The 144,179-nt window shown below is 37.6% G+C and overlaps 9 protein-coding genes and 1 pseudogene across 9 annotated transcripts; 8 read left to right on the top strand and 2 right to left on the bottom strand.

Moving 5' to 3' along the window:
* The first annotated feature begins 2,959 nt into the window (after positions 1–2,959).
* Positions 2,960–3,388, top strand: LOC138873347 (uncharacterized). The gene has a single exon (XM_070151807.1). The coding sequence runs from the start codon at positions 2,960–2,962 to the stop codon at positions 3,386–3,388; it is 429 nt and encodes a 142-aa protein (XP_070007908.1).
* A 2,407-nt stretch (positions 3,389–5,795) lies between these two features.
* LOC138873346 (uncharacterized) lies at positions 5,796–6,950 on the top strand. The gene is made up of 3 exons (XM_070151806.1): positions 5,796–5,902; positions 6,009–6,396; positions 6,549–6,950. Exons 1-3 carry the CDS (start codon positions 5,796–5,798, stop codon positions 6,948–6,950), a joined length of 897 nt encoding a protein of 298 aa, XP_070007907.1.
* Positions 6,951–63,279: 56,329 nt separating this feature from the next.
* Positions 63,280–70,074, top strand: LOC104242358 (DEAD-box ATP-dependent RNA helicase 32). Its single transcript, XM_009797395.2, has 8 exons — positions 63,280–63,781; positions 65,997–66,272; positions 67,082–67,405; positions 67,698–67,889; positions 68,020–68,175; positions 68,302–68,720; positions 69,028–69,191; positions 69,524–70,074. The coding sequence occupies exons 1-8, from the start codon at positions 63,407–63,409 to the stop codon at positions 69,856–69,858; spliced, it is 2,241 nt and encodes a 746-aa protein (XP_009795697.1). The 5' UTR covers positions 63,280–63,406; the 3' UTR covers positions 69,859–70,074.
* A 1,885-nt stretch (positions 70,075–71,959) lies between these two features.
* On the top strand, positions 71,960–78,226 carry LOC104242357 (polyadenylate-binding protein RBP45). The gene is made up of 7 exons (XM_009797394.2): positions 71,960–72,407; positions 73,210–73,675; positions 76,238–76,293; positions 76,368–76,498; positions 76,584–76,680; positions 76,752–76,901; positions 77,937–78,226. The coding sequence occupies exons 1-7, from the start codon at positions 72,081–72,083 to the stop codon at positions 77,937–77,939; spliced, it is 1,230 nt and encodes a 409-aa protein (XP_009795696.1). The 5' UTR covers positions 71,960–72,080; the 3' UTR covers positions 77,940–78,226.
* Positions 78,227–79,263: 1,037 nt separating this feature from the next.
* LOC104242356 (purple acid phosphatase 18-like) lies at positions 79,264–83,554 on the top strand. The gene is made up of 5 exons (XM_009797393.2): positions 79,264–79,599; positions 80,964–81,632; positions 82,455–82,643; positions 82,721–82,809; positions 83,085–83,554. Exons 1-5 carry the CDS (start codon positions 79,435–79,437, stop codon positions 83,305–83,307), a joined length of 1,335 nt encoding a protein of 444 aa, XP_009795695.1. The 5' UTR covers positions 79,264–79,434; the 3' UTR covers positions 83,308–83,554.
* A 729-nt stretch (positions 83,555–84,283) lies between these two features.
* On the bottom strand, positions 84,284–87,664 carry LOC104242355 (CRS2-associated factor 2, mitochondrial). Its single transcript, XM_009797392.2, has 5 exons — positions 87,050–87,664; positions 85,715–85,842; positions 85,381–85,606; positions 85,138–85,265; positions 84,284–84,817 (listed from the first exon to the last, which is right to left on the bottom strand). Exons 1-5 carry the CDS (start codon positions 87,567–87,569, stop codon positions 84,725–84,727), a joined length of 1,095 nt encoding a protein of 364 aa, XP_009795694.1. The 5' UTR covers positions 87,570–87,664; the 3' UTR covers positions 84,284–84,724.
* Positions 87,665–89,624: 1,960 nt separating this feature from the next.
* LOC104242354 (uncharacterized) lies at positions 89,625–91,032 on the bottom strand. The gene has a single exon (XM_009797391.2). It carries the CDS (start codon positions 90,866–90,868, stop codon positions 89,855–89,857), a length of 1,014 nt encoding a protein of 337 aa, XP_009795693.1. The 5' UTR covers positions 90,869–91,032; the 3' UTR covers positions 89,625–89,854.
* Positions 91,033–92,042: 1,010 nt separating this feature from the next.
* On the top strand, positions 92,043–95,696 carry LOC104242353 (protein FATTY ACID EXPORT 5-like). The gene is made up of 3 exons (XM_009797390.2): positions 92,043–92,397; positions 94,357–94,444; positions 95,400–95,696. The coding sequence occupies exons 1-3, from the start codon at positions 92,199–92,201 to the stop codon at positions 95,470–95,472; spliced, it is 360 nt and encodes a 119-aa protein (XP_009795692.1). The 5' UTR covers positions 92,043–92,198; the 3' UTR covers positions 95,473–95,696.
* Positions 95,697–121,770: 26,074 nt separating this feature from the next.
* Positions 121,771–123,030, top strand: LOC104241188 (taxane 13-alpha-hydroxylase-like; annotated as a pseudogene).
* Positions 123,031–123,359: 329 nt separating this feature from the next.
* On the top strand, positions 123,360–124,342 carry LOC138872624 (beta-amyrin 28-monooxygenase-like). Its single transcript, XM_070150973.1, has 2 exons — positions 123,360–123,604; positions 123,725–124,342. The coding sequence occupies exons 1-2, from the start codon at positions 123,362–123,364 to the stop codon at positions 124,028–124,030; spliced, it is 549 nt and encodes a 182-aa protein (XP_070007074.1). The 5' UTR covers positions 123,360–123,361; the 3' UTR covers positions 124,031–124,342.
* The last annotated feature ends 19,837 nt before the right edge of the window (positions 124,343–144,179 follow it).

Genomic DNA, 144,179 nt, shown 5'->3' with positions numbered 1-144,179 from the left:
AAATTGGGAGATTGGGGCTTGAAATTTGAGAGTTCAAATTAGGGATTTGAGGGGTCACTTGAGGTCCGATTTTGATGATTTTGTTATGTATAGACTCGGGAGTGAAAAGAGTTTCTAGTTTTGCGATTTTTGTTGGATTCCGAGACGTGGGCCCGGGGGCCGGGTTTGAGCAAATTCGGGATTTTGAATTTAATTTGATACTTTTCGCGTGAGTTTTGTCCCTTTAGCATGTATTGATAATATGATTCTGATTTTGGATAGATTCGGGAAAATTTGAGGCCGAGTCGAGAAGCAAGGGCATTGCGGAGTAGATTTTCATCCTGTTCGAGATAAGTAACAATTGTAAACCTAGGTGACGGGCATTTGTGCGTGCACCCGCAGGGATTGTGACTTGGTCCGTCCTGCGGCAACCGTGGAGTCGCATATTTTGATAAATTCTATACGATATCTATGTGTTTTAGAAATGAATCTGTCAACTTGGGTTGAATGTCATGCTTGGGGCCTTGTGCCGTACTGTTTGGACCTTCATGGGGTATTTTACTACTATCCTCACACTGTTTTGATTCGAAAGCATATCCTCAGTCATGATTTTTACCTGTTTATTGTTTGATCCAGTTTCATTACTCTACTTTTAAATATATGAAAGTTGTTTGGGCTGAGTTCCCTGATTTTTTTACTGAAATGCTCGAGCGGTTGTGAGGTTGATGACTGAGAGAGGCCGAGGGCCTGACGGTGAGGATTATATATCTATGGATCGGGCTGCACGCTTCAGCGGTATATATATATATATATATATATATATATATATATATATATATATATATATATATATATTCATATGGATCGGGCTGCACGGGGCAGCGATATGTTGGATCGGGTTGCACGCCGCAGCCATATGTTGGATCGGGCTGCACACCGCAGCGATATAGCGCTTGGGCTGTAGAAGCCCCTCCGGAGTCTGCACCCCCCTAGTGAGCGCAGTCGACTATATATATTTACGGATCGGGCTGCATGCCACAACGGTTATTATTATGAGATATTTATGGAGTGAGAGTGCTGAGTGTGAGCGCTGATTGATGAGAGTTGAGTCACGAGTGACTGAGAGGCTTGCCCAAGGGGCTAGATATATGAGTGATACTTTGCCCGAGGGGCTTGTTTTATGAAATTACTGTTTTCACTCTTCTTATATACTAAGCCTCTGTTGAAAAATGTTAAACAAATATTTTATATAACTTTCATGGAAATTGGAGTTTTTACGAGATGTTCGGAAATTGAATTACTAATTTGACTTTGTTATTTCCATTGAGATTCTATGTTATGAAATGTATATGATTTTAAATGCTCGTCACTGCACTCAGCCTTTATTTACAATTGTTACTTACTGAGTGGCGTACTCACGTTACTCCCTGCACCTTGTGTGCAGATCCAGGTGCCAGAGCATCCGAGTGAGAGTTGTTCCTTATCATCAGAGCATTCCGGAGTTAGCAAGATAGCTACACAGCATACGCAACCTTGTCTTTCTCCTTCCTATCTATTAGTATATGTTATTATCAGACTCATCTTGTATTGAGCAGACAATATCAGATTGTATTTCTAGTGGTTCATGACTAGTGACATCGGGTTCGGACAGTGGTTGATGTTTTACATATTTGTTTCTGCTTATTTTGAAATACTTAAACGAAAGATTTGTGATAATATCTAATTAGAAAGGAATTAAGAAAATGAACTGTTTATATTATAATTGTCGATTTGGATTGTCTAGTACTGCGATAGGCACCATCACGACCGGAGTGATTTAGGGTCGTCACAGTAATAGACCATATCATTATAATATATTATTGTATAGATTAATATAACTAATTTGCTATAGAATATAAGTGGTACAACATTATGGTTTTTTTAAATTTTACTATATAATTGATTATTCCATCATTAATTAGCTATAATTTCATTATTTTTATTTATAATTGGAACTTATAAGTAACACTTATTTAATAAAAAATATAATATAATTAGTTTTCCAATGAGCATAGATATTAAACATATTACATTAGTAATTCTAAATGTATCTAGATATATGAAAATTATATAAAAAAATTATATGAATAATAATGATAGTGATAGATAATTAGATATTCTGCTCTATCTATGTAATTGTTAAGCTAACTATTTTATGTGTGGGTAATTTGAAGAAAAAATATTCATTTAGCTACACAACTCTGTTTTAAGTAATTTTATGTGGCTAAAAGATTACTATTGCTATAGCAAGTTTTAACTTGTGACAAAAAATAATAATTAGCTGCGAAATTTTATCTCAAAAACAAATTCGTGGCGATATGATCTAGTCATGCAAATAACGGTAGCTATTAAACCAATTGTTGCCATGGTAATTCAGCACTTAAAACAAAAAATATTTGTTTAGCTATAATATTTTATTTTAAATAACTTTTTTGTGGCTAAAAGGTTACTATTGCTACTGTAAGTTTTAACTCGTAGTTAAAACTAATATTAGTTATGAAATTTGTTTACAGCAATAACTCCGTGGGTATATCATTTAACTATTGCTGCAAATTTTTGATAACTTGAAGCAAAAATACGTATTTAGCTACTACTTTTTGCTTTAAATAATTTATTATGACCGAAAGATTACTATTGTTGGAGTTAAACACGTGGCAAAACAATATGATTGGCTACAAAATTTGATTGTAGAAATAAATTTGTAGCTATTTAGGTAATTATTGCTATGTTTGTTAGCAATTATAGCAAAAATGAGAAATTAGCTTTGCCAATTTAATTTTTGTGGCTAAGAAAATTTAAAAATTTGTAAATAGCCACGGAATTTGAATTTTTGTATCTATTGTTAGGCATTAGCCACAACTTTTAATCTATAGCTAAGATTTTGCAGCTATATATGCATAGTGTTGTAGTGTTCGCAGATGATATTGTATTGACTAACGAGATGCGAGATGGTGTGAACGTGCAATTAGAGGTATGGAGGCAGACCCTGGAGTCTAAAAATTTCAAGTTGAGCAGGACCAAGACAAAATACTTGGAGTGTAAGGTCAGTGGCGAGTCTCAAGGAGTAGAAGGGGAGATGAGGCTGGACTCGCAGGTCATCCCTAGGAGAGAAAATTTTAAGTACTTTGGGTCTATTGTTCAGAGGGATGGGGAGATTGATGAAGATGTCACGCATCATATTGGGGCTAGATGGATGAAATGGAGACTCGCTCCTGGTGTTTTATGTGATAAGAAGGCGCCACCAAAACGTAAAGGTAAGTTCTACAGAGTGGTGGTCAGACCAACGATATTGTATGGGGCTGAATGTTGGCCAGTCAAGATCGCTCATGTCCAGAAGATGAAGGTAGCAGAGATGAGGATGTTAAGATAGATGTGCTGGCACACCAGCTTAAATAGGATAAAAAATGAGGTTATTCGTGACAAGGTCGAAGTAGCCCCTATTGAGGACAAGATGCAGGAATCGCAACTTAGAGTTTGGTCATGTGAGGAGGAGGAGGAGCATAGATGCCCCGGTGGGAAGGTGTGAGAAGTTTACATTGGAGGACCTACAGAGAGATAGAGGTAAGCCAAATAAGAGGTGAGGATAGGTGATTAGGCAAGATAGGGCGTAGCTTCAGCTGACCGAGGACATGGCCCTTGATAGGAAGGTATGGATATCGAGGATTAGAGTATCATAGCAATAGTATTGACACGCAGTCTCGCTTTCTGTTGGTAGTAGGTTTTATGACTAACCATTATTTTCTTTCTTTGTTGATAACCTTACTATCTTGTTATTTTTATTCTGCTTTTATATGGCTTTTTGGTACTGTCTCTTCTTGTCTATATTTTCATTAATATGGTGCTTATGCTTTCCTGAGCCGAGGGTCTATTGGAAACAATCTCTCTATCCTCATAAGGTAGGGATAAGGTATGCGTACACACTACCCTCCCCACACTTCCATGATGATGTGGAATAATACTAGGTATGTTGTTATTGCTCAGTTAAAATAAGTTAGTAACTATTAATATTACTATTATATCAAAAAATTAGTGTGATGACTGAACATTCAAGTTAAATAGATATGTGACCGATTACTCCTTCTAAAGCTTCTATAAATACAAATAATGTCAAATTTCTTCCATTCAAACCACCCTTCTATTTCGAGTTTTGAGGTGATAATACAGAAATGAAGAAATCTAATTATATTGGGGAAAATAAATATTATACGTGGAATTAATTATGTGGCTGACATGGCAAGACATGTGAATCATTAGAAAAGTGACAGCTGGAGAAGAGTACTTAAAAAGACGTGAGTCTTAATAGGTATGAGCAAAACATCTAAGAGACGAGAAGAAACGATTGCTCGAGTCTCTTAGTGATTTGAAGAGGCACCAGTGGAATGAACCAAGACAGTAAAAAGGACAGATTGGTCTTCAATTAATGAGCATGGCTGAATACAAACGTTACAGAATCTTCACGAAACAGTTATAGTTACCAATTATAACGTTTCATTAATGTCATTAATGCTCATAATGACTTGATCATAAAGGGGAAAAGACGTTGTACTTAGAGATGGCTATATAAGGAACATAATTATCATTTGTATGGACATGTTCTGATTATTATTGGAATACAATTATTTACCTTTGCTTTCTACTGATTACTTTGCTATTTTATATTCTGATTTCCTTTATTATTGCAAGAATATTAATTTTCTTGATTATCAGTAACCCAAGTACTTCTAAAAATAAGCTTTGACCGAATTTTTTATTTTTTGGTTAAACAAATTAGTTCCATTACCGGAAATCTGATAATCTTTTCACTTTCCAAATCCATTCTTCCATCAAAAAAATCATGTCGAACGCCAACGACAACAACCAACAAAACCTACAAAACTAACAAAATCAGCAACATCAGTTGAATCAGCAAAATCAGCAAGGGGATGGAACTCCAGTCCCTTCACCACGAAACTCTCCTCGACAATCTCGAGAAGGGACACCTGACAGATCTGAATCACATGTGAATGACCAACATGGGGATGATCAAGCTATCGATAAAGAATTAAAGCAATTAATCGCAGAACATGTCAACAATGCTCTTCGAGCATTTGTTAGTGGGTTGCCAACTGTACCGCCAACTCCGCCTCCAAAAAACACTGCAACCATAGAGAATCCACGCTCAGGACTCACTAATTCGGGTAGCGGAGGAACTCCCAGCGAACCTCGCGATGGAGGGTCAGGTATCCCAGTTAATTCTTATTTACAAAGTTTAGTGCTAACCTTGCAGAAATAGCTCAAGGAGCAGAACGATCGCATAGAACAGATACATGGTGTTCCACCTATAATCAAATGAGTGGATATGGACAAATATTCTTAATAACCTTGTAATCCAAGTGCCACTCCTTTGCCTATTCCAAAAAAGTTTAAGATGCTCGATATCCTAAAGTACGATGGGACAACCGATCCACGAGATCATGTAACTGCATTTACAACTAGCGTGAAGGGCAACGACCTGACCAAGCAAGAGATTGAATCAGTGCTAGTCAAAACATTCGGTGAAACACTCACGAAGGTAGCACTAACATAGTACTCTCTTTTACCTAAAAATTCCATTGATTCTTTTGTTGAGCTTGCAGGTTCATTTATAAAAGCACACTCAGGAGCTCAAAAACTTGAAAAAGGGATGGAAGACATCTTCAAAATAAACACAATGAGATACGAAACTACTCAGAGAATTCGTAGATAGATTCCAGCGGGAAACAATAATATTGCCACGTGTACCCGACAATTGGGCGGTTATGGCATTTGCCAATAATTTAAATGAAAAAAGCTCAGAAGCCACGAGGAGACTCAAAGAAAGCTTACGAGAATTCCCTGCAATAACTTGGAATGATGTTTACAACAGGTACAACACGAAGCTGCGGATAGAAGAAAACTGTCACTCAGTCCTGGAGAGATGAAAGAGCAAGTTTAAGGTAGCCTGAAACTGAAAAAAGGTCTGGTAAGAACAGGTATGAACCTTACATGGAACTAGAAAGAAGGGATTCACGTTCAAAACAAGAAAACCCGAGGTATGATTCCAGATCAAGGGACAGATATTCGGGTTCGTCGTCCAGGTTCAGAAAGGAGCGAGACATGCGAGATACGCGAGACAACGATAGAAGTTCAAAAGCAAAAATCGATGGTTACAGTTTCAATGTTAGTACATCTGAGTTGGTAGCTGTTTTAAGAAGCATGGGAGATAAAGTGCGGTGGCTAAAGGAAATAAGGTTGAACCCAAATAGAAGAAACCCCGATTTCTGGTGCGAGTTTCACAATGATCACGGTCACAAAATAGCATATTGCAGACTGCTACAAGATGAAGTAGAGCACTTATTGAAACAAGATTACTTAACCAGGGTAAGCAGGTATATATGAAGAATAGGCAGGAGCCACCAAAACCTCCATCACCAAAAAGAACAATTAATGTCATAAGCGGAGGGGAGGAGGTCAATGGCGTAACATATACGACTGCAAAGAAGGTGTAAAAAATCACAGTCACCCACGGGAAGAGAGTTCGCCAAGTTTTAGAAGAAGACAGCATAACATTTGATGATGCAGACACAGATAGCGTGTTGATCCCACACAATGATGCACTAGTAATATCTTTACTTGTATATGACACTAATGTAAAACGAGTTTTGATTGATCCAGGTAGCTCTGTAAATATCATTCTTTTAAAAGTAGTAAACGAGATGCAAGCTGATGACAAACTAGTACCCAAAGCACGTACCTTGTCTGGATTTGACAACTCGAACATCGTTACAAAAGAAGATATATTGCTCACCACATTCGCAGAAGGAGTAGTCAAAGCTACCAAATTTCAAGTGATAGATATGGACATGGCGTACAATATGATCCTTGGCAGACCTTGGATTCACGAGATGGATGATGTTCCATCTACCTTACATTAGGTTATCTAGTTCCCTTCGCAATGGGAAATAAGACAAATCTGTGGTGATCAACAGGCTTCCCGAAGCATAAACTCAATGGCAGATTCAAGCATAATAACGACATTGCAGATGAAAAATAGTAATTACATAATTCAGTTGAGAATTTGGCAACACAAACCTCAACTATAGATGGACAAACGGATGTAGACTCAAGGCCTGATACTATTCAAGAGCCAGAAGAGAATGAAAACATCAAAACAACAATTGAGGAACTGGAGGCAGTGGTGTTGTTTGTACATTTGCTAGACAGAAAAGTTTACATCGGAACCAACCTCAGCCCAGAGATGAAAAGTAAGTTAATTGAATTTTAAAAGCTAACACAGACTGCTTTGCTTGGTCGCATTCAGATATGGCAGGTATACTACCAGAGGTGATGACCCATAAGTTGAATTAAGATCCAACGTATCCACCTGTCAAACAGAAGAAAAGGAAGCAAGGATCCTTCAAAAACCAGGTGATTCAAGATGAGGTACAAAAGCTTTTAAAAATTAGGTCTATCCGTAAGGTAAAATATCCTAATTGGCTAGCTAACACCGTAGAGATACCCAAAAAGAATGGTAAATAGTGAGTTTGTGTAGACTATACTGGTTTGAATAAAGCTTGCCCTAAAGATTCTTTTCCATTATCATACATAGATCAACTAATTGATGCTACTGCAGGACATGAACTATTAAGTTTGTTAGACACCTATTCAGGCTATGATCAAATAAAAATGGATCTTTCAGATGAGGAAAAAACTTCCTTTATTACAGACAGGGAGACTTACTGTTATAAAGTTATGCTTTTCGGCTTAAAGAATGCTGGTGCCACGTACCAGAGGTTAGTAACTAAGATGTTTCAAGAACATCTGGGAAAAACCATGGAAGTTTATATCGATGATACACTAGTCAAATCACAACAAGCGGGGGATCATATTCAACATCTGTCAGATACGTTTCATATTCTCCGCAAATTCAATATTAAGTTAAATCCTGAGAAATGCGCATTTGGCGTGTCATCAGGTAAGTTCTTAGGTTTCCTTATTCTAACCATGGAATTAAAGTAAATCCAGCACAAATTAAAGCTATTGAAGAAATACCAGATATGCTTACGAGCAAAAAAAAGTGCAGAGGTTGACAGGTAGGGTAGCAGTATTGGGAAGATTTATTTCTAAATCTTCGGAGAAAAGCTTTAAGTTCTTTTCAGTGTTGAAAATGCAAAGTCAATTTGAATGGACTGAAGAATGTCAACAAGCGCTCAAAAATTTAAAAGAATACTTGTCAAACCCACCGTTGCTGGCTAAACCAAAGGACGGAGAAAGGCTACTCATCTACCTCGTTGTTTCAAAAGTGACAGTAAGTGTCGTGTTAGTTCAGGAGGACAAAGGTAAACAATCTCTGATTTATTATGTAAGCAAGTCCTTATTGGATGCTGAAACTCGATATCCTCATTTAGAAAAACTTGCTTTAGCACTAATTACGGCATCTGCAAAATTAAGGCCTCATTTTCAATGTCACCCTATTTCTGTAGTAATTGCATGCCCCTTACGAAATATATTGCATAAGCAAGAGATATCAGGTAGGCTAGCCAAATGGGCCATAGAATTAAGTGAATATGACATCACATATCAACCTAGAACTGCGATAAAATCACAGGTTTTAGCAAATTTTGTGGCAGACTTTAACCCAGGGATGGTAACAGAAGCAGAAAAAGAACTGTAGGTATTTAACGGGTCTAATCCAGGAACTTGGACCCTGTTCACCGATGTCTCCTCAGATGTTAAAGGAGCGGGTTTAGGCATTCTTCTAATCCCACCTATGGGAGAGATTATAAGGCAAGCCATAAAATGTCATCCTATTACTAATAATGAAGCAAAATATGAACCTGTGATTGCAGGTTTAGAATTGGCACGAGAGCTCGAAATAGAGCAGGTCATAATCAAAAGCGACTTGCAGCTCGTAGTTAATCAAATGCAGGGCACTTATATAGCTAGAGAGGCGAGGATGCAGCAGTATTTGGAAAAGGCACGAGATTTGACTAGACAATTCCAAACTTGGAAAATCATGCAGATACCGAGAGAAGAGAATGTCAGAGCAGACGTGTTGGCTAATCTTGCATCCACTGCAAAAGTGACAAATGAAGAAAATACTTATGTAATACATTTATTTCATTCGGCACTCGACCAAGATAAAAATGAGGTAAATTTCAATAATTTAACTTGGGATTGGAGAAACGAGATCGTTAATTTTTTGCAGTACGGAATACTACATGAAGATAAGAAAAAGGCTCAGGCACTTCGTCGAAAAGCTGCCCGTTATTGTTTGGATCTAGGCAATTTATATCGAAAAATGTTTGGTGGTCCTTTAGCAAGGTGTCTCGGACCCTCTCAAACGGAGTATGTGATGAGAGAAGTACATGAAGGACATTGTGACAATCACGCAGGAGAAAGATCCCTAGTAAAAACTCTATTTATAGCAGGGTATTACTGGCCGAAAATGGAAGAAGACGCAGAACATTTTGTGGCCAAATGTGACAAGTGCCAAAGATATGGTAACAACATGCATCGACCAACAGAGTTATTACATCTAGTTGTTGCACCGTGGCCTTTTATGAAGTGGGGGATGGATATCGTGGGTCCACTACCAAAAGCCAAAGAAAATGCACAATTTTTTATTAGTACTCACTGATTATTTTACTAAATGGGTAGAAGCAGGTGCCTTCAAGCAGGTGCGAGAAAAAGAAGTCAGGGACTTCATTGACTTCTTTTGGCGGAACATCATATGTCGGTTTGGGGTTCCAAAAGAAATCGTGTGTGATAATGGCATGCAGTTCATAAGTGCGGAAATCACATAATTCTTTTAGAGTTGGCAAATTAAAAGCATTACTTCAGCAACTTATCATCATGTGGCCAATGGACAAGCTGAATCAACAAATAAAGTTATTATTAATAACTTGAAAAAAAAATTAGAGGAGTCAAAAAGTAAGTGGCCAGAAGTGCTACCTAGAGTCTTGTGGGCTTACCGAACAACAACAAAAACAAGTACGAGAGAGACACCATTTTCGCTTGTGAACGGTGCTGAAGCCTTAATTCTAGTTGAAATAGGAGAGCCAAGTACGAGATACACCTAAGCAACCGAAGAGTCAAATGAGGAGGAGATGCGAGTAAATCTCGATCTGCTTGAAGAAGTAGGGAAACAACTTTGATAAGGATGGCTACGCAGAAACAAATTATTGAGCGATATTACAATCGGAAAGTTCATCTTAGGTACTTCAAGATTGGGGACTACGTACTCAAGAAAGTTTTTCAATCAACAAGAGCAGCAAATGCAGGAAAGTTGAGTCCAAATTGGGAAGGACCTTACAAGGTTCGAGGTATTGCTGGAAAAGGTACATACAAATTGGAAACCATGGATGGCAAGGTTCTACTCTCGAGTTGGAATGTTGTTCATCTGAAGAAGTACTATTTCTAAAGAAAGGAAATACCCACGGACAGATATCCCTTAATTACGATTTTTATCTTTGTATAGTTAAAATTATAATAACAATTTTAGATGATAGGCAAAAAGCTAGCCCACACCAAATGATGATATTAGACCTGAAAGACATGTGGAAGTAACATAATTCCCGGTCTAGGGTTACAACCTTTCTGATGAAAATATAAAGGGTTAAGCAGTCATCATCTAAATTATATATGCCTCCGAGTCCCGTATATTTTTCCTTTTTCAGGAAAAGGACCACATGGAAGGAATAATCAACTGCTCGAGATTTCATATTTCAAAGCTCAAACACTTGGGGGACTATATACATATAAGGAAGGCAAAGAAGACTGGAACAATGGGAATTCAAGTCAAGCCTAAAATCTACCCAACAAATCAAAAGTTCAGAGCAAAGTCACGAGCCAAAAACACAAGCCTGATTCAAAAACCTATGAAGAATACATTCGTGGATGCAAATTCCAAAATCTTACGAATGTTTAGGTTAAGGGCATATTTAGTCATGGGTTGCCAAAATATACCCTTTGAATTTTTTACAAATCTGTTGTAAGGAAAACAGTTACGAAAGAGTTATAGAAGATACTTAAATACATGTAAAGTATTATTTAGTTTGAAAGTTCAAATGATACAAAACTTTCCTCAAAGTTATTTAGAGAAACATGTGTGTTCCTATTTCTTCTTTCGTATGTTTACACCATTATGAAGCTGAAATGTCTTCTTCATTAAGTATCATATAGAAAAGGGCCCTCTTTTATAATTCGTGCTTGTTCAAAAAGTCACAAATTAACAAAGCATTTTTAAATGCAAAAGTTAAAATAACAAAGGGTAAAACAAAAACCCAAACATTAAAATTAAGTGAAAAATAAAGCCCAAACTTATTTTTTTTTTAAAGGCAAGGGAAAACCACTAAGAGAGTAAAACAGAAACTCGAAATAAAGATATCATAAAAGTTGGACAAAAAACTTTATAATATCATAATAACTTGGTTAAAACTATGTATGAACTTAGTTCCAACCTGATTGTTTTATACAAAAAAACAAAAAACGGACTAGGGGCAAGATTTTCCAAAACATCGCCCCCAAATGGGACCAGGGGTAAACCTCCAAATGTTCTACTAATAAAAAAACACTTCAAACTTTCACTGAGGGGCAGAATCTGGACCAGTAATGGCATCATCATAAGCAGCATGGGCAACTTGAACGGGAGGAGATTGAACAACAGCCTCACCAGGAGTAACTTTATCACCCTCGGGAATGTCAGCCATGGGTAAAGAAAAGCTTTGACGTTGTTGCTTTTTCTCAATGGTTTATTTGATCTTTGCTATCTCAGCAGCTAAGTCAAAACCTTCCCGTCTTGCCTCCATTAAAGTGTCATGACGTATGTTAAAAAAAAGCCCAACTAACTTCAATGACAGCCTTATCTTCAAGAGCTTTATAATCTCTTTCCCAATGCTCAATCTCACTCTTTAGCTCTTCTTTTTCAGTCAAGGCTGCATCATAAGAAGTTTGTAAGAGGGAAATTGAACTCTCTAAAAATCGAACTCTGTCAGAAGATACTCGGAGATCTTCTTGAGCCTGGGTGAGCGTTTGAACAAGGTCACTGGCATAGACTTCTTTCTAGTTCAATAGGTCCTTCAGACCCCTAATCTCTTCAGTGCTTTAGAAAGAAGTTCAGAGAATGAAGACTCAAGAAGGTTTTTATCCTTGCCCGCCTGATTAGAAGTGGCTTTCTCAACCGCTAGTTCCGCTGCCATAACCTTAACTTGCTACTCTAAGGTACACTTATCTTCCTCTAAAACCTCCATTTCAAGTTGAAGACTCTCGTACTTCCCTTTCCAGTTGTCTGCTTCAGTATGATAGTCATTCATCAGCTGCTCCGTATGGACTCCTTTTCATCATCTCCGTACCGATGAGATTGATCTGCACAATGAAAAGAGGAATGTGATACCAATGAAAGAAAAGTCACATAAAATAAAAAGATGAAGTCTATACTTTTAAGGATGAGTGCACAATATCATTCATCCACGTTAGAGAACCGTGACTTTCCAATTTAGCCTTCTCAACTGGGCTAATCAGTGGTTTCAGCCATACGTCAGCTTGTCCTGATTTATTTAAAAGACTACTATCTGCAGGAATCTCAATGGTAACTTGTTTAATCACTTTACTGCTACTAGAAGAGCCAATTTCAGCACGGGAAGCTGTAGCAGTAGGAACAGTTGAGGGAGTCAAAATAGCCACGGGCAGAGCAATGGCAGCAACAGCAGATACATGCAACTGAGATTCAATTGGAGCAGATACATGGGCAAGAGGCATTTCCTCAGAAATAAAACCAAAATTTTCTTCATCAAATCCACGAGAAAAGAGTTTTTCAGTAGTGTCACGAGGTGCTCCAAGAGTCTCTTCACCAGAACTCACTAGGGTGGCACTCTCGGGCTCAAGAATGGGAACAGAACTAGGAAGGGGAGTAACTTCATCATCTGAGATGACCCGTCTTCTAGCTCGTGGCTTACGAACCAACGAGCCTTTGTCCCGTTCCTCTTCATCTTCAGAGTTCTGTGGCCTATCAGCTTTTCTTTTTGAAGAGGAACTCAAGATTATCTCTTGAGCCTTGAAGTCAGTGATTGATTCAGCACTCACACCCCGAATGGGAATCCCTAATAAAGAAAAGGGTTAACAAGTTCTAAGATAAGAACGAAAATAAAGAAGAAAGTGAAAGAGAAAGTTACCGTGAGTCTTAACTTTTCATCCAAATCTGTTTGAATATTTCCAGGACCTTTTCCATAGGAGTAATTGTTAACAATTTTTCTACCCAACCACGAAAATTAGGAATCTCCTCAATGGTTCTCATGGTTGCTGAAAAAGAAAAGTAAAACAGTTACGAGAAGTACAAGCCCTTCACAAAAAAAGAAGAGAAATAAAGATTGAAAGAAAAACTTATGTGCAAAGTTCGACTTCTCAGGAAAGGGCATGTTTTCTTCACCTACTAACCCACTTGTGGGAGCGGCAAAAAATCGGGCGTACCAACCACGATCTTTTTCATCCTCAGGGCTAACCAAAACTCTCTTACTTCTTGCCAAGAGAGTAAAAATCCCGTGACGGAATAATTTAGGAGAGTAGAGATGAATCAGATGGTAAAAGGTGAAGGGTAACTGAGCCAGATTTTCCAAATACCTAAGGCATGTCACAACCCTCCATACGATAGGGCCAGTCTGTCCTAAACACACATCAAAGAAACGGCAAAATTCAATGATAACTGGGTCAATAGGAGGCCTAAAACCTAATGTGAAGGGATATGTATACACAAAAGAAAAACCAGGTTTAAAGGAACTGATCCTTTGATTCTCATTAGGGACCAGAATAGGGAAATCAAATTTCCAATGACAGACTCTACGCACAACAAAAATCAAACCCTCAGTAATCTGGGAAAGGTAAACATCAGCACGATCATGAGAAGTCATGGAAGTGACTTGATTCCTAATCGATTCTTTATCAATAAAGAAGGAAAGTTTAGCAGGGATGATCTCATCAACAGAAGGTTCACGAATAGGTTCGCTAGAATCTCTATTTTTAGCAGAAGATCTATGTGAAAAATAGGCCCTAGTTCTAGAAGACGATGGAGAAGTAGAATTGGGTTGAGAAGAAGAACCTCGTACAGAAACTGACCCTAAACTACGCAATCTGCCACATCTCCTACTTTTGGTAGGAGCAAGGGGAAGTTCGTCAACAATGAGAACTTTTCGAGAATTAGGATTTAAAGAAGACATATAGTTGTCTGAAGAAGTAGAATGTATTGAAGAACAAGATGTGGATAAAGAACACTGAAGAAATTTTTTCCGTGAAAGTAAAGACAAAGGATGTATTTATATGCAGAAGCAACTGTCATGCAAAAAAGGTAATGATGCAAACGTCATTATGAAAACTGTCACTTCATGATTGATGCAGCCGCAAAAATGCCCTAGAACCCGCTGAAGAGTTGCAGAGCCAAACGATGACCACCACGTATCACATGCATTAAATGGAAGTGACATGCGACACATCAGTTCAGAAGAAGGTATAATGATATGTGAGAAACAGCGGAAAAAATTCCCGCTTTAAATGAGATCAACTTCCCAAATATTCAATTAATGAATAATTGGTAAGTGGGGGAACTATCTGTATTGGGAAAAATAAATATTATACGTGGAATTAATTATGTGGTTGACATGGCAAGACATGTGGATTACTAGAAAAGTGACAGCTGGAGAAGAGTACTAAAAAGACGTGAGTCTTAATAGATACGAGCAAAACAACTAAGAGACGAGAAGAAACGGTTACTCGAATCTCTTAGTAATTTGAAAAGGCACCAGTGGAATGAACCAAGACAGTAAAAAGGACATTCATTGGTCTTCAATTAATGAGCATGGATGATTACAAACGTTATAGAATCTTCACGAAACAGTTACAGTTATCATTGATAACGTTTCATTAATGTCATTAATGCTCATAATGACTTGATCATAAAGGGGGAAAGACATTGTACTTAGAGATGGCTATATAAGGAACAAAAATATCATTTGTATGGACATGTTCTGATTATTATTGGAATACAATTATTTACCTTTGCTTTCTACTTATTACTTTGCTATTTTATATTTTGATTTCCTTTTTTATTGCAAGAATATTAATTTTCTTTATTATCAGTAACTCGAATACTTCTAAAAATAAATTTGACCGAAATTCCTATTTTTTGGTTAAACACTAACAACACTATAATCTGATAAAATTATTCGAAGTCTCTATATACTGGATAACATATCCTAACAAAAAGCATCTTTCAATTGAATCTCGCGTTCTCTTTGGTGCAAATACCATTTTTCTTCCCGACAATGTTAATCTTTTCCCATCTTCTAGTAGTTGCAAGCATATTTGAAGGAAGAATATAATCTGAAATCCTTTAATTAAAGTTGGAACGAACTTTGATCTCCGAACTTTGAACATGGTTAGTTTGATCTTTTTTCTTTTGCGCCTTAACAAACATCAAAAGAGCCTTTCTATTCGGATAACTCAATCTTGGATCAACAAGAGATGCTGAAAATTATTGAGAGAATAAATTCTTAACTTGATGGTTTTGTTTTTCTCCTAGCTCATCATTAGTTTTAGCAAAAAGGAGAATAGTTGGTTTAAATTCTATATATAAATATATACACTGCTACCTTGTTGCAACGTGCAAACTTGCTGAAAAAAAGGTTCAAGTTGTATATTTTACATTTCTGGAGTTGCATCACTAGTATGCTACAAAAGTTCTACTATCCAATTATCAGAAGAAAAAAAAATTGTGATCCTTGTTGGTTAATTATTAAAAAGTTTGATCCAAAAAATAACGTTTTAGCTTTAATTATATAATTTAATAGTACATAAATTATAAATAAATAACTATAAACTAAAAAACTCAAAATAAATATTTTATTAGTAACATAAACTGGTTATAAAATTAGTATCATTCAAGTCATTCTATCAATTCGCGCCGAATGTTTTAAGAGTTGTGTAGTTGAACAAAGTTTATCATCAAATATTTTAAGAGAGGTAGTAGCATTTTGTATACTATTCTTAACCAAGCATAAACAATAATTTTCAAGCTTAGACTTTATTTGTTGAATATGGCACAATATTCTCGAATATTCTCAAAGGGATAATATTGCACAATTAATTGTGTTGTAGACAATAAAATTGCGTCGAGAAAATAAAATTATGACCGAAAAATATTGCAACAATCATAGTATTTTATTTCAAATATTTGAGTGTTACAATCTCTATGAATTCTCTGATTCTACTATTCAACAGTAAATAAAAGAGCTTTTGAGCTTAATCTTGAATTTTATTTTATTTTAATCCAAGTGCTTGAGACCCGATCTTGATCTTGACGTATATTTTTAATCCAAGGGCTTGCAGGTGGTTCTTGAATCTTCGTCTTGATATTTTAATCCTTAAAACACTTGAATGCTTGTAGCTTTTAGAGAAATCTGCATCGTTTGATCCACGAGCTCTCTCTTGCTTCTTGTTATAACTTCTGGTGTGTTCTCTGGGTTATGAAGACCCTTATTTATAGTTGTGGGAGGGAAGAGTTATGATAAGAACAAACTCTTTTCGACCAATCAAATTGAAGTATGACAATGCCGCATTTGATTGGCCAAAACATGTCACTTGCACGCGTGGCGCGGTTTTATTGGCCTTTTAATGTGACTTGGCATGCCTTGTCATTTTGAAACGTTGCATGATCCTATTGGCTTTTCCGTTTGACTTGGCATGCCACATCATTTCACGTATGACACCAAACTGGACTTCTAGGTAGATGATATCTTGGGCCTAATGAAGTGGGCTCATCATTTGTAGCCCAATTATATTGGACTTATATAATTAATCTAATTATATTAGCTTTGCTCCTATAGTTCAATCATTTGTTGAAGCACATTTCATTATTGTATTTATGTTCATTTTCCCCATATATTTTCAATTTTTTTTGGCATCAGATGAAATATTACAAGGATATAATAAATATTTCAAGTATGATGTCACGGTCCAAAATTCACTAAGGGTCATGTTGGCGCCGGACACCGCTGTCAGGCAAGCCAATCAAAATACTTAATTAAATTCTTATCTTAATAATTTTGAAAACATAAAAAAAAAATCCTTCAATTTAGCTAGTAAAGATAATCTTTGCAAAAGAAAGGTAAATAAAAGAATGTTTAAAGGCAAATACAGAATACCCCATAGTCATCCCAGAACCCGGTGTCCCAAGTGCATGAGCTATTTCTAGGAAGCAATACAATACAACAACCGTCCGGAATACAAATTGGACAGAAGATAAATACAATAATCTGGAAGAGACTCTACTGGTTGCGGGTCGTCTCGAGAAGTGCAACTCACCTAAGTCTCCACATCAACCATGCTGCTACGCCCACCAGGCCACTAGTGACGCATGTGCAACAAAAATGCATAGCAAGTGTAGTATGAGTACGAAAACAACGTGTACCCAATGAGTATCTCATCTAACCTCGAAGAAGTAGAGACGAGAGGTCGACTTCGACACTTACTAGTAGTCCAATAATGATATGTCCGTAATATAATGAATCGAGGATTTATATAAACAGGATTGTAATTCAATAGAGTGAAACATGTAAACAATTCTTTCTTTTATATGAAATTCCCAAAATTTCCTTTTTCATCATTTATACATATATTCTCAAGCCGAGAAGAGGCAATAAAAATTTCAATAAGTTTCAAGGCAAGCAATACAAGCATGCGCAAATCATGCCGAGGACGTACGGCCCGATCCAACAATATTTAAATTGTGCACTGCCAGAGGGTCGAATGGCGCGAACCATAGATGCATCTATTTAATCTACCGAGGCGTTCGACTCGTTTCACAATAGATAAACACATTCAAACAATTAAATCAATAATTCATCAAGGAGCAAATATTCAGGAAAAGGCAAATTTCTCTTTTAAAAGTCAAGAAATGATATCTAGCCTTTTGTAGAAATTCATTTACACGTTCGATATGTTTTAAGCATTTTAAGTTTGTCAACAAGGTTGCAAGTATTACAAGAAAGCATGCTTTTGGGCCCTAAACTACCTGGACTAAAGCATAATAGTAGCTACGCACGGACTCACGTCACCTCGTGCGTACGTAGTCCCGCCGAATAGGAGCACATAACCAATTAACTCACCTATGGGGACAATTCCCTTTTACAAGGTTAGAAAGGAGACTCACCTCGCTCCAAAGTGTACTTTCAATACCAAGAACGAGCCCAAACCCTCAATTCGGAGCCGAACGATCCAAAACTAGTTAAATGAGGTAGGAACTAGTCAATATAAGCTCACAAGATCGTATTCTAGCTATTTAAGCAATTTCCCAACCCTTAACACAAGTTTCCTAAAATCTGACCCTGGGCCCACGTGCCCCGATTCCGAAATTTTTCGAAGAAAGTTGTTCTTTATAACTCAAGGATCAATAATATTTCGAAATTTTTCGAAGAAAGTCCTATTTGAAGATTTTGAAGTTTGATATAAGAACAAATTCCTAATGCACTAATGTGGCCTGTCTGGTCTAAAGACTTGATTTTTTTCCTGAAAAATCAAGCATTATTTCTTCTAATTTCCGCTATATCCTTGTACGGGTAATGGATTGAATTGCAACACTTTGTTGAGTTTTCATTTTGCCCCCGCTTTTGCTTTTTCTAATAGTAAATGTACTTGTACATTTTTGTAAATCCAGGAATAGTACAACCTTGTTTCAACGTCCAAAAAGGCATTAATGTTGAAGATGTCACATGAAAGTGACACATGCTCTCATAAATTCACATGTCTCTAACTTATAAGTACTAATCGTTTAGTACATGTGCTTTAAAATATTTTCTTAATCTAGAAGAATTTCATAATAAATTATTGTTGACTTAATAATTATGATAATTAATTGTAATATGTCATCCAACAGAAGAAGAAAGAGATTACCTTAAATTATTACTCATGAATGTGAGAGCACCAAAATCATAGATCTTCTAAGAGTAAACGAGATATGTTGCGATTCATTTAGAGAATCTGCGGCAAGAAGAGGGTTGTTGCACTATGATAACAGCTTAGTTGAATGTATGTCAGAGGCTGCATGTTATCGAATGCCTTATAGTTTAAGACGTTTATTTGCTACAATATTAGTACATTACAGCCCTGACAATCTTAAGATGTTAGGATTGTAACAAATATTTTTATGGTATGGACAAATGAACTCTAGGTAAATAATTATATTATTAAATTACATAGAGGGTAAGCCTTCTAATGTAACCTCTTTTTTTTCTAAAACATTGAGTTTGATGAGGAAAATACCCCAGCATAGCGAGTCAGGATAATATGATCGCTTAAAGAGGTATTCATTTTTAATGAAAAATGAGACTTTCTGGTATATATGCTATATAAAACTTTCCCAAACTTTTGGACAAATAAATTTCTCTATTCAAAATTCCTAAAGAGTCTATCAAAGATCTGAAAAGTGTCAAACATGACAATTACTCATTTGCATTGACTGAACCTCTCTTTTTAATTAATTCGAATTAACTGAGATAAATGGAGTACACGAAAAGAAATTTCAACTTGATTTAATTAAATAAATCACAAATTAGTACCCATGTACTTTACTATATATTATTTTAATGTTAAGTGTGTTAATGCATGAAACTATTCAAGATCTTATTTCCTTTTTCTTTCAGAGGTTTTTTTTTTTGGAAAAATATTCATTAAAAATATCGAAACAATTAAAAGAAACGCAAATATATTAAAAACTTATTGCTAGGAACATATTTTTATGTCCTATGCAAAATATTTTGTCAAAGATTTTAAAAACTTATGTATTGAAATGTCCTATATCTGGAAAAAAATTTAGCGCTTTTGATCCTATTTTAAAATATGTGTATTGGAATTTATACATAATCTTTACATTTTTAAATTTTATGTTTAAGATAATTAATATGTGTATTTCCTTATTGAATATTTGGATTTAACAAGTCCTCAAACAACCTTAACATTAGAGAAAAGCAAAAAGTTGCCAGTTTAGTAATTGAAATGGCAAGTACCGTGGTGCCCACAGGGAAGTAATAAAAATATCGTCTCCTTCGGTTGGCCTCACTTTTATCTCCTTATTACTTACGTTTCTTCCTTAGTTTTCCGTAAATCCTACGTACCCTGAGCCCTCTTTGGTAAATTGCTCCGCATCATTTGTGAAATTGTCATTATCATGGTGGGACCCATTTGAAATTTCACATACAACAAACACTCGATCTTTCCAATAAAATTTCACATGGCCTTTTCAAAAATAAAATTAGTTTAAAGCCATTAACTTCTCCTATCTGACTACCTTTATATATCTTATTAAAAATCTTTACATAATATAAAGCAAAGGAAATGAAAACTCATAAAGAACAAAATAAAAAAATGAAAATAAAGGTATATGAAGGAAAATTACTCGAACTTTCACAATGATATATTCATGGGTCCTCGTTAAACTCACACATGAGCCTTGCACGTTGATTTCTAAATCTGAAATCATACTTTAACCTTTGGCTTTTCGATTTAAATTACATGCAATAATAGTGTAATAATTTTTTTAAATCATGAGTGTAATTTTATCTATTTTAACTGTTTACCTGGAGTATTATTTATTAAATAGAGTTATATATAATTTTCTTTTAAGTTATGTGACTACATAAATATTTTATTACATTATCGACACAGAGAACTTAAACTCTTAAATTTTCAATGTTGCCCTAAAATTTATATGTGAACCCCTTATTAATTAATTATATAGACAACCAATTTAGCAAATAATTTTTCGCTAAAGAGAAGAAGTCGAAAAGCATAAAAAATTTTTTTTATGTAAGTCCTACTTTGAAGATATTGAAGTTTGATAGAAGAATAATGTAACGACCCGGACGATCATTTCATGAGTTACCGCTCCGTTTTCCCCATTTCTGCTTCTTATTGCTTTGTTTATCGGTTCTATGTGTGATCGGGTTGATTGGCTCGGGTTTGGAGAGGTTTTGGTAAAGTTTGAGACACTTAGTCTCTTTTGAGGAAGCTTAAGTTGGAAAATTCAACTGGATGTTAACTTATGTGTTAAAGGGCTCGGATATGAGTTCTGATGGTTCGGAGATCTTCGTGAGGTGATTTGGGACTTAGGAGCGTGATCGGAATGTATTTTGGAGGTCCGGAGTAGATTTAGGCTTGAATTGGCGAAATTGAAATTTTGGCATTTTCCGGTTGATATGTGAGATTTTGATATAGGGGTCGGAATGGAATTCCAGGAGTTGCAGTAGTTTTGTGGTATCATTTGGGATGTTTGTGCAAAATTTCAAGTCATTCGGACGTGGTTTGGTAGACTTTTTGATCAAAAGCGTAATTCAGAAGATTTTGGAGTTTTTAGGCTTGAATCCGATGCGAATTTGGTGTTTTGATGTTGTTTTGAGCGTTCCGAAAATTGGAACAAGTTTGAATGATGTTATGAGATATGTTGGCATATTTGGTTGAGGTCCTCGAGGGCTCGGGTTAGTTTCGGGTGGTCAATCGGACCATTTCATGTTGTGAAAAACTGCAGAAAACTGTTGTTGAGTGTTGCAGGCAATTATCCTTCGCGTTCGTGGGTGGACCCTCGTGTTCGCAAAGGGTTAGCAGGTGAGACTGAAGGTTTGGCCTTCACGTTCGTGAGGGAGGTCCTTCGTTCGCGAAGGGCTGGGCCATTGAGCATTGCGTTCAAGAGAAGGGGAGCCGCGTCCGCGAAGGATTGGAGTCTGGAAGCATCGCGTTAGCGAGAGGTCATACGCGTTCGCGAAGGAGGAAATTTTGGTCAACGTTTATTTGTGCTTCGTGAACGCGAGGCTGTGACCGCGTTCGCGAAGAAGGATTGAATGTCTGGGCAAAATATTTAAATAACCATTTGTCCGCGATTTTGGGGCTAACTTCCACCATTTTTGAGCGATTTTGGAGCTTTTTTGAAGAGGGATTCAAGGGGGAACACTTGGAGGTAAGATTCATGGATTTAATACTCGATTCTAATGTGAATTCCACCTAATTAATCATGGAATTTAAGCATAATATTGAAGAACTAGGACTTGTAATTGGAGACCTAGAATTTGGGATTTGAGGGGTCGTTTGTGGTTGGATTTTGGTTAATTTGATATGAATGAACTCGGGGAGTAATAAGGAGTCTATTGATGTAATTTTTATCGTAATCCGAGACATGGGCCCAGAGATCGGGTTTGGCCAATTTCGGGATTTACGTTGTAATTTGATTTCTTTCGAGTGAGCTTTGTTCTTAGCATATTTTGATGGTTTTGCACTGATTTTGGTTAGATTTGGAGCATCCGGAGGTCGATTCGAGAGACAAAGGCATCGCGAGCTAGAGATTTGGACCGGATAGAGGTGAGTAATGATTGTAAATGTTGTCTTGAGGGTATGAAACCCCAAATTTCACATCGTTGTGCTATATTGAGGTTACGCACATGCTAGATGGCGAGCGTGGGTTCGTGCACCATTGGGGAATTGTGACTTAGTCCATTCCGAATGACTATTTTACCGCATATTTGATTGAAAACTGTTTACTATTATCATGTTTTGGGTTGAATGCCATATTTGGGCCTCGTGCCAGCTATTTGGAGCTTAGGGGATTTTTACTGATATTCTCTCATTGTTTTGACTCTATACTTGCACTCAGTCATGCTATATTCTACTGTTTTCATAACTCAGCCATGTTTACTCTGTTTTAACACATTAAATGATTTTCTAAACGATAATTTGGGTTGAGCATCATGTTACTGTTGCCCGAGTGGCTTGTGAGATTCTGACTGAGTAAGGCCGAGGGCCTATGTTATGAGGATACACTAATTTGTGATTATGAGGCCGAGGGCCTGAGATTGTACACCACGATGTGGCTTGTTGATATGAGGCCGAGAGCCTACTAATTCTACCACGAGATGGCTTGATATTGTGCTTGAGCCGTAAGAGGACCCTCCCGGAGTTTGTACACCCCCAGTGAGCGCGGGTACCCATTGTGATATGAGATATAGGCCGAGGGGTTGGTGTTGTTCCATGATATTGCCCGAAGGGCAGATTCTATTGACATTGTACCTGAGGGGCAGATTTTTATGTGTTTATCTGTTCCCGCTGCTTTTTATTTAATTGTTTAACTGTCAAAAATGTGTTTTAAAGAAGCGTCTTCTGAACTAAGTGTTTTTACATGTTTTCATTGTTTCATTGCTTTTACTGGTTTTATATTGCTTCTTTATAGCCCGTTGATGTGTTTTTACGTGATTTCTTATCGCTCAGTCTTCATTTATTATTATTACTCACTGAGTTGGAGTACTCACTTTACTCCCTACACCCTATGTGCAGATTCAGGTGCTTCGAGTCCCGCTAGCGAGTGATGACTTCTTCCAACTCAGGCGGATTCGGAGATTCACTAGGTAGCTGCTCGACGTCCGCAGCCCAGTGCTTCTCCCCTATCCTATTTGCTCTGTTTTAGTTCTGTAATAGACTATGTAGACTTTTCCTATCTTTATTCGGATAGTAGATGCTCATGACTGGTGACACCCCGATGTCGGGCTATGTCTATTCCGCAACTGTACTGTTACACCTTATTTTGGGATTATTATGTTAAAGACTTAGTTTGTACTGCTTTAATTGTTTAAAATGAATTGGGAGTGTGTCGGCTGGCCTTGTCTTCACAAGAGGCGCCATCACGATCAGGTCTGGGTTTAGGGTTGTGACAAGTTGGTATCAAAGCCTAGGTTACATAGGTCTCACGAGTCATGAGCAGGTTTAGTAGAGTCTCGCGGATCAGTATGGAGACATCTGTATTTATCCTCGAGAGGCTGCAGAACCTTTAGGAAAAACTTCATATTCTTGAAATTCTTGTCGTGCGAATTTGTTGATCCGAGTACTAAACTTCTGTTATTCTATTCTCTCACAGATGGTGAGGACACGCGCTACCGGTCAGGATGGACGACCACCAGTACCACCAGCTGTGGCCACTAGAGGCCGAGGATACGGTCGTGGTCGCGGTAGCGGCAGGAGTGTGGCCCGCACAGCGGTTAGGGAAGCACATGTAGATCCACCAGCCGCCCTAGTTCAGGATAGGTCCCAGTTGTGGAAGCTCCAGCAACACCAGCTCAGGCACCACTTGTGCCCATTGTGATTTCGGGTCTTCAAGAGGCCTTGGCTCAAATTCTATCAGTATACACTGGCCTAGCTCAGGCGGTTTCAGTTACTACAGCCGCAGCTACTTCTCATGCTGGGGGAGGCACTCAGACTCCTGCCGCTCGCACACCTGAGTAGGTCGTACAGGGACTTCAGACACTAGGGGCACATCCAGCCCAGCCGGTTGTAGTTGCTCAGGACTATGTAGCTCCTGCCATGCTAGAGGACGAGTAGTGTAGGTTGGAGAGGTTTGGTAGACTTCAGCCTCCGACTTTCAGTGGTGCAGAGGGCGAGGATGCCATGGGTTTCTTGGACAAGTGTCAGCGGATTCTTCGCACAGTGGGTATTCTGGAGACCAACGGGTTCGCTTTCACTACTTTTCAGTTTTTCGGAGCTACCTTCACTTGGTGGGAGGCTTATGAGAGGTGTAGGAATGTTGGTGCAGCACCCCTTACCTGTCAGTAGTTCTCCGTTCTTTTTCTGGAGAAGTATGTGTCGCAGTCTCGCATAGAGGAGCTGTGCAGGTAGTTTGAGTGGTTGCGTCAGGGAGAGATGATTGTGATGCAGTATGAGATGAGGTTCTCCGAGTTAGATCATCATGCTATTTGGTTGGTTCCGACATATAGAGAGAGGATTAGGAGGTTTGTGGATGGCCTCACTTATCAACTTCGTATTCTTATGACTAGGGAGAGGGTGTCTAGTGCTACTTTTGAGGAGGTCGTGGAAATTGCTCGTGAGATTGAGTCAGTTCATCGCTAGGAGTGAGATGAGAGGGAGGACAAGAGGCCTCGAGGATCTTGTAGTTATGGTGGTGCTCCTTCGAGAGGTCAGTTTTAGCATGGCAGAGGTCGTCCATTCAGGCATGCTCAGCCAGTTCGCCCAGGTTATCGTGGGGCATCATCGAGTTATGGTTCTCGCGGTTCTCATCAGGGCCAGTCATCACTTAGTGCTCTTCCAGCTCAGAGTTCATTCCGTGCTCCATCAGTTCAGGGCTCTTCTATGTCGGGTGCATCTGCTAGTCATTTCGGTACTAGGAGTTCCCTTCAGTCCCCGTCTCCAGCGCCCGGGAGTTGCTATGAGTGTGGAGAGATGGGTCATATGTGGAGGTAGTGTCCTCGTCATCTTGCGGGTTCATCTCAGCAGAGGAGTCAGCCATCGGCTTCAGCACCAGTTACTTCACCACCACCCACCCACCCAGCTAGGGGTGGAGGTCAGTCAGCTAGGGGTCGCCCTAGAGGGGGAGGTCGATCAGGTGGCGGTCAGGCCCGTTTCTATGCATTTCCAGCTAGACCTGATGTTATTGCTTCCGATGCTGTTATTACAGGTATTGTCTCAATCTGCCACTGAGATGCTTTTATATTATTTTATCCCGGTTCCACCTTTTCTTATGTGTCATCATACTTTGCTCGCTATTTGGATACGCCCCGTGAGTCTCTTATTTCACCTGTTCATTTATCTACTCCGATGGGCGATATTGTTGTTGTAGACCATGTGTATCTATCTTGTGTGGTGACTATTGGGGGTCTGGAGACCCGAGTGGATCTTTTGTTATTATGTTTGGTGGATTTTGATGTTATATTGTGCATGGATTAGCTATCTCCGTGTCATGCTATTTTAGACTGTCATGTTAAGACAGTCACATTGGCTATATCGGGTGTGCCACGGATTGAGTGGCGAGGTTTGACTGATTATGTTCCCAGTAGGGTAATCTTATTCTTGAAGGCCTAGCGTATGGTTGGGAAGGGTTGTCTTTCGTATCTAGCCTTTGTGAGGGATGTCGGTGCAGAGACTCCCAATATTGATTTTTTCCAGCCGTGAGAGATTTTCCCAGTGTATTCCCTGCAAACCTACCGGGCATGCCACCGGACAAGGATATTGATTTTGGTATTGACCTGGTACCGGGCACTCATCCCATTTCAATTCCACCATATCGTATGGCACCAGCAGAGTTGAATGAGTTAAAGGGCTCGCGAGCTAGAGATTTGGACCGGATAGAGGTGAGTAATGATTGTAAATGTTGTCCTGAGGGTATGAAATCCCGGATTTTACATCGTTATGCTATATTGAGGTTACGCACACGCTAAATGACGAGCGTGGGATCGTGCACCGTTAGGGGATTGTGACTTCGTCCATCCCGAATGACTATTTTACCGCGTATTTGATTGAAAACTATTTGCTATCATCTTGTTTTGGGTTGAATGTCATATTTGGGCCTCATGCCAACTATTTAGACCCTTAGGGGATTTTTACTGATATTCCCTCACTGTTTTGACTCTATACTTGCACTCCGTCATGTTATATTCTACTGTTTTCATAACTGAGCCATGTTTACTCTGTTTTTAACACATTAAATGATTTTCTAAACGATAATTTGGGCTGAGCATCATGTTAATGTTGCCCGAGTGGCTTGTGAGATTTTGACTGAGTAAGGACGAGGGCCTATGTTGTGAGGATATAATGATTTATGATTATGAGGCCGAGGGCCTGAGATTGTACTCCACGAGGTGGCTTGTTGATATAAGGCCAAAAGCCTGCTGATTTTGCCATGAGATGACTTGATATTGCGCTTGGGTCGTAAGGGGACCCTCCCGGAGTCTGTACACCCCCAGTGAGCGCGGGTACCTATTGTGATATGAGATATAGCCCGAGGGGCTGGTGTTGTTCCATGCTATTGCCCAAGGGGCGTATTTTGTTGACATTGTGCTCGAGGGGTGGATTTTTATGTTTTTATCTGTTCCAGCTACTTTTTATTTAATTGTTTAACTGTCAAAAAGGTATTTTAAAGAAGCTTCTTCTGAACTAAGTGTTTTTACATGTTTTCATTGTTTTATTATTTTTACTGGTTTTATACTGCTTCTTTATAGCCCGTTGATGTGTTTTTACGTGATTTCTTATCGCTTAGTCTTCATTTATTATTATTACTCACTGAGTTGGAGTACTCACTTTACTCCCTGCACCCTGTGTGCAGATTCAGGAGCTTCGGGTCCCGCTAGCGAGTGTTGACTTCTTCTAGCTCAGGCGGATTCGGAGATTCACTAAGTAGTTGCTCGACGTCCGCAACCTAGTGCTTCTCCCCCTATCTTATTTGCTCTGTTTTAGTTCTGTAATAGACTATGTAGACTTTTCCTGTCTTTATTCGGATAGTAGATGCTCATGACTGGTGACACCCCGATGTCGGTCTATGTCTATTCCGCATCTGTATTGTTACACCTTAATTTGGGATTATTATTATGTTAAAGACTTATCTTGTACTGCTTTAATTGTTTAAAATGAATTGGGAGTGTATCAGCTGGCTTTATCTTCACGAGAGGTGTCATCACGATCGGGTTTGGCTTTAGGATCGTGACAAACAAACTCTTAATGCACTAATATGAATTTCGTATTAGTCTACAGATTTTTCAATTTTCCAGTACTTATGGATTAGCATAATTACATTATGTTTTATTTATTATAACTATAACATTATCCAGTAAGGTGACTATTTTCGATGTCATGGTTCCCACTTATAAGAGGTGTTTGGCTAAGCTTATAAGCTAGTCAAACTAGCTTATATTCACATTTTGGCTTATCTACGCGTTTGATAAAGTTAAAAGTGCTTATAATCCAAGTGCTTATAAGTAAAAAATAAGCTAAAAGCTATAAGCTGGTCACCCTCAGCTTATAAGCACTTTAAGTTTGACCGAAATTTTTACTATTTTATCCTTAAAATATTTTGTTTTAGAATAAAACTCCTACATCAATACTCACTGCCTCAAGTATTTTTTCAACCTAAACCAACCATCCCGCATCCCCACCTCTTCAAGTTTGCAATTCTCATTGACTATTTAAGATAAGCAAATTCTCTATTCCTTTGCATATTTATATCTATGTGATTGTGTATTAATCTTTGAACTGTATGTAATAAATGAGGACATATAAAAAAATTTGTGTATTGCTTTCTAAGTGTTGTAGTAATGAAGACAGTGTTTGTTTCTCTTCAAACATTTTGTCCTATTTAGGTTTATTTTTTACTGAGAAGCTTTTATCAATTTATTAATTATTATAACCTATGATTATATGCTTATCATAAAATAAATTATATTTATCATCAAAATTATCTTATCTAATCACAATTGTATATAAAATAAAATGACAAATAGAATATATTGTATTTGAGACGATCTGGAATCTAAAATTTTAAAGAGATTACGCCCTGTAACGACCCGACCGGTCGTTTTGAGCTTTTGCACTTTGCTCACTAGTTCTCGGGCATGACTTGCCCCGTGTGATGGATTATGACTTATGTAAATCGTTGGTTTTGGTTTTCAGGGTAATCAGAATGAATTTGGAAGAACAGTTCTCAGTTTGAAGCTTGAAATTTGAAAAGTTTGACCAAGATTTAACTTGTTGGTATATGATCTCGGATCGGAATTTTTATGATCTGGTTATCTACGTTAGGTGATTTGGGACTTCGGAGCATGGTCAGAATGCATTTTGGAGGTTCGTGGAAGGTTTAGGCTTGAATTGGCGAAATTGAGATTTTGACATTTTCTGGTTGATAGGTGAGATTTTGATATAGGAGTAGGACTGGAAATCTGGAAGTTGCAGAAGCTCCGTTGTGTGATTTGTGATGTGTGTGCAAAATTTCACGTCATTCGGACGAGGTTTGGTAGACTTTTTGATCGAAAGCGAATTTGAAATTCTTAGGCTTGAATCCGATGTGATTTTGGTGTTTTGATGTTGTTTTGAGCATTCCGAATGTTGGAACAAGTTTGAATGAGGTTATGGGATATGTTGGCATGTTTGGTTGAGGTCCTGAGGGCCTCAGGTGAGTTTCGGATGGTTAAACGGATTAATTTTGGACTTTGGACTTGGCAGTTTTTGCTGGTTTTGTGTTGTAGACGATTTATTCTTCGCGTTCGCGGTCAGGGACCCGCGTTCACAAAAAGTGTTTTCTGAGGCGGCGAATTTTGCCTTCGCGTTCGCGTTTTGGGTGTCGCGTTCGCGATGTTGTGATGTTTTGATTCTCTGCGTTTGCGAGGCCTGTGTCGCATTCGTGTAGAATAAGTGGGACAGGTTGAGTCCTAGCCTTTTGTGCTTCGTGTTCGCGCAAGGCGTTCGCGTTCGTGATGGTTTGGAAAGCGGACGCTTCGCGTTCGCGAGCTGGAGGTCACGTTCGGATAAGGGAAATTTATGGTCAGTGGATTTTTGTGCTTCAAGAACCCGAGGCTTTGACCACGTTCACGAAGAAAGTTTTTGATGCCTAGGCAGAATGTTTAAATAGTCATTGTCCGCGATTTTGGGGCTAACTTTCACCATTTTTGAGCGATTTTGGAGCTTTTTGAGAGGATTTGAAGAGGGATTCAAGAGATAACACTTGGAGGTAAGATTTTTGAACTCAATACTATCCTATGTTGATTCTTACTTGTTTAATAATGAAATATGTGACAAATTAAAGCCTAAAATTGGGGAATTAGGGCTTGAATTTGGAGAGTGTAACTTTGGAATTTGAAGGGGCAATTGAGGTCCGATTTTGATGTTCTTGGTATGTATAAACTCGTGAGAGGATGATGATTCTATTAATGTAACTTTTATTGGATTTCGAGATGTGGGCTCGAGGGCCGGGTTTGAGCAATTTCGGGTTTTTTAATGTAAATTGGATATTTTTGAGTGGGCTTTGTTACCTTGGCATATTTTAATAGTTATGTACTGATTATGGCTTGATTTGGAGCATCTGGAGGTCGATTTGTGAAGGCAAAGGTATCGCGGGCTAGAGTTTGGACCAGATCGAGGTGAGTAATGATTGTAAATGATGTCCCGAGGGTATGAAACCCCGGATTGCACATTGTTATGCTATATTGAGGTGACGCACACGCTAGATGACGAGTGTGGGGTCGTGCACTGTTGGGGATTGTGACCTAGTCCTCCCCGAATGAGTTGCTTTACCGCGTATTTGATTGAAAACTGTTTGATATCATCTTGTTTTGGGCGTAATACCATATTTAGGCTTAGTACCAACTATTTGGACCCTTACGGGGTTTTTACTGATATTTTCTCACTATTTTGACTTTAAACTTGTACTCAGTCATACTATATCCTACTGTTTTCATAACTCAACCATGTTTACTCTATTTTAATATATTAAATGATATTTCAAATATTATTTTGGGCTGAGCATCATGTTTTACTGTTGTCCGAGTGGCTTATGTGATTTTGACTGAGTAAGGCCGAGGGCCTGTGTTGTGAGGATACTTTTGGGTCGGGCTGCATGCCGCAGCGGTGATACACTGGTTATGATTATGAGGCCGAGGGCTTGAGTTTTGTATGCCACGATGTGGCTTGTTGATATGAGGCCGAGAGCCTAGTGATGATGCCACAAGATGACTTGATATTGCGCTTGGGCCGTAAGGGGCCCCTCCAGGAGTGTGCACACCCCCAGTGAGCGGGGTACCTATTGTGATGTGAGATATAGCCCGAGGGGCTAGTGTTGTTCTATGTTGTTGCCCGAGGGGCTGTTTCTGTTAGTATTTGCGCCCGAGGGGTTGATTTTCTATGCTTATATGTTCTAGTTGCTTGCATTTAATTGCTTAACTGTTAAAAGGGTATTTTTAAAGAAGTTTAAACTGAGATAAGATGTTTTAAGAGATTTCACAGCTTCATTGCTTTTCCTACTGGTTTGGTACTGCTTCTATACAGCATGTTGATGTACTTTTCGTGATTTCTTATCGCTCAGTCTTTATTTATGATTATCACTCACTGAGTTGGAGTACTCACTTTGCTCCCTGCACCTTGTGTGCAGATTCAGGTATTTCTGCACCCGGTAGCGGGCACTGGTTGGGCAGAGGCAGAGTCATTGGAGTTTAGCGAGGTAGCTGCCCGACATCCGCAGCACTGCTTTTCTCCCTCTTGATGTCATTAGACTGTATTTAGTATATTTCCAGAATTTTTGTTGTATTTTAGACCTTAGTAGATGCTTGTGACTTGTGACACTCTGATGTCGAGCTGTATCTATTTCCGCACAATTCGTTTAAACTTACATTATGCAATATCTGATTAATTAAAAAGGTCTAAATTGACTTATTAAAATTATTGAAATGAACTTGGGAATTGTGTCGGCTAGCTTTGTCTTCACCAGAGGCGTCATCACGACTGGGTCCGGTTTGGGGTCGTGACACGCCCTTATAAGTATAAACAGTTCTAAGGTTATTTAAGTCATTTTAACAGAAAAAGAGCTTATCAGTATTTTTTATCAAATACTGCAGCAACTTATTATCAATTTCAGCACTTGTACCCAAATATGTAACTGCTTATTTATTAATTTAGTTTAAGCACTTAAAAGTGTTTTTCAGCACCTAATGCTTATCAGCTACTTCAAATCAGCTAATCCAAACGGGCTCTAAAACATACTCATGATGTAAACAATTTATTATACTATCATTGCATGTAATTTAAATCGAAAAGCCAAAAATTTAAAATATGATTTGAGATTTAGAAATCAACGTGCAAGGCTCGTGCATTTCAATTTAGTTTTGCAGCTTACATTATATTAATTTAATGAGGACCCATGAATATCATTGTAGAAGTTGACCTTTGAGTAATTTTCCTTCGTATTTCTTTATTATTTTCTTATTTTTTTCTTTGTGGTTTTCATTTCCTTTGCTCTATATCATATAATGACTTTTAATAAGCTAGAGAAAGGTGGTTAGACAGGAGAAGTCTATGGCTTTAAACTAATTTTGTTATTGAGAAGATCGTGTGGAATTTTATTAGAAAGATAAAACCGAGCGCTACTGTTCAAATGTATGTGCAACTTCAAATGGGTCCCACCACGATAATGATCATTTCAAAACTGATGCAAATCAATTTACCAAAGAGGGCTTAAATTACAAAGGATTTACGGAAAACTAAGAAACAAAGATAAGTAATAAGGAGATAAAGTAAGGGCAAAGCAAATCTCTGTAAAAGCTAATTTTGCAAAGTAGGCGGAACCTGGCATTTTCGTCCATTAACACAGTCTGCGCTAGGATATACGCCTCCAATGCAAGAAGGACAAATGATCAAAGCAGGACTACAAGCTAATGACTAAATTAACCTCGTGATGGCCAGGCAGACATGTTGACTTGTACGGGTAATAGATTGATAGTCATTTTGGCTAAGTTTCTTTTTTGCCAAAAGTGTTTTTTTTGCCAAAAGCACTTTTGACCAAATATTGAGCTGTTTGGCCAAATTTTTGGAAGGAAAAAAGTGCTTATGAGGAGAAGCAAAAGCAGTTTTGGAGAAGTAGAAAAAAGTACTCCCTCTGTTTCATATTATATGAGTTAGTTTGACTCGGCACGGAGTTTAAGAAAAAAGAAAAAGATTTTTGAAACTTGTGGTTGTGTGTGGCTATAAAAGTTTTTCATTAAGGGTAAATGAGTAAAATTAAAGAGTTTAAAGTTGAATTATTTCCAAAATTTGGAAATGTGTCATTTATTTTGGAACAGACTAAAAAGGAAAGTACCTCATTTAATATGAAACGGGGGGAGTAGCTTCTCTCCAACAAAACTTTTTTGAGAAGCACTTTTGAGAAAAATACACTTAGAAGCAATTTTTTAAAGCTTGGCCAAACACTAATTGCTGCTCAGAAGTGCTTTTCAAACTAATTAGCCAAACACAAACTGTTTCTCACCAAATGTACTTTAGAGAAAAGCACTTTTTTTAAAAAAAAAATACTTCTCAAAATAAGCTGATTTTTGCAGTTTGGCCAAACGGGCTATGAATTGCAGCACTTTGTTGAGTTTCATTTTGCCCCTGCTTTTGCTTTTTCTAACAGTAAATGTACTTGTACATTTTTGTAAATCCAAAAATAATACAGGCTTATTTCAACGTCCAAAAAGGCATTAATGTTAAAAATGTCACATGAAAGTGACATATGCTCTCACAAATTCACGTGTCTCTAACTTATAAGTACTAATCGTTTAGTACATGTGCTTTAAAATATTTTCTTAATCTAGAAGAATTTCATAATAAATTATTGTTGACTTAATAGTTATGATAATTAATTATAACATGTTATCCAATTGAAGGAGAAAGATATTACCTTACATTATTACTGATGAATGTAAGAGCACCAAAATCATAGATCTTCTAAGAGTAAACGGGATATGTTGTGACTCATTTAGAGAATCTGCGGCAAGAAAATGGTTGTTGCACTGTGACAACAACTTAGTTGAATGTATGTCAGACATTTATTTGCTACAATATTAGTACATTGCAGCCCTGACAATCTTAAGATGTTAGGATTGTAACAAGTATTTTTATGGTATGGACAAATAAACTCTAGGTAAATAATTATATTATTAAATTACATAGAGGGTAAGCCTTCAAATGTAACCTTTTTTTTTAAAACATTAAGTTTTATCAATTTTAATTTACAATGATGAAAATAAAAAATTAAAATTTAATTTATAGAACGAGCTTATCTTGTTTACCCAAAAAAGACCTATTATTAATTATTATATACTCCAATTTTACAAATGAGTATGCTAAAGCTGGATGAAATTTAATTTACAATACAGGATACAAAAATGAGGTTCTTTTATATACTTTTTAAAGTTTACGTTGGAGAACAAAACATTTTAAAGCACATGTACTAAACGATTAGTACTTATAAGTTAGAGACACTTGTGAATTTACGAGAGCATGTGTCACTTTCATGTGACATCTTCAACGTTAATGCCTTTTTGGACGTTGAAACAAGGATGTACTATTCTTGGATTTACAAAATGTATAAGTACATTTACTGTTAGAAAAATCAAAAGCAGGGGCAAAATGAAACTCAACAAAGTGTTGCCTTCTTCGTCGCTATAAGAAGAATTTTGGCTTGGATTTTTGTAGTTCATTAGTTGCTAAATTGACATAATCACATGGTTGACAGTCACCGTTGATCTTCGCTCAGAATTCCTTTGGCTTCTGATTCTTCGTTGTAACAGAAAATTGGGGTTTTGTTTGGGGTTTTGTAGTTCAGTAGTTGCTCAATTAACATAATCATATGGTTGAAAGGTTAGTTTATTGTTCTATCTTTTTTCATTATATGTGACTGTGATTGTTTTATTTTTGGGTTCTTGCTTATTTGTTGCTCCAAATTAAATTGTAATTTTATGTTAATTTTGTGAAATTCAAAAATACCTAGAAAAGATATTGGGATTTCCTTCGGCTATCTAACGTTTAAGCTCTTTATTGCTTTGGTAGCGACTTTGCTGCTATTTCTGAGATCATCCATTAATAGAAGTTCTCTGCACCTTCCTATTCAATATGAATTTTTCCAATAAGGAAAACTAACAATTACAGAGAGTGACAATTGATTGTCCATTGAGTTGAGATTATGGGTTCAAAATTTAATATCAGTTGAAATTTTAGTGGTATTTTGGGCCACGCATAGGGATTTAAATCAGTAATGTTCAATGTAATGATATGTAAACTTTTTTTATGAATAATCTAAAAATTAAGTCTTTCTTATGTATGAGAGGAAAGGGTAAAAGAGTAGTGAGAAAGCTAAGATTTTAACAATTTGGAGGTCAATACGAGCTCATTATATTTTTTATTAAGGGCTTGCAGCTTGTTCTTGAATCTTCGTCTTGATATTTTAATCCTTAGAACACTTGAATGCTTGTAGCTTTTAGAGAAATCTGCATCGTTTGATCCACGAGCTCTCTCTTGCTTCTTGTTATAGCTTCTGGTGTGTTTTCTGGGTTATGAAGACCCTTATTTATTCTGATGACCTAAAATGCCATCACTTGTTTTAAAATAAAACTCCGTGTTCCGAGGCCTTGAAAACCTTATTTAGAGTCACCTTGATTTGCGTGCGTAGTCCGAGCGCGTAGCCGGAAAGCTTAAATATGATAATCTATGAAAAACGATGAGTTTTGATTATAGAATGAGCTAATTTGACTTCGGTCAACATTTTGAAAAAACGGATCCGGACCCATGATTTGACGGTCCCGAAGGATCCGTAGGAAAATATGGGACTTGGGCGTATGCCCGGAATCGAATTCCGAGGTCCCGAGCCCGAGAAATGAATTTTCAAAGAAAATTATTTTCTGAAATTGTTTAAAGAAATTTGAAATGAAATTTGATTAGAACATGATGGTATAGGGCCCGTATTTTGGTTCTGACGCCTGGTACAGGTGTTATATATGATTTAAGACATTTCTGTGGAATTTGGTGAAAAACGAATGTCATATGACGTGATTCGGACTTAAATTGCAAAATTTATGTTTAAAGAAGTTTTGAGAAAATTTCATTGATCTCGAGATTTAATTTGATGTTCATGATGTTATTTTGATGATTTGATTACACGAATAAGTCTGTGGGATGTTTTTGAGTTAGTATGCACACTTGGTTTGGAGTTCCGAGGGCTCGGGTGAGTTTCGGGTAGGTTCGGAATGTTTTAGACTTAAAACCAGAAGTTGCAGGTCTCTGAAGCCAGGCTTCGCGGTCCGCGGTGGAAGTTTTGCGGCCGCGGTGGGGGCTCCGTGATCGCGGTGGGATTTGTGCGGTTTGCGGTGAGTAGGGCCAAGCCTTCGCGGCCGCGCTCGATTTCTTGCGGTCCGCGGTGGGCTCTAGTGCGGCCGCAGTCCATTTTGTGCGGTCCGTACAGGGGGTCTGAGAGGGGTATAAATAGATGGGATTTTCTGCCATTTTTCATTTTTCAAAACCCCAAAAAACATAAGAGGCGATTTTTCAAACAACTTTTCTTCTCCAAATCAATTGTAAGTCGTTTTTAACTAGTTTTCTTCAACCATTAACATCTTTTAATATGATTTCAACTTCAAATCAATGATTTTCATGGGGGAAATTGGGTGATTTGGGTAGAACCTAGGTTTTTCAAAAATTGGGAATTTGGACCTCGATTTGAGGTCCGATTTCAAAGCAAATTATATATTTGAGCTCGTGGGGAATGGTTAATCGGATTTTGGTTCGAACCTCGGGTTTTGACCACGTGGCCCTGGGGGCGATTTTGACTTTTTGGGTAAAGTTTTGGAAAAACTCATTTTTCATGCATTCAAATTGATTCATTTAGCGTGTATTGATGTAATTAAGTAACTTGTGGCTAGATACGAGCAAATTGGTGGAGGAATCGAGGGGCAAAGCTATAATTGAAGCTTGAGTTGTGTTCGAGGCATCGAGATAAGTGTTTGGTCTAACTTTAGCTTGAGGGATTAAGAGTTGTGTCCTATTTGCTATTTATTTCATATCGAGTACGACGTATAGGCATGGTGACGAGTATCTATACGTTGGTGTCAAACATGACCGTGAATCTTATCTTGTGATTTTCATGATCCTATTGTATTATTCATGCCTTAGTGAAGATTTCTATTTAATGTGTAAAGTTGTGGAAAGAATTGTGACCTATGAACATTGAGGAGCGTTGGCTCCAGTTATATAACGAATTGTAAAAGTATAAGTGAGAATCGAAACCTTAGAGCATTGGCTCGAGTTGTGCAGTGAATTGTGAAGTAAAAGTGAGAAAGAGAAAATATCATTATGTTGCCCCTTTGCCGGGCTATTGTTGAGTTGAGGTTCCCTTGCACTGTGTTCTTAATTGATATTACGGACTCTTAGGTTGATGATTCTTCGTGTTAGGTGTTGTAACAAGTTTGGCTATAGCTGAGTAGTTAGGTGTTGTAACAAGTTTAGTTATAGCTGAGGTAGTTAGATGTTAAAACTAGTTAAGTTATAGTTGAGATAGTTAGATGTTGGAACAAGTTTGGTTATGGCTGTTTCTCCCTTGTCGGGACGTATATACTTGTACTGTTGAGTTTTCTTGCCGGGATAGTGTAGTCTATTGCTGATTCCTTGTCGAGACGGTTAATTATGATTATTGTTGACCCTATATTTGGAACGGGTTGCACGTCGCAACAGATATTACATTGGATCGGGTTGCACGCCGCAACAGATATTATATTGAATCGGGTTGCACGCCGCAACAGATATTATATTGGATCGGGTTGCACGCCGCAACAGATATCATATTGGATCGGGTTGCACGCCGCAACAGATATTATATTGGATCGGGTTGCACGCCGCAACAGATATTATATTGGATCGGGTTGCATGCCGCAACAGTATTGTCGTTGTATTGATTGTAGACATCGAGTGTTCTTTCATACTTTATTAAGTTTCTAATAGAATTGATATGTTTCCCCGAAGCATGTTTTCCCCTCCCTTTTAAAACTGTTATTATCTGTTTATATTTCTGCTGTATATTATATAACTGCAGAGATTTATCTAGAGTCTGGTCCTAGCCTCGTCACTACCTCGCCAGGGTTAGGCCATGCACTTACCAGCACATAGGGTCGGTTGTGCGGATACTACACTCTGCACTCTATGCAGATACTAGAGTAGCCTTTGGTCAGCAGCAGTAGCTCGGGAGCCAGCCTTCAGTCCACCGAGACACCGAGGTAGCCTTGCAGGCATCCGCAGGCCCGGCGTCTCCTTTATCTTATTTTATATTCTGTTATCTCATGTATTTGAGACAAACAGTGTTATATTTCTTTCAAACGGTTATATTTAGTACTCTTAGTAGTCCGTGGATATTGTGACACCAGGTTATGGTTAGAGGCACGTGATGGTCTTTGAGACATTTTCGTTTTCTATTTATTTAAGACTTCCGCTAAATTTCATACTCCGTTGTTATTTAACTGTTTATTCCCTTGTTAATACAATTGGTAAGAAGTTCTAAAATAAAGGAGTTAATGATTTCTAAGTTCATAGCTTACCTAGCTTCTACGAGTAGGCGCCATCACGACTCCCGAGGATGAGAAATCCAGGTCGTGACATTTATAGTTGTGGGAGGGAAGAGTTATGATAAGAACAAACTCTTTCCGACCAATCAAATTGAAGTATGACAATGTCGCGCTTGATTGACCAAAATATGTCACTTGCACACGTAGCGCAGTTTCATTGGCCTTTTAATGTGACTTGGAATGCCTTGTCATTTTGACACGTGGCATGATCATATTGGCTTTTCCATTTGACTTGGCATGCCACGTCATTTCACGTGTGACACCAAACTGGGCTTCTAGGAAGATGATATCTTGGGCCTAATGAAGTGGGCTCATCATTTGTAGCCCAATTATATTGGACTTATATAATTAATCTAATTATATTAGCTCATAATATTTATTTGAATTAGTATATTAAAAATATAATCCAAATTGGTTATTGAATTTAAATTCAATAAATTTTACATGCCTATAAATGCCCCATACTTCAAAACCAAAAGCGGGTAATAAAGTACTGGCGATCTATCAAATTTGGCTTAGGCCAGTTTAGAGCACAAAGATTGTCCATGCAATTTTGTTACCCCGGTCAATTATTTGAACAATATAATGACCATTTAATTTAAATAGGGATAAGACAAAACAATTGAAAGTTGTGATTTCAATATGAAACCATAATTGCCGCCTGACATGGGAAAGGAAGTCTTTCCTCGTTTTCATGATTAGACACAATTTCATATTAGCTTTGCATGCAATTCTTACAACAACTAGTGAAAGTTGGCCCGTGTTGCACTCGGGCCCAACCGTTGGATGTGTGTTAATTTATGGAATTTTTACATTCCTATGACATATAGAAAATTATATTATCCTCAGTGTTTAAGGTTTGATATAATTATATTTAGTATATCTAATTATCAATTATATACCATTAGTAGTTTTTAAAGGTATTAATTACACTCCTAATTTAATGGTACCGTATATTCCTTCTAATACTACCCCCCCCCCACGTTTCTCTCTCTTCAATTCCCACACCTTTACCCACGTTTCCCTCCCACACCCACGATTTCTGTATCAAAATCCCATTATTTTTTCCATAGCCAAGGCTTTGAATTCGAATTTGGGTTTTAAAAAGACATTGTTTGTTTGGATTGGATGTTGTTGCAAAAAATTGAGAATTCTCTCTACGTCTTTCTCTATCTCGCAATCCCAAATTTCAGTAATATAAGAGGAAAGTAAAAGAGAGCAGCAATTCCACCATTGACAGCCATTAAAAAGTTTTGAAGCTTTGAATTCTAATTTGGGTTTTCAAAAATCATTATTTGTTTGGATTGGGTGTTGTTGTAAATAATTGAGAATATGGTTTGGAGTTTATATCTCAATTTTGAGGGGTTTTGGTGAAGATTAGACTTGATTTTGGCTGAATTTCAGATTGAAACTCGAAGAAGAAGAAGAAGAAGAAGAAGACGACATGACATACATTATATTGCAGAAATTGTAGAAAAATTGTAGACTATTGTTTATTTATTTTTGAGCTTTGTGTTTTTGTGTTAAAAGTTTTGATGGGAGCTTGTTATTCCACTTCGTCTGTTTTGGAGCTAACTTGTGCAGAGGAGAAGATGTTTTTTAAGTTATATATATTGTTATACCTTTAAATTCAAGAAAGTATGGTTGTATTGTATTTAAAGAGTCGTGAATTTGTAGAATATGTTGAATGTGAGGAATGAGTCAAATAAGATTACAATGGCGTGTTTTCTACATTTAATCTACAACAAAACTACATATCATTTGAAAAATTAATATGAAAATACAAAATTTCAATGTTTCTACAAATTATCTACAAAATTTCTTAGGAAGATCTATCCCTTCAGCATGTTTTTTTGGATTCCATATTTAGTATAGCAGTTTCGTAAGGAGTAACAAGAGCATATACGAGAATCACAAAATTGTAGCATAATCGGGATTTTCGACATAATTGCATTTTTTGCAGAAGATTTGTAAAAGTTTTAGTCGTTTTTGATTTGTGAAAACAGAAAACAAACATCTACTATCAGAATACAAATAATTTACAATTTATCGATAAAATATCTACAAACTGGGTACATTGAATTTTAATATCCCAATTCCCATTCAATTGTAGTATAATTGAGATTTTCGATATAATTGCATTTTTTTGTAGAAGTTTTAGTCGTTTTTGATTTGTGAAAATTGAAAACAAAGCATCTACAATCAGAATACAAATAATCTATAATTTGTCTACAAAATATCTACAAACTGGGTACATTAAATTTTAATATCCCAATTCTCATTCAATTGTAGCATAAATTGGGATTTTTGACATAATTGCATTTTTCGGAAAATTTGTAGAAGTTTTAGTCGTTTTTTATTTGTGAAAATAGAAAAATAAAGCATCTACAATCAGAATACAAATAATCTACAATTTATCTACAAAATATCTACAAACTGGGTACATATTTGGACTCGACATGATTTTCCTGAAATATATGTTTCACATTTTTGATACATATTTTTGTCCAAAACAATACTAAATCATCCACTTAAATATAATTTTTATACAATATTGTTCAAGTTTCATACAGTAGGTAAATGAATAAAAGAAAAATAAATAAACAACAGTCTACAATTTTTCTTCAATTTAGCTACAATTTTTCTACAATTTTTGCAATATACGTCTTCTTCTTCGAGTTTCAATCTGAAATTCAGTCAAAACCAAGTCTAATCTTCATCAAAACCCCTCAAAATTGAGATATAAACTCCAAACCATATTTCCAATTATTTTCAACAACACCCAATCCAAACAAATAATGATTTTTGAAAACCCAAATTTGAATTCAAAACTTTCAAGTTTTTTAATGGCTGTCAACGGTGGAATTGCTGCTCTCTTTTCCTTTGCTTTGTATTACTGAAATTTGGGATTTATAGATAGAGAGAGATGTAGAGAGAATTCTGGAAATAGAGTGTATCGCAAAAATAGAGTATGGAAAATCTTGATCTGCATTGTGAAAGATCAGAGTGAAGCCGGCGATAATTATGAATGTGCGTGATCTGCGTTGGGGAAGATCTTGAAGAATATTTAATTCCGCAATTTTAGCGCGCCTAAATATGGAATCCTACAGCTACAATGATTTCTTATTTAATGCATTGTCTATATTTTGTAGGAATACTATTAGCATGAAGGGTAATATGCAAACTATGAACATATTAGGTAATATAGTTTCCTATATGATATAGGAACGAAAATTTCCCTTAATTTATTATGAAATTCTTCTAGCTTGTGTTTTTTTTCTGTCTTTATTTTAATTTGATATTTTAATTTAGATATTGCAAATAGCTATTGTAATTTTGTAATGACCCGATCGGTCGTTTTGAACTTTTGCACTTTGATCGTCAATCTTCAGGCATGACTTGCCCCGTGTATACATTATGCCTTATGTAAATCGTTGATTTTGGTTTTTCGGGTAATCAGAATGAATTTGGAAGAACAGTTCTCAGTTTGAAGCCTTAAATTTGAAAGGTTTGACCAAAATTTGACTTATGTGTATTTGATATCGGATGGGAATATTTATGATTTGGTTAGCTCCGTTAGGTGATTTGGGACTTAGGAGCGTGATCGGAATGCATTTTGAAAGTCCATGGAAGGTTTAGGCTTGGATTGGCGAAATTGAGATTTCGACGATTTCCGGTTGATAGGTGAGATTTTGATATAAAGGTCGGAATAAAATTCCAAGAATTGCAGTAGCTTCGTTATGTCATTTACTTGTGTGCAAAATTTGGGTTCAATCGGACTTGATTTGATGTGTTTCGGCATTGTTTGTGGAATTTGAAATTTCTAAGATCTTAAGCTTGAATCCGAAGTTGATTTGGTGTTTTGATGTCGTTTTGAGTGATTCGAAAGCTCGACTAGGTGTTAATGATGTTATGCGAGGTGTTGGTATGTTTGGGTTGAGGTCTGATGGCTGCGGGTGTGTTTCGGGTGAGTTTTGAGCGAGTACGGACATTTCGGAACTTAGAAAATGGATGGGGGCAGAATTGTTAGCGCTGGCCGCGGTAGAATTAGCGCTGGGCGCGCTGGCTTAGTGTTGGGCGCGTAAAAGTGACCGAGGCAGCGGTCATGAAGATCTGCAGATCGTCGGTCCAACTTCAGAAGCTCATATCTTTTGATCCACAAGGAATTTTGAGATGATTCAAAAAAAAAAGGTTGTAGCCCTTCGTGTCTAGTTTCCTGAAAGGCAAAGATATCGCAATTTGGACATATGTAGCAAAAGTTATGGCCAAAATACTAAAGCCTGTCACTGTAAAGGAAGGCCTGTGCGGCCGCGGTTATGTTTGCACGGACCGCGGTCGTTTTAGTGCGGCCCGCGGAGGCTGGAACCTGAGGGGTACCCTATAAATACGAGGTTTTGGGTTTTATTTAATATTTTGACCTAGAGAGCTCGGATTTTGGCGATTTTTTGAAGGTTTTGCAAGAAATTCATCGGAATAAGTGATTTTAACTCAGATTTGGCTAGAATACATGAATCTATCACTAAATTCATCATTTAATTCGTGATTTGGGATGAAATTTGGGAAGAAAATTGTGAACCTTTTCAAAAATGTAAAATGATGATTTGAAGGACCAAATGGTATCAGAATTGGATAATTTTGGTATGGTTAGACTCGTGAGGGTATGAGGATTCTAAAAATGTAAATTTTACCCAATTCCGAGACGTGGGCCCTAGGCTCGGGTTTTGCTAATTTTGGGATTTTTGATATTTTCGAATGTTTTCGCTTAGGCTTTGTTCCCTTAGCATATTGTGACGTATTCGTTCTGATTTCGGATAGACTCGACGAGCGTGGAGGCCAATTTGAGAGGCAAGGGCATAGCGAGCTAGAGTTTTGGCCAGTTTGAGGTGAGTAATGAGTTTAAATGATGTCCTGAGGGTTTGAAACCCCGAAATTGCACAACGTAGTGCTATACTAAGTTGAGATACACGCTGTGTGACGAGCGTGAGGTTCAATGCTATGGGGATTGTGACTTGGTCCATCCCGAATGATATTTTACTACATTTTTGATTGAGACATATACTTTATTATTGTGAATTGGGCTTGTTGCCATGCTTGGGACCTTGTGCCGACCTGTAGAACCCTTAGGGGATTTTTGACTAGTTTTCCTCACTTATTTTGTTAAAGAATTTATATCCTCAGTCATGTTTCCAATAGTTTAAGAATGACATGAACCAGATTTTTGAAATGTTAATCATAAATAGAAAGAGATATGAGGGCTGAGATCCCGACCGTACATTATGCCCGAGAGGCTGTGATTTTTAAATGACTGAGAGGGGTCGAGGACCCAATAGTAAGGATATTTTATATGATATGGATCGGGCTGCGCGCCACAGTAGATATATATATATTTTATATGATATGGATCGGGCTGCGCGCCGCAGCAGATATATATATATATATTATACATATTATGGATCGGGCTGCACGCCGCAGCAATTACTTATATGGATCGGGCTGCACGCCGCAACAATTATATAGCGCTTGGGCTGAAGGAGCCCCTCTGGAGTCTGCACACCCCCAGTGAGCGCAGTCGACTATTATTATTATGGATCGGGCTGTACGCCACAGCGATATACGAATCGGGCTGCACGCCGCAGCGGTATATATATTTATTGATTCGGTTATCGTGAGAAGTATATGAATTGAGAACTGAGGATAAGAACGAATAAATGAACTGAAATGCTTGAGGAGCTGATTTATACTGATTATATCCGTTTTACCTGGTTTAAAGAATTTCACATGATTTCCTCATTCACTGCTGCTTAAATGATTTTACTGTTTTGATATAGAACTGCTTAGTGCCTTTACGTGATTTCTTACTGTCAACCATTATTTATAGTTATTACTCACTGGGTCGGAGTACTCACATTACTTCCTGCACCATATGTGCAGGTACACGTATTCCTAAGGCATAGAGCGAGCTTTCCTGTCGTTCTGTTTTCATCGGAGTTATCAAGGTAGCTGCATGACGTTCATAGACCCGATTTCTCCTTCTATATCCACTTATTATTCCACATTTTAGACATATTCGATATTAGATTGTTGAAACCTTGTATTAGAGGCTCAGACTTGTAACACCGGATCAGTTGGCTGTTTTACAGAAATTTTTTGTGATTATGGTTTCCGCACATTTCATCTGTTAAATTTATACTTCTATTTATATTAAATTGGTATTAAATCCCAAAAATTGGTATTGAATTATAAAGAAAGAGATTGTGAGATGTTAATTGGTCGGGCTTGCCTAGCATTGTTTTGGGTGCCATCACGGCCGGGGTTGGGGTCGTGGCAAGTTGGTATCAGAGCCTAGGTTACTTGGTCTCGCGTGTCATGAGCCGGTTTAGTGGAGTCTCACGGATCGGTACGGAGACGTCTGTATTTATCCTCGAGAGGCTGCAGAACCTTTAGGAAAACTTTGCATTCTTGAATTCTTATCGTGCGTCCTTGATTCAGCTTGAAAAGTAACTCTTGAAATTCCTTCCACGCGTTCGTATGTGCGTATGAGCGCTCAGTATCAGTTATGCCTTGATGGCTTGTGATTCCCTGATCGAGGGGCGAGATATGATCTTTGTGAGTTTGATGTTGGTCCAGTCTAGAGGACTTGAGGCCGGATATTTGCCTATGGCTTGAGCACCGAGGTGCTGATTGTGTGAGCAAGTGTTTTGAACTTATATGTGTGGTATTATCCCTATTAGTAGAAGTGATGGCTGACAACTATGCGATGAGTATGGTTGTACTGTGAGAGGTATCTATATGACTTGAAAGTGACGAGGAAGGTCTGATGGATGATAGATGAACTATTAAGTGTTTGATTTCCATTGTGGTTGGATGCGTAGCCCCGAGTTATGGGCGCGTGAAGAATCTTTTCATGTCTCCTAGTTGGAGTGAAGTAAATTTCATATTGCGGTATGAGTTCAGACTCAGGAAGATTAAGTGACTGTGTAATGTGTATGACGGTGGAAGGTATACGAAAATGTTATATTGAGGCGAAGCATGCGGGTTGTCTCATGCGGTGTTCTGAGATTGTGTGATCATTATGCTGTCTGTTAGAAGATCTCATTCACAAGTGAAACATATGTGTTGAAATTTAAATTTGGGTCACTTAATAGAGTGGGCTTAACTATTACGAGAGTGAATGCGAGATTTGAATAGAGTTAAAGTACCCAATGGTCGGTGTTTTAAGAGCTTATGAAGTACTGAGTCTAATCTCACTATGGTATTATGGAAACAATAAAGTATACTCGTTATAAGTTATGGTGCGTGTTTTGATCTATGGTTTTGAGCCAAGTGGGGGAGTCCGCTATTGAATAGTTGATTGCACGGTTATGTGCTCTAATGGTTGCAGTTTGAGGCGTATTTGTGAATCAGTTATGGCTCGAGTAAAGGAAATTTAAATAAAGGTTATGTTATGCCTTATGGGTGTACGAGAATCGGGGAAAGACTTGAGTTGTGGTTGGTAAGGAATGCTCGGTGCATAGGGCAGGAAGTTGCTTGGTTATATCGAAATGAGGTCACATTCTGCAATGTTGGAGCGCAAATGAAGCACATGTTGTTCAGTTCGTTTAATCAATCTAACTACGGTTTAAGTAGAGTGGATGCCTCTAGAGAATGGTCCTATTGTGTTCAAAATTTTGCATGTAACAATTGGATATTTTCAAGTTGTATGTGTGGTTAGGAACTGAGTTTTCCTTGGAAGACGTCAAGACTTGTGGTGTTTTCTATATTAATTGTGGGATTCTATGTATTAATATTAGGAGGTAACGGATTTAGATCCGTAGGAAGTTCTTCAGAGCGAAGTATTTTGAATGTAACGCTTTTTGGAATATTTGAGAGAGTAGTCAGCGGCTTATGGTTCTTAGACAGTGTGGTTTTATGCTTGGATCTTGTGTGGCAAGCCTGGGTTGAAGAATTATGGTGCTATAGCAAGAGGGAATTGCAAGTTGAAGACGAATCAGAAGAAAGTTTAGATAGATGGAGCAGTTTGATAGTAGACCGGATCAGTATGGTAAGAATATGATTAACTCCTTGTGTGTGTTCGAGGTAATGAGTTCTTACATGTATTTTGCAGCAATGCTCTTGGGTTTTGATGGCTTGCTTAGCTTGGTCTAGTAGAAGGATCAATTGAATTTGTGCAAATGGAATTTGAGGAGTCCTTGAGGATTTCTACTACGGTTTGGAGATGTATATTTTCTATAGGTATGCGGAGCATGTGATGTATAGTGATTTTTCTTTGTGATGGGATCAATGGAAAAGTCTTGACTAGTTGGGTACGTAGATGTCTGTGTCTCGGAAGGGAGATGAAGTTCTCATGTTATACTAGGATGGTATGGTATGTGCGATATATAGTAGAGGATCGAGATTAGTGTGTGTAAGGTTCAGTTCAGTTCTGGAAGGGAGTTCATAAAACTTTTAGGCAGCGGGTAGTTTCAGATAATTAGAGAAATGAACGTCAGATGGTTTGAGAAGGGATCTTCAGATAATTAAGGAAATGATTTGACGAGATTATATGTTTCAGAAAAATAAAAGCAACGTGATTAAGTTGGTGAAACTTTGGTAGTATTGCAGCATTTTCTAGTTAGAACGACTGCTGATACTCGTGTTTGCTTGGTGGCATAGAAGAATTCTAGATTATCTCTCGTGGAATGATTGAGTATTCGAGGTGTGGTATGTATTCAGATGGCGGAATTGGAACCAGATATGTGAATTCATGGGCTATATGGAGTTGGAGACGGGAAGTTCTTATATTCAGGCTATGTGGAGGTTGTGAGTCGTGTGTATCAGCACTGTTTAGTGACTATCGGGGTTTGGAGACCCGAACGGATCTTTTGTTACTTGGTAGATTAGATCTTAGACGTGATATGAGGTTCAGACTGGTTGTCTCTGTGTTGTGTTATTCTGGGCTATTGCGCTAAGGCGGCACTGTTGGCTATGCCGAAAAATACCACGAATTGAGTGGCAATGTTCGATGGATCATGTCCTATTAGAGAGATTTTTACATTTCGAAGGCCCAGTGGACGGCTAGGAAGGATTTGTCTTTCTTAATTGGGCTCTTGTAATGGGAGCCAGTGCTGAGGCTCCTCATATTGATTCAGTTCCGGTGGTGAGAGACTTTTTGGATGTGTTTCTTGTGGTCGGGCATATCGCCAAGAAAGGTTGTTGATTTTGGTATTGATTCAATGTCGAGTACCGTATCGTATGACACCGACAGAGTTAAGGGAGTTGTAAGGCAACTCCAGGATTTTCGTGATAAGGAGTTCGTTGGCAGGCCAACACGGATGCGTGTTCAAATTTGAGTCAGCTTGGTTGGCTCCGAATTGTATTGCTGAGAGATGTGTTGATTCGATTGTTATTGAGATTATTAGTAATTTGGGGAGATCTATGAGTTACCTTTCTGTGTTGCAATGTGTCGTGATTCGTTGGCTATAGGCACTTATGGTACGGTTCGATTAGGGTTTCATAGTGAAAGTCGAGCGGGAAGAGAAATTTGGTGTTGCTCGGTAGATGGTGTATAGGTTATGTCCTGTCGGGTTTGTATGATGTAGGTTATTTTCTCTACCGTGGGTATGATGATTTTCTTTGGTTCTAGACATCAAACTGTACGTGGTTATCGATTTCGAGCATAGTGACTTGAGGTGGTCCATATAGAGCAGTGTTGGATAGGATCACACATCGCATAAAAGTTATATAGAGGTATGATCTTGAGGGTTAGATTCGTGTGTTACGTTCCTACGATGCGAGTCGGGTTCTCAGCCTTGTGTTGTGGCGGTACTAGTGAGCTTGAAGTACAACTCTTTCATTTGAGTCATTTTCATGATTGGAGGTATGTTCGGATTGTTGCTTATTGGTGCGCGTATTATGCAAGTTGTGGCTTAGTCCTATATTAAGGTGCCATGTCACCAGAGTGGTGTGTTAGATTAGAGGAGATCGTTGGGATCATTAATGAATACAAACGGGTTCGATTTCAGCATATTGGAAGGATAATATCGAGCTTCACCTCAGAAATTTGTTGTGGTATTTGCCAAAGGAAGAGTGTCCTCTTGAATGGTTAATTTGGGAAATGGTTATGACTTACCGCGTGTTTTATTGATCATTGCCAGTATATGAAGGTGTTGGGGTGAGAATCTAGTTGATAAGAGTTTTTCTATCGGTGTTCCAATGTTGTGTGCAGCTGCTATAATTAGAAGCTATCACTACGAGTGTTTGAGTTATGTGTCATATCAAGTGATTGCACATGAGATTGCAAATATGGGTGATTACAGCTTGTTTAGGCTAATTATGAAAATAGATGTGAGATTCTGATCGTGTCGATAACTTTAGAAGTGGAAATGTGGTTCTATGGTTTATGTGGTAAAGTTATTCAGCTATTGGTTGGCTTCTAGAACAACTCTGGGCACGTTCGAGGACGAACATGCGTTTAAGTAGGGGAGGATGTAACGACCCGACCGGTCGTTTTGAACTTTTGCACTTTGATCGCCAGTCTTCGGGCATGACTTGCCCCGTGTATACATTATGCCTTATGTAAATCGTTGATTTTGGTTTTCCGGGTAATCGGAATGAATTTGGAAGAACAGTTCTCAGTTTGAAGCCTTAAATTTGAACGGTTTAACCAAAATTTGACTTATGTGTATTTGATCTCGGATGAGAATTTTTATGATTTGGTTAGCTCTGTTAGGTGATTTGGGACTTAGGAGCATGATCGGAATGCATTTTGGAATTTAGGCTTAGATTGGCGAAATTGAGATTTCGACGATTTCTGGTTGATAGGTGAGATTTTGATATAAAGGTCGGAACTTCATTATGTCATTTATGACTTGTGTGCAAAATTTGGGGTCAATCAGACCTGATTTGATGTGTTTCGACGTTGTTTGTGGAATTTGAAATTTCTAAGATCTTAAGCTTGAATCCGAAGTTGATTTGGTATTTTGATGTTGTTTTGAGTGATTCGAAAGCTCGACTAGGTGTTAATGATGTTATGCGAGGTGTTGGTATGTTTGGGTTGAGGTCTGATGGCTCCGGGTGTGTTTCGGGTGAGTTTTGAGCGAGTACGGACATTTCGAAACATAGAAAATGGATGGGGGAAGAATTGTTAGCGCTGGGCGCGCTGGCTTAGTGTTGGGCGCGTAAAAGTGACCGCGGCCGCGGTCATGAAGATCTGCAGATCGTCGGTCCAACTTCAGAAGCTCATATCTTTTGATCCACAAGGAATTTTGGGATGATTCAAAAACGAATGTTGTAGCCCTTCGTGTCTAGTTTCCATAAAGGTAAGGATATCGCAATTTGGACATCTGTAGAAAAAGTTATGGCAAAGATACTAAAGTATGTCACTGTAGAGGAAGGCCTGTGCGACCGCGGTTGTATTTGCGCGGACCGCACTGGCTTGCGCGGACGGCGGTCATTTTGGTGCGGCCCGCAGAGGCTGGAACCTGAGGGGTACCCTATAAATACGAGATTTTGGGTTTTATTTAATATTTTAACTTAGAGAGCTCGGATTTTGGCGATATTTTGAAGGTTTTTCAAGAAATTCATCGGGGTAAGTGATTTTAACTCAGATTTGGCTAGAATACACGAATCTATCACTGAATTCATCATTTAATTCGTGATTTGGAATGAAATTTGGAAAGAAAGTTGTGAAATCATTTCAAAAATGTAAAATGATGATTTGAAGGACCAAATGGTATCGAAATTGGATAATTTTGGTATGGTTAGACTTGTGAGGGTATGAGGATTCTAAAAATGTAAATTTTATCCGATTTTGAGATGTGGGTCCGGGGCTCGGGTTTTGCTAATTTCGGGATTTTTGATATTTTTCGAATGTTTTCGCTTGGGCTTTGTTCCCTTAGTATATTGTGATGTATTCATTCTGATTTTGGATAGATTCGACGCACGTGGAGGCCAGTTTGAGAGGCAAGAGCATAGCGAGCTAGAGTTTTGGCCAGTTTGAGGTGAGTAATAATTTTAAATGATGTCCTGAGGGTTTGAAACCCCGATATTGCACAACGTAGTGCAATACTAAGTTGAGATACACGTTGTGTGACGAGCGTGAGGTTCAATGCTATGGGGATTGTGACTTGGTCCATCCCGAATGATATTTTACTACATTTTTGATTGAGACATATACTTTATTATTGTTAATTGGGCTTGTTGCCATGCTAGGGGCATTGTGCCGACCTGTAGAACCCTTAGGGGATTTTTGACTGATTTTTCTCACTTATTTTGTTAAAGAATTTATATCCTCAGTCATGTTTCCAATAGTTTAAGAATGACATGAACCAGATTTTTGAAATGTTAATCATAAATAGAAAGAGAAATGAGGACTGAGATCCCGACCGTACATTATGCCCGAGAGGCTGTGATTTTTAAATGACTGAGAGGGGTCGATGACCCAATAGTGAGGATATTTTATATGATATGGATCGGGCTGCGCGCCACAGCAGATATATATATTTTATACGATATGGATCGGGCTGCGCGCCGCAACAGATATATATATATTTTATATGATATGGATCGGACTGTGCACGCCGCAGATATATATATATATATATATATATATATATATATATATATATATATATATATATATTATACATATTATGGATCGGGTTGCACGCCGCAACAATTACTTATATGGATCAGGCTGCACGCCGCAACAATTATATAGCGCTTGGGCTGAAGGAGCCCCTCCGGAGTCTGCACACCCCCAGTGAGCGCAGTCGACTATTATTATTATGGATCGGGTTGTACGCCACATCGATATACGGAACGGGCTGCACGCCGCAACAATATATATATTTATTGATTCGGTTATCGTGAGAAGTATATGAATTGAGAATTGAGGATAAGAACGAATAAATGAACTGAAATGCTTGAGGAGCTGATTTATACTGATTATATCCGTTTTACCTGGTCTAAAGAATTTCACATGATTTCCTCATTCACTGCTGCTTAAATGATTTTACTATTTTGATATAGAACTGCTTAGTGCCTTTACGTGATTTCTTACTGTCAACCATTATTTATTGTTATTACTCACTGGGTCGGAGTACTCACATTACTCCCTGCACCATGTGTGCAGGTACACGTATTCCTGAGGCATAGAGCGAGCTTTCTTGCCGTTCTGTTTTCATCGGAGTTATCGAGGTAGCTGCATGGCGTTCGCAGACCCGATTTCTCCTTCTATCTCCACTTATTATTCCGTATTTTAGACATATTCGGTATAAGATTGTTGAAACCTTGTATTAGAGGCTTAGACTTGTGACACCGGATCAGTGGGCTGTTTTACAGAATTTTTTTGTGATTATGGTTTCCGCACATTTCATCTGTTAAATTTATACTTCTATTTATATTAAATTGGTATTAAATCCCGAAAATTGGTATTGAATTATAAAGAAAGAGATTGTGAGATGTTAATTGGTCGGGTTTGCCTAACATTGTATTGGGCATCATCACGGCCGGGGTTGGGATCGTGACAAATTTCAATTTGTTATTGGTTTGATATAAAAATTTTGCAAGGCTTGAAAATATGAGTTAGATTCTTATACATACTCATATCTAGGGTACTTTTGACAACTTATTTTTCCTTGAATGGCTTCATCTTTCTCATTTGTTACCAGCAATGAAGATGGTATTAGATTTGGTAATCGGAAGATCTTCCTTTAGAGAGTCTTTTGTAACAATTTTTTCCAACTATGTTACAACTGCAGTATATCTATACTCTTTAATACTTACAATTGTTAATATACTCAAAATTTTAATATAGTAGCTTATTCAATTTTTCCTCTAGATTTCCTCAAATATTTGTTTATAAAGTCCTGGGAAAGTACCCAACCAAAAAATAGCAGTCCAAAGAGTTTGATTTTCTTAAGAATAAATTTAAAGGTGATGTTGAAAAAAGTAAAGAGTTGTTGTGATTATATTTTTACAAATAAAAAATATATACTCGATCTTTTTCTTTTTAAATGGTTGATTCTATTATTAAATTTAAATTTTTTTAATGTGGTGATATTTTCTTTTTTTCTTTGCTAACGTACGTTATTAGATTTATCATTTATCTGTACAATAAATTATTAAATGTTCTCATATCTCCTTTTATTTCCATGATGCTCTACTAATTTGCTTTTAATGTATATACAAAAAAAAAGTTGTACTTGCTGATGATGCCATCTTTTACAAGCTGAAATTAGATGAAACGTTCTGTGGGTTGAAGCAAAAGCTACTGACATTGTAGTGATGTAAAAGAACAAAAGCTGACATAACCCAGTAAAAAAGCAGAGGGTATAATAGTCAAAGCAGGGAAATATTTATGAAGGGGCTATAGTAAAATTCTTTTTTCAGCCAATCAAATTCCTCAATTGACTCAAATTTCTTACACGAAATCTTCTGTTAAAGCACAAAATAGGCTGAAATGACAAAAGTATCTTCAGGTTAAACTTTAAATCCAAAGAAGCACACATATTGACGGAGAGGTGTCGTTAAATCCAAAGAAGCACACATATTGACGGAGAGGTGCCTGTATTCCCTCTTATTAAGTAGTAGTAAAGTAATAGTAATTCGAGTCCATCTTGGATTCATTTTGCCGCCGGAACCAGACGAGTCCCATACGGAAAAGAATTATAGCAGCCGCCTCATACACTCGATCACACATCGGCACTTCACTTTCAACCATCGCCTTTTTTACTCTGCTATCTCTTTTTTTTAGAAGTAACTTCATCAAACCATGAAGTACTTTAAAAATCCGAGACGAAGACCTTTAAAAGTTCACGACGAATACCTTTAAAATTTGCAAGGAAGATCCATAAAAGTTCATGCGAAGATCCTTTGGTCGAGATCTTTAAAAGTTCACAGTGAAGACCTTTAAAAGTTCGCGATGAATATCCTTAAAAGCTCATGGTCAAGATCTATAAACGTTCACAGTGAAGACCTTTAAAAGTTCGCGATGAAGACCTTTAAAAGCACGCGATGAGGACCTTTAAAAATTCGTGGCGAAGACCCTTTCGTGATAGAAATCTTTAAAAGTCGGCAGTGAGGACCCTTTAAAAGTTTGCCACGAGCACCTTTAAAAGTTCAAGACGAGCACCTTTAAAATTCGAAACATACGCCTTTTAAAAGTTCGGAACGAAAATCTTAAAAATCTGAATGCCTTTAAAGGTTCGAGACGAACACCATTAAAAGTTCGAGATGAACATCTTTAAAAGTTCGCAACGAAAACCTTTAGAAAAACTCCGACATAGACATCCTTTTTTTTTACGTCTGAGCCAATTTTTTTTTTACTTATCCATGCTCTCTTTCAAGATTGCGATTATTACTTCCCCCCCCCCCTTTTTAGGGCAGTGAGCGGATATGAAGACCAATAAACTTGAAGGTTATGCGAACATGAAGACATGGCCAATCCTCAGACTTTGATGATATTGTCATCATATCACTGAAGACGCCATTTTACCATAGCATCTTGGCCCCTTTAAATCAAATGGGATCCAAAGTTTAACATAAGAATGATATCTCAGATCAATTTTAAAGTATTGATTGAATGGATTACATTCCATCGCACTTCATTCGAACGATGATTGGGGCACTATGTATCTTTTGAACTCATGCGACTGAACTCAGAATGAAACTCTAAGCTGCCTACGTACCTCAGTGAAGAGGATCAAGTCATACCGTAGTTCGGAATGGGTGATTTTTTTTATGTCCTAACTTTTTCCTAGGCTGCCTCTTTCGAGTTTTTCAACCTAACGGACATTTTTTTTATGTCCTAACTTTTGCCTAGGCCGCCTCTTTCGAGATTTTCAACCTAGCTGACTCTTTTTTTGGTGGGCAGTACACAATTTAGACTCATGCGGGTCAGGAGTGTAGGAACATGCAGTTTAGGCTCATGCGTCAAGGAGCGTAGGAACATGCAGTTTAGGCTCATACGTCAAGGAGCATAGTAACTTGCAGTTTAAGCTCGTATTTTAGGGAGCTTTGCGACTTGACGATTTTGCTCAAATTTGAAGAGCTTCATGACGTGCAATTTAGGCTCGTACGTTAAGGAGCGTTGCAACTTGAAGATTTAGCTTACAATTTGAAGTTCCACTCGAATTTCAAGAACTTCATTACTTGAAGATTTAGCTCACAGTTGAAGAGCTTTGCAACTTGAACAGTTTGCTCGAATTTGAAGAGCTTTACAACTTGAAAACTTTGCTCAAATTTTAAAAGCCTTACGTCTTAAAGTTTGGCTCTAATTTGAAAAGTTTTTCGCCTTGAAGCCTTTGCTCTATTTTTAAGAGCTCTCGACTTGAGTCTTTGCTCGAATTTAAAGAGATTTGCAACTTGAAGACTTTTCACGAATTTTAAGAGCTTTACGTCTTAAAGTTTGGTTCTAATTTTAAAAGCTTTGCGACTTGAAGTCTTTGCTCGACTTTGAAGAGCTTTCGACTTGAGTCTTTGCTCGAATTTGAAGAGCTTTGTAACTTGAAAACTTTGCTCGAATTTGAAGAGCTTTACGTCTTAAAGATTTAGTTCAAAATTGGGGAGCTTCGTGACATATAATACAGACTCATGTGCCAAAAAATATTACAACTTGCAGTTTAGGCTCGTACTTTGAGGAGCATTATAACTTTCAGTTTAAGCTCGTGCGTTAAGGAGCGTTATAACTTGCAGTTTAGGCTCGTGCATTAAGGAGCGTTGCAACATGCATGGACTCTTCAGCTTCATCTCAGATGAATACTTGCCCCCATTCTCAGCATCCTCTGCTTCTATTTCATCATAAGGCTCAAAGCTAGGAAACCATTGATCTCCACTTGTAGCCATGCTCAATTCTATATCATGTGCACGAGTTGCTAGTTCTTCAAATGTTTTGGGCTTTATGCCTTATAAGATATAGTTAAGACTCTAATACATGCCTTGAATGCACATTTCGATGCCAGAAGTTCGCTAAGGTGATCTTTGCAGTTGAGGCTTAAGCTCCTCCAGCGGTTAATGAAGTCAATAACTGGCTCATCCTTTCCTTGATGAGTGTTTATAAGTTCGATCATGCTTACGATGCATCTTGTGCAATAAAAACGATTGAGAAACTCTTGCTCCAACTGCTCCCAACTATTGATAGAACCAGGTTCGAGATCTGTGTACCAATCGAATGCATTACATTTGAGAGAACGAACAAATTGTTTGACAAGATAATCACCATACGTTCCGGCATTGTTGCACGTTTCAACAAAGTGTGCTACATGTTATCTCGGATTTCCCTTGTCGTCGAATGGTTGCAACTTAGGAGGTTGGTAACCAACATGCATCCTCAAGTTGTCAATTCTTTGCATATACGGTGTTGCATATGTGTGTGATAATTTGGACGACTCGGCTTTATCTTTGATAGACTCCATGATGAAGTCCTTTAATTTATCAACGGGAATCAGGCCTTTAGCGGAGACTTGAATCTCCTTGGTTGTCGTTGCTTGCTTTTTGGAGGAGTCTTCTTTATCTTGTGATCTTTAAATATTTAAAGGTGTTTGTGTCGATTCTCCCTCTACTATACTATCCAATGTATTTGTTTAACTTCAAAAGTTTAACATCTTGATCTTGCATGTGCTTTGATAAGCTTTCAATTGCTTTCGTCAAATTTGCAAGTTGTTCTTCAACAGTAGAAGCTTCAATAACCATTGCTTGCATGACCGCCATAGAGGATGATGAATAATATGGATCATTGTTGAGCTTAGAGGTCGCATTAATGGAGACTGGAGGAGATCCAACGCTCAAGTTATCATTACCGGCTTGCATGAAAGGTTTCTTGCACTTACATAAACTAAGTTGAACAAGAACCTATTCGATCCTTTCGGCGACATCGTTCCCTCTTTGGGTCGCGCTTGTAGAGGATTTTGTTCCTTTTGAAAATAAAGATCCGACAATAAGGCTTGATGCGGACGACACTTGAAGTGTTTGTTGTCCTACAGAGCTTACTTTGCTCCTTGTGACTGGTCCAAAGCTTTCAAAGGTAATATTGAGGATTTTTTTCCCACATCAGCATTGAACTTGGAATTAGAAGCTTTAATGGAAGTTGATTTTCTTTGAAGCCATTTCGATGTTCTTGAACTTTGGTGATAGAAAAGTTGAGATTAGAGGTAGAGATTGTCCCACTGGGCGTGCCAGAATTTGTATACTATAAAATTGTGTCTAGAAAATAAAATCAAGACCAAAAAATATTGCAACAATCGTAGTATTTTATTTCAAATATTTGAGTGTTACAATCTCTATAAATTCTCTGATTCTACTATTCAACAGTAAATAAAAGAGCTTTTGATCTTAATCTTGAATTTTATTTTATTTTAATCCAAGTGCTTGAGACCCGATCTTGATCTTGACGTATATTTTTAATCCAACGACTTGCAGCTTGTTCTTGAATCTTTGTCTTGATCTTTTAATCCTTAGAACACTTGGATGCTTGTAGATTTTAGAGAAATCTGCAGTGTTTGATCCACGAGCTCTCTCTTGCTTCTTTTTATAACTTCTGGTGTATTTTCTGGGTTATGAAGACCCCTATTTATAGTTGTGGGAGGGAAGAATTATGATAATAACAAACTCTTTTTGACCAATCAAATTGAAGTATGACAAGACCGCGTTTGATTGGCCAGAACATGTCACTTGCACAGGTGGCGCGGTTTCATTGACCTTTTAATGTGACTTGGCATGCCTTGTCATTTTGACACGTGACATGATCCTATTGGCTCTTCCGTTTGACTTGGCATGCCACGTCATTTCACGCGTGGCACCAAACTGGGCTTCTAGAAATATGATATCTTGGGCCTAATGAAGTGAGCTCATCATTTGTTGCCTAATTATATTGGTCTTATATAATTAATCTAATTATATTAGCTCATAATATTTATTTGGACTAGTATATTTAAAATATAGTCCAAATTATTTATTGAATTTAAATTTAATAAATTTTACATGCCTACATGTGTGTAGATGAAACACAAAATAACAACTCTTTCAAATTAATGTTTTAAATTAAATTTCGTAAGAAATAACTACAAACCTCGTAAAAATAGCACGGTATAGCCAGTTTTCGGACTGGTCATTCAAAAATAGCCAGCGTTTACCAAGTCAATGAAAAATAGACTATTTTGTTGTAACAGAGACCGGTCCAGCATAACATACTGGAGTTCGGTGCACATGTGTATGAACTCCAGCATATTATGCTAGACCGGTATACTTTGCTGGCTCCAGTATAATATACTGGAGACTGGAGCACCGATGCTCCAAACTCCAGTATATTATGTTGGAGTTCTAGTGTACTTATGCTAGAACTCCATAAAATTATGCTGGAGTTCCAACATACTTATCCCGGAACTCCAGTATAAGATGATGGAGTTCAAGTATACTTATGCTGGAACTCCAGCAAAATATACTGGCGTATTTTTCGGATTTTGAACAGTGTTTTCGCTCAGATTTATCTTTACATGAAAAATGGCTAAATTTCGATTACTTTTGAAATTGGGTTATTTTTGAATTTCTCCCGCTAAAATAATAAGAATTTCGTAAGAATATACTAACTTTCACCTTTAGAAAATAAAGAAAAGAGTAAGGTCGGATCATGTTAAACAAATTAAGTTAAACTTTTTTTTTCACATATTAACTCACCTCTAACATGTATAAACTCTTATCAATTTTTAAAGGCGAAATACATAAAATGACACCAAATCTTGTAGACAAATCCCTCTTACACACCTGATAATTGCGGGAATATTATTAGACACCCAAACTTTTTAAAGTGTGTCTATTACACACCACTTTTGTGTTTGACAACTTCTTTTTGAAAATGGCATCACACATGCTAATTAGAGTGTGACACGTATCATAACTCAAAAGAAAAAAAAGGAACCTAATTTACACCACAAATGATTATATTTTAGAAAAAAAAAACAGAAAAGAAATCCCCCTCCACCCCTATCCTCATCTTCTCCAAGTCCCCTCCCCGGTTCTTTAATCTCCCCTACCCGACAATTGATTTTCTATCGAGTTAAGATTTTCTCTTAGCTTTGAATCCCTTGAAAGCTTTTGTAAAACTTTTTGATGTGTTGAACATAAGTGAAAACGAATTTGAAGAGTTAGAAAATATGGGCAGATTTGGAAGAAAGAGAGAATAAAGAGGAAGAAAAAAAGTGCACTGATTGACAAAAGAATATCATATTTTTCGGCAAGACATCCATATTTTCCGCCGATTGAGCTTCCCTTTTATATTTTTGAGCTCAAATTTAGTGAAGTGCACATGGTAATTCATGTTAGACTTCTCAAGTCAGTTTTTAACAATAAATCACCAACACATTCGGGTTTCAAATCTGGGTTTTTAAATAGGAGTACAATTGAAGGCTTTTTCAATGGTACCTCTTTTTTTTTTACTCTTCAAATTCGAAAATTTGAGTGAGTAATAATACTCAATCCAAAGTAGTTAATTAATCAACTTCCAACACCCAATATCACTTTATTCAACAATTCAAGATTCAAACTCCAATAGAAATGGGGTTACCCACAATGGAGGTTTGCCTGAATTTGAAAATGGAGATAATGGTCACCTGAAGATGAGGGATAACGATTGGGAAAATGATAAAATTTAAAAAATGAAAAAATGAAATAGTTGGACACGTGGCATCCATAGAGAGCTTCAAACATACAAAATTTTCTATTCACGCGCCTGATTCATGTGTAGGATACACGGAGTGCTGCCTAGCTAACGTGGTGGGTAATAGACACACTTTAAAAAATTTGGGCGTATAATAATACTCCCATGGTTACCGGGTGTGTAAGAGGGATTTGACTACAAGATTTAGTGGCATTTTATGTATTTCGCCATTTTTAAAAGAATTTTCCACCAAAGCTCACATGCAATGAACTATTGCAAATTTCTTACACAATCGTGTCGTGTGACGTTCTCACTAACAAGTAACAAGTAATACCCTTTCCTTTTTTCTTTCCGGATCCCAATCAAAATTTTATAAAAAAAATAATATATTGAGCAAATTAAATTGCGATCCGTTTATCTATAAACCTGTTTGACCCGGCTATCTAACACGTCGTCTGTTGGCCCGAGTTCGAACCTCTTAAATCTTCCCAAAACCCTCCCATGCTTTAAATTTCCCCGTCCGTTTAATTGTATTACGAGCCTGTTTGGATGGGCTTAAAAGCTGGTTTAACCAGCTTTTAAGCACTTTTTAGCTTCTGGAGTGTTTGGCAACTAAAAAAAGGGCTTAAAAAAAGTTAAAATCTGCTTTAAAAAAGCCAAAACTAACAAATTGGGTAAACCCAACTTTTTTTAAATTGGCTTAAAAGCCATATTGGTTTGACCAATGATATTACTTTCTTATCCCTTATAATATTTCTTATTCCCGAAATTACCCCTCACTAGAAAACCTAAAAACATACGGTCTCTTTCTTTTTTCTGTTGTTGACAACGCCTCTGCTTTCTTCTTCCTCTTCTTCCATAACTCTCCCCAACATCAACTCCAATTTGAAAGTCTCTTCAGCCCAGTAAGTTATTTTCATGTTGTACTTCTTATTTGGTTCCAGTTCTGCCGAACGATATAGTTTATTTTTTCTGATTTAATTAAAAACAAATGAAAGGAAAATGATAGTTTATATGGTTTCCCAGTGTTTAGTCCTTGTTTTCCTCTCAATGGTATAGTTTAGTTTCCTAATCACGGATCAAATAGAAAGAAAACCTAGTGCCTCTGTGTTCTTATTCTTATTATCCCCTTTATTGTGAGTTGTTATCATAATTTCTATTGCCTAGTATGTAAACTATAATACCAACAATCCATTTGGGCTTAACCAAAATTATGTTTTGTTGCTCTAGTTTTACGGTATAAGCCTGCGTTCATATATTTGATGTGCCTACATGACCATGAAGATGCATACATTCCCAAGTTATGGGATGTTCGCTAAAGCGTGGTACTGCCAAGTTGCAGTTAATTTTTCCATTTGTCCTCACTTTTTCAGTACTTAGCATATGTAGTTTCTTGGTTGTTCTTTTTGAGCAGAAGATGTTCATTAGGCAGTGTGATCTGCATCTTGAGCAGTGCATTTCTAACTAATGGGACTTATGTCGTATGCTTGATTGCTAGTTCACTTAGATTTTACTGAATAAGTATCTTGTGGTCTCTTGTGATTCTGAAGATTTCTAAGAAATGATTTTTAACAACTTGCGCTTTGTCGGCCTCAAACTGCTCGTCCTCTTTGCCAGTCTTAAAATCGGCAAAGAGACGAAGTAGTTTGCTTCCGTTAGCATTAAAGATGCTAACAATATCTGGAGGCTTATTGTGATTTGCGGCAAATAGCTTGAAGACATGAAATGCTTCTATTTGGATACTTTTGCTTGACTCCCTAAGTAGATTAGTGCAAGAGGCAGAATTTGCTTCTCTCTGGGCATTAACAATATAATTTTTTGTTGCAATGGAATGGATGAAGACACTATTAATTCAATGGCATTAACAATATAATTTTTTTGTACTGGAATAAGCTGTCAAACACAAGGCTCTTTCAGGCTCTCTTTATGCAACTTCAGTCTTAGCTTCTTGGTTGTTCTGCTTTCTTCAAATTATTTACATTCAATCATGCCAGACAATGCTAAGTGGGACGATGATACACATATTATATTTTTTGAGTTGTGTAAGCAAGATGTTAGAAAAGGAAATAGATCAAACACTTACTTAAATAAAGATGGTTGGAAAAGTATTGTTGACGAGTTCTGTAAGAAGACGGGGAAAGACTATGATAAAAAAAATGAAAAATCATTGGGATTACATGAAAGGCGAATGGACACTTTTTAAGCAGTTGATGAGAGGGGAGACAGGTTTAGGATGGGATACCATGAAAAATACGATTATGCAGATGATGATTGGTGGGAGCGAAAAAATAAGATACATTTCTCACATTATTATGTGTAATTATTATTTTTGTCATTATTAATTCTATCGGTTTGATTAAAGTAGTTTTTATTTTATCTTTTTACAGGAGAATGCAAAATATAAGAAATTTAGGAACAAAGATCTTTCGCTCATATGGTTTCGCTACGATGCATTATTTGTTGATGTTGTTGCCACATGAGAAAGAGCACGTGCAGCAAATCAAGAACAATCGTCCGGCATTGGACTTAATCTCGATAAAGAAGGGATAAATATTATTGATGATTGTGACAAAGAACACTTTACTTATCTTAATGATGAAATGAGCGATGAAAGTGATGATCTACAAAATATAAATTCTGTTATTGATGGACTGCTTTATGTCAAATAGCAGGTAAATTGATATTGATGTATTACCAAAAATACCTATGCAAGGAACCTTGTCGTACATCTAGTCGCTCTGGAAATATATTTATTCAAGAGATATTAAGAGGAAACGAGACTCGTTGTTATGAAAATTTTCGATTGAGGAAGTCGGTGTTTGTTGATCTATCGAATGACTTAACTGAAAAGTACGGGCTTAAACTCACACGTGGAATGTCTATACACGAGATGTTAGGCATGTTCTTGATGACTTGTGCACATGGAGTTGGAAATCGATTGATACAAGAAATCTTTCAACATTCGGGAGAAACAATTAATCAACACTTTCATAGTGTTTTAAAGGCGATTTGTGAGCTTGCAAGAGATATAATTAGACCACATCAAAATTATAATGATGGTGTAGGAGCTCACAAGCTATGTAATGGTCGATATCTCCCTTTCTTTAGAGTAAGAAATATTTTTACATAATTATTTTTTATTAAACTTATAACTTAACTTTTATAAGTATTACTAACTTAAGTTAAATTTATACTTGTAAATGTATGTAGGATTGTATTGGAGCACTTGATGACACACATGTTAAAGCAAGATTACCGCAAGGTCAACAGATACCATATATTGGACGTAAAGGTTATCCGACTCAAAATATTCTTGTTGTCGTAGATTTTGATATGTGTTTTACATTTGCATGGGCTGGGTGGGAAGGAGCAGCTCACGATAGTCGTATATTTGGTGAGGCCCTTCGTAGACCATAACTTAACTTTCCACATCCAATTGGAAATAAGTATTATCTAGTTGATGAAGGATATCCTCACATGAAGGGATATATGGCTCCATACAAAGGAGATAATGTGAGATATCACCTAGCACAATTCTGCCGCGATGCAACAAGACAATTGCGAGAACCAAGAGGGCGAATTGAAAAATTTAACTATTTGCATTCCTCTTGTAGAAATATTGTTGAGCGGACATTTGGGGTTGGGAAAGCAAGATGGTCAATTTTGCGAGACATGCCTTTCTATCATATTGACACTCAAAGAGACATCGTACTTGCTCCTATGACCATTCATAACTATATTAGAAAGAAATGCAATATGGATGATACATTCCGAGCAGCTGAGAATGAGAGATATGTTCCATCTGTTGATCCTGATGTTGGTACATCTTTGAGAGCTAATAACAATATAAATGCGGAAAATGTGAAAGAACAAAGTGATCTTGTTTGGATGGGTCTTCGCGATTTGATTGCTAATGAAATTTGTGAAGCTTGATACTTGTAGTTGTATGAATCTTTTAAAACACTAATATTTATTATTTTACATTCCAATTAAGAAATGTTATTTTGTTTCGTTCTCTTGAAATTTGCATATAATGACCTAACTTTTATATAGTTTGAGAAATCAGTGTATAACTTTAATTGACTGGAATTCAAATCTATAACTTCAATTGACTTCGAGTTATTATCAATGCTTTACGCTCAATAGACGTGCACGGTAACTAACTCCCTCTAACAAACTTTAATTTCTAACAAATTAAACGCTTCCACTAACTCCAGCAGAACAAGTAAAAGTCCTTTTATATAACCCAATACACATAAAGTTAAATTTACTTAAGCCATGCAATTGACTCCTGTCGCAGCACTTTCTGAGCCAAGGGAAGAAAAAAAAAAGCAATTGATCAATTAGATTCTCATACAGATATATACAAAGCAAAAACTATTCCTTTTATTTTCTTGACAAACAAATAAAAAAACTATCTTTAAGTAATTATTTAAAATAAAATTAAATTAAAATGTAAATTATTTTTTGTTAGCATTACTTATGAATCAAATATATTGTTGTAATCATCTCATTTTATAATGTTAACAGCTTTAAAAATATTTTTGTCTTTTTAACAGAAAAAAATTCTACCAGCACTTGTTTACCAAATACTTCAGTAACTTTTTTTATGTTTCAGCACTTTTATGCAAACATCTATGTGATTATTTTTAAAATTAAGTTTGTGCTTAAAAGCTAGTACTTTTTCCAGCTAATGTAGACAGGCTCTACATTTCCCTTCCGGCGAGACACCGTCTCTTTCATTGAAACCCTAAATCTCTGGGAGAATCACCATAACTCTCACTTGGCTATGCTAATTTGAAGAACACAAAACACAGAAATCCATTGGAAAGGTATGAGAAAACACACGCCTAAATCACGTAAAGCTAAAATACAGAGCCGCTTATCAGAGGTTCATGAAATTGAACTTCTGGAAGCATGGATAGAATCGGGTAAACCCGAATCCGGTTCCAACCCGCTATCACTTGAGTTATTACCACACAAAGCTCCGGTTGGACGCCTTCCTGATGGTTCGTTCTCTAGGTACGCCGGTTGTGACAGGTTCAGCCAGTTGCCGGTTAGTAAGAAAACTAAGGATGGGTTAATTGATTGCAAATTCAAAACCATGACTGACATTCAAAGGGCTTCTCTACCGCACTCTCTTTGTGGCCGTGACATACTTGGGGCTGCAAAAACTGGTTCTGGAAAGACATTAGCTTTCCTAATTCCGGTACGTTTGCAAGTATTTTTTAGATGATATTTTAGAGCTTCAATGTTTTTTAACCTATTATAGTAGGTTAGTTACCATTTATTTTAGGTTACTAATCCATTCTTATGAGATAGATTTACCTAAAGTTACCTTTTAGATGACATGATATTGTAAATTATTTTTGCACCATTAATGCATAGAACTTAACCTCATAACCTTTTTCACATTCTAGTCTTTCAGTTTTGGATTTTTATTCTCATCGGTTGACTTGGGCAGTGAATTATACATAAATGAATAGCTATGCTTTTACTGACGAAGCATAAATGAATAGAGGTGTTAGTTATTGGATAATATCCATGCGAGATGAACAAAAAGTGATGGTGTTGTACGTAGTTCTTTGATTCATTTTTAAAAAAGGCTGTTATCTCAGCATGACACAATATTGCAAACAATGGAACCTGATCAATTACTGCAATCTATAACTACACCAGCTTAACAGAAAATTAAAAGGACTGGAATGAATAAATGGTGCTTATGCCATTGCGTTTTTGGAAGAGAAAGAGATAGATGGATACGTTACGGAAGGAGAAATGGATTCGATGAAGAATTGAAGATGGAGTTTTGTGGGGAATATGAGATTGGAGTAGTGGAGTGAAGCAGCAAACAATAACTTATAATTTGATACTAGTGACTTAAATAAGAAAGCTTCAAGCTAAAAATTGTGCATCCATAAACTGTCAGAAGGAAAACAGGTATGAGGTGCCTAGTACTTGTAAAAAATGAGGTGCCTAATTCAATAAGAGTCAATGGATCATATACCCTTTTTTTTGGTAATAAATGCAAGTGAAATTGCAACCCGATCACGACAATTGTGTCTCTGGTACCAAGAGGCTGACCAAAACATAGGAAGACCTATCCGCATCCAAAGGTGTGGCCTAGTGGTTAATGAAGTGGGTGAAAATCTTGGAAATCAGCGTTCAAATTCGAGCATAGGCAAAAAATATTGATTTCTTCCCATCTGGTGGGACAAATTTACCCGGTACCTGTGCTGGTGGAAGAAGCAGGTACCTGAGAGAAGAGTCGAGGTGCACACTAGTTGGCTTGAAAAAAGAATGTAAGGAAATTATCTATTTTCTGTTAATTAAAAAAATTGTCTATATGCTTCTCCAACTCGAAGTAATTTGAGTCATTGTCTGACCAAACTCTTTCTAATTCTTTTGACATGAACTTGGCTCTTGGAACTACGAAATCTTAGATGCTATTAGCTGATCTCCCTGCCCAAAAAAGTCATGATTCCTCTTGAAAAGGTTAAAAGTGGTTTATCGAACAATGTGTACGAGAGCATTGAGAGCAAATGAAACATATTACCATACAAATCTTCAATGCTATTAGCTGATCTCCCTGCCCAAAAAAGTCTTAAAATTCTGCCCGACAAAGTTAAAAAATGATTTATCGAACAATTTGAACGAGATCAAATGGAAATATTTTACCATGTTTTTTTTATGATTGTGTAGTGCAGGCATTCTATCTGGATTTGGTATGAATGTTGACTTCACATTATATGAACCGTCATGTGAAATAGCTCATATTCATGGAAAATCATCCCCTTGTTTTCCTTGACAAAAGAAAGTAGATGTCCAATCTCTTATGTGGATTGCTGCTTAGATGTCCAATCTATTGGACAATAATGGCGGGAATAATACGAGGATTATATAATAAAAAAAGGGCAGTCCGATGCACTGAGCTCCCACTATGCTCGGGGTCCGTGGAAGAGCTCGAGGATTAAATAATAACAGGATTTATTTTATGGATATACTTAGGAAGATGTTTGGTTCATTGGACTAAAAATGAGATATACAGGGTATAATATAAAGCATGTGCTTGGTTTACGTAACTTTTGTTTCCAATTTTAACTTGGGATGTTTTAAAGGACTTTGGAAGAAGAGCCGCGGAGAAGGACATCTTTGTCCTTTCCGGTATTAGTTAATCCCTGGATTCCCACCCTCAATGTGGGATAGGATAATACCACAATGTTGGTATAATCTAATCCGGGGATTCGTTAATCCCGTATTCGAAAAGGCAACCAAACACAGAGATAAGGTAATCTCACATTTATTCCAGGATTATTATCCCTTATCCCACCAACCAAACAAACCCTTAGTTCTTTAGTAGTATTATATCTTGTTTTTTTCCCCATCTTAATAAATTAAGCCACTTAATTAGATTTGATTTCTAGGTGTTAGAGAAATTGTATAAAGCTCGATGGGGAGAAGAGGATGGTGTTGGATGCATCATAATGTCTCCCACAAGGGAGTTAGCAGGGCAACTTTTTGACGTACTGAAATCTGTTGGGAAGCATCACGGCTTTAGTGCTGGCCTTCTGATTGGTGGCCGCAAAGATGTTGACACTGAAAAAGAGCATGTTAATACGCTGAACATCCTGGTCTGCACCCCTGGCCGGCTTCTTCAGCATATGGATGAGACACCGAATTTTGATTGTTCACAACTTCAGGTCCAGTTAGCAACTTTCTCCCTCTCTGTATCATCATGACTTGTTTTCTGATTTGCTCCTACTATATTAATGTTAGTATAACTACCTTGCACGGCAGGCAATGCTGTAATTTGCTCATCATAGCATTCCAATCGTATTTGCATAGCATCTAAGGCACTGATTGACTCTCCTTTTTCCCCCTAGGGTTTGGAACCTGCTTCCTTTACTCTGTTTTTTCTTGGAAACATAGCTATCGAACAGTAATCTGATGAATCTAGTATAATATTTGAAATTATTATCCTTCATCTTTTGTTTATTCTCCTTTAATTGTTTCTTCAAAGACACCGCCTTTCTGTAATTTTCTGATATATAGATGCACATATATGTGTATTTTTCTGATAAGTAGTATTCTTAGTACTAGGTTATTTGTTTTTTTATTGGATGCTCTTATAAAATCTACCAAATTGTTTCATTGTATTTTTTTTTGGTTAGAGTCATCAATCCTATATCTTTTGTTGTAATTGCTTTTTGATACATGCCTTGTCCGCCAAATATTTGAAAAGTTTGAATCCTCTTTAAAGAAGACCACCCTGATGTCTTCATTTGTGCTACTTAGAAAATAAAAAAGTATGTGCGTATTTATTATGTTAGAAAGACCAAGTAAAAAAAGATATTTTTGAAATTACAAATCGTATGTTTCGTATTGCTTTGCATCCTGCTGTTCGCTGTCTTTTGACAGAACACATGTGTACCTGTCTTCCTCCTATATGTTAGAATTATTATGTTTATTTAGTTGGTGACTTGGGTACATTTTTCTGGCTAGGGAGCAGGTTTTAGTTCTTGATGAGGCAGATCGTATTCTTGATGTGGGGTTTAAAAAGGAATTAAATGCAATCATTTCACAATTGCCTAAACATAGGCAGACCTTGTTGTTTTCAGCAACTCAGACGAAGTCTGTTCAAGATTTGGCAAGGCTCAGTCTGAAAGACCCCGAATATTTGGGTGTGCATGAGGAGTCTGATACTGCAACTCCCAACCGCTTGCAACAAACAGCAATGCTTGTTCCTCTCGATAAGAAATTGGACATGTTATGGAGTTTTATAAAGGCACATCTTAATTCAAGGATATTGATTTTCCTATCAAGCTGCAAGCAGGTATCTGGAACTTCTTCTTAGGGTTTTCTAAAATCGAGACTTTACGGTGGAGAACTTTTTGTCGTGGATTTGACATGAATATTGCACTTAAACCTAGAGCACTGGAAAAACGAGTTTACTGCCTAATGTCGAAAGCACTGATTACATTAGTTATATCACCAGTTTTTGAAAAAGTAAAATATCTATCTGTATATTGAATCAGGTTTCAGCGTATTCAAAAGCTCAAAATTTTGCTCTTATTTTTCTGTGATTTATTTCCTTTTGTCATTTTTTATTGTTTCCCATTCAACAGGTAAAATTTGTATTTGAAGCTTTCAAAAAACTCCGTCCTGGAATTCCCCTCAAATGTCTTCATGGAAGGATGAAGCAAGATAGAAGGATGGGAATTTACTCCCAATTTTGTGAACAACGTTCTGTTTTGTTCTCCACTGATGTTGCTTCAAGGGGGCTTGATTTTAATAAGGCTGTTGATTGGGTTGTCCAGGTTAGTTCTTAATGTTTTATCGAGTCGAAAGACTGATATGTAGTTATTGATTTTTCATCCATTAAAGGACATGGATGCTATTGTAAGAAAGTAGAAATTTGACATGCAGTTGACGCAAATTCCCTTTCAGGTGGACTGTCCTGAAGATTGTGCCGCTTACATACACAGAGTTGGCCGCACTGCTCGATACCTTTCTGGGGGGAGATCTCTTTTGTTCGTGATGCCATCTGAGATGAAAATGCTTGAAAAATTGGAAGAGAAAAAGATTCCCCTTCGAGTTATCAAGGTGGGATTTCATCCACTTTTGCTTAACCACTGAATTTGAGGGCATAAAATTATATTCTCTCTTTTCACATGCAGCATATGTCCTGTTGTTGGCTGATTATCATTTTTTATTAATCATGGTGAACAGGCAAATGAAAAGAGGATACAGTCTGTCTCCGATCTACTTGCTTCTTTATTGGTCAAGTACCCTGACCTACAGCATCTGTCTCAAAGGGCTTTTGTGACATACTTGAAGTCCATACACAAACAGAGAGATAAAGAGATCTTTGATGTTACAAAACTTCCAATTGATGAATTCTCTGCTTCGTTGGGTCTTCCTATGACTCCAAAAATCCGCTTTCTGAAACAGAAGCTCAAAGGGAAGACAGTGTCTGAAGCATTATCTCTCCTGCCAGATGACACAAGCAATGACAATTTGTTGGAACTTCCAATTAAGAAGCCAGATACAGGTAAATCAGAAGGAGAAGAAGTGGAGGAAGACCTCCTTCTAGCTAAGGAGACACAAGAAGTAGGAGAACTCAAAATTAACAGCAAAGGAGATGATATGTACGTCAATCACTTCTTTATATTGTCTATTTGATGTGTAGAACTTTCTTCTAAGCAAGAAGGCATTAGCTAAGTTGAATGGATTTGTTGCTAATCTAACTTGCGTTGATGGTGGAACTGCCATTTTGGAAAATCTTTCATTAAGCAATGATCTGCTGACTTTAAATATATGATGATATGATGTTTCATCACCAGGATACTCTTCTAGCAATTCACATTTCTCTTAGCTGCTGCTCTTTTTATGTAGTGTTTATAATCTTCTTTGTGATTGATTTTGCTTCCGGTTCTTGTTTGAATTGTTTTGTAGGCCGGTCACTAGAGTTTTGAAGAAAAAGAAACTAAAGATCAATGTCCACAGACCTGTAGGGACAAGGGTTGTGTTTGATGAGGAAGGAAACACTTTACCACCTCTTGCAAGATTAGCCGACACAAGCGGTGGTGCTGACTCTGTGCAGCTTAACAAAGAAAAAGGTGCGACTGATATATCCAAAAGTCTCAAAGGCTTTTGTTCCAAGATCTTGTACTATCTGAGATTGTTTTTATTATATCCAAGTAATATCTAGGAATTTGCTGCTTTTGATCCAACATTTTTGAACTTGCATTATCAAATCTAACTAGCTGTTTCCTGCGTATTCTGCATAATCTGCAGCAAAATTTGGTTATTTGATCCTTGTTCTGTTTTCAGCCCTGAAGTGATTATTTTATTGCTGATGTTAAGTCACTAGATATTTTATTAGCTCATCTCATTTTCAATTGCATATGTTGCTTTCTTACACTTTGTTTTATTCTTGTTGTCAATGCAGTAAATCAGAGATATGCTGAGTTGAGAAAGAACTTGAAGTTGGCCGACAAGGAAGACAAGGATTTGGACCGCAAACGTCTCAAAGAAAAACGAATCAAGGAGAAGATGAAGTATAAGAGAGGTAGAGAGGAAGAGGAAGAGGAAGAGGAAGATGAAGAACTCTCCGGGTCAGATGGGGAACTCCCCGGAGGTAGAGTCAATAAGAAAACCAAGATTTTTGACAGTGATGACGAGAAACCAAAGGACATGGCTGAAGAGGGTATTGCTGCTGACGCTATATCTGTGGCAGAGCAAGAGGAGTTGGCTCTGAAGTTGCTAAGTTCTATGAACTCGTAATGGAAGAACATTTTGATAGCTGAGATTCATATTATTCTCAGCATAAATTTTGTTATAGTACCTTGAATAGTTCCATACAGTAGAATTTATTGGGTAGCTTACAGGGGAACATGAAATGGATTGGCAATATGCCAGTTGCTTTCTTGCCCAATTTAAGCAAAATGTAATGTTTTTGTGCCTGGAAGATAAATGAGAGTATTTTTCTGCGGTTCTCAATGTTGTCTTTTTGCAATAGATAAGGTTTTAAAATGAAAGTGACTATTTTTGGGAAATTAAAAAAAGTGACCTTTTGGTAACAGTCACTAAACAGGGAGTTCTTATGTCAAAGAAGTGACGAATAAAAGTGTCCCTTTTGGGGACAATTTACTGATTAAGAATTGCAATTTAAGTGATCAAAAAGTTACTTACTTTCGTTAAAGCATTAGGAATTCGAATTTTAGTGCATATAGTTGGACATTTCTTTTCTAAAAATAACTTGGGGTTTTTAGACGAATAGTCGGTCAATTCACTTTATATTTTTTCTAGCTGATATAAATAGAGTATACATGGTTTTACACATATTATACATAAATACTATATGTCTGCCGGTTTATTTTTGATTAGATGGTTGGTTGGACGATTATTTAATTAATTTTTCAAATAAACTATGTGAAAATATAAATAAAAGTAATGAATGACAAAAACATGGGGCTTTTGCATCTATAACCGGTTTTGGGGTCACAATTGAACCTATACCCACTTTACAAAAAAAAAAATTGCAAGCCTACCCATTTTACGATCAACTTTAGACTTATCCGGTTTGAAGTTAAAAAAATTAGTCTGAAGTGAAAAAATTGCACTTCATATACACTTAAGGCCAAATAGGCCTGAAGTGCAATCAATGGTTTCATGCACTTAAGACCAATAAATTTGAAGTGAAAAATTGTACTTCAGATGCACTTAAGGCCAAAAGGCCCGAAGTGCAATAAACGTTTCCCTACACTTAAGGCCGACAAGTATGAAGTGAAAAATTACATTTCAGATGCACTTAAGGCCAAAAGGTCCGAAGTGCATCCAACGTTTTCATGCACTTAAAGGCTAAATAAGCCCGAAGTGCAAATTGCCCAAAAATAGAAAATTATTCTTCGAATTTTAATAATTCAATATATGGTTTAATACCTAAATCTACTCCAAACGAGCTCAAATTTAAAACATAACCTCCAAATATCATCAAGAACAAACCCCCAATCATCAATTTGTCAAAACAACAAAAAATCTAACGAACCCATTTTGCAATTGAGAAAAAGAAAAAGAAGAAACCCTAAGCAATAGTAAAAAAATAAATAAAGCACCGCAATAACTTACTATTGTAAAACATCATAAACTACCTTAAAATATGTCCACAAACACCATATAAAATCACTGTTACCCGAATAAGAAGAAAGATGAGAAAAATGTCTGGAGTTGTTTAAATAGTGGGTACAAGTTTTAAAAAAAATAATTTAAAAACAAGTTAAATGTGCGCAATCAAATAGGACGCTCCGTGCAATTTTTACCAAAAATATGTGGGCTGGAGGGAGCCAAATATGAAATAGGGAAAGTGCACAAATAGCCGTTTTAAGACCCAATATTTAATGAATAGTCAGAAATTATTTTTTTTGTTAAAGTTTAGATGTGCCAAAATCGATTTCACGGAGTAGGTAAAATTTAAATCGCGAGTATGAAGTTTCAATGGAAGGTCTGGCGTTACGCTTTGTGAAAGGCTAACTTCAGACCTCAAGCTTGGAGATTAAATGAAGTTCAGCTTCAGACTTCGATATGAATTGAGACTCTAACATAGTCTAATTTCATACTTCTTGAAGGTATGAGAAAGAAGAAGAATAAGAACCAACAACAATAGCCTGAACAGTTTGAAGTTAGTCAAAATTGGCTAAAATTTAAATAATTGGATATGTTTTAATAGGGATGCTCAAAACGGCTACTCAGTGTCATTTCTACAAAATAAATACGGTCCATATGGGTTGGGCTGACAAGGCCCAAATATCCATCCATTCGCTACACGGGTCCCCTGCTGACTAGCTCTTATAAGGCCCACATGCGCTTCCAAATCTCCCCCCCCTCTCCCCCCTCTTCGGCGAGAACCTTATCTCTCGTCACGGTATAATCACATTGAACCCTTTTGTTCTCTTTCTTACCTAGGGTTTCTTCTTCTTCATCAATCCGGCTCGTTCAATTTCTTCAAAATGATGCCACAAAGTGGAGTTGCTCAACCACCTATGGCTCCTATGTCGATGGATCAGCATCAGTACCAGCAGCAGGCTCCACCGCCGACACAACAACAACAATGGATGATGCCACCTCAACAGCCACAACAGCCGCAATTTCAACCTCAATCTCAACCTGCTTGGGCTCAGCAGGCATCGCAACAACAGTACGGTGCTATGCCGACGACAAACCCTAACCCTAGCCCTACCGGTAATCCTAACGAGGTTCGGTCTCTTTGGATTGGGGATTTGCAGTATTGGATGGATGAGAATTATCTCTCCACTTGTTTCTATCATACCGGCGAGGTAATTTTACAAATCTAACCCTGTTTCCATTCGTTTGCAGTTTTTAGGAAAAATATTGTTAAATTAAGGAAATAAATGCTAGAAAATCGTAGTTGCTTAGGTGATTGTAGACGTGGGGAGAAAACTTTCGTATTTCTGATATAGTTTGCTGACGCTGTTTCTGACTTTCAAAACAATTTCTTAAATTTATGATGCATTCCTCACATTTTTCCGCCAGGCTGTTTTTTAGGAGATGGTAGTTAAATGTTTTCCTCTTCATTTCGTTTCAGCTGATTATCTGTTTTCATTTGTGTGGAGTCGATTGAATTTGGAAAGATTGCCTTATCATTTAAATTTCTCTTTTGCATTTAGTTGCAATTTATTTTAAGTGGCTTAGGTGATTGATAGAAAAGGAGGGGGTGAAAATTAATATAGTAACTTAGAAAAAGAACAAAATTACCCAAGAGTGTGTCCTAGTGGTCATTAAAATGGTAGGAGAACCGTGAGGTCTTAGGTTGAAAGCGCAGTGGGTAAAAAAATACTAGGTGATTTCTTTTCATTCACCTAAGATTTAGTGGGTAGAGTTACCTGGTATCCTGTAGAATAGCTGAGGTGCACGCAAGCTGGCTCGGACACCACCGTCATCCCAGAAAAAAGGAGAAGAAAAATTGGAGGTGAATTTAGAAGATGTATTGAAGTATTTAAAGATTGCCTAGAAGAGGAGGGGTTGGGAACCAATATTAAAGCTCAATATTTGCTTTAGTGTATCATTGAACTGGCTCTTTGTTTTGCATTATTATAATGGCTTCATTGTTTTGTGCAGCTTGTTTCTGCTAAGGTCATTAGGAACAAACAAACTGGTCAGTCTGAAGGTTATGGATTCCTTGAGTTCAGGAGTCATGCAGCTGCAGAAACTATTTTACAGACGTATAATGGCACTTTGATGCCAAATGTGGAACAGAATTTCCGTATGAACTGGGCCTCTCTTGGTGCCGGTGAGAGGCGAGATGATTCAGCTGAGCATACAATATTTGTTGGTGATTTGGCTGCTGATGTGACGGATTATATGCTACAAGAGACATTCAAATCTGTGTATTCATCGGTAAAAGGTGCAAAAGTTGTAACAGATAGAATCACTGGACGTTCCAAGGGCTATGGATTTGTCAAGTTTGCCGATGAGAGTGAACAATTGCGTGCTATGACCGAAATGAATGGCGTCCTCTGTTCAACTAGGCCCATGAGGATTGGCCCCGCTGCGAACAAGAAACCAGTGGGTACACCGCAGAAAGGTATGGCCATGTCATCCTTTCATATGCTGTTCTGAAGGTGGATTTTTTCTGCTCGAAATGTTGTTTGCAGTAGGAATTGTGCTGTTTGTTGTATGCGACTCTGCGTTCCTGATTTTTGTCCCAGACTCCCAGTGGTGCTATAAATTTCCTGACATGTTCAGAGTTTTAAGTTGATTGGTTTTTCAGCTATGCACTTGAAGAAACGGAATCTTTAAAATCCTTTTCTTCCATTACTTAACTTCTACACTTGGGGGCATTTAATTATTTCGAAATGTGCACAAACTTATAAAACTCGTGTTGTCTCAAAGCAGGAAACAAAGAGGCTCTCATATGGGGGCCTGGAACTGATTTCAGCTGAAATGATTCCACTTTAGTGCGTGGCCTCATTTTAGGTCAGTTTATTCGTTTATGTCACGCTTCCTTTTTCGTATTCTTGTGGCATTCTTATGCTACATTTAGTTAATTTCCGGTTCCAGAATTACTATTATGAGCCTTAGTAAATTTATTTCCAATTCTATCGAAGTTTAAATTTCCTTCCTTCATTTTTCCAGTTTATTTAATTAAATTTCCTTCCTTCATTTTTCCAGTTTATTTAATTCCTCAGCTGGCCTTGTGTAATTTCAGTTAGGATCAATCTCTCACACCTTTAAATAATGCTGTGGCGAGCTGTTTCCATTCATTTCCTTACAATTCTTTGCCTTTCTTTGTGTGTCACGTTCAGAGCTGTCTGTGTTAATGGTGTATGCTACTAATTCTGGGAACTCAAGTTCAACTATCAGCACCTTTTCTCTCGCAGTTTGAGTAATGTAAAATTGATAAATCTTGTAGGAGATGCAAAGAAGATTTATATGACTAGTTTTATTCTCAAGATGAGATGCCTTGAGGTGGTTCTACCTTTTTAGCTCTAATACACTTTTTGAAAACCACTTCATCCAAAAAGAAAAAGAAAAAAAAAAGAAAAACATTCTTGATAACCAAGTTCTAATACACTTGTTGGACATTACTCTTTCCGTTCCAATTACTGTCCTCCACTGGTTTTTATTTGTCCAATTGGTCATTTGGAAATAATATTAGAAACTAAATGAAAGATTCTCAAGCTCTAACCTCTTGTTTTCAGAATACTGAAATGTATAAAACAATCCATTTGTGAAGAACAGCTGACTAAGTTGGAAATGGGTGGTGTAAACTCGTGGACAATGCTCTTCTATTCCAATTATACATTGGCTTTCATTTTTTGAATTAGTCATTTGGTCATTTGAAAATAATATTTAGAGATTTAGAAACTACATGAAAGATTCCGCAAGTTGTAATCTTTTGTTCCCAAATTACTGAAATGCTGAAGACAATCGACTAACTAAGAGCAGCTGACAAGAAGATGGAAATGGGGGAGTAGAAACTTGTAGATCAAAATGGCTGTTCAGTACATATGTTGGAATACCTTATGTGCATATAGGGTGTATGGATGCTAGTACTAGCATAATTGCTTAGAAATAATATATTAGCTTCAGTGGGGCCGTCTTCCATCTTTTATTTTTTCCTTGGTTGCTGTTGTGATATCTGCATTGTAAGTTCAAAAACTTTTGACAAACAAGGAAGGGTAGCTCAAGTTGAAAGCACCCTCCACCTCCAACAGTTGCGGGTTCGATTCTCCATGTTAAGATATAAAAAAAAGGGTTCAAATACTTATGACACGGTTTCGCTCTTTGATTTGTAAAATTGTTTTGCTATCCAAAAGAAAATGATTCATTTGAATATCTCCTCTTTTTAAACTTGTTATCTTATAAGTGGACTGCAGTTACCAATATACGATAGAAGACTTATTCATTGAATACATAATGCACTGATACTTTTAGAATACCATAAAAAGTATTTCTAATTTTTTCATGATTCAAGGGGTACTCTGTTGATATTTTGTTGTTTGGTTTTTGGATTTAAGAATTAGAAGGGCTTGTTGACTGTCTAAAGTCAGTATGCTGTCAGTAGAATGGTTCTCGAGCTCCTTCAGCTCATCGCCCTATGAACTGCCTTGCAATTTGTTTTAACAACGGAACATGTATCAGGCCTAGGAGTTCTATATCCATGACTTTCAAGGAGCATGCATTCACGTGTAAGGATATGAAGTAATGCCGTTATGCTTGTGAATACTCCTGATCAAAGGATCATCTTTGGTCTTCTTTTAGGGGTGGCAGAGTGCCTTTATTTAAATAAGCTGTTGTTAAGTTTCTGCTTGCTCTATGTATGAATGTGTTCGTTTGTTTCAGCTGCTCATGGATTTTCTTTTCATAAAAGCCGTGGCGGGGAAATGTAAAATGGTTGCTAGAATGAGTTGGTGTAATGGTGCAATTGTTTTAAAAAAAATATATTTTCTGTTTTAGAAGTATCCTCATACTCCGAATATATAAAGCTTGGGTCAATTGATGCCTATTCTCTCTTTCTTTGTTTCTTCTTTTATGCTTCTGTGTTACTGTTCATTTTCCTCTATGTGTTGGAGAGTCTGCCTTTCTTAGATGCTAGCACTTTTGATGACTGCATTTCTACTCTTCACATCTTTTATCATTGCAGCTATTTATCAAAATCCTCAAGCAACTCAAGGCGAAAGTGACCCCAATAATACAACTGTGGGTAGCTTGTTTTGAAGTAAGTTTGTTTTTCTAGTGTATGCCCTTCTAACCGTTCACATTCAAATGTGCAGATATTTGTTGGTGGTTTGGATCCCACTGTTGCAGAAGAGCATTTGCGGCAGGTATTCTCCCCATATGGTGAATTGGTTCATGTGAAGATAGTTGCTGGAAAACGCTGTGGTTTTGTTCAGTTCGGTACTAGGTAATGTCACTGTGCAATTAAAATGTCTCTTACTAGATTTCTTGTCCATGTTCTTTTCTCATGTTCTATCACATGCCATTTCCAGAGCTTCTGCTGAGCAGGCTTTGTCAAGCTTGAATGGCACACAATTGGGAGGACAAAGCATTCGGCTTTCTTGGGGGCGTAGCCCCTCTAGCAAACAGGTTTTTGCCTATCTTTCTAGTTTTAAACTTAGATACATTCGCTACTGTTTTGACTCTGATTCTCTATGTAGACTGACCAGACTCAATGGGGTGGTAGTGGTGGCGCGTATTATGGGTATGGCCAAGGATATGAGGCTTATGGATATGCTCCACCTGCTCAGGACCCTAATATGTATTATGGAAATTACCCAGGATATACGAATTATCAGCAGCCACAGCAGGTATGACAAATTTGGCCTTGAAGGTCTCTCTGGCTTGCCATTTTGGTGTTTTGATGAGGAACCAAATATTGTATTTTTGGGTATCAGCATTTTTCTCTGATTATGATGCTAGTTCAGTAAGTACATGGGTTTCTACCAGTAGGGGTGGCAAATGGGCTGGGTTTGGGCGGGTCTAAATGGGCTGGACTAATAAATGGGTCATTGCCCAACCCTGCCCAAAGTCTACTTGGGTCAAGATGGGCTAATCAAGGGGTCATAACCCAACCCGCCCAACTTGACCAAACTTTTGCTGCTTCATGATTTTTACACAGATAATTTTGCATTCTTATTTACTTCACATGTTAGATACTCTCAAATCTTTTTAATGTAAAAAGAAAAATGAGAATTAAGCTGTAAAAAGGTATAATACTAATCATTTAACTGCAAGCTTTCAACATGCTTTTTAATGGTAGAACACAACTTTTTTTTTATCTGGTTCCGATGTTAATACGTATACTAATTTTCTTTATATAAAGAGAGAAAAGAGAATAATGCCATAACATCTACAAATTTTATTATGTTGTATTTTTCAGAAAGCAAAAGTTAATTAAGCTAATACTAATATGTAACTCCTAACTAATCCAACAATCTAAAATCTTATAATAGTAATAAATTAAGGTTCTATTCAGCTGCAATTTGAATAGTCTAGTTGCATATTTATTTATTTAATAGTCATTGGAAACTTGTTAATCAGAAATTTATACAAATATACATATAATCTAGATGGATGACAGAATACCATCTCTAAACATGATTAGAAGGAAGTAAAAAATTCCTTTAATCTATCTTGGGTAGTAATTCGTTTCTAGTTTCGTCAAATATATGCAATATCTAGTTTTCTGTCTTGCTAAACCTTTTTTTGTTGCCTGCTCTGACTTGTGTTTTTTAACTTTCTGCTTAGTCTAGTGGTTCGTTGCGTATGGACTTTCTTATGGCAAGGACTATTTTTTCCTTCAAGTATATTTTCTCATTTGTTGTTTTCATTCACATTTGCAGTGATGTTGCTCATTTTCAAGGAGGCAAATTGGTAGATGGTGTTCAAGTTTCCAGTGCTCAGGCTTGATGTTTCCAGTTAGTGGGACTGGTTGTACAATGTTTTGATAAGTTGAGTGATCGTGTGAGTTTTTTGTGAGACATTTTCTTTTCTTCTGTCTGTAATTGGTGAAATTTGAGTTTGCTGTTACGTTGTATGTGTACCGAAACCTTCTGAGCATTATCTTGACCTAATATCCGAATTTTATTGGCCGATGCATTAATGTTTTAGGCTCTCCGGTAAATTTGTCATACTTTTTTCTTGGTTTTGTAGTTCTTGTCTCCTAATTTCATGTTAGCCATGATGTACGGATTTAATTGCAAGCAGCTTTCAAATTGAAGTTGCTGAATGTGATGCCTGAAGTTGACGAATGAAAATAGTTGAAAATAGCTGTATTTTGGTAAGAGAAGAAATAAGAAATTCCAGAAGTACAGGTGCAGCTGGAGTTGAGATTGGGAGATGTATTTTGGAGTCCTATGAGGCGCAAAACTGATATTCAGCGGAACTCTATTAGTTTGTCTTCAATTCACAATCCGTCTTCTTTGCCATCCTTTTTTAATTGCTAGTGGTTTTATTAACTACTACTGTACATTATAGCTAAAGCCAAGTGGAACTCAGTTTCTTGTAACAGCTGCTCAATACTCAAAAATACTTTGCGATAGTTCCCACACCCAACTTGTTTGGATTGTTGTTACTTGTCGTTTTATAATGTATTGTATTGTTTAATGAATTGCAACATTACTAAGAAAATAATAAGAAAGGGCATGATGAGAGAAAAAAGCAAGACAACAAATCGCACAAAATTCGTCATTTTATAAATTGATATTTTTTATTGTGATATAATGATGGATTTAGCGATAAAATTAAATTTAAATAATAACTAAAACACACAGTAACCATACAATAGATAACAACCATCCAAACAAGCATTAACGTAAATATGAGACAATTTCAGCTATATCTTCTGGGGGTTGATTAAATAATTTAACTGGTCCGGTCTTGGACTTATTTAGGATATTCACATTTTTAATTGTACAAATATTCAAGCATTTCTACTGAAGCTATGTACTATTTGAAGAGAAGATAGAGAAAAAACAAGAGAGTAACGATCTTAGATACTATAATGTTCCAAAATGTACAAATCCAAAAAAGTAAATCCTCAAACAGGAAAATGTACGCAACAGAACCAAGTTCATTTCTTCATGCAGTTGATTTGACTATCTATAAATCCACGTCCACCGACTGACATTCTATTACTTATGTTTTACTACTACCTTTTTTATAAATCGAAAAAAGAAAAAGGAAAAAGCGGGGAGATATTGGGGTTGGTTATTGTAGGTGTGAAGCAAACAAAAAAGCGCGTTGAATGGGGGGAAAGCAAAAGCCAAAAGGAATGATTAGGGGAGTGAGAGTATGAGGACGCTCATTTGCCAAATTTGAAAAAATCCATCAGCACCGATCATGGAACTCAACGTGAAGATAATAATACTACAATTACTCTCTTTGACGGCCGTTTTGTTCATCGGCGCAACTGTCAGAGCTGGAGAAGTAGAATACGTCAGACCTCCACCTCGTAAAGCCTTTCGTTTGCCATGGGATCCTAAGCCTTCCTCTCAACCTCAGCAGGTAATTATTTCACTATTTTAAGTCAGTATAATCATTGCTCTCTCGCCTTCAATTTCTGAGATGCACTTTCCTTCTTAGTGTGTGTCTGTACCTTTCTCTATTAGAAGTAATTTAGTTCTTAAGGAGATTATTTATAGTCACTTTAATATTTATGACTTGTCTTAGATCACAAGTTTTTTTTTTTTTTTTTAAACTCTGTTATGTTCAAACCATATCATATGAAATGGGATGGGAGAGTATTTCTTTTTACCAAAGATATATATTTTTATATTTTAAACAAAAATTTCAGCTGCAACATATAAATCCGCCCATGCCTTTCTCGTTTATATCAATTGGTGTCAATTTCAACTGATTCTACTCAAGTTTTTTGGGATTTGAATCCGGAGTACAGCTAGATAATGTAGCTTAGCATAGTCTAGGAGTTCAACTTACTCTTTGTTATAATTGCTGTGAAATCAGGGGAGCTTAATTATTATTTTTTTGATCTGTTAGGGGTTTTTTGGCAGATGTGATTTTTTTGTTGCTAAAATTTTGTTATTCCTCACTGACTGAAACTCCTTGTTTTGTGTCCCAATGTGTTAGCTTAAAAACTCAACTGTCTTTGAGCTCTTGGATTTACCAATTTTCATCGGTGTCTGTATTTCATACTTTTTTTTTTGAATTGTTATTTCATACTTAATAAAAAAGTAGTTATGATTTTCTAGGTGTTGCTTTCTATGTCTTCCACAGTTCCAATTGCAATGTAACTACGTTAGCAATAATAAAGCTCGTAGACGCCAAAGTTCTTTTCATTATCTGGTCTTCCATTTTCTTTTTGTTTGTCAAGTTGGTTTTATGCCTGTTTAGGAGGACCTAAAATCTTTCCATGGACATTAGTTAGTGGAGTGTAATAATGGCGAAAGGGTGCTTCATGCTTGGTGGTGGTGGTGTGGGGGTGTTTAAAGGTGGGCTGAAAGGTGGTTTTTTGTTGACAATGTTATGTAGGAAATAATGTTTACATATCCAAAAAAGGCAAGTTATTAGAGTATGAGCTTTATGGAAAATGACTAATGCCCATAATAGACTTAAGTGTAAAACATTGTCCTAACTCCTAAGGTCGCAGTTTGGAACTTGGATTTTAGATAAGAAAAAGTAACACAATTCTGTGAAAGCTGCATTTTTCATATCTGGAAGAGGAACAAAATTCAAAGGAAAAGAAATAGGAGGAAGATGGTACGGAAGACTTACTCATATTTTGATGGAAATACTTTTGAGAAGCAGGAATGGAGCTGCCTGTTATGTCCTCCTTAAGTTACGTGTACACTGTTTTGGTGAATAGATGGAGCCTGTATATTTAATCATGTGAATTGATATTCTCTTGGCAGGTTCACATCTCATTAGCTGGGGACAAACACATAAGGGTGTCATGGGTCACAACTGATAAATCTTCTCTTTCAGTTATTGAATATGGAACATCCACTGGAAAATACAGTTTTAAAGCTCAAGGAGAAAGTACCAAGTACAGTTACCTGTTATATAGTTCTGGAACGATACACCATACTGTGATTGGACCATTGCAAGACAACACTGTGTACTTCTACCGATGTGGCGGAGAAGGTCCGGAGTTCCAGCTCAAAACTCCACCATCTAAGTTTCCAGTTACTTTTGCTGTGGCAGGAGATTTGGGCCAGACTGGATGGACGAAGTCAACTTTAGACCATATAGACCAATGTAAATATGATGTTCATTTGCTACCTGGTGACCTTTCTTATGCTGATTATATTCAACATAGGTGGGACACATTTGGTCAACTGGTTCAGCCGCTGGCTAGTGCTAGGCCATGGATGGTGACTCAAGGGAATCATGAAAAAGAAAACATACCATTCATTGTGGATGAATTTATATCTTACAACTCCAGGTGGAAGATGCCATTTGAGGAGAGCGGATCTACTTCAAATCTCTACTATTCATTTGATGTTGCAGGGGTTCATACAATCATGCTTGGTTCATATACTGACTATGATGAGTACTCTGATCAATATAGATGGCTGAAGGTTAGCTGAGCTCTCATTTATTCCTGAAATGGAAACCTTCTACTCCCTCCATTCACTTTTATTTATCCACTATTGACTTTGCACACCCCTTAAGAAATAATAAATAAAGTGCATAATTTACCATGATACCCATATTAATTGGCGAATAGTCTTAATGAATATGAAAAATGATTTGGAATGAGTAATTGATGGTAAGGGCAAAACAGAAAAAATAAATTATTGTTCTCTTTTTCGGAAAAGGCATCAAAACCTGGCTCTGATATTGTGCACACCAGTTGAGCTTCCCATCCCATCTTTTTATTCTTTTTCGGAAAAGGGTTATCAACTACTCCCTCGTTTACTTTTACTTGTCCACTATTAACTTTGCACACCCCTTAAGAAATAATAAATAAAGTGTATAATTTACCATTATGCCCATATTAATCGGTGTATAGTCTTAATGGATTTGGAAAATGATATGGAATCAGTAATTAATGCTAAGGGCAAAACAGGAAAAATAAATTATTTTTCTCTTTTTCGGAAAAGGGATCGAAACCTGGCTAATGAGAATCTATTGTTATGCTAATAAATGAACACCTAGTTCATTTTGTGTTTCATATTAGTACTAGAGGCTTCCTTCGAATTTCACACAATATCCATATGATCTAGCCTCTATCTTCTGGTTATTCAGCTATCTAATTGTTTCAGCCGAGGGGGAAGTAAGGTTGTATGGCATGTATTCAGAGGAAAAAAAACTAAGAATCCCTTGGCATGCTTAATTGAAAAGCATAGCGTCATGTTGTTTTGCTAATATAAATGCATTTATTGGAAATTCAACCGTAGGCTGATCTTCTAAAAGTAAACCGTAAAAAGACTCCTTGGCTGGTTGTGTTATTCCATGTGCCATGGTATAATAGTAACGAAGCCCATCAAGGTGAAGCTGATGACATGATGGCAACTATGGAGCCTTTGCTGTATGCAGGCGGTGCAGATATAGTGTTTGCTGGACATGTTCATGCTTATGAGCGCACGGTATGCCTGGCTTGCTTATTAGCTTTTTATTCTTGATATTGGATGTATAACACAACTATTCTTTTCTTTTACAACAGAAACGGGTTTATAATGGTAGACCTGATCCTTGTGGTGCTGTTCACATAACAATTGGCGATGGAGGAAATAAAGAAGGTTTAGCGCGCAAGTAAGTCTTCCTTGAGTAATTTTTCCTGCTAGCTGAGCACAGGATCCTTAAAATGACAATGGAAGTAAGAAGAGAACTCGTTTAGATCGTAAATGGTCTCTGTATTCTTCTTCGCTTTTCTTTCACACATTTAGCTTAGGTGGTGGTTCATCATAGTTGAATAACTTTACCGTTGCAAAATTTGGATTTAGAAGTTTCTAGGTGCCACTTTAGTTAAAATTAGAGTGGTAGTTATTATGATGCTGAACTTACATGTCATGACAAATTATTGACAGGTACAAGCTACCCCAGCCAGAATGGTCCGTCTTCCGTGAAGCAAGCTTTGGCCATGGTGAACTTGCGATAATTAATTCAACTCATGCCTCTTGGAGTTGGCATAGGAATGATGATGATGAACCAGTAAGGTCTGATCAGGTTCAGATTACCTCGTTGATTGGTTCAGGATGCAGCAGCGTTGCAGGCAGTCATGAACTAAGAAAAATCCTTGTGGATCCTTAGCTCTTTGAAACTGAACTCTTAAACAGGCATGTATATGTATAGTCAGGTGATAGTTATACCTATTTTTAAGCCGTTATATCCTGCTCCTTTATTATCTTGGACTGCACCTAGTAAGACCTCCATTGTAACAGTTTAATCTATCTGGCTTGTTTTGAAGTGGATTAGCACTAAAAATGTTGAGAAGCCAGATGCTTTGATGTTGTTATAATCTCTGTTGCTGGTTTAAGTTGCAATTTTTGTGGCTCAATTTTTTATAGAAATGTAGCATTCCTGGCCTCCCTCTTCCACCGCCCCACGCACACATTTATGGAAAGAAAATAAATGCCCGTGCTTGCTGCATCCAATATGTGTGTTTGGTAAGAAAATCATAGCATAAAGTCATATCGATTATGGCCAGTTTGGTTGGATTCTAGAATCTTTTATGATCATAAAAATAGATTAGACATTGATTAAAACATATTCTGCAAATGTGGTTTTTTTGTAGAGAAGAATGTATTGATTAAGGTATGGAAAGGACCATTAGCTCCTTAGTTTTAGTCTCTAAATGAAACGTAACTCGTAAATTCTCTATCCTTTACGGGATTATTATTTACATACTCGCCTTCAATTACCTTGTACTTGACTACCAATATTAGTTCTATCATCAGCAAATATTTTATACATTAAGACACATGAAGCTGACAAAGATACCCAACCTACAGACACGAGTTTTTCGCATTTGTTATATTTAAACATCATTTGATGATAAAGAAGCAGCTGCAATAGTAGAGTCTACAGACCAAAAAGAAAAATGAAGATCGTTGTATAATCGATTAAGAGGTAAGTAATACGTATAGGCAGTAAGGCCTAGTATCTTGGTATAGCACCCTACTATTATCAGCAACAAGGCTTTCCACGTGCTTAGGTGAGTGTCAAAAACTTGACGATGAGAGATGTGCGTCAGAAAACATTGTTTTCATGCCATAGAAAAGACAGATTTCGACAGAAAATTACTCTATTTCTATGTCAACATTGTTTCTTTCACTAAATTACTCTGCAGAAAACATCTATTTCAGAAGCTTTAGAGTGAACAGTACATGTAACTAGAGTATTAATCTATCAATTACAAGATTTCACTGATTTTCGTCTGTTGAAAGAGGACTGGTATTGCATTAATTACAGCCATTAGTCCCTACTTGCATTTCCTTGGCATCTATGAGTAGTGTGTGATCTGAGCTGCCTAATTTAGCGCGTCCAAAGACCTATCAGTAAGAGAACCCAGGATAATGTCATCAAACATAATGGCCAGTTCTATTAACAAGTTCAAGCAACAGTCGAGAAGCCTCCCCAGATTCATTTTCCAAATGAAGATTGTGAATGCGTTGCTCTGAGATGGAAGCCCGAAATTTCAAAATACATCTGTGAGCTTAAGTTCCATTCAAGAGCCGGAGTTCTGTTCTTCATCTTTTTTGCCTCTCCAGAGAATAATCTGCTCATCTTTGAACAAGATAGGAACACATGGTACCAGATCCTGAAATTAATTAAGCGCGAAATGAAACTTTCACAATCATCCACAGAAAAAAAGGGTGGTGGGGGTGGGGGTGATGATGGGGACACATAAAGTATGAACTAACAAGTTTTCAGAGAATGGGGGAGAATCTGCCTAGTTCAGTAGTTATTTGCCTTATTGTCACAGATGGACATATGTCGAGGTAAACTGACAATTCCTGAGATAAAGCTTCATTTTTTAAGACCGAAAAGGGGTAACCAATTTTTGTTGAAACATTGCAAGGATATTTTGATTTACGCTTATAAAGAGATGAAAGCTGATGCAGCACATATGAGTCATACCCGTAATTTAACACCGATTCTTTTGCAGTCGCTTGTACCCACATGGGTACAATCTAATCTAACGACTTCTTCTGTTTCAAACGCTGCTCTGACTTTGTCCACCACATTCACATACACTCCATTTCTGCCTAGAGGAGTAACAGGTAACAATCAGCAATTACAGAAGGCAATCTGTTAACTTGTTTCAAATAACTACGAGATATTAGGAGTTCGACTTGGACTCACAAAACACAAGTTACTCACTGAGTTTCGTTAAAGGAGGAGCATTGAGCCCTTTGTTCCTCATTGCCTTCGTTTCTTCAAATGTCAGGCCATCAGCAACATTCTTCACAAGCTTTGGATATATTGGAGCCAAAGGCTTCCACAGCATCACAGGAACAGTAGGTCTACTTTTGGGATCATAATTTCGACCACGATATAAGAGTAAGATATTGATATGGCGATAGACAACTTTTCCACCTGATTTGTCCTACAATGACACTGTGCTTTGCATCAGCAGCAGAAGTGTTCATTTGTAAAAGGTTAAGGGAATCAATGTTCAAAAATATGTGCCGGCACTGGCATTTAGATCACAAACCTCGAGATGGGAGCATACATTATCCATGTCAAGAGTTGGCACCCCTAAGCACTTAATCCTTATAGCTTCAGCCCTCTTCCAATGGCTATGGATGTCTTCCAGCATATTGTGCGTAACTCCACCACGTCCTAACAAACAATAATGCTATGATAACCATAGAAAAATATGGATCAAATTGAATTGAATGCAGTGGTCACTATAATAAGATGTAAATGAGATGCAAATTTTTATCTACGATTCTACAGATACAAATAGCAATCATCTGTGAAACAGAACCATGTGTGGAAGAATATCTACTTAGCTCAACTAGCCTCAAACCTAAACTAGCCCAATATAAGTCCTTTGGATTCCTTCCACTTTATTTATCATAATAATCTGACTATTTTTATTTCGTCCGTAAACTTACTTTCCCGTTTATCTTGGCTAAGGTGTTCATATATACAAGAAAAAACCATAACTTCTTGGGGAAGTACACAGAAAGGAAAATGTATTCAGAATGGCAACACAAATGACTCTATTTACTTGACAAAGACAATCACATAATTTTATCTGGCTGGCACTATTCACTATATTAACTAAGCAACAGAAAGGACTATCTTATTTTGCTTCAGTAATTTCTGTGGTTTAGCTACAAATCAATTATCTGTGACTGTGGAGATGAAGCCATGTATGCAAGAATATCTTCTTAACTCAAGTAGCGCCAATCCTGATTCCTAAACTATATGGGGTTGGCTACATGCATTCTTTGGACTCATTCCACTTCATTCTTCAATGTTCAGATGATTCATCATAATAATATGACCATCTTTATAGGCCGCCGACTTACTTTCCAGTTTATCCCGGCTAAGACAGAGTTCATAATACAAGAATATATTATAACTTATTTTGGCATAGAAACAATCTAGTCAGAGTAGGAATACAAATGACCTTTTTTTTTTTTACTTATCTAAGGCAATCACAAAATTTTATCACAGATGACTGGCATTATTCACTATATTAACTAAGCAACAGGAAAAAAGAACTAGTTTATTTTGCTTCAGTAATTTCTATCTTTTAGTAGCTCCTATCCAAAAATTTACTCCATTTTCTGCACAGCCAGACTCAAATCTCAATCCAAACAAGTTTTGCAGCGTTATAAACCTTCTATATACATTCCACTTTATTAGTATCCAATTCCAACACTAATAGTAGATAAATTGTAGCTTAAAACAAGTTAATTTTGCAGCTATATAAACCTTCTATATGCATTCCACTTTATTGGTGTCCATTTCAATCCAAAAGTAATACTAGATAAATTGTAAGTTAAGACAAGTTAAGGGACCTTATTGAAATTACCCAAATTAATTTGGCGAGAACAATCATTGTGACGATACTTCTCGACCAGCTCCGCAGTTTCTTCCTCAGAGAGCGGTTCTCCGAGAACCCGACGCCGGTCCTCAGCCACTTTCTCCAAATCCACCGGCTGTAGACGCGGAGCTGAAGTCCCGGTCCATTTTCTATCAAGCCGTCCCGGGCCAAACGGAGAGAACCGGGGCGGTTCACGGAAAGCAATAGGCTCAACCGCCGGGTTGGTCTCAGAGTAAGAGTAGCGAAAATCAAAGGGCAAGTCAAAATTAACAGTAAAGTCCTGAGCTTTTTCACAATCTTCAACACATGAAGCGTTCTCTTGTTTTTGTCCCTTTTTCTTGGGTTTATGGGGTTTTAAGGTGGGAGAAAATGGAGGGTCGAAGATATCTTCTTCATCTGGCTGAGAGTGGAATAAGAAACGGTAAGTGTTGGTGAACGATGAAGGAGAAGGAGTACTGGGGATTTTGGAATGGACGGTTAAACGGCGCCATGGCAATAACTTCATCATTACTCTGTGTGAAGCTCTGTGAATAAAACCTTTGTTAATTTACGAGTAAAGTCCTAAACTATACTACTCTGTCCGTCCAATTCGTGTATTATTTCCTGGGAACAGACTAAAAAAGTACTGTAAGTTTTTTACAAGACAAAATGTATTGGAGTAATTAAAATGGGAGTTTCATAAGAAAAAAGTTTTTAACTTTTTTTTTTTCACACTAACAGCATAAATATAAATTTCTATAATATTTTCTTGTCATTTGTTATCTTATCAATAAAGTTACATAAACCTTTTAAGTGATATAACTATTTTTACACCCTAAATGCACACAACTTAACTTTGTCCCTTTGGCAATTTGTTGATTTTTTCTTTTGGCTTTTGGAAAAAAGTTTTCTATAAAAAGAACATATTTGATAGTAACTGTTGTCTAAGAAATTTTATGAGTTTTTCGGGGACAAGTGTCATGTCCTTAGTTGTTAACTAAGTACACGTGCGGTACTTGACAACTCGCTCACGATCTTGCACAATTTGCTCACGTTCTTGCTATGTCAAGTCAGCCTTACTACACTCAAGCTCGCTAAGAGAATGGAAGAAAGAACACAAGAGAATTGTTAAAAGAAGCTTTGTATTAGAGAAAACTTGAATTGTTTGCTCGATAAATTACAAATGAATGACCCCCTTTATATACTAGTCTCCTAGGGGCTAGTGTATAAATATTAATTATTACACAAGTCCTTGATATTTACAAGATAAGAGCTTTTTCTAGAATTCTCTACAAGCCCAAAAGATTCCAAGGACTTTCCTAGCAAATCCATAAGGATCTAGGTTCTTCCTAAGGAAATGTCCATACCTCTCTAGAATCTTCTCACAAATACTAGCCTTCTTCTTATGTAAGCTTCCACATGGCATTAATATATGCCAAATGTCGCCTATGTGACATGATGACATGGCGGGTCATCACACTCTCCCCCACCCAATATTGCAACGACCGCGGCGCAATGCTGCTGCATAAACTCTCGGATCTTATCTTTGAATTGCCACAAGTCTTCATATCGTTCCCACGTGACCTCCTCCGGTTATTGCCCTTTCCAATGGACGAGGAACATAGGGATGACTTTTTGCCCTTGTTTTCGCCTGGCCTGGTAATCTATGATAGCCTCAATCTCCCGATCATGGCGGTGATAGTCATTGGCGCCCGACTTGATTGGCCCCTACTCGGATCATCCTTATCTTCATGATATGGCTTAAACATGCTGGCATGGAAGACAGGGTAAATCTTAAGATACGATGGCATGTCAAGCTTGTATGAGATCTTGCCTACCTTGGCGACGATCTTAAATCACCCCTCATACTTATGAATCAGATTCTGATGCATGCCCCGTAGTGCCAACCTTCGCTCTGATACCACGTTGTCACGTCCTTAGTTGTTAGCTAAGTACACGTGCAGTACTTGACAACTTGCTCACGATCTTGCACAACTTGCTCACGTTCTTGCTATGTCAAGTCAGCCTTACTACACTCAAGATCGCTAAAAGTAACACAAGAGAATTGTTAAAGGAAGCTTTGTATTAGAGAGAACTTGAGTTGTTTGCTTGATGAATTACAAATGAATAGCCCCCTTTATATACTAGTCTCCTAGGGGCTAATATATAAATATTAATTATTACACAAGTCCTTGATAAATACAAGATAAAGATTTTTTCTAGAATTCTCTACAAGCCTAGAAGATTCCAAGGACTTTCGCAAATCCATATGGATCTAGGTTCTTCCTAAGTAAATGTCCATACCTCTCTAGAATCTTCTCAATAATGCTAGCCTTCTTCTTATGTAAGCTTCCACATGGCATTAATATATGCCAAATGTCGCCTATGTGGCATGATGACATGGCGGGTCATCACACAAGTTTTTAAAAAGAATTTACTTGTCAAACAAGATAAAACTTAATAACAAACGAAAAGAAAGTAACATAAACAGTGAGAACTACACTTCCGAGTGTCATTTACAACAAACTTCTAACATCTTGTTAAGTGGAATGTGCTATGAATAGAGATTTTGCATAACGGAAAGTTGAAACCAACAACTATCTTTTATTTGTATTATCTTTGCTCATGCTTTTGGCTCTGAAATAGTTGAGACAATTAGCTGGTTCAAAAGCAACAGAGTACACTGAATAAAAATACAACACAGATTGAACAATCCTGGTACTAGCATGCATACTCATTGAGAAAGAAGATTGGATGTGCTCAACTAGTAATCCAAATCAAGTTCAGAGTGAACTTAAGAACATTCATCTAAATTTAGTCACAATTGGAGAGCCTTTCCCTTAATCTATCATCCTTGCATCGCCTCTGATCTCCAACCATGGACTCAAATACATCCAACAAATGATCCAATCCCTCAGAATTTTCTTCCCCAACAGCTTTCAAAGCATATACAATACTCTCAATTGTGGACAAATATCCAGCTTTAGGTTGATGCCTCACTTCACTATACAAGCTCAGCTTCTCTACATCCAACTTCACATGTGGCAACAACTTCAACCAAGGATTCTCATTATACATTCTCTTTGCCTTTGCCCATGTTCCATCCAGTACTATCAGATTTTTCACTTCAAAATTTATATCCTCCACGCCAATCGAATTTTCACTTGGAAAAAGCAGCACTGATCCTAGAGGAACTGCAACTTCAAACTCCTCTAATTCTTGATACTCACTGCTCCCATTCAATGGCTTTCTCTGCAACTTTTTTACTAAAATCCCTTTTCGTATATCATCAATAGTAGCTCTAGAGCCAAATAGCTTACTCAAATCTTGATTCTGAATGGGGCAATTTGCACCGTACTTCTCTATAGTAAAAGAAACATCAGCATTACTATCAAAGATGGAGTCTTTAATCAAAGGTGGAGTCTTTTCATCCAAAATATGAGAACCAATTTCAAGGTTTGAGTTGAGAAAACGTATGAGAAACTGAGCCTCATAATTAACATCAGAGACTGAAATTACACTCAAATTTTGCAGGCCTATAGAAGCAATTCTTGTTGAATTGAGAGGGTGCTTTTTCTCTAGACTGTGCTGAAGGATTGTGACAGCCACGGAGTTTGGGAGACATGGAATCTTCAGTCGAGTGCAGAGACAGAGTCGGGTCGGTTTGGAGCATGATGGGCACATGGGTCTCTTTGAATGACCCGATTCAGTCACCATTTCTAGGGTTTGAGGCAAACTGTGAACTTGAAAAGGTGGAGGGTTCTTTCGGGTTAAGAAATGGTTACCACCTGGCAATGAAAAAACCCGACTCTTGAATTGCAATTTCATGTCTTTCACAGTCCCATGCTAACAGAATTTTTCGGGTATGGTCAAAAAGGAAATAGGGCAGGAGTGACCCGACCGGGGAAGATGCAGCATGATAGGAGATGACGAAAGAAATCCATGGGAGAAGTAGAAAACATATGTGAAAAATGACAAAAGTCGTCCCTTCTGTTTGGGTAATTATACTTTGAGCAGTTTTAATTCTCTAAATTTACCAAAAGCGAGGTTTTTTGTTTGAAAATATCTGTGAAATATTTAACAAGATCTGGGAATTGTGAAATATATTTTTAGTAAACTGACATTTAGAAACGTAGTTTCTGCGGTTTCTGTTATTTAATTTATATTTGGAGTCTAGCTACAATTTTTTGAGGTATAATTTTCGTTATTTTTAGGGGTTATTTGATACGAAGGCAAGTTATACATGAATTATAATACAAGAATTGGTAATGTAGAGACTAACAATGCATGAATTATTTCTTGTTTAAATGTTTGGTTCATTATACTAAAATTAAATATACAAGATTTCATTTAAAATATTTATTTATTTATTTCAATTAAAAACCAATAAGTTTATAATTATAGCTTGGATGCTTGGACTTTGTTGGCTTCTAGGAAAAGGACAAGAATAGTTTTTTCCTTTTGATATTTTATCCATGTATAAGTTATAACTGAATTAGTTATTCCATGTTGTTGGTGGTATAACTTAATAGACCAACAAGTATATTAAGTTATACATGAATTATTTATCCTGATTTGTAGAAAATAACCAAATAGTGTATAAACTTAATAGAGAATTTTATATATCGATTAATTTTCTTATACCAAACTATCCTTATATTTGGTGTAGTTTTTTCATGTTGTGATTATTGAAATTGAGGACTTTTCTAGTTTTTTTTCTTTTTTCTTTTGTAATAATTTAGTAAATATTTTCCTGAGACCAAAATTATTCATTTTTGACAAGTTTGGAGGACCAAACCAGTTCAAAAATATATTTAAGGAACTATTTTAAATATATCTCAAACGTAAGGGACCATTTTGTCATTTTGTCAACTATATGTTGAGCGTGGTGCACACAAGCACCCTGGGGTCAAAAGGGACAACCTGCTGATTGAAATGACCATACTACCCTCGTTACTTCAAATTTTTAGTACATATTCAAGAGAAACCTCGAGGCCAATTTGGACCGGCAAGCCAAAAAGCTGGAATCAGTTTTATATGCCATGACCAGTTCGAAAGTCTGAAACTTGGAAAGTCTAGTCTTGCTTGATCTCTGAAATCTTGAGCTAATTTTGCATAAAATTCAAATCTTGGTGGAGTATTAGTAATTGGTTAAAAGATGCATGATTTCTGCTTCACGATCCCTTATGGGTTAATTTTGGTATGTGGTGGTGTCATTGGATATGCCAGCAAAGGTAGCACAGCTTCACTGGCTGGAGGTGCGGGTACTGGATTTGCTCTCATCTTAGCTGGTTACTTGAGCCTACAAGCATTTCACAAGCGCAAAAATTCTTACTTTGCCTTGATTCTTGAAACTGGTATGCCCCTTTTCATTTCCTTAAATAAAACTGCATTTCATATTTGTCAATCTTGGGTCATTCTTTCTATATTGTGCTGATATTGTATTGGACCACAGTTCTCTATAGCAGCAAGGACTTACAGGGTTATTCGAACCCAGTAGCTTTGACTCGGGCCTGTATATGTGATAGAAAAAACACTAAATAAGTACAAATAGTAGAGTTCGAACCCAGCAAATCAAATTGGTTGAGGTAGAAATCCGAACTCGAAACCCATAATGTTCAAATACTGGATCCGACTATAGAATATATCGTATAGTGTCTATTTAATGCTTGCTGGTCTTCAGATCTGTAGGGTATTAAGACTAGTTCTGATTTAGTATTACTCCTCTTCAGGAATATAATGTTCTTAGATTATTGTCCTTCAAAGAAATTGATTGCCACTCCTGAATACCAAAAATGAAAGGCTGCCCTTGCCCTGGTGTGTTTTCTTCTTGTGCGTTTGTCCCTTGTTTTGTAAAAATAAAATGGACTGTATAGACAAGAGGGGTTGCTCTGATGGTAAGCAACCTCCACTTCCAACCAAGAGGTTGTGAATTCGAGTCTCCCCAAGAGCAAGGTGAGAAGTTCTTGGAGGGAAGGATGCCGGAAGTCTATTTGGAAATAGCCTCTCTACCCCATGGTAGGGGTAAGGTTTGCGTACACACTACCTTCCCCAGATCCCACTAAGTGGGATTATACTGGATGGTTGTTGTTGTAATATGGACTGTATAGTTTGCACCTAAGAATTAATGTGAACTGTTTGTTCTTATGTGGATAATGTTATACGAAGCTCTAATTGTTTAGCATCTAATTGTGATTAGGTTTCCTTAGACTTCATTTTACCTTTTCCAGTATCTACTGAATTTGAATTTCCTGTGGTAGGAAAGAGAAAACACGCGCTCAGGCTACTACATTTTATGATTGCAATTCGTGGACCAAAATTTGAGGAAGAATAATGTAAAAGAGTAAGAACGTTTAGCTAAATACAGCGCAATATGAGTTGGCATGCTTTCACTTTGTTCGATGAAGTGAAATGCAATCCCATTGAGTACTGTTTCAGGAAAAAATACAATCTCCTTGAGAAGAAACCAATAGATGGTGGTTTGCATAGTGCAAACAAACTTAAGAAATTAGACTTTTGTTGCTTTTTAAGTGCATGAGAAATAATGGGATGCCTTTTAAAGTAATATGTAATACCTAGATGCCTCAAATTAGATATAATTCCTTCCTACATGTTACATGGTGAAAGTGGTTTCTTCAGACTGCTAAGTTCATTATTTGGCTTGGTATCTTCGTTATCATCAAATATAGCATCGGGTGAGAACCATCTCTATTTCTCTGGGAGGAGCAACTATTATCAAAAGAGAACTCTAAAAATATTACTACATTATATGGTGTACTAAACAAAACCAAAAAGAAGATGGTAAATGATTATGCACGTTTCCTCGCAGCTTCTCCTTCAACAACGATGGGAAGTATTGCGCAAGGACATAAAGAGTCACAGCATCCTTGGTTTGGATCCCTTAATCTTATGCTCTAGCAGATGGAAGTTAATTCATTAAGCTTGAAGCGCTATTTTGACTTAAATCCCCCCCCCCCCCCCAAAAAAAAAAAAAAAAAAAAAGAAGGAAAAAAAGGTCAATAACAAGAACGTACAAGACTACTTTTGAAGGTTGAATTCTAGCTGTTTCCCAATGATCAGAATTCTGTAGTTTCCTACTTGTTATGGTGCTTATCTTCTACTTCAAAATTTGTTGAAATAGAAATGCTAGCACAGAGAGAATATGTTAAGTTTTTGTTTGTCTGATGACAGCATGATTCCCTTCTGATTCAGAAAAGAAAAATCAAAATTTCATCTTTTTTGTTTCTGTTAATGAATTTGCTTTATTTGTTATGAACATGTGGGTTTCTCCACTCACTTAATTTGGTTCCGAACAGCTTGTGCAGCCATGTTAACATGGGTTATGGGACAGCGGTACATGCAAACTTCAAAAATCATGCCGGCTGGCGTTGTTGCTGGTATCAGGTAACTGCTAATGAAAAGCATGTCATACTGGTTTTCTAGTCAACTTGCTTCTTGTTTGCTGTATTTTGTCTCTTTAAGCATAATAGGTTTGTGTGGTATGAATTTTTTATTTGAGGCATATCACATAGGACAATATATGAAGATGCTCTATGCTGGTCATTATATCTGCGGTTCTAGTACATCGGCAGCAAACAAAATGTTTGGCTCCTTTTAAAGTAGTTAGATTTTGTTTAAAACGGATAATAGTGAGAAAATATTTCCATGTCTATCCGTAATACATGAATAACAGTGAATTGCTTCAAAAGTTCATCCCATGCAATATGGGACAGGATGATTTGTTGGGAGGATGAAAAATTTGCTTATCTTCGCTACTGTTTTCAGACGCTTGCTATAATATAACAGAACAGGCTTCCGTCCTGTTGTCTGCTCCATGTATTAATTTAGAGTACATGATAGCTATCTTATACTTTTCTAGCTGTGTCAGCATGTACTGCTGTGTTACTATAGCTTTAAAGTAACATGCACAAGACCTGCAGTTACGATGTATCCTCTTTTTATTCTTTTTGGTTAATTATGCAGACTAAAAAGTTCTGTGTAGGGAGCCTTTTTCTCGTTTAATCATCAGTGCAAATATAGAGCAAATTAGAGAGTGAAAGTTCATTTCATCTGTCTAGCCTTTGCAAGTCGAATTGCCTTATGTCCCTCAAAAGCTAAAGATTGGTCATATGAAGAAATCTTTGTAGATCTTGAAAGTTGGAAGCTGCACAAAAAATTTTGATGGCACTACATAGTGTTTTATTGGATTGATGGTTCAATGGGTGTTATCGATGGTTGATAGAGAAGAGTCTTGCTTGCGAGTATCTGTCATGCTAAAATGATAATTAAAGAAGTTTTTTTTATCTCGTCATATGAGGTTGATGGTATATTTATTCTGTTCTTTCTCTCTTTTCTGCAGTGCCCTCATGACTGGATTTTATCTGTATAAAATTGCCAGAGGAGGAAACCATTTCCCACCTAAGACTGAGTAATACCATTTGATTTGTTTATTTGGGATTCCAATTCCATACTGTATGTATCGACTAGAGGTGAATCCTTATGAATTTCTGTGTACAGCCCGCTGAAAGCGTACGTTTATTGAGTACAATGGGATTACTTTAAGGAGATGAACTTTAGTTTTCTGAAAGACAAACTGCCTTTACTTTACGGTGTATCAATCTAACAAATCAATTATTGGGTATCAATTTTTGTATAACAATGGTGTCCGTTCTATCTTGCTCGCACTTCAATTAATCCACCAAGTACCTATTATCTCCCACCAAAATGGGTATTGGTAACTATGCCTACCACGGCTTAGGCAGGTGAACGGAATTACACTTATCTTTGCTTTCATGGTGTATCAATCTGCCAAATCAATTATCGGATCATCATTTGGCCACTTGCCCCAATAGAACTAGAGTTAGCTGTTGAAATTGCAATTAAAAGTTAAAAGGCTGATTATTTCTTTTGATAATGCAAAAAGGCTGATTATATACTTTTTCACTTTATATGGAGAGGGGGGCTTGCTGACCTTATTTTGATGTTTGTTCATTATTATAACCATTTCAACTTTTCATCAATGTTTTAAAAGGCGGGAGCGTGAGGCGAGACGTTTTATGTCTGACAAGGCGAGGCGTAAGCCCCGAGACATGGGGCGTAAGTCCCACGGATCTTTAAACTTTACTAATTTCAAGAATTTTAAGACAATATAAAATAAAAAATAATTATAAAAATTATATTAAAATCACAAAATTATAACAAATAATCTATTTAAAATATTTATAAATCATAATTCAACTATAAATAATACGAAAAATATGACATATATCATAATATGCAAATTAGCTGCAACGTCGTTACAATTCAAACATAAAAAATAATGTACTCGATACAAAATTTTATATGTATCTCTTAAGGAGTATGACTCTTGAAAAAATTCCGATATTATAATTTGATATTTTTCTTAAAATACTCCTTTTATTTAATATGCTTTCTATTTGAAAGAGAATTTATATAAAAATATAATTCACAATTTAAATATGATTCTCTCGTATTATTTATTTTTAAGTTTCAACAAGTTAATAAAGTGACATATAATTCACCATACAATACTATGATAACTAATTATTTGTAAATAGTTACGAGCTAATACTGAACTATTAAATTAATAAGTATTGTATCTCGTAAACGTGAAAAAAATAATATTTAGAAAAATAATTATAAAAAAATTATGGACTAGTATATAGTAAAGATATAACAAAAGTTAATGAATAAATACTTTTTAAATGAAATATTTATTTAAAATTTATTATCATAGCAGTCTTAGTGGATAACGTGCAATAATTTTTATTTTAACTATGACATAAAATACTCTCAACTTAATGATTTATGATTATGAAAAATGTAATTTTGAATAATCAACGATTTATTAAGAAAATTTGAAGAATTACAAGATTAGTTATATACAATTGCATAAAGTTATATTAGGCGAGCCCATTACGCTGGGCGTTGGGAGTGTCCGGGGCGTAAGCCCCGATGGCTGAGGCGTAAGTATCATAGAATTAAGTGTCACACCTCCTTTTTGCGCGCCCGCCCTGAAGGGTAAAATGCGCGAGGGGAGTTTTTTCAATTTAAGTGACAATATTCGAAATGAGATTATTTATTTAATTCAGAGTCGCCACTTGGGAAAGGTTTGGTTTTTGGTGTCCCAAGTCACCGGTTTATCTTGAATCCCAAATCGAGGAAATTTTCGACTTTTCCAAATGAAGTCTGCGAACCAGAAATTCTAAGTAAGGAATTCTGTTGACCCGAGGGAAGGTGTTAGGCACCCTCGAATCCCGTGGTTCTAGCACGGTCGCTTAAATTGTTATAATGGCTAAATATCTGATTTAAATACATGTTGTGACTTATGTGCTTTTATTAAGTTTAAACCGCTTTTATTATCATTTATTTTTTATAGAATTGCACGTCGTGAAAATGCATCTCGAACCACGTCGCAATTAATGCACCCGTAGTTATTAATACATTTCGACTCCATCGAGATTTGAATTTGGGTCACATAAATGCGCACCCGAATTTAAGAATGTAATTTAATTAAGCCGCGCCTAGAGAGTCTAACGCGTTATTATCTTTGGGGAAGGCCATGAAATTCACTAAACGGTCTGTCCTGAATTCTAAATATTTATTTATGGTTAGTTATTGAGGGCCCCGCAATTTGCATTTTTATTTGGCGAGGCTCGTCTCATTATTTTAGAAAAGGATGTCCTAAAGCGACTATATTTCTATTACATTTGTCTCTAAAAATAAAAGAGAAAGACCAAACTTACTTGTTTAAGCAACCACATACTAAATATCTACTATGTTTGACGAATCCGAATTTTGTTTGATTACCTAATTGGTTGTTTATGAGATGAGAATTACCTCATGCCTTGTCTTCAAGGAGTGAATGAACTTTGTTAATTTGCTAAGGGGGATTGCAAGCAAACTAATAACGTACACTAAATTTACATTAAAACGACCTTCCAGTTTGAATTTTAAAACTAGCTCATTTGGGCTTGATAAATGAGATCAGTTGTTTATTAGGAAAACTACTATTAATTGAACTCAAAAAGTAGTCGCATTATTTCGAAACAGTGAATCTATATCGAAACCCATATCGAACCTATATAGGAACAAGTAATCTAACGAGAGGGTTGGCATACATGGCCATCCTGTTAAAGTAACACCACATGAGAATTAGCTTGGGGTACATTTATCTTGAAATTAAATGGAACCAAATATAACAGATTTGACAGTTCAAAAGTCTAGACAAAATACATACAGATGCTTGCCACGATTCTATATTATACTGTCATAGCTAAATCGAAACCTAATGGTTATACACATTGAAAATACGTCTGATCTAACAAACAATATTATCTGATATGTCAATCAAGATGTGCATAACTCATACAGAGCAATCGTGGTTGGAACTTACTTAAACAAATACAGACCCAGCTACCATTCAAACTATTTTTTTTTGAACACAAGGATTGTAAAGTAAACAGATGTTCATTTCTTTATTTCAGCTTCAAACTTCAAACTTTCAGCCACCAAGGTTTCAGGAGTGTGTACCTGGGAATGCTTACAATCGAAGAAGAAAGGAAGTCAGTAGAATGACAATGGCAACAGAAACAGCAGCAGTAACAGCAGGTAACAAATAGAACAGCTCCCAGTGCAAGATACAGTTATAGCCGATGGAAAAATGGCAGAAAGACAGCAGCAAACAATGCAGTAGAAACAAAGCTCCAAGACAGACCGAATCCAGGAGAAACAAACAATGTGAATCAACCAATGAACTCAGCTGATACTTGAAAGAAAACAGGGGCGGGCGCGCAAAAAGGAGGTGTGACAGCTCTGGCGACTCTGCTGGGGAAAATTAACCCAGAACCACTGGTTCAGGGTTCAAGAATTCGAGCTTAGAATAATTGTTATATTTGGCTTTATTATCTGATATTTATTACATGTTTTGACATAACGTGCTAAATGTTGTTGTTTACCGCTTTGATATTATCTGAACTATATATAAACTGTGCCGAACCATTCTCTCTTTACCTCCAGGGAGAAGCTCGCTGGCCGAGGCTCCTTATTCTGTTAGTGTCGATACCTGAAATAAGAAAGAGGACGGATAAGTTACGAAGTCGGACGACCTTTTGGTTCCCGGTAAGTTGCCCCTCCTCGACCCGAGATGTCCGCTCGGGTACACAGTCTAGAACATCTACCCAGGTTATAAACTTAGTATAACGAAACCTCATGCCGGATCCCTAGTAGGAACGCTTATCTGCATCATGTTGCATTTGACATAGGGGACTCAACACAGGGGTTGGGTCCGTCTAGGACAGGCAACCTGGAACGAAAAGACCATCCTGCTGCATCCCGTTTGTTTTGCGCATCTATTTGCTTCAGATCTGCCTGTTGACCGGTTTCCGAAAAATTTTCAAAAAATAGCAGGGTAGGGAGATAATTACTTATTCTTTTGAAAAAAAAAACCATGTCCGAGCAATGTTAAACCTAACCGGAATTTTCTAAAATATATAAAAAATGATAAAAAAAAAGCTTGCCTTTCAGTTCGACTATTCCTTTTAATCACTTTCAAAATCCAAAAAATATATAAATAAAAAATCAATTTTTTTTATTGTTTCATTTGTAGCACATATTTAAAAGATTTTCAAAATTTCAAAAAAAGAGGAAGTTTTAAATGTGTAAATATTTCCTTGGTCTCTTTTCAAAAATAAATAGTAAAATGAAAAACAAAACATATAACAAAATTTCAAAAAAAAAAGGGTTATTCTTCTTTAAAGGATTTTATTTTTTGTTTCCCCGATTTTGATCCGACCGAACTATGCCGGTTTGATTCTCGCACGGGGTGAGATACGTAGGCAACCCTCGTCGGGTCCAACCTCCCATTTTTTTTTACAAAAGAAAAAAGAAAATCTAGATAATTTTAATTTTTGAGTCTAATAAAGTTTATCACCCTAAATAAATGTGCAGGATGAGCACGATACAAAATGAATCGTTTTCAATAATGACCAAGATCCCTTTTGAGTTGCGATTATGGTGGAACGACTTAGGCAAAGAGGGGCAAGGCAAAGTGAGGAAATATCTGAAAAATCTCCCGGATTTACTAGACATTCAGCCTCGGGGTGATATTATCAGATCATTGGTCACTTACTGGGATTCGGCGCACAATGTATTCCATTTTTCAGACTTCGAACTCACCCCGACGTTGGAGGAAATAGCGGGATACATTGGGGGTGATGAAGCTCCGTTAAGGTTCAAGTACTTGATTGCACCTAGGGCCGTCACGGTACACCGGTTTTTGGATTTTCTGAAAATACCCCGAACATTTCACCATCCAGATCTTGCCAAAGGTTTCTGCAGTCTCCATCTCATGTATGCTAGATACGGTCATGAAGGCGGGTTCAATAGGCCGGATTTCAAACTATGTAGTAAAGGCAACCGACAAAAATGGGACGAACACAGGCAGTTAGCTTTCATGACGGCCTTCTTAGGTCTTATAGTGTTCCTGAGGAAGGACGGCAACATCGATCTAAAAATAACTGGGGTTGTCAGTACTTTGCTCACCCAAGATAAGAGTACTCTAGCGCCTATGATTATGGCTGACATTTTCCGGGCTCTCACTGCTTGTCGAGCCAGGGGCGACTTTTTCGAAGGATGTAACCTACTGTTGCAAATATGGATGACCGATCACTTATGCCGCCGCTCTCCGCTCTTGGGTTACGGTTCGCCTGAGAAGACTTGCATTGGAGAATTCTACACTAGAGTCAAAGGTTTCAATCTACCTGAGGGCGTCACATCATGGACCTCATTTTTCCGAACTCTCACTGCTAGCCAAATCCAGTGGACGCTCGGATGGTCGCCTGTTGAGGAAATCATATACATGCCAGCAACCAGGCCCCACTTTCTGTTGATGGGACTTAAAAGCATCCAACCCTACGCACCATATCGGGTTTTGAGGCAACTTGGGAGATATCAAGTGGTGCCGAAAGATGAAGATCTGAGTACCCAAGTGATTGAGATCAGTCCACATGGTCGTTTCCCCGAAGAAGAAGTTCGCCAAATCTGGAGTGAGTGCCAACATCTGATGGCAAGCACTTGTGTAATGGATATAGCAAAAGGGGAAGTTGCCCCAGGATATCACGCTTGGTTCAGGGGCGACCTGTCTTGTGAAGGACCGGCTAAGAGACCGCATCTCAAAGATTTTGTGGAATCATCCCAAGGGCAATGGAACTGGTTAGCAAAAGAAAAGGCGTATCGGGCCGAGATCGGTGATTTGAAGCTACAAATTGACAGTCTGAAATTCAGTAACAGCATGCAAATCGCAGTGGATCAAAGCGAAAAGAATAAATTGGTCCGAGAGAATGAAGAACTTAAGGCCCAAATCCAAAAATTGAGATTGTCTCTTGATGAACAGCCCAGAAGTCGATCAGACCAACAGTTGATTAAGGGTTTGAGAAGAGAAGTCGCGGAATGGCGAGATGGTTTAGAAGAATCGGGAAAGACTATGGCGAAGCTCAAGGCACAGTGGGGAGTAAAAGTAGAGAAGCATCGCCGATACTTGAACCAATCGAAACGCGACCTCGAGAAAACTGTTGCCAAAATGAAGAGAGAGATGGCTATACTTGAGACCAAAGCAGTTAATCAGGCTAAGGATTTCCAAATTGAGGGCAGATGCTGGTACGACTTATTGGCCCAGATGAAGTTAGAAGTACGACAACTGAAGAATCAACATACACAGGATGCTCAGGTATTCAAGACGTGTAGTGATCAGATAAAACGTCTACTCATAGAGAAAAAGCAAACCAGAGATAAGATCAGGGCCATTGCCCATGCCATCACCAGACGGTGTCTATGATGTGAGAACATGACCAGCGTTACCGTCCTCTCGGCAGTGATGATTTATGTCAAACAGACCATGCATGAGCTGGAGCAACTTGAGAGGGATCTCACACCTAGGACCGCAGCGAGGCCGAACGATGCCCCGCGGACACCAATTTTCAAAACCATAATGCACTCATAAGTCAAGTCTGTATCTTAGCATCTTCTGCCTGTTTTCCCATCAGGGTGATTTTTAGTCTGGGTTTATTTTCAAAATTTGCTCTTTCTTTTGCAAAATGTAGTTTGTAATAGACCATTTCAATAATAAAAGGTGTGTTTCTTTCATTTGTGTTTCGAACTACGTAATGATCTGATTCACGTAGGCATCGTGATACGTAGGCAATCCTCATCGGATCCGGTCGCATTTCTTTTACTGCAAAATAAAAAAAAACATAAAAGAAAAACAAAACAAAAAAAAGAAAAAGAAAGAAAAAAAGAGGGAAAAATAATAATAAGAGGAAAAATGCCGGAACGACGCATGCTCTCGTAGCAAACATGTAGGAATCCACTTAACTGTATAGGTGCATCATGCCCAACGTGAGATTGCCTATCTGTTGTTTGCTACAAATTAACCCTGCGTTTGTCGTTGAGTACCTCCAGGTTTTTTGGAAAGACGGTTGGTTTGGTGAAAGTCTGGCCTCGCACTCATACTTCACGAGGTCAAAGAGAAGTGTTCAACTACCTTTTGTTAGGACCAGAAGCAGTACTCACACTTACTTCACCAGGTCAAAGGGAAGTGTGGAAATGTCTTCAGAAATTCCGTTGCAAACAATCCCTGTTTCCGAGGAGAGCTCGATCTCAGCCGTCCTCACACCTGAATCTGCAACTGCGGAGGAAAATAGAATCCTACGGCTCCGCATGTTGGAAATGTTGGATGACAGAATAATGGGAAAGAGCCGCCAAGTGTCGTCCCCGGATTCCCTGAATTATTCTCCAGGTCAAGTGGGACTTCTAATGTCCCCATAAATTATCATGCTACCCCATTCGGGTACCCAGCCACCTCAGCCTTCTCTGCTGGATCGCCTTCTGAGCCTCATCCCCGAATGTCAGCCACCGATGCAAGCATGAACATCTTTACTGCACCGCCTTGCCCGATTACGACACAGCCTGCCACGTACAAGCCAAGCTTTGACTCATCCTCTTTTACATTCCAAGCATCATCGTTCTCAATGGAACCAACTAGGTTCGCTACCAGCACTAATCCTCCACCGCCTCAGTGCGAGCTTGCATCCGGGCAGGATCAGAACCCCAGAATTGCAGAACAAAATGAGATTGCCAAGAGAATGAGAAGCCTTGAACAAAGTTTGAAGAACATGCAAGGATTGAGCGGGCAGAAGAGCGTCTCTTACGCCGACCTATGCATGTTCCCTCACGTGCACCTTCCAGCGGGTTTCAAGACCCCAAAGTTCGAGAAATACGATGGGCACGGTGACCCCATTGCACATCTTAAGAAATACTGCAACCAATTGCGAGGAGCCGGCGGAAAAGAAGAACTGTTAATGGCATATTTTGGGGAAAGTCTAGTAGGGATAGCCTCGGAATGGTATATGGACCAGGAAATGTCCCGATGGCATATATGGGATGATCTCGCCAGAGATTTTGTGAAACAATTCCAGTATAACATCGACATTGCGCCAGACCGAAATTCTCTGTCGAATTTGAAGAAGAAACCTTCAGAAAGCTTCAGAGAATATGCTATTAAGTGGCGTGAGCAGGCGTCAAGGGTGAAGCCTCCCATGGATGAAGTGGAAATGGTCACTACCTTTCTCCAGGCTCAAGAGTCTGACTATTTCCAAAACATGATGTCAGCCATGGGAAAGCCATTTGCAGAAGCAATTAAGATTGGAGAGATGGTGGAGAATGGTCTGAAGACAGGTAGGATTCTGAGTCAAGCAGCCATAAGGGCAACCTCCCAAGCCGTCCAGAGCGGGTCCGGAGGAATGGCCAGAGGGAAGAAGAAGGAAGAAACGACCATGGCAGCCTCGGAAGCAAGGGAGTATCGTCATCCCAGGCCCCGTTTTCCGGAAAGGACCCCACAACACTACTACCCCCACTCAAATCTGGCATATGCTCATCAACCCTATATGGTCATGAACTCCCAGCCTTATGTCCATCCGCCGCAACAAGCCAACCGAGGCCCAGCTCCGCCTCCCAGAAATCAGCCTCCTTACCGCAACCACTATAATCCATAACCCCCGCAGAATAACTTCCGCCCTCAGGAGCCACCTCGAAGGCGGACTTTCACGCCCATCGGTGAACCATACTCTACTTTGTTCCCTAAGCTAGTCCAGTTGGGTTTCTTGCAACCAATCCCTCAAACAAGGCAAAACCCGACGTCACCTTCTTACAAAGCTGGAGTCAGATGCGCCTATCATTCAGGGGCCGAGGGACATGATACAAATGACTGCTGGTCGTTGAAAAGAGTGGTCGAGAATTTGATAGAGCAAGGGAAAATAGTGCTAAGGGACGAGGAGATCCCGAATGTAACTAACAATCCATTGCCTGCTCACAATAATGGGCCGCTGATCGGAATGATTTGCGAAGACAAAGAATTCGACCCTGCTCTGAAAGCTATAATTGCCATTGTCGATACGGGGAAGAGGCCTGAGACAGACCAGAAACCAGAAAAGGGGGAGGAGGCCAAGGCTATAAAGAGCAACCCCGAAGAGAAGGTGGAGAAGAAAGTGGTACCGGTAAAGGATGAAGTTCTTTACATACAGCGAGGTCGAGCTGAGAAGACGCAGAACTTCGGGATCAAAAAGACAAAACCTATGTACGTGCCAAAAGGGCCTATGTGGCCCGGGGGGCGATTCAACCACCTCGGCTGAATGAGCCAGTGGTTATCGGACGCGTGCCACAAAAGCCGATGACCAACTCGTCCATAGTACCATGGAATTATCAGAAGACTTTGGTAATGTACAAAGGTAAAAAGGTCATGGGAGAACTTCCAGAAAATACTTTCATTGGAAGGTATTCAAATACCCAAGAGCTGAACAACGCCGCACAAAGGCGCTTCCCACCAAAGAAGCCTGTAAGCGTTGAAGAAGCGGAAGTGTTCTTCCAACAAATGAAAATGCCGGATTACGAAGTGATAGATTAACTGCGCAAGTACCCCGAGCAAGTGTCCATGCTATCATTGTTGATGAGGTCGGCCGAGCATCAAAAGATCTTACTGAAGACCCTGAATGAAGCACATGTGCCAGTTGAAACCTCGGTTGAACAACTAGAGCGGATGACGGAAAGATTCTTCGCCGTCAACCAAATCTCTTTCAGCAAAAATGATTTACCCCCAGAAGGAGCGGCACACAACAAGGCCTTGCATCTAACAGTTAAATACGAGGACTACTATGTCAAGCGGGTAATGTTGGATGGGGGATCAGGTGTTGACATTTGCCCGCTCTCCACGCTACAAAGAATGGAAATTGGGACCGGAAGAATCCGACCCAACAATGTCTGCGTAAGGGCTTTCGACGGCATCAAGAGAGATACCATGGGGGAAATAGACCTGTTGTTGGTCATAGGACCAGTCGAGTTTGAAGTAACCTTTCAGGTGCTCGACATGGATACATCCTACAATTTCCTCCTCGGCAGACCTTGGATCCATGCGGCAGGAGCTGTGCCTTCCACTCTTCACCAGATGGTGAAGTTCGAGTACGAAGACCGAGAGATCGTGGTCCATGGGGAAGACGAGCATGCTATCTATCGGGACCCATCCATCCCATATCTTGAACCGAGAGAAGGGAGCGAACATACGGTCTATCAAGCTTTCGAGATTGTACTGACAGAGCAGCACGAAGAGGGAATACCCTGCCCCCAGCCTTTCTTGTCTAACGCCTCGGTTATGGTGGCCAAAGAGATGATCCGGCACGGATTTAGGCCAGGGAAAGGGCTTGGACGAATCCTTCAGGGAATAACAGAACCCATTACCTTGCCAGTTACCAAGAAACCCTTTGGACTAGGCTTCAAACCTACTCCAGCAGACGAAGAGTGGGCAAAGAAAAGAAAAAATGAGGGTTGGAAGTTACCTCGACCACTGCCGGATTTATATGCAACTTTCATCAGGCCAAGGTACGCCGAAGAAGAAGATGATGAGGTCTTCACAGCTGAGGAAATCGAGGAGATATGTGGGGTGATGAGAGAGATGCTCTACGAGGTCCACATGGTTCAATCAGGTGAAGGCACAAGCACTACTGAGATGCTGTACGTGGGGCCGAACGCCAAACTTCAAAACTGGGAGGCCACGCCGTTCCCAACTAGACGGAAGTCCGGGTAGACCTGTCCTGCCACCTTTCCTGTGTCACAAGTTGTCTCCAGGACATAACTTGAACGTTTTCTTCCTTTCAATTGTTGTTTTGAATTCCTAAGTTGTAAACATTGTTGTCTTCCAACTTTCCAAAGAAAATGAAAAAAAAATCATCATTGCTTTCCCATTCTTTCTTTTGTTCTGATTTTTGTTATTTTCCTTTTATCTTTCCTTTCAGTTATAATAATGCGGCTTTAAATATGACATGCTTGCGGACTTCACGCCCAGATCACAACGAGCTATTTAACTGCGAATTAGTGAACCCAGAACCAGAATATGATGAAGAAGAAGCTTTTAGGGAAATAAACCGAGAGTTGGAACATTTTGAGAATAAACCTAAGCCAAATCTGAATGACACCGAACCGGTTAATTTAGGAACTCCTGAAGAAATCCGGGAGACCAAAATAAGCATTCACACGGACAAGAAAACGCGAGAGGCGATAATTCAACTTCTTTTTGAATTTAAAGACGTGTTTGCTTGGTCATATGATGACATGCCGGGTCTAGGTGTTGATCTAGTGGTTCATAAATTGCCGATTCATCCTGATTGTCCTCCAGTTCAACAAAAGCAACGAAAGTTCAAAACTGAGGTCAGTGACAAGATTAAAGAGGAGATCACCAAACAATTGAAAACGGGAGTGATTCGGGTAGTCCAGTATACAACTTGGTTGGCAAATGTGGTTCCAGTACCGAAAAAGGACGGGAAAACTCGGGTATGTGTAGATTACCGAGATCTGAACAGAGCAAGTCCTAAAGATAATTTCCCGCTGCCCAACATCCACATCCTCGTTGATAATTGCGCCAAACACGAGATACAGTCTTTCGTAGATTGTTACGCTGGGTATCATCAGGTATTGATGGATGAAGAGGACGCCGAGAAAACTGCCTTCACCACGCCTTGGGGCACCTACTGTTACCGGGTCATGCCATTTGGTTTGAAGAATGCTGGGGCTACTTACATGAGGGCCATGACTGCCATTTTTCATGACATGATGCATCAGGAAATAGAGGTGTACGTGGACGACGTGATAGTCAAGTCCAGGACGCAGGATAATCACATCCAAGACTTGAGGAAATTCTTCGAGAGATTAAGGAAGTATGACTTGAAGCTGAACCCAGCCAAATGTGCTTTCGGAGTTCCGTCGGGCAAACTTTTGGGCTTCATCGTAAGCAGGAGAGGTATCGAGCTAGATCCAACTAAGATAAAATCCATCAGAGATCTGCCTCCCCCGAGAACAAAGAAAGACGTGATGAGTCTGTTGGGCAGGTTGAACTACATCAGTCGGTTTATTGCCCAGCTGACAAGCACGTGTGAGCCCATATTCAAGCTGTTAAGGAAAGATGCGGCGATTAAATGGACAACTGAGTGTCAAGAAGCCTTTGATAAAGTCAAAGAATACCTTTCGAATCCCCCAGTCTTGGTCCCTCCAGAACCAGGGAGGCCACTTTTCTTGTATCTGACAGTCTTGGAGAACTCTTTCGGTTGCGTCCTCGGGCAACACGACATAACCGGAAAGAAGGAGCAAGCAATCTACTACTTGAGCAAGAAATTCACCGGCTACGAGGCCAAATACACTCTGCTGGAAAGGACATGCTGCGCTCTCACGTGGGTTGCTCAAAAGCTGAGACATTATCTCCAAGCCCACACTACGTTCCTCATAAGCAGGTTGGATCCTTTGAAGTATATATTTCAGAAACCAATGCCTACTGGGAGACTGGCTAAATGGCAAATCTTGCTTACGGAATTCGACATAGTCTATGTCACTCGCACGGCAATGAAAGCCCAGGCGCTAGCAGATCATTTGGCCGAAAATCCGGTCGATGAGGAATACCAGCCATTGAGTACCTACTTTCCAGATGAAGAAGTAAACACCGTAGAAGTGGTCTCGGAGGACGCTCATGTCTGGAAGATGTTCTTTGATGGAGTCGTGAATGCCAAGGGTGTAGGGATTGGGGCAATTTTGATCTCGCCTTCTGGTCAGCATTATCCCGCCACAGCTAGACTTCGTTTCTTTTGCACAAATAATACAGCTGAGTATGAAGCCTGTATCATGGGCATGCATATGGCAATCGATCAGGATGTCGAAGACTTACTGATTATGGGAGATTCTGACCTGATTATCCGGCAAGCCCAAGGCGAATGGGAAACTCGGGATGTCAAACTTATCCCTTACCGACAGCATGTGGAGGACCTCGGCAAGCGCTTTACATCAATAGAGTTCAGGTATATCCCGAGGTGTCACAATGAACTGGCAGATGCACTTGCTACTCTGGCTTCAATGCTACCCTACCCGGGCAACGCCCACGTCGATCCTTTGGAAATCCAAATCAGGGAAAGACACGGTTACTGCAATGTAATCGAGGCGGGATCAAATACACAGCCTTGGTACCATGACATCAAGAGGTTCTTGAAAACGCAAGAATACCCCGAGCATGCTACTGGAGATCAAAAGAGGACCATTAGGCGACATGCAAGTGGTTTCTTTCTGAGCGGCGAATTGTTGTATAAGAGGACCCCGGACCTCAATCTCCTAAGATGTGTCGATATCGAGGAAGCGAGAAAGATCATGCACGAAGTACACGCAGGTGTGTGCGGACCTCACATGAACGGGTATGTCTTAGCGAAGAAAATCCTTCGAGCAGGTTATTACTGGATGACCATGGAAAAGGATTGCTTTAGCTTCGTTCGGAAGTGTCATCAGTGTCAGGTGCACGGTGATTTGATTCATGCACCTCCCACGGAGCTGCATCCCATGTCTGCACCTTGGCCATTTGTCGCCTGGGGCATGGACGTCATTGGACCAATCGAACCAAAGGCTTCGAATGGACACAGGTTTATACTGGTTGCCATCGATTACTTCACAAAATGGGTAGAGGCTGTCACTCTCAAGTCGGTCACTAAAAAAGCTGTAGTGGATTTTGTACACTCAAATCTTATCTGTCGTTTCGGTATTCCTGCGACTATCATTACAGATAACGCAGCAAACTTGAACAGTCACTTGATGGGAGATGTATGCGAGCAATTCAAGATAACGCATAGGAATTCTACTCCTTATCGGCCGAAAGCCAATGGTGCTGTGGAAGCGGCGAACAAAAACATCAAGAAGATTTTGAGGAAAACGATCCAAAGTTCCCGACAGTGGCATGAACAGTTACCATTTGCATTGTTGGGGTATCGCACTACGGTACGCACGTCAGTAGGAGCAACTCCTTATCTTTTGGTTTATGGGACATAGGCTGTAATACCGGCAGAGGTAGAAATTCCTTCGCTTCGAACCATTGTCGAGGCAGAGATCGAAGACAACGAGTGGGTCAAGACTCGGTTAGAGCAATTAACTTTGATTGATGAAAAGCGAATGGCCGCGGTTTGTCACGGACAATTGTACCAACGAAGGATGGCCCGTGCTTACAACAAGAAAGTCCGACCCAGGAATTTCGAAGTAGGTCAGTTGGTACTGAGGCGTATTCTGCCGCATCACGAGGAAGCAAAAGGGAAATTTGCTCCAAATTGGAAAGGCCCATACATCATAAGGAAGATATTGCCGAGAGGAGCATTATATCTAGGTGATATCGAAGGAAATGATCCCGAAATAGCAGTAAATGCAGATGCAGTCAAGAGATACTACGTCTGAATTATACTCCAGTAGTCTTGACACATTTGAAATGACGATTGTTTTATTCCCCACTACTCCCCAAACACTACAAGCCTTTGAGCCGCTTACAAAAAAAAAACAACAACAAAACAAAAGAAAACAAAACAAAACATTGATTGAGGCCTGAACTACGTTTGACTTGATTCCGAAAGGATACGTAGGCAGCCTCTCCCTGAGGTTCAGTCACACCAACAATAAAATCCCATTCACCCTGAAATTGAAACCGGGGCACGTCGAGCAGTTTAGAAGTTAGTATCATCTACCTCTCTTTACCAAGCACAAGCCTTCAAATCAATTCCCAAAGATAGTGGGAAACCAATAAGCGTCACAAATGGAGACCGGCACACTCTGAATTGAGAGAAATAAAATGAGAGAGTCTCGTCGGTGAAAACCTTCGGGCACCGCGAGGCGACGGGAGTAGAGAGACCAAAATGAGAGAGCTTGTTTAGCAAAAACTCACAAAGAGTGCTATCAAGCGATGACAGGAAGAGAAATGAGAGAGGTCAGCCAGCGAAAACCCGCAAAGGGCGCTGTTGGCCGAAAGAGTGACTCCACCCAAGGAGGTTTCGGCAAAGTTCCACCGGTTTGGAATCACAGATCCGTTCTGGTTCAGGGAAACGCAAGCTCATGGAAAGTCAGGCGTCCAGTCCAAAGAGCATGTCATGTCATTTAAAGCCAGCATTATCTTCCTCAGATAAGTCTTTCTCGTCCCGAAGGGGGCACTCCTTTTCTGAAATTCGTTTTATCTTTTCTTTGTTTTTCTTCGAATCTCTTTTATGTTTAAGCCCAAGTTCTAGATGTACCAGAAAGGACAGGTGGCAGGTTTGGTTGCACGGAATTCCATTTCATGAAGGAAAACACCTCGTTTCGTTGGTACGTTTGTCTAAGCCTGATGAATCGCGACGTTTGATGGTGTTCAAAGTAAAGAGGAAAAAGAGAAATTTCCCCCAGCAAGTCCGCCTTCGGACGAATCCCCACAGAGTCTCCCTTTGTACAATTCCCCACAGAGTCTCCCCAATATAAAAAAAAAAAAAAAAATCCCCGTTGGAATTTCCCCAGCACATCCCCAGCGAGTCCCTTTGTAAAAATTCCCCAACAAGCTTACCCCAACAAACCCTAGAAAGCCCGTTTTGAAACAAATCCCCAGCATGCCCCGTTGTACAAAAATCCACACAAAGAATCCACTTTGTAAATATTCCCCCCACAGAGCTTCCTTTTGTACAAATCCCCACAGAGTATCCCCAATAAAATCCCCGTTGAGAATCTCCAAGCAAGATGGGACACAAAAAAAAGAGAAAAGAAAAAAAAAGAGCCTTACGAGGCGAATCATCACAGAATCTGAAAAATACCAAGCCTAAGCAATCAAAAGAGTTTCGCCATTTGAATCCAATCAACGGCGGGACTTCGCGACAGAAATAAGGACGCAACAAAGCAACAGGAACGATCAAGGTCACCAAACCGACCGTCATTTCCGAACTAACAATTGTTCTTTGTCTGAAAAGTTGAAACAGGTTTAATCCAAGACAACCATGCAAAAAGCAGGTGTCGCCCAAAGAAGAAGGTACATGGGTACAAGAAATATTTTGGCAATAAGGAATTCACTCGAAAGGTAAGTTTCCACGAGACTCCCTTTTGTCTTCTACTAAAACAAGAAAATTCAAAAAAAAAGAGGTTAGTTGTTGTTCTCGAATTTTATCCATTCAGCCAGCATTAGGGTTTTAAACCCTAAATTGAGCTTTTCCATGCAGTCAGCATTAGGGTTTTAAACCCTAAACTGAATTTTTCCTTCAATCAGCATTAGGGTTTTAAACCCTAAACTGAACCTTTTTCCATTCAGCCAGCATTAGGGTTTTAAACCCTAAACTGAGCTTTTCCATGCAGTCAGCATTAGGGTTTTAAACCCTAAACTGAATTTTTCCTTTCAGTCAGCATTAGGGTTTTAAACCCTAAACTGAATTTTTCCTTCAATCAGCATTAGGGTTTTAAACCCTAAACTGAACCTTTTTCCATTCAGCCAGCATTAGGGTTTTAAACCCTAAATTGAGCTTTTCCATGCAGTCAGCATTAGGGTTTTAAACCCTAAACTGAATTTTTCCTTTCAATCAGCATTAGGGTTTTAAACCATAAACTGAATTTTTCCTTTAGTCAGCATTAGGGTTTTAAGCCCTAAACTGAATTTTTTTCCACTCAGCCAGCATTAGGGTTTTAAACCCTAAACTGAGTTTTTCCATGCAATCAGCATTAGGGTTTTAAACCCTAAACTGAATTTTTCCTTTAGTCAGCATTAGGGTTTTAAACCCTAAACTGAACTTTTTTCCATTCAGCCAGCATTAGGGTTTTAAACCCTAAATTGAGCTTTTCCATGCAATCAGCATTAGGGTTTTAAACCCTAAACTGAACTTTTTCCATTCAGCCAGCATTAGGGTTTTAAACCCTAAACTGAGCTTTTCCATGCAATCAGCATTAGGGTTTTAAACCCTAAACTGAATTTTTCCTTTAGTCAGCATTAGGGTTTTAAACCCTAAACTGAACTTTTTTCCATTCAGCCAGTATTAGGGTTTTAAACCCTAAACTAAGCTTTTCCATGCAATCAGCATTAGGGTTTTAAACCCTAAACTGAATTTTTCCTTTAGTCAGCATTAGGGTTTTAAACCCTAAACTGAACTTTTTTCCATTCAGCCAGCATTAGGGTTTTAAACCCTAAACTGAGCTTTTCCATGCAATCAGCATTAGGGTTTTAAACCCTAAACTGAATTTTTCCTTTAGTCAGCATTAGGGTTTTAAACCCTAAACTAAACTTTTTTCCATTCAGCCAGCATTAGGGTTTTAAACCCTAAACTAAGCTTTTCCATGCAATCAGCATTAGGGTTTTAAACCCTAAACTGAATTTTTCCTTTAGTCAGCATTAGAGTTTTAAACCCTAAACTGAACTTTTTTCCATTCAGCCAGCATTGGGGTTTTAAACCCTAAACTGAGCTTTTCCATGCAATCAGCATTAGGGTTTTAAACCCTGAACTGAACTTTTTCCTTTGATCAGCATCAGGGTTTTAAACCCTGAACTGAACTTTTCCATTTAGTCAGCATTAGGGTTTTAAACCCTAAACTGAACTCTTTCCATTCAGCCAGCATTAGGGTTTTAAACCCTAAACTGAGCTTTTTCCATGCATGTCAGCATTAGGGTTTTAAACCCTAAACTGAACTCTTTCCTTTAGTCAGCATTAGGGTTTTAAACCCTGAACTGAACTTTTTCCTTTAATCAGCATTAGGGTTTTAAACCCTAAACTGAACTTTCTCATTTCAGCCAGCATTAGGGTTTTAAACCCTAAACTGAGCTTTTCCATGCAGTCAGCATTAGGGTTTTAAACCCTAAACTGAATTTTTCCATTAGTCAGCATTAGGGTTTTAAAACCCTAAACTGAACTTTTTCCATTCAGCCAGCACTAGGGTTTTAAACCCTAAACTGAGCTTTTCCATGCAGTCAGCATTAGGGTTTTAAACCCTAAACTGAATTTTCCCTTTAGTCAGCATTAGGGTTTTAAACCCTAAACTGAGCTTTTTCCATTTAGTCAGCATTAGGGTTTTAAACCCTAAACTGACCTTTTTCCTTTAATCAGCCTTAGGGTTTTAAACCCTAAACTGAATTTTTCCTTTCTGTCAGCATTGGGGTTTTAAACCCTGAACTGAACTTTTTCCTTTGATCAGCATCAGGGTTTTAAACCCTAAACTGAACTTTTTCCATTCAGCCAGCATTAGGGTTTTAAACCCTAAACTGAGCTTTTCCTTCCAGTCAGCATTAGGGTTTAAAACCCTAAACTGAATTTTTCCTTTCAATCAGCATTGGGGTTTTAAACCCTGAACTGAACTTTTTCCTTTGATCAGCATCAGGGTTTTAAACCCTAAACTAAACTTTTTCCATTCAGCCAGCATTAGGGTTTTAAACCCTAAACTGAGCTTTTCCTTCCAGTCAGCATTAGAGTTTTAAACCCTAAACTGAATTTTTCCTTTCAGTCAGCATTGGGGTTTTAAACCCTGAACTGAACTTTTTCCTTTGATCAGCATCAGGGTTTTAAACCTTAAACTGAACTCTTTCCTTTCAGTCAACATTAGGGTTTTAAACCCTAAACTGAACTCTTTCCTTTTAGTCAGCATTAGGGTTTTAAACCATAAACTGAACTCTTTCCATTCAGTCAGCATTAGGGTTTTAAAACCTAAACTGAACTTTTCCCCAGATGGTCAGTATTAGAGTTTCAACTCTAAAACAGAACTTCTCCCCCAGCTAGTCGGTATTAGGGCTCCAACCCTGAACTGAGCATTCATATCTTCTTTCATCAATTTTATGAACTTCCTGGCGAATAATTCACGAAATTTCCTAGTGAAACTGGGGCAGAAAATTTCGTTCGTTTGTTTTTCCCGCAGGTCTAACCCCGAGCCACACGGATCGAAACGACCCACCAGATGAGTCTCAACTCAGAATCTAAGAAGAAAAAGACAAAAGAAGATGTCCCAAGATACCGGAGAAAATGAAAGGCGGATCGCTCCAGGATTTGATTAAGGTCCAGAACTCTGCCAGTCACGTCTCACTGAGTATCCCGGAGATTAAACAAGTTGCCACAACTCGCAAGCATCAAGATTCGGATCGAAGTCTCCAAAGCACAATCAGCTAAGACTCAAGATCAAGTCGCAAAAGAATCATAGATATGAATCTTGTAACTAGCAGTTGGCATTGCATATAAGTATTTAGTTCAGTTTTAATTTTTCTTTGGTTGTAATAAGGCGGTTAGTAAAGCAGGTGACAACAACAACAACAGTAACAACAAGCATTGCAATCCCATGGTAGTCCCAGCTACCGAAGCTTCCCGAACTACATCGACCTGATTCCTGTTTAGCCCAGGATATGTAGGAAATCTTTGAAGCGAAGATTCGGTCAAATCTTTCAAAACACGCTTCGCACGGAGTAGTCCAATAGGCAAAAATCGCTCATAATCCGCTCACTTTATCTTTGCACGAAAACTCTTCGTGTTTCCGAACAAAGAGGGGCAGCTGTGAGCACGTGATTTTTGTTTTACGCGACAATCACTCCAAAAGAAACAAAATAATAGCAATTGGTCTTGCTGTACATTTGCTGGATTTTTACGTGGCATTTTTTTGCTAGTTATTTGTGATTTTGCCCGTGGTTGTTTTATTAAAAAAAAAAACATAAAAAAAATATATGTTTATATGTCGTGTGAACCGTAATCCGTTTATTAAAAGAAAAATAAAATGTGTGCATCCTTCATTGTATTTTGTCATTAAGTGTTTCGTATAATTAAATGTTAATTGTGTGATAATTGTTGTCCAATGTTTTACATGGTATTATTTGGCAAATTAATTTAAGGAATTAAAAAAAAAAAAAAGAGTTTCGGACTTGGGCCAGTCCGATTTTAAAACAAACAAGCCCAAACAACCCAATCCAAAACCAAAATTACCTGGTCCAGTCCAGTTCAGCCCCTAACTATCTCAAACGGCATCGTTTGGGTCGTGCCTGATCTGGGCCGTTGATCTCAGATTGATCAACGGCCAAGATCACTTCCCCATAACCCATAAAAAAAACCCGACCCATTCCACCCGGCCCGACCCAAACCCCTTTAGGTTGAAACGACACCGTTCCCTATCAGCCAAAAGATCTTGACCCTTCATCTCACCACATCCAACGGCCAAGAATCGATCCCTCACTAACTATATAAGCCTATAACCTTTACCCTGCCCCCCTATCCGAACCCCCAGGCCTTAGTCGTCCCCTCCACAGACCTCAGTCCTCCAAACCCTAGCCGCCCCTGTATACCTTCGCCATGAAAGCCGGCGGCATGGACGCCGATGCCCCCCTCCTTAACACCATAGATGCTCTTCACCGTCCTGGACCCAAATCCACCAACTACACATTTCGAATCCCCTCCCACCTTCTCGAATCTTCATTTGAAGATTCGAGTCGGAACCCGACTTACACCAATCGACCCCATTTTTACACCAGACAGTCCCCGGACCCCCCTCATGACCAAACCATGCTTGGTTTGGTCCGAATCTGACCAGGGAAACATGAATCCCAGATCTGATTTTTTGAACCCTAGGGTTCCTCGTGACTGGTCTGTATCCGTTTGAGCCAAAGTGTTTAGGGTCTAATGGACTTTAGTCGAAGTGTTCTCAGTGAGAACACTTCGATTAAAGCCCTTTCAACCCCAAGGAGGTTCTTTTCAAGTACAAGTTTGGTCTTCTGATTTTTCCAAGGATTTTTAAGGTAAGTTTGTTTCTCTTTGCTTTATTCATGTCATGTGTTTGTTAAAGGTCCGTTTGTATGGCCGAAATGTTTTGTTCAGTTTGCGTTTCGGACTTTCATCAACTGTAGTTGTCCACCTTGCCCGGGCCCTTGCATTTGGTAAAGTCCTTCTTCATTCACTAATAATGTTTGTGTGGTTAAACTGCATAGTTAGTTGAATTCGAAATTGGTCGATTATTTAGTTCCCAAGGGCATTTTGTTTTGACAGTGTAATTTGAATCGCATGTTTGATACTGTTAGATTTCTAATCCTTGGCTTTGATTGTATATGTTGTAATTAGTATAGTCGATTCGATACATGCCGTCGAATAGTTTTAGCTATTTGAATGGTAACATTTTGATTTGTCTTGATGAACATTGTTTGAATCAAATTGAGAATCAACTATAGCTACTTATAATTGATGTATTTGAATCAGAAATATAAAAGGATTGACTTTTGTAACTGCAATCTGAATTGGAGGGCATGTGCACTTGTGCACAACATGTGCATTAAAGGCCCTTTTCGGATTAAAATAGTTTGACAGCATATGCTGTCAGATTATATTCCTGATGCCCATGTCTGCTTTTAGTTAATAAAATGGGAAAGAGGACTGTCAGGGAATCTCATGGGGGATTTGATTTTTTAAACATTGATTGGAAAGACAGTAAGAAAGGGAGGGGGTTCTGATTTTCTAACAGGCTGTTAAAGGGTTGATTTTAGGCTTATAAAAGAAAGGAACTTCCATTAGAAAAAGGGGGACTGGATTGATTTTGAAAACAAAAATTTTGAAAAAGGAAAAGGCAGGCAGATTTTTAGACTAAACTCAGACTTTTGGAGATTTGATTGTTAGATATATACAGACGCCTACGAGAGAGGAAAAAATACAGAAAATCAACAACTGTTTCTTCCTTGTTTGTGTGATTCTCAGTTTGTTCAACCTGTTCAATCAACTCTAAGGGTAAAATGCGCAAGGGGAGTTTTTCCAATTTAAGTGACAATATTCGAAATGAGATTATTTATTTAATTCAGAGTCGCCACTTGGGAAAGGTTTGGTTTTTGGTGTCCCAAGTCACCGGTTTATCTTGAATCCCAAATCGAGGAAATTTTCAACTTTTCCAAATGAAGTCTGCGAACCAGAAATTCTAAGTAAGGAATTCTGTTGACCCGAGGGAAGGTGTTAGGCACCCTCGAATCCCGTGGTTCTAGCACGGTCGCTTAAATTGTTATAATGGCTAAATATCTGATTTAAATACATGTTGTGACTTATGTGCTTTTATTAAGTTTAAACCGCTTTTATTATTATCATTTATTTTTTATAGAATTGCAACGTCGTGAAAATGCATCTCGAACCACGTCGCAATCAATGCACTCGTAGTTATTAATACATTTCGACTCCATCGAGATTTGAATTTGGGTCACATAAATGCGCACCCGAATTTAAGAATGTAATTTAATTAAGCCGCGCCTAGAGAGTCTAACGCGTTATTATCTTTGGGGAAGGCCATGAAATTCACTAAACGGCCTGTCCTGAATTCTAAATATTTATTTATGGTTAGTTATTGAGGGCCCCGCAATTTGCATTTTTATTTGGCGAGGCTCGTCTCATTATTTTAGAAAAGGATGTCCTAAAGCGACTACATTTCTATTACATTTGTCTCTAAAAATAAAAGAGAAAGACCAAACTTACTTGTTTAAGCAACCACATACTAAATATCTACTATGTTTGACGAATCCGAATTTTGTTTGATTACCTAATTGGTTGTTTATGAGATGAGAATTACCTCATGCCTTGTCTTCAAGGAGTGAATGAACTTTGTTAATTTGCTAAGGGGGATTGCAAGCAAACTAATAACGTACACTAAATTTACATTAAAACGACCTTCCAGTTTGAATTTTAAAACTAGCTCATTTGGGCTTGATAAATGAGATCAGTTGTTTATTAGGAAAACTACTATTAATTGAACTCAAAAAGTAGTCGCATTATTTCGAAACAGTGAATCTATATCGAAACCCATATCGAACCTATATAGGAACAAGTAATCTAACGAGAGGGTTGGCATACATGGCCATCCTGTTAAAGTAACACCACATGAGAATTAGCTTGGGGTACATTTATCTTGAAATTAAATGGAACCAAATATAACAGATTTGACAGTTCAAAAGTCTAGACAAAATACATACAGATGCTTGCCACGATTCTATATTATACTGTCATAGCTAAATCGAAACCTAATGGTTATACACATTGAAAATACGTATGATCTAACAAACAATATTATCTGATATGTCAATCAAGATGTGCATAACTCATACAGAGCAATCGTGGTTGGAACTAACTTAAACAAATACAGACCCAGCTACCATTCAAACTATTTTTTTGAACACAAGGATTGTAAAGTAAACAGATGTTCATTTCTTTATTTCAGCTTCAAACTTCAAACTTTCAGCCAACAAGGTTTCAGGAGTGTGTACCTGGGAATGCTTACAATCGAAGAAGAAAGGAAGTCAATAGAATGACAATGGCAACAGAAACAGCATCAGTAACAACAGGTAACAAATAGAACAGCTCCCAGTGCAAGATACAGTTAGAGCCGATGGAAAAATGGCAGAAAGACAGCAGCAAATAATGCAGTAGAAACAAAGCTCCAAGACAGACCGAATCCAGGAGAAACAAACAATGTGAATCAACCAATGAACTCAGCTGATACTTGAAAGAAAACAGAGTTGATTGAACAGGTTGAACAAACTGAGAATCACACAAACAAGGAAGAAACAGTTGTTGATTTTCTGTATCTTTTCCTCTCTCGTAGGTGTCTGTATATATCTAACAATCAAATCTCCAAAAGTCTGAGTTTAGTCTAAAAATCTGCCTGCCTTTTCCTTTTTCAAATTTTTTGTTTTCAAAATCAATCCAGTCCCCCTTTTTCTAATGGAAGTTCCTTTCTTTTATAAGCCTAAAATCAACCCTTTAACAGCCTGTTAGAAAATCAGAACCCCCTCCCTTTCTTACTGTCTTTCCACTCAATGTTTAAAAAATCAAATCCCCCATGAGATTCCCTGACAGTCCTCTTTCCCATTTTATTAACTAAAAGCAGACATGGGCAGCAGGAATATAATCTGACAGCATATGCTGTCAAACTATTTTAATCCGAAAAGGGCCTTTAATGCACATGTTGTGCACAAGTGCACATGCCCTCCAATTCAGATTGCAGTTACAAAAGTCAATCCTTTTATATTTCTGATTCAAATACATCAATTATAAGTAGATATAGTTGATTCTCAATTTGATTCAAACAATGTTTAGCAAGACAAATCAAAATGTTACTATTCAAACAGCTAAAACTATTCGACGACATGTATCGAATCGACTATACTAATTACAACATATACAATCAAAGCCAAGGATTAGAAATCTAACAGTATCAAACATGCGATTCAAATTACACTGTCAAAACAAAATGCCCTTGGGAACTAAATAATCGACCAATTTCGAATTCAACTAACTATGCAGTTTAACCACACAAACATTATTAGTGAATGAAGAAGGACTTGACCAAATGCAAGGGCCCGGGCAAGGTGGACAACTACAGTTGATGAAAGTCTGAAACACAAACTGAACAAAACATTTCGGCCATACAAACGGACCTTTAACAAACACATGACATGAATAAAGCAAAGAGAAACAAACTTACCTTAAAAATCCTTGGAAAAATCAGAAGACCAAACTCGTACTTGAAAAGAACCTCCTTGGGGTTGAACGGGCTTTAATCGAAGTGTTCTCACTGAGAACACTTCGACTAAAGTCCATTAGACCCTAAACACTTTGGCTCAAATGGATACAGACCAGTCACGAGGAACCCTAGGGTTCAAAAATCAGATCTGGGATTCATGTTTCCCTGGTCAGATTCGGACCAAACCAAGCATGGTTTGGTCACGAGGGGGTCCGGGGACTGTCTGGAGTCGATTGGTGTAAGTCAGGTTCCGACTCGAATCTTCAAATGAAGATTCGAGAAGGTGGGAGGGGATTCGAAATGTGTAGTTGGTGGATTTGGGTCCAGGACGGTGAGGAGCATCTATGGTGTTAAGGAGGGGGGCACCGACGTCCATGCCGCCGGCTTTCATGGCGAAGGTATACAGGGGCGGCTAGGGTTTGGAGGACTGAGGTCTGTGGAGGGGACGACTAAGGCCTGGGGGTTCGGATAGGGGGGGCAGGGTAAAGGTTATAGGCTTATATAGTTAGTGAGAGATCGATTCTTGGCCGTTGGATGTGGTGAGATGAAGGGTCAAGATCTTTTGGCTGATAGGGAACGGTGTCGTTTCAACCTAAAGGGGTTTGGGTCGGGCCGGGTGGAATGGGTCGGGTTTTTTTTATGGGTTATGGGGAAGTGATCTTGGCCGTTGATCAATCTGAGATCAACGGCCCAGATCAGGCACGACCCAAACGACGCCGTTTGAGATAGTTAGGGGCTGAACTGGACTGGACCAGGTAATTTTGGTTTTGGATTGGGTTGTTTGGGCTTGTTTGTTTTAAAATCGGACTGGCCCAAGTCCGAAACTCTTTTTTTTTTTTTAATTCCTTAAATTAATTTGCCAAATAATACCATGTAAAACATTGGACAACAATTATCACACAATTAACATTTAATTATACTAAACACTTAATGACAAAATACAATGAAGGATGCACACATTTTATTTTTCTTTTAATAAACGGATTACGGTTCACACGACATATAGATATATATATATTTTTTTTATGTTTTTTTTTGAATAAAACAACCACGGGCAAAATCACAAATAACTAGCAAAAAAATGCCACGTAAAAATCCAGCAAATGTACAGCAAGACCAATTGCTATTATTTTGTTTCTTTTGGAGTGATTGTCGCGTAAAACAAAAATCACGTGCTCACACTAAGTCCCATACATAAGCCCAGGGGCGTTTTACGAGTGCTCCACCCCGGGACGAGTCTCGAGCGAGTCCCAATTCTGCCTTTTAAAATAGAGCTTTTCATGAGGCATCTGGCAGTGTTACTGCGTTAAATTATTCTCCAATCTCTATGTAGATCACAAGTAGTACTAATTAAGGGTATGTTTGGTTTCTTAAAAAATAAATGATTTTTTTACTTATTTTATGGTGTTTGATTAGGTAAGTGAAAATGTTTTTTGAAAAATATATAATTTAGATAAATACTATGGGAGATAAAATAGATAAGGGCGGGGAAGATGGTAGGTCCTGATCTAGGGAGCCGGGGTGGGTGGCTAAGGGTAGACGAATGAGGCTCAGATTTGTCGCCACAAACAATGAGGCACATGAAATATAAAATAGTATCAACTAAAATTAAAAGAATAGAAATATTGCTGATGAAAACCAGCAGATCCAATCCATCAATGTGACTTAGTAAAGATTCCATCACCGCTGTCATCATATTGTTGAACCAGAGGGTACTTGCTTTAATTAATTATTTAAAAAAGAAAACAAAGCTTAAAAATTAATCGCACGTTTTACGAAAATAAATTCTTTTTGGACAAGTTGGTTGAGTGAGAATCACATTAGAAAGTATAGTTTGATATCTGCATATTTTTCTCTCAACATACCAACAGAGCTAACATACCTTTCCAGAAACCAACAAAGTCAACTACACACAACATTATAAGTCTGAAATTTGTAGTCTAAATTCTTTGCCTCTAATCTCTTTTGCTTTTTATCTCAATCATGAACATTATCTTAACTCTTCTCCAATTCTTGTCCCAATCTTCCTCCTCTTCGTTCAGAAGAGAAGAACATCAAAAAGAGTTCCACCAGGATCACTTGGATTACCAATCATCGGTCAAAGCCTCGGCTTGCTACGGGCAATGAGAGCGAATACAGCAGAGAAATGGCTCGAGCAAAAAGTACAAAAATATGGTCCTATCTCAAAATTAAGCCTCTTTGGCAAACCCACTGTATTCATTTATGGACAGGCTGCTAACAAGTTTCTATTCACTAGTGATTGCACTGTCCTCAGTAATGCACAGACACAATCAGTCAAGAGGATTTTAGGCGATCGCTGCCTTTTGGAACTCAACGGTGAAGATCATAAGCGCGTTAGAGCTGCTCTTGTATCATTCTTTAAGCCAGAAAGTCTCAAGCTTTATGTTGGAAAGATGGAAGAAGAAGTCAGAATTCATCTTCAGAAGCACTGGAAAGACAACCAAATAGTTAAGGTATGTCACGCAGTGGCGAAGCTACATGGTCACAAGTGTAGTCAGTTGACCATCACAAGGGTAGTCAGTTGACCATCCTTTATCGAAAAATTGCACTTGTATATAGGTAAAATATTACGTTTTAGAGGTATATAATACATATTGAAGCCACTTTGTTGGGAATGCATTAAGCTTAGGCATTAACAATTGACTTCTATATATGGTGTTGATTGATTGTAGGTATTACCTTTGATGAAGACACTCACCTTCGACATTGTTTGCTCTCTCCTTTTCGGGCTTGAACATGGAACACGAAGAGACCAAATGGTTCACTGCTTCGAGCGGATGATGGAAGGAATGTGGTCAGTTCCTATAAATTTGCCCTTTACACGCTTCAACCGCAGCCTCAAGGCAAGCACAGATCTCCGCAAAATGATGCAACAACTCGTATGTGAGAAGCGCTATGCGTTTGAGCACAATTCAGCTTCATCACACCAGGACCTTTATCACCTGTTTGCTCAGCATCCGCGGAGAACAACAAAGAGCTTTTATCTGAAAAAGAGATAGTTCACAATATCACACTAATTATGGTTGCTGGACATGACACTTCATCCATCTTGATAACCTTCATGATAAGAGTTTTAGCTAAACATCTATGCCGCTGTCCTTAAAGGTAAGAACTAAGAACTCCTCTGAATTTCATTCTGAGTTATCTTTCTATGCTTTGGGCTCAATTTCATGTATGGTCACTCAACTTTACCCAATTATAACAATAAAGTTGCGAAACTACTTTTCGTCACTCTAAAGCAATTCAACTTTACCCACTATAACAGTAAAGTCACTAAACTACCCATTATAATAGTAAAGTCACAAAACTTTATCAATTATCATAGTAAAGTCACCTTGATGGTTATATTTTGTTGTTACCGTGGATAAAGATTACTATTATATTGAATAAAATTTAGTTACTCTCAATGTGACAAAAGATAGTTTTGTGTCTTTACTGTGACCACGCATGAAATTAAGCCTATGCTTTACGGCTTCCCTAAATAAGCTCCGTGAGTTCACAGAACAAGAAGAGATTGCACAAAGCAAGTTACCAGGAGAGTCCCTAACTTGGGAAGACCTCAGCAAGATGAAGTATACCTGGAGAGTGGCGATGGAGACGCTCCGAATGGTTCCTCCTCTTTTTGGAGGTTTCAGGCAGGCTGTAAAAGACATTGAGTACGGCGGCTACCTCATTCCTAAAGGATGGCAAGTAAGATCAAAACCCTCTGTCTTTGATCTTCCATTCTTCGATATATAATAATTTTGATAGCCTTTTGTTTCCTTATCATATCTGATCAAAAGTTAACCACTGATTAATGGCCGCACGTAGATATTCTGGGTAACAGCTATGACACATATGGATAACAGTATTTTCCAAGAACCAGAGAAATTTGATCCAGCGCGCTTTGAGAACCAAGCAACGTTGCCCCCTTATAACTTTATTGCATTCGGAGGGGGAGCCCGTGTATGTCCTGGATATGAGTTTGCAAAGATTGAAACTTTAGTAACAATCCATTACTTAGTAAGGCATTTCACATGGAAACTATGTTGTACAGAGGATACCTTCAGTAGGGATCCAATGCCAACACCAAATCAAGGTCTTCCCATCCAAATAATTCCCGAGAAACCTCTCTAATTCAATGAATTAATCCTTGCCTTGGAGCTGTACAACTTTAGAATAGAAAGTTTGAAGGCTGAAATTTAGACGTGAAAGATTAATGAAGTTGTAATGGACATAATACTTCATCTTTTCTCCTTATTCTAATGTATTTTGCATTTGGGTAATTTTTTTCGAAAAATGTTTTGGGGTTACAGAACTTTACCATAGAAAATTGAGTGATTAGAAATATTGACATTTTATACAACTCTTTTTCTTATGAACAAGTTCTTTGGGGTTCCTTCACTATAAGTCTAACTTACCAAACACGAGCGACTTTTCAAGCAAACACTATGGTCTGTACAACATCTAAGGAGCATTCAAAGATCATGTTATGGTTATTGCAAGAAATGGAACTTGCGTCCCACATCAGTACTACAAAGTGCTGATGTGGGGTTTATATAGCCTTGTGCTCTCCCACTTCTATAGCTAGCTTTTAAGGTATGGTTATCCCTAGGTTGTATCATACTTAACTTTTTACATGCATTCTAGAATAAGAGCACCATGTACGGCCATGAACGGCCTTTTATGCAATTGTACAACACCACCAAGAACTCATGAGTAAAAAATTATTATGCACTTTATGGGGAAGATAAGGAAAACATTGTTAACAACCTTGAGATTTGTAATATATACAGAAAGTGTTCCACCTTCTCGTCTAAAACCTTAAGTTAAAGAAGGCATTTGAAAAATTTGGCCATTTAGCGTGTTAGGTGTTGTCCTAATTTTCTTACCATATTTGGTTTTCCTATCTCATGAAGGAAAAGACAACATATTTACCATAATAGGCTTTTTCTTTTCCTAAATGGAAAATATAAGTCTTTCATATTTGGCTAGTCCTTTTTCTTGTAGGAAAATATTTGGACTTCTATAAATTCAGGATCCTTCCTTCTCATTCAGTAGCATCTACAATGTAGCCATATTGGGCTTGAGAGTCGTGTTTAGGGGGAGAACTTTACGGGACACATGTTAGTGCGTCACTTGTGTTTGCCTCTTCGTGAGGTTGTTCTCTCAATATTTTGTACTCTCTTTTTATATAGTGAATTGCTCATCTCCGTCGTGGATGTAGGTCAGTTGACCTAACCTCGTTAGATGTTTGTGTCTCTTTTGGTATATTTCTCTTTGTTGTATGATTTATTGTCGTTCAAGATTTGTTTGCTAGCTTCTGCATGACATATGATTTTTTCGATCCTAACAAGTGGTATCAGAGCCTTGGTTATTTATCCAGGTTTTTACGGAATGGAGGTGAATATGAGTAAGATGATATGTTTAAATGGGAGAAATTATAATGTTTGGAGAAGCAAGATGACAGATTTGTTGTTCGTGAAGAAGATGCATCTACCCATTTTTGCAGCTCATAAACCCGAGAGTATATCTGATGAAGATTGGGATTTCGAGCACCACCAAGTATGTGGATATATATGACAATGGGTTGAAGATCAGAGTGTAGTATCAGTACAACCGACCCCATGTACTTGTATGTGCCGAGCCTAACCTCGATGAGGTAGTAACGAGGCTACGACGGGGCAATTACAATATAACCTACATACAATGTATAATAAAAGCAGAAAGAAGAACATGCCAAAATAAGTAGTATCTTGCAAGGAACAAATACAGAACTCAAGTGTCTCATCAATACCCAGCTATAACCAATACTTAAGTGAAATGCAAAACTACAAAGTGACTTACACAGTAGAAGAAAGATACATAAACACATAAATTGATGCGGCGCGCATCCGATCCCACCATACAATCAATATCAATATGAATATTCACCCTTTGTTACTCAATATCAATCCACCCTTATTCCTTCTGTTGCGGCGTGCAACCCGATCCCACCGTATAATAGCAATTCACCCTTATTCCTCCTGTATATATCCCCTTTATTCCTCATGTTGCGACGCGTAACTCGATCCCACCATATAATAGCATTTCACCCTTATTACTCCTCAATATATCACCTTTATTCCTCTTGTTGCGGCGTGCAGCCCGATCCACTATATTAGTACCAATTACACAATAAAAATAGAAATTCCACAATTTAACTCAAAACTCTCCACAATATTTAAACCTCAAACCAAAGCATACGGAAAGATTGTACATTATGAAACTTCACACAAATAATACTACTCAGCGAAACCAATTCGAAATATACCATAAAATACTGATAAACCAGCTTAAGCCAATAATATGAGACAATGAAATTACGGGACATCTAATACCTTCAACAACTAAAGACAATATCGGACAAGTAGTAATTAAGCATGAAAATACTAGTAAAACATGTAGCAGCTAAGGCAGGAAAACAACAAAATAAGAACGGGAAGAAAACAGGAAAAACAGATAAATTGGCAGCGCATAGGTACTCGTCACCTCATCTATACGCTACTCACATGGATTTTCACATAGCAAATTAAGTCAAGGAGTCCAAATCCCTTGAGTCAAAGTTAGACACAACACTTACCTTGCTCCAACAACCAACTCCAACCTTAATCACCACTTTTCCCTTCACATAAGCCTCCGAACCAATAGAATCTAGCAAATTACCAACCAAACAATTCAATCTACCATAGGAACTACCCACAATTGCAAGGAATTCAATTTAAGCCATTTTTTAAAAAGTCAACAAAAGTCAACACCCGGGCTCGCTTGGTCCAAACCCAAAATTCAGACCAAAACCCGATTACCCATTCACCCCGAGCCCGGATATATAATTGATTTTGGAATTCGACCTCAATTTGAGGTCTAGATCCCCAAATTTCGAAATCCCTAGCTTCTACCCAAAAATCCCCAATTTCACCATGAAAATCTTAGATTCTAGGTTGAAATCTTGTAAAATAAAGTGAAAGATTGAAATAAACTAGTTTAGAATTACTTACCTATGATTTGGGGAAGAAATGGTCTTTGGAAAATCGCCTCTTGTGTTTTAGGTTTTGAAAAATTGAAGAATGAATGAAAAATCCCGTTTTCCAACTATTTGTTCAGCTGCAGATATCACATTTGCGATATGGGGTATAAATATTATTTTGGATATGTACCGGGCTCCGGAACCTACCAACAAGATCAAACATTAACCAAATTCTTAAAACCATTTAATTTTTAGTCTTTCAATTTTCATCAAAAATTCATTTATTGAGCTAGGGACCTCAGAATTTGATTTCGGGCATACGCCCAGGTCTCATATTTCGATGCAGACCCACCGGGACTGTTAAAATACGAGTTCAGGTCTGTTTACTGAAAACCTTGACCGAAGTCGACTAAATCAAATTTTAAAAGCAAAAATTTTTATTTTATTAACTTTCAACATAAAAACTTTCCGGAAATACGCTCAGACTGCGCACACAAATCGAAGAGGAATAAAATGAGGTTTTAAAGTCCTCAAAATACAGAATCAAGTTCTAAAACATAAGATGACCTTTTGGGTCATCACAACTCAAGTAACTACTTCGAATGCTCCTGAAATCTCTCTTAGAAGATCTACAAGGGAGAAGCAAAATTTCATGCGCTATCCTCCTGATGAATATGTACTTTTGACTGACATGGGAGAACCTGAGAGCTATGATGAAGCCATGCAATATACTCAAAAAGATCAGTGGATAGAAGCCATGGAAGATGAGATGAAGTCACTCTATGAGAATGTCACATATGAGTTAGTGAAATTGCCGAAAGGTAAGAGAGCTTTATCTAACAAACGAATATTCATAATAAAGCAAGATAACCATACCTTTGGGCCTAGGTACAAGGCGAGGTTAGTTGTTAAAGGTTTTGGCCAGAACAAGGGAGTTGACTTTGATGAAATTGTCTCCCTTGTTGTGAAGATGTCTTCTATTCGTGTGGTTCTAGGTTTAGCCGCGAGTCTAGATTTAGAGGTTGAGAAGATGGAGGTCAAGACTGCTTTTCTTCATGGTGATTTAGATGATGAGATTTATATGGAGCAACCTTAGGACTTTGTAGTTAAGATTGCAGATAAGCATGCGTTTTGCAAAATATTGGCAGGCGTGAAACCTATCAATAGTTCCTCTACTTGAAGACACATTTGGCCCCTTGGCTGGAGGGGGAGTTTATTGGGCACATCACTATGTTCTCCAGCCAAAGGCCCAATGGTCTAATCCTATTCTCTTTTGGTTTCCATTCCTATTCGAAATTGGATTCGGTGTTTATTCCTATTTGAGTGGATTTTGGCTTCAAGAGAAACCACCGCTCATAATCTATAAATAGGACAATTTTGGAGAATTATTCTATGCTCATTGGTACAAGTTTGAAAGATTTAAGCACATAAGAGTGGTTTTTGAGAGAGCTTTCATCAAGAGAGAAGAGAGAAGAAAAGTATTTGTTTTTGCTGCAGATTTTTATTCTGACCAACCAACTTCAAATCACGTTTTCCGATTCGCTAACCGTTGGATCGGGTTAATTTTGACTGAGTATTTGTAACATCTTGGTCTTGGATTTGAACGACGGAGATCGGATTTGGAGGCTCGTAGCATCTGATTTCGAGCCTCGAATATCAGCATCGTTTTTGTGGATTCTCCTCTTTCTTAAATTGAGTAGTTATTGCTATTATTGCTATTGTTGCTCCGTGTTTAATATTTGTTGTGTAGCCAATTTGGAGAACTTTTGTAACCCTCTTATTGTTATAGTGGAGTTTTTAGTTCTTTGTAATACCGTGGTTTTTACCTTCGATTTGAAGGGTTTTCCACGTTAAAATTTGGTGTTCTTTATCTTCTTTATTTTCGGGTTTGCCTCTTCCTCGACATACAAGTGTTATCAGAGCAAGGTTGAAAATAGGTTCCTCTTAGCGGGTTCAGTTTTAGCTACAACATATTTGACGATACTTGTAATTTTTGTCTGAAAAATTTGATCGGTGTGCTACACACGTTGAGACAAACTTTGTGGTGGAAATTTAGAGATGCGACATGTTGAAGGCTATGTCTAGAAGGTGGATCAAGTTTATTTTGTCAGAAAATTCAGGCTAAGGGGGAGAATTGTTAGGTGTTGTCTTGATTTTCTTACCATATTTGGTGTTCCTATCTCATGAAGGAAAGGACAAAATATTTACCATAATAGGGTTTTTCTTTTTCTAGATGGAAAATATAAGTCTTCCATATTTGGCTAGTCTTTTTTCTTATAGAAAAAAGTTTGGACTTCTATAAATTCAGGATCCTTCCTTTTCATTCAGTAGCATCCACAATGTAGCCATATGTGGCTTGAGAGTTGTGTTTAGAAGGATAACTTTACGTGACAAGTGTTAGTGTGTCACTTGTGTTTGCCTCTTCGTTAGGTTGTTCTCTCGATATTTTGTACTCTCTTTTTATATAGTGGATTGCTCAGGTCAGTTGACCGAACCACGTTAGATATTTGTGTCTCTTTTGGTATATTTCTCTTTGTTGTATGATTTATCGTCGTTCAAGATTTGCTTTGCTAGCTTCTGCATGACACCTGATTTTTTCGGTCCGAACTTAGCGTCCAGTAGTGATTGGACTTTTGTGTTTTTTCTTTATTAAAATAAGGAATTTTTATATTCCTATGCCATATAGTAAACTATATTACCCTCTATGCTTAACTTTTAATATAATTACCTTCTATATACCTAATTACCATTTATGTACTATTTTAGGATTTTAATGGTATTAATTAATATCCTAATTTTACTCAACCGTATATTCCCACTCCCCCAAGTTTCTCTCTCCAAATTCCCACGATTTCCTCTTCAATCACCCACGATTTCCTCTTCTAAAACTAGCAAAAATCTGTAACCCCTCAATCATTGACAACCATTAAAAAGTTTTGAAGCTTTGAATTCGAATTTAGGTTTTCAAAAGACATTGTTTGTTTGGATTGAATGTTGTTGCAACGAATTGAGAATTCTCTCTACGTCTCTCTCTCTCTCTCAATCCCAAATTTCAGTAATATAAGAGGAAAGGAAAAGAGAGCAGTAATTCCACTATTGACAACCATTAAAAAGTTTTGAAGCTTTGTTCAAATTTGGGTTTTCAAAAATCATTATTTGTTTGGATTGGGTGTTGTTGTAAATAATTGAGAATATGGTTTGGAGTTTATATCTCAATTTTGAGGGGTTTTGGTGAAAATTAGACTTGGTTTTAGCTGAATTTTAGATTGAAACTCGAAGAAGAAGAAGAAGACATGACATACATTATATTGCAGAAATTGTAGAAAAATTATAGACTGTTGTTTATTTATTTTTGAGCTTTGTGCTTTTGTGTTAAACGTTTTGATGAGAGCTTGTTATTCCACTTCTTCTGTTTTAGAGCTAACTTGTGGAGAGGAGAAGATGTTTTTTAAGTTATATATATTGCTATACCTTTAAATTCAAGAAAGTATGGTTGTATTATATTTAAAGAGGCGTGAATTTGTAGAATAGGTTGGATGTGAGGAATGAGTCAAATAAGACTCACAATGGCTTATTTTCTACATTTATTCTATAATAAAACTACATATCATTTGAAAAATTAATATGAAAATACAGAATTTCAATATTTCTACAAATTATCTACAAACTGTTCATAACAAAATTTATCTTTATTTTCATGCATGTTCGTCTGGAACACTAAAATTACTTGATATGCCAACATCTCCCGTTATAGAAGAATACAACTTATCTATAATTTTCTACAACTTTCACACATTATTTCCACCTAGTTAAATACAACTACAATAACATAAAACTTACATACAACTTTTATACAATATGTCTTTTGTATATTTTGTATCTTATTTATAAAAAATAATTTTCATACAACTAATTATATATTATACAACTTATCTACAAATTATCTACAATTTTTGTACATTATATCTACTAAGTTATATACAACTACAATATAATACCACTTAAATACAATTTTTATACAATATTGTTCAAATTTCATACAATAGGTAAATGCATAAAAGAAAAATAAATAAACAACAGTCTACAATTTTTGTACAATTTCTGTAATATAATGTATGTCATGTCTTCTTCTTTTTCGAGTTCCAATCCGAAATTCAACCAAAACCAAGTCTAATCTTTACCAAACCCCTCAAAATTGAGATATAAACTCCAAACCATATTCCCAATTATTTTCAACAACACTCAATCCAAACAAATAATGATTTTTGAAAACCCAAATTTAAATTCAAAGCTTTTTAATGGCTGTCAAAGGTGGAATGACTGCTCTCTTTTCCTTTGCTTTGTATTACTAAAATTTGGGATTGAGAAATAGAGAGAGACGTAAAAAGAATTCTCAATTCTTTGCAACAACATCTAATCCAAACAAACAAATGTCTTTTGAAAACTCAAATTCGAATTCAAAGCTTTTTAATGGTTGTCAATGGTGGAGGGGTTACAGATTTTCGCTGGTTTTAGAAGAGGAAATCGTGGGTAATTGAAGAGGAAATCGTGGGGTGTGGTTTGATACGTGAGTGAGATGGTTGTAAAATATCTGGAAAAATATTTAATTCCCCAATATTAGCGCCCCTAAATAAGGAAGCCTACAACTACAATGATTCCTTATTTAATGAATTGTTTATATTTTGTAGAAATACTATTAGCATAACGGATAATATATAAACTATGAACATATTTGGTAATATAATTTCCTATATGGTATAGGAACAAAAATCTCCCTTAAAATAATTGTTTCTATGACATTGGCCATTTAGCGTCCAGTAGTGATTGGACTTTTTCTTTATAAAAATAATGGTTTCGATGACATTGGGGAATCAGGAAGGAGAAAGGGGACGATGAGAATTAGTTGAAGTTATCGCGTTGAGAGATTTTGACTAGTACCACACTCTAATAGTCTGTTTGGCCAAACTGGAGAAATCAACTTATTTTGATAAGTGTTTTTTTTATAAGTGCTTATAAAAAAATACTTTTGGAGAGAAGAAATTTATGTTTAGCTAATTATTCTGAAAAGTACTTTTGAGCAATAATTTGTGTTTGGCCAAACTTTTCAGAAAATACTTTCAAGTATCAAATTACGAATAAGGACATGAATAGATTTACTTAATAGTTAATATTATAAGTAAATAAATAATCTCAAAAATTTGTTATTACAGGTAATAATTAAATCTTTTCATTTTATTTAAGTAAAATATGAAAATAAAATTAAAAAGTACTTAATTCTTTTAATATAAGTTAAATATATTAAAATTCATTCAATAAATATAAAAGCATTCACCCCTAATGTCATTATATATTAGAAAGCTATCCTAAAAATAAGAAGAAATACTTATACATTAATATCCTAAGTATTAGGTTTCACGGTTATGTTGGTATATACTATATTTTGTTAAGGGTATTTTAGGTAAGAAGAAAAGTCAAAACTGCTTCTGCTCTGCTTTTGGGAAGAAGCTGCTTTATTCTGCTTCTGCTTCTTCCCAAAAATATTTTCCCCCCAAAAAGACTTGGCCAAACACCTCAAGTTAGAAAAAAGTGCTTTTAAGAAGGAAAAAAAAAAGCACTTTTGGCTTCGTGAGAAGCTCGGCAAAACATGCTATAAGACTTGGTGGTAGGTCTCTTTATGCTTCATTATACCTTTCAGAATTTTGTAGGGTCTGTTTGGAAAGCCACCCTGTAATTGGATTTGGATGCAATTGGGTGTAATTACACAGTTTTGACATGTTTGTCTGATTAAGTAATTACTCGGTCAGCATGTAATTGGATGTAATCGAGGAGGTGTAATTATACTCTGCAATACTCATGATGTAATTACCATATTATTTTTTGATCTCTTTTATTTTTTCAATTTACTTTTTATTTCTATTCTTTTTTAATTTTTAATTTTTAATTTTTTTAACTTTTTAAATTCTTTTTTTCAAATATTTTTTTACGTTATTATTTTTATTTCCTTATTTCTCATTTCCCAACCTTTACTTCACGTGTTTCTACAAAATTTCTCATATTTTATTTTTTTCTTAATTATTTTTCTTTATTTTCTTATTACGTTTAGCTATGTTATTATTCTAATTATTCTAAAAATTTATACCCTTAATGTTAGAAAGAATAAGTCATCCACAAACTTGACTTATAACGAGTGATGTCATTAAAGTTGAACTTTGTTATTTGATGAGGTTATATGCAAACTTAACTATGTTAGAATGATAGATTACTTTTTAATATTTAAATAATATTCCCATTTTTCAACCTTTATTTTTTGTGATTCCATGTAGTTGCTCATATTTTTCTTTTTAAATTTTCTCGATTAAGCATAATTGTGCTATTATTCTAGTTTTGAAACTACTCCTTCTTATATTAGAAATAATGAATCATTAATAAATTTAGCATATAATGAGTGATGTCATTAAAGTAGAATCTCGTTGTTGAATGATGCTATAGACTTATGTTTTTCTTTTCTTTTGAATTATATTTACATAAATTATGTTGAAACTTATTTTATGTTATGTTCTAATTTTTACATAAGAGTATTATGTTTATTTATTTTTTTGAATTTTCAATTTATGTTATATTTTCGCTTCCATTTTATTTACTTTAGTACTATTCACTTATTACTTTGGATTGCGTGGCATTCATTTTTCAGTTAAAATTGATAGATTATTTTTTCGTAAAATATTTGAGTAATGTTATGACATTATATTTATAAATACTTGTCACACCTTCTTTTTTACACTCGAGGGGGTATAAAAGGGAGTTTTTCCAATTAAAGTGACATAAATCGAAATGAGATTATTTTATTTATTTATCAGAGTCGCCACTTGGAATATTTATGGTGTCCCAAGTCACCGATTTATTTTAAATCCCAAATCGAGGAAATTTCGACTTTATTTAAAAATCCGCGAATCAGAAATTCTAAGTAAGGAATTCTGTTAACCTGGGAGAAGATGTTAGGCATTCCCGAGTTCCGTGGTTCTAGCACGGTCGCTTAAACTGTTAAATGTGGCCTATTATTTGATTAACTACATGTTTCAAACCTATTGTGCATTTTTAGCTTATTAACCACTTTTTAATTATTTTAAAACGCTTTTAGGAGGATTTAACGTTATTTAAAACATGCCTTGAACCACGCTACATGAAATGCACCCGCCGTTCGCGACATGTTCTATTTAACATTGTTGAGAACTGGGTCACATGAAATGTACACCTGAAATTAAAATAACAACTACGTCACGAGAATCGTACCCGTAGCTGTGACTGAATTAATTGAAGAAACGCGTCTAAAGCAACTACGACGGTTCAAATTAATAACAACATTTGTGAAGGCCATGGAGGATTTAATTGATGGCACACCTCAATTTTTCTATAAAAGCTACCTAGTTTTGTGAGGTCCATGGGTTTAGGGGTTTTGTTTGGCTTGGCACGCCTCAAACCCTTTTCTATAAATGTTAGTTCTTGAATCTAATCTTATGAGGGCCATGAATTATAAATTTTGTTTGGCATGGCACGCTGAAATTTATTTAAAAAAAGGTTTTGTTATTCGAAGTTGTTATAATCGGGTTACATGAAATGCACACCCGAATTTTGGAATTAGGTACCACAGCTACGTCATAGGAACCGTACCCGTAGCTATGATGAATTATTAATCGCTTACAAGCTTTTATTGAAATACATAAATATTGGAACCATGAACAACTAAACGGCTAATTAACAGCCGATTAAGCAATAAACCAACATTTGAAATCTTCAAGGGAATTTGGCAAAATTACTGTATTTTTGGAACATGTTAATTTGGGAATGGTATTATGAGGTAGCTTTCTGAATCAATCAATTTGGTTATGCTAAGCAAATTTGTGTGAATTAAATCCATCAGAAGTCAAAAAGGTTGAAAAATCAAGATAGACATTTACTAATAGATTATTATTTTATGTCCTTTTGGATAAAACGTGTAAAAACTTCCACTATCACAGAAGTCCAACTCTGCCCTTGAAAACCAAATACTTCGGTGATAACATGAGAAGAAAAGAAAACAAAGAACTGAAATCTACCAACATCTCTCAAATTTCCAACAGATTTTAGTTTTCTGCTACTGTTATACACCAAATCTATTTTCTTCTTCTTTTCGTTTAAGACAAACACACCTATCAAAGCTTCTCACTCTCGTACGCGCACACACACATGAAACCTCGCATAAATTATGAATACAATCAAGCTATTGCGCACTTAATTAAGCAAATGAGAGTCAAACTGAAAGCTACCAAGATCAACGGACCATAGGGTAAAGTTTTGATAACATTCACTTTGTAGCAAATAGTCCCTCCAGATTTCTACTCCTCTTGTTCCATTTATACTATCCCTATGACACTAAATAGGTACCCAAACAATGATGTGTCAAATAATGAATTAATTCTCTTCATAATTCACAGATTTAATACAATGAAATTAAGAAAAACATGCGAACCAAAGTCGTATATATCTTGACTCTCAAAATCCAGATGTGTTTATACTCTATACAAACTAAACTTTAACGGAACATGAGCTCAAATCAGGGAACAATCATTAATTCGCAGGTGAAACAAAATATGTTTATCCATAGAAATTCGCATGTCAAATATGAAGACGATAAGAGCAAATACCTTTACAGCAGTGGTAAGGTCTTAAAAATAACAAAATAGAGGCAGAGAATCAGTTGCAGCTATAGATTGAAGAAGCAGCAACAAACAAGCAATAGATCACAGTTGAATCCACTTTGAAAGCCCAGAAATGCAAGAGAATCTGTAGCTTTGAAACAACTACAACTTTTAAATTATTTTTAGCATAAAATCTATTGAGAATTCTACTGCTTTTCCTTCTTCTTTTCAGAGCTTTTTTCGATCTTAGATTTTTGAGCTTATTTGTTTTCTTTTCAGATGTATATGATAGAGTGTGTGTGTGTTGTTTTTTTAGTAAAGTGAAGAAGAAGGAGAACATAAGGGGGTATGTTTGTGTGAGATTTGAAGGTGAGGCTTTTGTCATGGTGTGAAAAATCAGAGAAGTAAGGGAGTGTGAAGAGAAATTTGATCGGAGAAGAAGAAAGGGGGGGGGGGGTTTAGATCCGCCGTCCTCTTTTTTGTTCAGAGAGGGGAGCGTATATGCTTTTTTTTTAGGTCTAGTGTGTTTTTTCTCTTAGCTCTAATGTGTTTTTATATGTAGGAGGCAGAGTAAAGGATAATGGGTATTTGGGTAGTGGTATTGGAATTGGGTTGGAGTTTAAAATTAATTTGGGCCTTTAGAAATTGGCCCAATTTTAAAAGAAACAAGACCAAAAATATATTCTTCCTATTTTCCTTTTCTTTGTTTTTTTCCATTTTTTTAATCAATTAAAATCCTAAATCAATCTATTTTTGTAGAAATATTTTTATTTATTTATTTTTAAACATTAAAACAATTAATTAACTTAAAACTAAGGAAAATGCTAATTTTAAAGGCTAAAATCTAAATATGTAAAAGTGATCATTTTTGTGATTTTTTGCTTAATCAAATTAATTCCTATATGCAAACTGAGCCTAAGATAACATGAAATTAAAACGTGACAATTTTTTATGATTTTAAAATATTAAAAAATGCATGAAATGCAACTAAATAAAGAAAAACTCCTAAAAATTAATTAAAATTATTTTTGGTCTATTTTTAGGAGTTATTTTCATGTAGGGCAAAAATTGGGTGCTCACAACTGCCCCTCTTTGTTTGGAAACATGAAGAGTTTTTGGGCAAAGATAAATTGAGCAATTACGAGCAATTTTTGCCCGTTTGAAACTCCATTTGGAAGCATTTTTTGAAAAATCTGACCGAACCTTGATTCCGAGATTGCTTACATATCCTTGGCTATAAAGGAATGAGGTCAGTGTAGTTCGGGAAGTTTAGGTAGTTGGGACTACCGAGAAACTGTGATTTCATTGCTGTTGCCGTTGTTGTTGCTGTTTCTGCTTGCTGAGCTCCTTATTACACCAAAATGAAAAAAAAGCTAAACTAGCTAAGCCTATCAACTACGAGTTACAAGATTCCTATCTATAAATCTTCTGATGCTTGATCTTGAGTCTTGTTTAGTTCTTCCTGCAGACTCTGATCTGAAGCTTGATGCTCGTTAGCTGCAACCGCGGGTTCATTCTTCTTTAGCTTTTTGGGTCAAGGCGGGACATGCAAAGCTTGTGACTTCAATCATATCTTGAGCAGTCCGGATCTTTTCTCCGCTTCTATACTTAGAGTTCAACTTCTTTTCTTTCTCTTTTTTTATTCTGGATTGTGACTAACTTCCATTGATCATCTCGGACTGTTGACTCGCATTCTTGCCGCGAGCTTCTTTTGTTGCTGATTTGAATTGCATTCTGAAGTGAATTCCCTTATTTTCCAAGTAGCGCCTGATTGCCAACATTTGAACTGTATTCCCTTGTTCTCCAGGCGGGCGCCTGATTACCAAAACTTGAATTGTGTTCCCTTTGTTACCTTAAACTGTTTTCCCTTGAAACCTGTGATGTCTTCCTTTGAAACTTGAACTGCTTTCTTTATTCTCCAAGTGGGTGCCTGATTGCCAAAACTTGAACTGTATTCCCTTGCTCTCCAGGTGGGCGCCTGATTGCCAAACTTTAACTGTATTCCCTTGCTCTCCAGATGGGCGCCTGATTGCTAAAACTTTAACTGCATTCCCTTGCTCTCCAGGTGGGCGCCTGATTGCTAAAACTTTAACTGTATTCCCTTGCTCTCCAGGTGGGCGCCTGATTGCCAAAACTTTAACTGTCTTCCTTTGCTCTCCAGGTGAGCGCCTGATTACCAAAACTCGAACTATCTTCCTTCGAACTTGGACTGCCTTCTCCTTGTTCTCCAGGTGGGCGCCTAATTACCAACATTTGAATTGTATTCCTTCCCTCTGAAACTTGAATTGTTTTCCCTTTGTTTTCCAGGTGGGTGCCTGAATGCTGAACTTGAACCGTCTTCCTTTGAACATTGCTGCTTTCCCTTTATTCTCCAGGTGGGCTCATGATTGCTGAACTTGAACCGTCCTCTTTTGAACATTGTTGCTTTCCCTTTGTTCTCCAGGTGAGCTCCTGATTTCCATCACTTGAAGGGCTCCTGATTACCAACGCTTGAATTTATTATTGCTCTCCCGTTGTTCTCCAGGTGGGCTCTCAACACTTGAATTTCTTTCCCTTTGTTATCTAGGTGGTCTCCTGATTACCAACACTTGCACTGCTTTCCCTTTGTTCTCCAAGTGGGCTCTTGATTACCAACATTTGAATTGCATTCCCTTTGTTCTCTAGGTGGGCTCCTAATTACCAACACTTGCACTGCTTTCCCTTTGTTCTCCAGATCGGCTCCTGATTTCCAACACTTGAACTGCTTTCCCTTTGTTCTCCAGGTGGGCTCCTGATTTCCAACACTTGAACTGCTTTTCCCTTTGTTCTCCAGGTGGGCTCCTGATTACCAACACTTGAATTGCTTTCCCTTTGTTCTCTAGGTGGGCTCCTTATTACCTACATTTGAATTGCTTTCCCTTTGTTCTCCAGGTAAGCTCCTGATTACCAACACTTGAATTGCTTTCCCTTTGTTCTCCAGGTGGGATCCTGATTACCAACATTTGAATTGTCTTCCCTTTGTTTTCCAGGTGGGCACCTGATTGCTGAACTCGACCCGCTTTCCTCTGAAACTGCTTTCCCTTAAAACTTGAATTGTCTTCCCTGGTTCTTCAGATGGGCGCCTGATTACAACAAAACAGACAAAACAAAAGAAATTTTTCTGCCCCTGTTTGATATTGGGAACATCTGTGAGTGTTAACCGATTCTTGTTATCAAAATAAATTCTAAGCTAAATTCCCTTATCCTGAAAATTTCAAACCAAGTCTCATATCAAAAATGAAAAACTTTAAATGCTAGATTGTACTTTCCCAAAGTAGAACTTATGGTAAATCTTGTTATATATGAAGGTCTTGAAATTTAATTAGGTCCCATTATCCAGGAGGGTCTTGAAAATTTTAAATTAAATCCTATTATCCAGGAGGGTCCTGAAAAACCGAGAATGAACTTACTTGAGCCATGCTTTCTTTCTGGAGGATCTCTGTAGAATGAACAAAATTCCTTGCCCTTGAACCATGCTTTTCCTCATGGAGGGTTCCTGCATATTGAACAAAATTTTCTTTCCCCTTCTCAAACCGCTTTTGTGCTGACAAAATTTGGGCACGACACTTGAAAACATTCAAACTTCCCATCTTTGATTTGGACATAATTTTTGCCCCTGTTTCAAACAAAGAAAACTTGTGAGTTTATAAATATGGTGGTTGGTTTGCGGCCTTGACTTTGAGGGCGATTGCTCCTTCACTTCCCATCATAACTTCGATTTCAACTCGAAAGACCTTGCCTGTTTATTGACTGACCACTTTCTCTATCACCCTTATCACAGAGAATACCTCTGATCCGTTCAAACCCAATACCCTTCTTATGTTGCATTAGGCTCACATATTGACATATACTGAACCTTTGTGTTTCACATGAATCCCAAAGCACGTCAATTGCCACCTACTCAGCGTGCATGCTGTTCTTTCCAGACTTAAACCGCTGGCCTTGAGGTCTATTGATCCTTCACTTGCCATGATAACTTTGCTTTTTGCTTGGAAGACCTTGCTTGTCACTGGTTAACCACTTTCTTTGTCAACCTTATCATAGAAAATACCTTTGATCTGTTCACCCAACATCCTCGATCTGTTGCATTGTTCATGAATTGACATATACCAACCATTTGTATTTCACATGAATCCCAAAGCATGTTGATTGTTGTCAACTCAGTGCGCATGCTGTTCTTTCCTGACTTATGCCACTTTGATGGGTTAGCTAGATCCTCTTTTGTGTAATTAGAAAGCTGGTGGCAAATTTTGAAGTCATTTCTCACTTGCTCTGACCAAACAGACTCAGGAAGAGGAAGTAAACAAGACAAAAGGAACAGAGTAAAGGACGATGGAAAGAGATGATTCCTAACAGGAAAACTACAAGGTAGAAACTTATCAGATGTAGATACCAACTCTAATGACCATGACATGCACCTGTGGCCCAATCTGTCAAGCAAGTCTGATTTTCAACTCTTGTTATACCCCTAAACCGTGAAACTGGGCTTCAATGCTCTGATTATCCAATCTGATTCACGATCCTTATTCTACTTGTAGTGCTCGAAGGGTTTTCACCATCAAGCCTCTCTCATTTTGTTCTTTCTCTCAACTTAGCGTCGCCTCATGGTGCCTGTGACGGTTTTCACCGATAAGACTCTCTCATTTTTTATTTTCTTCTTCTTTCCTCCGATTCTATAGATGATAAGGCATTGACCATAGTAAAACATCATACGCTCCTGGCATGGCTAACTCAGCACTCTCAAAGAATATCTGGGAGGTCTTTTTGGACTGTAATGTGGCTTTTGGATAGGGTTAGAAAGGAAGGATATCACAAAGGCTCAAAACAACTAAGATAACCGGGTTAATTTATTTACAACTTTTGGAATCCATTTCAAAACTTTGCCCCGATTTCTAAAACAAGGGAATTTGATTCTTTTTTTTCCTTTTCTTTTGATGGAGTTACTAAGAAATACTGCCCACTTTCGACTTCGTGGGATTATGAAATATTTTATTTGGAATGATCGAACCTTAAGGCTGCCTACATATCTTGTGGTGACAAGAATCAGGTCAAACGTAGTTCACAAGAACACGTTTTGTTACTATTTTCCTTTTTCTTTTTCATTCTTTCTTTTTCCTTCTTTTTTTCTCTTTTTTTTCTTTTCCCCCTTTTTTTCCTTTTCTCTTTTTCCCCTTTTTTTCTTTATCTCTATTTTTCTTTTTCTTTTTTGAATTTTCCTTTTGGAATGAACTTTCTAAAATAAATCTATGGGGACATGATTTTTTTTTCGTATGACTCTAACTTGCTTCAAAAAAAGGGGAGATCAAAGAAATCAGTACATGCTCAAAAAGGTATCGAATGGTATAAGTGTTTGGGTAGCTGAAAGAGAGCCTCCCAATCCCTGAAAATGCCAAGTACAACACATGCAACTTGAAATGAAAAAGGAATATCACATACAACATTTCTTTTACAGCTTCGACATTGATATCACTGATATGCTTTCCATTTTTTAGTGTCTTGTCAAGCACAGAACTCTCATTGGGTGATTTCTTTTTCACAATGGATACCCTCCGACTGTTTGGGGCAAACTCCCTTAACTTTATCTTGTAAATTGAGGTGTACTTGAACTCAAAACTACTTACTTCAAATTGTTGGGATGCACTCTCTTGTAACAAATTCTTGTCGCCCTATTAACTTCCCAAACTATCTGCAACAGTTTCACACAATTCGGGCTTTAAGCGATCTCAAAATCTCTTTACTTATTTCCCTCAAATGTCCCTATCATCTTCAAAATTGTTTCATTGCTTCATAATTAGGCTAACTTTTAAGATCAGGCCTATAATTATGTGTGCATGTCATGTCACTAGAGTCAGCAGAAAAAGAACTATAAAAGGAAAAGAGAACTAAACAAACACTGACTAGAACTAACAGAAAATAGGAAATTGCATTAGACAGATGTTGAAAGGGTTTGAACAACAAAACAAGTAAAATAAGCTGGGGTTACAACCCTGGAGCAAAACTAGACAATACTAAATGAGCTACTATGACTAAACAAACTAGGCAAAATAAAAGGATAGAAAAATTTGAGTCCCAAGACAATATCCAGATTACAACCCTGAAAATAATCCGGACAATAGAAATGACAACAAAATAAACCACCAAGACTCCTCCCTGGCTAGCCAAGAGATGGAACGTCTTTCCAGTTACCAAGCACGACATCTTAGCCACTGAGTTCCACATCAACATTACTAGGACCTTCACAACTCTCCATCACACTGACCTTAGCAAATTGCTTTTGGGTCCCTTTTGCCAACTTGTTCTTAGGATCAACTTCCGAAACCAAAAGTGATAGCGCTGAAAGCTTCGCGGCAAGTGGCCCTCTGAGAATCTCAGAAGAGTTCTCATATTCCTTTTCCACACAAATCATGTCCACCATATGTGTCTCATTATGAACAGGCAATGGACTTTGGCTAGTATCTGCTGCATTTGGATTTTGCACGGTAATGTCATCTGCATCAATAAGCTTCTGGACTGCTCCTTTCAAATGCCAACACTTTTCTATGTCATGCCCCGGGGCATTAGAGCAATATGCGCACCTTTGAGAAAAATCAAAATTCTTTGGAAGATGGTTTGGCATTTTTATCTGAATCGGCTTCAATACGTCTAATTGCCTCAACCTTTGGAATAGACTGGCATATGATTTCCCAATGGGAGTGAAAGACTTTTTTCTTTGTTGCTGCCTTCTCATTTTGTACTCTGGCCTCGGCTAAAACCTTTTGTGGGCAGGTGGTTGATATGCTTGAGGAGGCAGGTAAGATATTTACGGAAATGGTGCAGGCCATCGCAGGTCTTGTGGGTGTGGAGCGTATGGCGGTGCATTGTGGATAGGGTACTAGGAAGGTCAGGTATGACTTTGGGGATTTCGTGGAGAGAAGTAGCATTGGGTAGAAATATTTGGAGCACGAGGATATCCATGGGGTCGATATTGAGGCTAAAAGCATTGAGCGGGAATGCCCACTAGATCCTGCCGTCGGCGAGGCTCAGCAACATCTTTTCTATCAATGGGAGGACTGTCCCGAGCAACTTGTACGTTCCATCTGAACCAAAACTTCCTAAAACTTTCCTTGGGTTTCTTTTCCATCTGAGATAGGGAAGGGCAGTCTGGGACAATGTCTATATTGTACTGAAAGTTTCGCACAAAATCATAAGCCATGTCATCCCATGTATTCCACTTACTAACATCTTGACGAGTATGCCATTCCAAAGCTGCCCCAGTCAGGCTCTCACTGAAATACGCCATCAACAAATTATCCTTCCCGTCAACACTTCTCATTTCACTGCAGTAACCTCTCAGATGAGCTACTGGATCTCCACGTCCATCATACAAATTAAACTTTGGCATCTTAAACTCTTTCAGCTTTCTGGATATCTCATCTTGCTCCATTGTCTTAGCAAGCTTTGCAATCTCACCGGGAGGCTCAAAATGAGGAGCGTGAGAGTATATACCCGAGACCTTGAAAATTGGTTCTGGAGCATAGCGTTGGGCATCGGGGACTGGTGGTGGGGGATGTCCACTAATCCAGGCTTGATATATTTTGGCCATCTGTCTTTTCAACCTTAAGACCTCTTCTTTCAACTCAGATTCTGATTCAACAATTCCCTTAAACGGATCAACAACACATGTGTCCAAGTCTTTGCTAGCCATGACTACCTTGATCTTTGACCTTGTATTGTATGGATGAGTTACTTAAAAATCACAAAGCAACCACCCTTAATCTGCTCAACGAAGATAACAAAAGGAACAAAATGGGGACATCCTATTAGCATTAGGGCATATAACAGCTAAAAACATCACATTGTGTGCAATGCACCTAGCAACAATTAACGGTTCTAGAATAACCTCTAGGGTCACAAGGTCACTTGGCATCATCCCAATTTTGTTCATTTCTTTCTTCTCTTTTTTTTTCTTTTCTGGCACTTCTTGGATTCTTCATTTTCCTTCCTCTTTTTTTTTTTTTTTTTTTTTTTAATTATCACTCTTTTCTTTCCTCTCATTTCTCACTTCCCATAATTTCACCTCTTTTCTCTTCTTTTTTTTTTCTTCTTTTTTTCCTTTTTCTTTTAATAATAAAAAAAGTGATTCGACCGAACCCTATGTAGGTTGCCTACGTATCATGACGCCGCATGAATCAGATCTTTGCGTAGTTCAGGAAGATCGGGAATAAAATAAACAAATTAATGTTCTCATTTGCTTTTTTTTTCTTTTTTCTTTTACCTTAATGAATACTCTAATGAGAAATTATTAAGGAAAAACCCCTAGAAGAGAAAAATATTTTTTGATTCCTTTTTTTAGGAAGGAAATATAAAGGATGAACCAAAGAAAAATATTTTGAATTTTCGTTTGATATCCGGAAAGAAAGATTTCTAACTAAGAAATGAAAAAGATAAAAAATATTCTTGGATTTCAGTTTTGATTACCTAAGGGAGAAACTTTAAAAATAAATCAAAGATAAAGTATATTTTTTTCTATGTACAATGTCCTAAAGTTCTAGTAAAAATAAAAACAATTTTGTATTTTGAGTTCTAGATATTAATTTCCTAAGGAAAA

The sequence above is a fragment of the Nicotiana sylvestris genome, chromosome 7 (assembly GCF_000393655.2).
Source record: "Nicotiana sylvestris chromosome 7, ASM39365v2, whole genome shotgun sequence".
NCBI lineage: Eukaryota > Viridiplantae > Streptophyta > Magnoliopsida > Solanales > Solanaceae > Nicotiana > Nicotiana sylvestris.
Note: the sequence above shows the minus strand (reverse complement) of the source record. Positions and strands in the feature narration are given on the sequence as shown.

What these genes read in the sequence shown, in the direction of transcription:
- LOC138873347 (XM_070151807.1), top strand. Translation starts at nt 2,960, where the DNA reads ATGCGAGATGGTGTGAACGTGCAATTAGAGGTATGGAGGCAGACCCTG.
- LOC138873346 (XM_070151806.1), top strand. Translation starts at nt 5,796, where the DNA reads ATGGCATTTGCCAATAATTTAAATGAAAAAAGCTCAGAAGCCACGAGG. An exon ending in TGGAATGATGTTTACAACAG is followed by an intron (nt 5,903 to 6,008) that starts GTACAACACGAA and finishes TGGTAAGAACAG; the next exon opens with GTATGAACCTTACATGGAAC. An exon ending in AACAAGATTACTTAACCAGG is followed by an intron (nt 6,397 to 6,548) that starts GTAAGCAGGTAT and finishes ACCCACGGGAAG; the next exon opens with AGAGTTCGCCAAGTTTTAGA.
- LOC104242358 (XM_009797395.2), top strand. Translation starts at nt 63,407, where the DNA reads ATGAGAAAACACACGCCTAAATCACGTAAAGCTAAAATACAGAGCCGC. An exon ending in CATTAGCTTTCCTAATTCCG is followed by an intron (nt 63,782 to 65,996) that starts GTACGTTTGCAA and finishes TTTGATTTCTAG; the next exon opens with GTGTTAGAGAAATTGTATAA. An exon ending in AACAGCAAAGGAGATGATAT is followed by an intron (nt 68,721 to 69,027) that starts GTACGTCAATCA and finishes ATTGTTTTGTAG; the next exon opens with GCCGGTCACTAGAGTTTTGA.
- LOC104242357 (XM_009797394.2), top strand. Translation starts at nt 72,081, where the DNA reads ATGATGCCACAAAGTGGAGTTGCTCAACCACCTATGGCTCCTATGTCG. An exon ending in GTGACCCCAATAATACAACT is followed by an intron (nt 76,294 to 76,367) that starts GTGGGTAGCTTG and finishes TCAAATGTGCAG; the next exon opens with ATATTTGTTGGTGGTTTGGA. An exon ending in GTAGCCCCTCTAGCAAACAG is followed by an intron (nt 76,681 to 76,751) that starts GTTTTTGCCTAT and finishes TTCTCTATGTAG; the next exon opens with ACTGACCAGACTCAATGGGG.
- LOC104242356 (XM_009797393.2), top strand. Translation starts at nt 79,435, where the DNA reads ATGGAACTCAACGTGAAGATAATAATACTACAATTACTCTCTTTGACG. An exon ending in ATCAATATAGATGGCTGAAG is followed by an intron (nt 81,633 to 82,454) that starts GTTAGCTGAGCT and finishes ATTCAACCGTAG; the next exon opens with GCTGATCTTCTAAAAGTAAA. An exon ending in TTCATGCTTATGAGCGCACG is followed by an intron (nt 82,644 to 82,720) that starts GTATGCCTGGCT and finishes CTTTTACAACAG; the next exon opens with AAACGGGTTTATAATGGTAG.
- LOC104242355 (XM_009797392.2), bottom strand. Translation starts at nt 87,569, where the DNA reads ATGATGAAGTTATTGCCATGGCGCCGTTTAACCGTCCATTCCAAAATC. An exon ending in TTCTCGCCAAATTAATTTGG is followed by an intron (nt 85,843 to 87,049) that starts GTAATTTCAATA and finishes ATTGTTTGTTAG; the next exon opens with GACGTGGTGGAGTTACGCAC. An exon ending in TCCTCCTTTAACGAAACTCA is followed by an intron (nt 85,266 to 85,380) that starts GTGAGTAACTTG and finishes TTACTCCTCTAG; the next exon opens with GCAGAAATGGAGTGTATGTG.
- LOC104242354 (XM_009797391.2), bottom strand. Translation starts at nt 90,868, where the DNA reads ATGAAATTGCAATTCAAGAGTCGGGTTTTTTCATTGCCAGGTGGTAAC.
- LOC104242353 (XM_009797390.2), top strand. Translation starts at nt 92,199, where the DNA reads ATGCATGATTTCTGCTTCACGATCCCTTATGGGTTAATTTTGGTATGT. An exon ending in TGCCTTGATTCTTGAAACTG is followed by an intron (nt 92,398 to 94,356) that starts GTATGCCCCTTT and finishes GGTTCCGAACAG; the next exon opens with CTTGTGCAGCCATGTTAACA. An exon ending in GGCGTTGTTGCTGGTATCAG is followed by an intron (nt 94,445 to 95,399) that starts GTAACTGCTAAT and finishes TCTTTTCTGCAG; the next exon opens with TGCCCTCATGACTGGATTTT.
- LOC138872624 (XM_070150973.1), top strand. Translation starts at nt 123,362, where the DNA reads ATGAAATTAAGCCTATGCTTTACGGCTTCCCTAAATAAGCTCCGTGAG. An exon ending in TCATTCCTAAAGGATGGCAA is followed by an intron (nt 123,605 to 123,724) that starts GTAAGATCAAAA and finishes GGCCGCACGTAG; the next exon opens with ATATTCTGGGTAACAGCTAT.